Source organism: Bos mutus, chromosome 26 (assembly GCF_027580195.1).
Source record: "Bos mutus isolate GX-2022 chromosome 26, NWIPB_WYAK_1.1, whole genome shotgun sequence".
Classification (NCBI taxonomy): domain Eukaryota; kingdom Metazoa; phylum Chordata; class Mammalia; order Artiodactyla; family Bovidae; genus Bos; species Bos mutus.
In genome coordinates, this window is record NC_091642.1 from 30,911,139 (window position 1) to 31,055,317 (window position 144,179).

At 41.4% G+C, this 144,179-nt stretch overlaps 4 protein-coding genes, 1 non-coding gene and 1 pseudogene across 11 annotated transcripts; 3 read left to right on the forward strand and 3 right to left on the reverse strand.

Moving 5' to 3' along the window:
* Positions 1–517: 517 nt before the first annotated feature.
* Positions 518–33,622, reverse strand: CUTC (cutC copper transporter). Of its 4 annotated transcripts, none has more exons than XR_011462814.1 (9): positions 33,417–33,622; positions 29,640–29,767; positions 23,216–23,275; positions 19,370–19,579; positions 18,676–18,711; positions 15,670–15,803; positions 5,778–5,805; positions 2,134–2,353; positions 518–1,016 (listed from the first exon to the last, which is right to left on the reverse strand). XR_011462814.1 is itself a non-coding variant. In XM_070363992.1 (9 exons), the coding sequence occupies exons 1-9, from the start codon at positions 33,575–33,577 to the stop codon at positions 902–904; spliced, it is 834 nt and encodes a 277-aa protein (XP_070220093.1). In that variant the 5' UTR covers positions 33,578–33,622; the 3' UTR covers positions 518–901. The 4 variants fall into 4 exon arrangements, 3 of the variants coding, with proteins under 3 accessions (XP_070220093.1, XP_070220092.1, XP_005892126.2); XM_070363992.1 differs by having other exon boundaries at positions 2,248–2,353; positions 19,514–19,579; XM_070363991.1 differs by having other exon boundaries at positions 2,248–2,353; positions 33,417–33,619.
* A 69-nt stretch (positions 33,623–33,691) lies between these two features.
* Positions 33,692–63,166, forward strand: COX15 (cytochrome c oxidase assembly homolog COX15). 2 transcript variants are annotated; one of them, XM_070363684.1, is made up of 9 exons: positions 33,692–33,869; positions 34,994–35,184; positions 37,611–37,733; positions 38,016–38,202; positions 43,244–43,411; positions 45,603–45,684; positions 47,396–47,550; positions 49,176–49,289; positions 62,545–63,166. In XM_070363684.1, exons 1-9 carry the CDS (start codon positions 33,780–33,782, stop codon positions 62,713–62,715), a joined length of 1,281 nt encoding a protein of 426 aa, XP_070219785.1. In that variant the 5' UTR covers positions 33,692–33,779; the 3' UTR covers positions 62,716–63,166. The 2 variants fall into 2 exon arrangements, with proteins under 2 accessions (XP_070219785.1, XP_005892128.2); XM_005892066.3 differs by lacking the exon at positions 62,545–63,166 and adding an exon at positions 50,345–51,111 and having other exon boundaries at positions 33,695–33,869.
* Positions 60,190–92,395, reverse strand: ENTPD7 (ectonucleoside triphosphate diphosphohydrolase 7). 2 transcript variants are annotated; one of them, XM_070363683.1, is made up of 13 exons: positions 92,246–92,395; positions 91,848–91,950; positions 90,347–90,529; positions 77,886–78,091; positions 77,497–77,647; positions 72,992–73,095; positions 71,088–71,144; positions 70,744–70,874; positions 69,060–69,226; positions 65,019–65,343; positions 63,236–63,321; positions 62,260–62,421; positions 60,190–60,478 (listed from the first exon to the last, which is right to left on the reverse strand). In XM_070363683.1, exons 2-13 carry the CDS (start codon positions 91,853–91,855, stop codon positions 60,247–60,249), a joined length of 1,812 nt encoding a protein of 603 aa, XP_070219784.1. In that variant the 5' UTR covers positions 91,856–91,950; positions 92,246–92,395; the 3' UTR covers positions 60,190–60,246. The 2 variants fall into 2 exon arrangements, with proteins under 2 accessions (XP_070219784.1, XP_070219783.1); XM_070363682.1 differs by having other exon boundaries at positions 70,744–70,877.
* LOC138985819 (receptor-binding cancer antigen expressed on SiSo cells pseudogene) lies at positions 65,353–67,765 on the forward strand (annotated as a pseudogene).
* On the reverse strand, positions 83,898–83,968 carry TRNAS-GCU (transfer RNA serine (anticodon GCU)). Its single transcript has one exon. It is a non-coding gene; the product is annotated as a tRNA-Ser (tRNA).
* Positions 92,396–108,202: 15,807 nt separating the features above from the next.
* On the forward strand, positions 108,203–118,797 carry SLC25A28 (solute carrier family 25 member 28). Of its 2 annotated transcripts, XM_005892070.2 has the most exons (4): positions 108,203–108,508; positions 115,381–115,609; positions 116,724–116,780; positions 117,953–118,797. In XM_005892070.2, exons 1-4 carry the CDS (start codon positions 108,218–108,220, stop codon positions 118,468–118,470), a joined length of 1,095 nt encoding a protein of 364 aa, XP_005892132.2. In that variant the 5' UTR covers positions 108,203–108,217; the 3' UTR covers positions 118,471–118,797. The 2 variants fall into 2 exon arrangements, with proteins under 2 accessions (XP_005892132.2, XP_070219414.1); XM_070363313.1 differs by lacking the exon at positions 108,203–108,508 and having other exon boundaries at positions 115,436–115,550.
* Positions 118,798–144,179: the final 25,382 nt, after the last annotated feature.

Below are 144,179 nucleotides of genomic sequence, written 5' to 3' on the forward strand. Positions count from 1 at the left end.
CCAGGAGTTGGTGATGGACAGGGAGGCCCTGGGGTGCTGCGATTCACGGGGTTGCAAAGAGTCGGACACAACTGAACAACTGAACTGAACTGAACATAGGAAAAACATCTTTCATCACTAGAATCCAGTCTTCATATCTATGGCCTCAACTGAAAGAAACTATTATTCTGATAACCTCGCTAACCTCCCCAGTTCTCACTACAGGTCTTTCTAAATTGTCAGATGAACCTTATGGTTAAGCCATTTCTCTTTCTGGTGACAGAGACAGAAGTAACCTGATGAACAAAAAGATCGCTTCTGGCCTTTATAAGTCTAGGAACTTTTACATCCTACTTCCCAAGGCTGAAAATTTTTATGCTATACCATTTACTTTATATCCTTTGCATCTTGCCCAGGGTAACACATCCAAAAGTACATAATAAAAAGAGAAAATAAAATTAAAAAACAACAAAAAATCTTCCCTCTAATACTTGGCTACAGATTGTATTCAGGGTATGAATAAGAGATGCTACCACAATAGAATGGCAATTTTTATTTTACAATGACAAGGCAAAATAACCGCTATTGAGTTGACCATGAAGTCACATTTGAGTTCATACCTTGCAACTGAACTTTCCCAGTTCAATTAATTCCACTGAAAACAGACTTAAACCTCTGTCTGCAGAAGAAGTGTAGGCCAGATTTAACCACGATGATGGAGATGGCTGACAAGATTAAGCAAAGAAAATGACTGCACTCTGTTTCAAGTTCTTTTTCTTCTTGGAAACATTCTCCATGGTACTATAAGACTCAAAATAAAGACAGACTGTCCTGGCCAGAGAAGGTTAAAGCTGTCATAGAGAACTGTAGACTATTCTTCTGTCTTTGTCTGGTGATATCCATGTCTCTCAGAGAGGTCTGGCTAAACGAGAATATTCTTTGCAATAGCATTCAAAGTCCTTACTTGGGTCACATCTGTAACCTTTAGAGAATATTCTGAGTTAGAAAGAGAGGCTCCCATAGCAACAGAGGAATTTCTGCAATGGAAATAATAAAGAAACAGAAAATTACATAAGTTGTTAAATGAACCCTCCTACTGGCACTTCATTTTAGGGTAGATTTCATGGCTCAAGAACAAGGACCCTGCACTAACATATTTCATAATTTTTATTAGTTACTTGAAACACCTAGTGTCTAAATATACCAGATAGTATATTTGATTTTATATCTGGAATTGTAAATCTAAGGCTCTTGCTTCTTTTATATCTCATTTTCCCCAACTTACAAACAGAAAATAATCAATTAACTATTAAATTATAGGAATCCTCTCAAGTATGATAGAAAACACATAATAGTTTAAATTCCTTAAAAGTGATAAAATTTCAAAATGACTAAAAGTGGGGAATTCCTTGGTGGTCCAGTGGTTAGGACTCTGCTTTCATCACCAAGGGTGTGGGTTGACTCCTTGGTCAGGGAACTAAGATTCCACAAGCTGTGAGACATGGTCAAAAACAATAAAATTTAAAAAAAAAGAGAGAGAGGGTAAAAGTGAGGAAATATTTAAGTATTAACAGTAGGAAAGATAAAAAGGACTACAGCTCTTCCATCCTTATTACCTTAGTTATTAACTTTGCTAAAGGAGATCACAGGTGAATGGGCACACATACATATCTACTTCATCTGAAGCTTAGTTGCTGAATTAGAGTTTACTATTAACTGGTCTCGGAGAAGGCAAAGGCACCCCACTCCAGTACTCTTGCCTGGGAAATCCCATGGATGGAGGAGCCTGGTAGGCTACAGTCCATGGGGTCCCGAAGAGTCGGACACAACTGAGCGACTTCACTTTCACTTTTCACTTTCATTCACTGGAGAAGGAAATGGCAACCCACTCCAGTGTTCTTGCCTGGAGAATCCCAGGGACGGGGGAGCCCAGTGGGCTGCTGTCTATGGGGTCGCACAGAGTCAGACACAACTGATGTGACTTAGCAGCAGCAGCTAAGTCACGTCAGTCGTGAACTTAGACCATTAACTCGTCTAAGTTCAGTAAAGCCTTAAAGATTTGGAGGTTAGCCTATGTTCAGAAGAGCCTGCTTATTTAAGGCAGGATAAGAGCCACTCTGCAGTTAAAAAACTTTAAAAATGACTAATACTTACATGCTAATCACAACATTCTATTCATTAATCATGCCATCAACTAAGGTTTTCCTATTTGGAGAAGTAAAAATTAATCCCATTCCTTTTTGTAGGAGTCAAAGGAGTCATTTTTACCGAAACTTCATTCCTGAATCTCTAGCCGACCGAGCAGAACAGTGGAATTCTGTGGCACCTGAACCCTCAAGGATCCTCTGCAGATTTCTATCTGTTATGCCACCCCCTGTTGGAAAGAATAAGTAATATAGTAAATACAATAGATTTTCACATAAAATTTAGTGACTAATATGACTGCTAGCTCTACCTGGAATCTTCATACTGAAATTCCTCTTTGATATTCTCTCCTTACTCAGCTAAAATGAATTTAGAAACAAATGATGAAAGATAAGAATGCAGACTCTGGAGAACAAAAGATCAAAGAACCTTTATGACAGAACTGTACATGCCCACTGGTTTGTATAACAATGATCTAAAAGACTACTCTGGGGCCAGGGAAATAATTGAGTACTCAAGCCCTGCTTCCCCTAATTAAAGCAAAATCAAATTAAAAGCAAAGACTCAGAAACGTATCTCAAAGAGAAAACCTCAAAACAAAATCAAAAACAAAAACAGAACATCTCCAAGGTTCTTCTCTGGCCCATAACACACGGACTTCACACGGAAATGGGAACAATGCAAGGTGTTACACAGTTTCTTTATTATAATGCCCATTTTTAAATTTCATTTTACAGAAGAATTTGATTCTAGCTTATTAAAATTGCATAATCAAGGATTTTATGACTCATTTGTTTTGAGGAACAATCTTTTAAATGTCTGTATATAAAGAATTATATTCTCAACTGATATCAGATTAGATGACTGTTAAAATATGTATTTTTTACCTCAAGCTATTAAAGTTGCTTGAGATCAACTTTATTATGACCAACCTAGACAGCATATTAGAAAGCAGAGACATTACTTTGCCAACAAAGGTCCGTCTAGTCAAGGCTATGGTTTTTCCAGTAGTCGTGTATGGATGTGAGAGTTGGACAATAAAAAAGCTGAGCACCAAAGAACTGATGCTTTGGAACTGTGGTGTTGGACAAGACTCTTGAGAGTCCCTTGGACTGCAAGGGGATCCAACCAGTCAATCCTAAAGGAAATCAGACCTGAATATTCATTGGAAGGACTGATGTTGAAGTAGAAACTCCAATACTTTGGTCACCTGATGCAAAGAACTGACTCACTAGAAAAGACCCTGATGCTGGGAAAGACTGAGGGCAGGAGGAGTAGGGGACAGCAGAGAATGAGATGGTTGGATGGCATCACCAACTCAATGGACATGAGTTTGAGTAAGCTCTGGTAGTTGGTGATGGGCAGGGAAGCCTAGTGTGCCACAGTCCATGGGGTTGCAAAGAGTCGGACACGAATGAGCAACTGAATTGAACTGACTGATTAAAGTTGCTGAAATAACTTGACTTACACACTCTTTCAGACTCATTAACTTTTTTTTTTTAGTCATATAGTACAACAACAACAAATACCACTGAGCCCTAAGAAAGAACACAGACTGAGAGGTCAGATTTATTAGAATCCTGGCTTTACCACAGTGGCCCTTCACAGCTATGTGGCCTTGGATAAATTACTCAAGTCCACTAAGCCTCAATTTTTTTCATCAAAGAGGGATAGTATTGCTTACTTCACAAACTTGTTGTAAGGATTAAAAGACAAATATTTGTTATTTCTTTCTAACAAATAACAGAATATCTGGTCACTGAAATACATGTTACTCAGTTATCAGAACATAAGTAATACATTTCCCAAACACAGATTAACAGTTGGGACTTGAAAGAACAACTACTTCAATACTTTTCTTTATAAAGATAAGGGAACTGGAGCCTAAATTATAAGCTTCATTATGAAAATCCTCTAGAGGGAAACTGCTATATTTTATCTTTATATTTCCCAGTGATGGACACATATTAGGCTGATTTACCCAGGAATTTTTACTTGCTGGTATTTATTTACATGAAATTATCATAATTTATTTATAGATCTACTCAGTAAGCTCCTCAAGTAGAAGGATTACTTCATATACATTTCTGTGTTTTTATATCTACCACAGAACCTGGCATATAATCAGCATTTTCTTGGTAAGGTTTGTTAAATAATCACAAATACTTTGGATATAACATCATCTCACTTAAGACTATAAGCCTCTTGAGGAAGTAGTTTCTTGTGTAACTCTGTATCCCAAGTAGTGCCTTGCACACAGCACATAACTTAATAATTACATATAATGCCAAAGCAATCTTAAGTTAACAACTGTCTAAGTGTGGGTATTAGTCGTCAAGACTAAATACATTTAGTCTTAATGGAAATGCATCAGATACAATTAAGTCTCTTTAAGATTCCCTAATAAATCTCTTAAGGGTCTCAATTTAACAGATAATGTATGCTTTCTGTCTGCTTATGTTTCAGGAACTTGCTACAAGTCAAAGCTTTCCTAAAATTCTGACACTATACCTCTATTTGGCCTCTTTTAAAAAGTTTTCTTATATCTATCACCATTTGACTCCTGGTCAGTCTTGGCATTACTGGTATTAAGACAACCAGACATTATATGCCTTCTGATGTGATGAAACGTGAAGTATACAGAATTATTGTGAACTATTTCTACCAAAAATATTTAACCAGAATCTAACCAAGCCTTATGATCTAACTACCAGTTTATAGGAAATACAGAGACTAGGAAATACATGCTAAACAATATTGAAAGGAAACAATCCAGTAAAACCAGAAATTAGGACATTTTATAGCATAAGTTGTTCAAACTTACGCTATAAAAGTATTGGCCGACTATTAAATGGTATTTTAGGGAATTAGTGTTTATTTTGATAGATGTGATAATGATCTTGTGGTTAGATGCCCACAATGTGGTTAAAATGCCCCGCACCTTTTAAGAGAAGTATAAAGTGTCACAATGCCTTTAATTTAATTTAAGATGCCTCAGGATAAAAAAAGATGAGACAAATATGACAAGATGTTAAATACAGAAATTAAGTACATGAGTATTTATATGCTATTTTCTACTTTTTTTATCTGTTTGAGAAATTTAGTAAGAAAAAATTAAGACTGTCTTTATATTCATCTCATTCTGGATCTAGGCCTGCTTATCTAATTCTTTAAAAACTACTGACTTCTAATGAGCCATTATGTACTTAATTGACCTTACAGTTATCATTAGGAGTATGTGATCCACCTGTTCTGACTACAAGAATTTGCTCATTAGAGATTTTTAAAAAATTGAGTATTAGATTATTCAGGGATATTACCTAAACGTTTACTTATACTTTGTCACCAACTAGGACATGTGGCCCTAATCCAGTGTAGCAGCATCAAACCTGGTAAGTAAGCATCACCAGAAATGAACATCTACACTCACAAGACTGTATACTATGGGAAAGCAAATGTAGAAAAATCCCAATCCTTATCTGCTCTTCTCTGAGCTAAACCTCACACAAAGTTCTAAATTGCACTCAGGATCTCCCAATCTTAAACATTTTAATAAAATAGCACTATGTGCTAATACGTCTCCCCATACTGTCCTGCCTCTTTTGCTCTTCCTTCCCATTTTCAGTGTTATACTAGTAAATGGCATTACTTACCTGGCATTACCACAATCCTGCCTTTGGCCTGAAAAAATAAAAAAAATTAAACAAGTTAATTTTAATATCTTTCTCTTGCACAGGATAGTAAGGCAGCGAAACAGAAAAATAACTATACTAAATTACTACTAATATCTAATTTCAATAGATGTTTTCTAATTCTTTGGAATCATGCATAAGTAAAATGCTCAGCATACTAATTCCTTCTATCCAGAAAGGTTATTGTATTGCTTTAAAGACTTGTACTGTTATGAACATAAGAATAGGAGAACTAAATATAAATACTAAATAATCACATCACCTTAAGAAAAGCTATTACTGAAAAATAACACTCATTTTGAATTCTTGGTATGCAATGGAATCAAAGTTCAGTTCAGTCGCTCAGTCGTGTCCAACTCTTTGCAACCCCATGAATCACAGCATGCCAGGCCTCCCTGTCCATCATCAACTCCCGGAGTTCACTCAAACTCATGTCCATCGAGTTGGTGATGCCATCCAACCATCTCATCCTCTGTTGTCCCCTTCTCCTCCTGCCCCAAATCCCTCCCAGCATCAGGGTCTTTTCCAATGAGTCAACTCTTCACATGAGGTGGCCAAAGTATTGGAATTTCAGCTTTAGCACCAGTCCTTCCAAATAACACCCAGGACTGATCTCGTTTAGGTTGGACTGGTTGGGTCTCCTTGCAGTCCAGGGACTCTCAATAGTCTTCTCCAACACCACAGTTCAAAAGCATCAATTCTCTGGTGCTCAGCTTTCTTCACAGTCCAACTCTCACATCCACACATGACCACTGGAAAAACCATAGCCTTGACTAGACGGACCTTTATTGGCAAAGTAATGTCTCTGCTTTTTAATATGCTATCTACGTTGGTCATAACTTTCCTTCCAAGGAGTAAGCGTCTTTTAATTTCATGGAATGAAAGTTGTTGAATTTAAATAAGATTTTAGTATAAAAGAAAGAGTATAGCATAACTGTAAATTACCGGGGGTGGGGGTGGGGGGTGGGGAGAGGAATCTGTTCAAATCCTATATCCTCAAATCCTAAATACAGGAATTTATAGCCTATAAATTCCCTACCATATTATACCAATTAAAAAACACCAGAGGTCCATTTTGTTGGCTACTAAAGAATAAAATGAACTATAGGAATTAATTTAATTTCTGATAATTCCAGAAGATAGGTATTAAAATCTCCTCACTTTCATTCTAATTTTTATTATATTTCCTAAATAAATTTAGGTGATATATACTCAGTATCACTCAAAATCAAAACGGAAATCACCCTTTTTACAAATGTATACTCAGTGGAAACACTAGTAGCAGGTAGGTAATAATGACAGATAAAAATAACATGCTACAGCAAGCTCACTAATTTGCAGAAGAAAACCCTGATCACACTGCTCTATTATGAAAGGTTTTATTAAATGTCACTTGATTCACTCCTCCATCCATCCAACAAATACATTTAAGTGCCTACCATGTACCAGACACTGTTGTAGGCATGGGGACCACTGTGATTGAAGGGGTCCAAAACATGGCTGTGTGCTATAAAAATGATTTTGAGCTGAAGGCTCAAATTCCTTACTTGCCTAAAAGCAGACTCCCAAAAGAACTAAAAAAAACAAACAAACCAAAAAACCCTCCACTGTCATAAATCCCCCCGCTGGGAGAAACTCATCAGCACCACAGCCAAACAGACACTATGGAAAAACCATCCTGTCTCCCATATGTTCTTCTAACGATCCAATTATCCTTCCAAAGAGTCATTTGTTTTTCCATAAATGCACTTTCTCCTTTCACTTCTGAGTCCCTAAGTGTACTCTATCCCCTCCTCTTCATCTATTAAGATGGTTTATATGCCCCAAATTCTAAGCACCTCTTTGAGTCACATTTCTTTGTGAATGCCCAAATATACATACACATGTGATCACAATCTTTTTTTCTTGCTTATCTTTTTTTAGTTTATTTTTGAACCTCAAAAACTGAACCTAAGAATGTTCACTTTTTAAAAAAAAGAGGGTAAAGAAAAAGTTTTTCCTCCCTGACATGATGAGCAAGAGTAAGTTCCTACTCTCGTGGGGCATTCATGTTCAACAAAAACAGATAACAGATAACAGATAAAATATAAATATTTTATACTTATAAAATATAAATACCTAAAGTAGCCATCATGGTCAACAAAGAGTCCAAAATGCAGTACTTGGATGCAATCTCAAAAACAACATAATGATCTCTCTTCATTTCCAAGGCAAACTGTTCAATATCATGGTAATCCAAGTCTATGCCCCAACCTGTAACACTGAAGAAGCTGAAGTTGAACAGTTTTATGAAGACCTACAAGGCCTTTTAGAACTAACACCCAAAAAAGATGTCCTTTTCATTATAGGGAACTGGAATGCAAAAGTAGGAAGACAAGAAACACCTGGAGTAACAGGCAAATTTGGCCTTGGAGTATGGAACGAAGCAGGGCAAAGATTAATAGAGTTTGCCAAGAGAAAGCACTGGTCATAGCAAACACCCTCTTCCAACAACATAAGAGAAGACTCAACACATGGACATCACCAGATGGTCAACAGTGAAATCAGATTGACTGTATTCTTTGCAGCCAAAGATGGAGATGCTGTATACAGTCAGCAAAAACAAGACTGGAACCTGACTGTGGCTCAGATCATGAACTCCTTATTGCCAAATTCAGACTTAAATTGAAGAAAGTAGGGAAAACCACTAGACCCTTCAGGTATGACCTAAATCAAATCCCTTATGATTATACAGTGGAAGTGACATATAGATTTAAGGGACTAGATCTGATAGACAGAGTGCCTGATGAACTATGGATGGAGGTTCGTGACACTGTACAGGAGACAGGGATCAAGCCCATCCCCATGGAAAAGAAATTCAAAAAACCAAAATGGCTGTCTGAGGAGGCCTTACAAATAGCTGTGAAAAGAAGAGAAGCGAAAAGCAAAGGAGAAAAGGAAAGACATAAGCATCTGAATGCAGAGTTCCAAAGAATAGCAAGGAGAGATAAAAAAGCCTTCCTTAGCAATCAATGCAAAGAAACAGAGGAAAACAACAGAATGGGAAAGACTAGAGATCTCTTCAAGAACATTAGAGATACCAAGGGAACATTTCATGCAAAGATGGGCACAATAAAGGACAGAAATGGTATGGACCTAACAAAAGCAGAAGATATTAAGAAGAGGTGGGAAGAATATACCGAAGAACTACACAAAAAAGATCTTCACAACCCAGATAATCACGATGGTCTGATCACTCACCTAGAGCCAGATTCCTGGAATGTGAAGTAAAGTGGGCCTTAGAAAGCATCACTACGAACAAAGCTAGTGGAGGTGATGGAATTCCAGTTGAGCTATTTCAAATCCTAAAAGATGATGCTGTGAAAGTGCTGCACTACTCAATATGCCAGCAAATTTGGAAAACTCAGCAGTGGTCACAGGACTGGAAAAGGTCAGTTTTCATTCCAATCCCAAAGAAAGGCAATGCCAAAGAGTGCTCAAACTACCGCACAATTGCATTCATCTCACATGCTAGTAAAGTGATGCTCAAAATCCTCCAAGCCAGGCTTCAGCAATACGTGAACTGTGAACTTCCAGATGTTCAAGCTGTATTTAGAAAAGGTAGAGGAACCAGAGATCAAATTGCCGACATCTGCTGGATCATAGAAAAAGCAAGAGAGTTCCAGATAAACATTTATTTCTGCTTTATTGACTATGCCAAAGGCTTTGACTGTGTGGATCACAATAAACTGTGGAAAATTCTGAAAGAGATGGAAATGCCAGACCACCTGACCTGCCTCTTGAGGAACCTATATGCAGGTTAGGAAGCAACAGTTAGAACTGGACATGGAACAACAGACTGGTTCCAAATAGGAAAAGGAGTACATCAAGGCTGTATATTGTCACCCTGCTTATTTAACTTATATGCATAGTACATCATGAGAAACGCTGGGCTGGAAGAAGCACAAGCTGGAATCAAGATTGCCAGGAGAAATATCAATAACCTCAAATATGCAGATGACATCACTCTTATGGCAGAAAGTGAAGAGGAACTAAAAAGCCTTTTGTTGAAAGTGAAAGTGGTGAAAAAGTTGGCTTAAAGCTCAACATTCAGAAAACTAAGATCATGACATCTGGTCCCATCACTTCATGGAAAATAGATGGGGAAACAGTGTCTGAATTTATTTTTTTGGGCTCCAAAATCACTGCAGATGGTGACTGCAGCCATGAAATTAAAAGACACTTACTCCTTGGAAGGAAAGTTATGACCAACCTAGATAGCATATTAAAGAGCAGAGACATTACTTTGCCAACAAAGGTCCGTCTAGTCAAGGCTATGGTTTTTCCAGTGGTCATGTATGGATGTGAGAGTTGGATTGTGAGGAAGGCTGAGTGCTGAAGAACTGATGCTTTTGAACTGTGGTGTTGGTGAAGACTCTTGAGAGTCCCTTGAACTGCAAGGAGATCTAACTAGTCCATCCTCAAGGAGATCAGTCCTGGGTGTTCATTGGAACACCCAATGGTGTTGAAGCTGAAACTAATACTTTGGCCACCTCATGTGAAGAGTTGACTCATTGGAAAAGACCCTGATGCTGGGAGGGATTGGGGACAGGAGGAGAAGGGGACAAGAGAGGATGAGATGGCTGGATGTCATCACTGACTTGATGGACATGAGTTTGAGTGAACTCCAGGGGTTGGTGATGGACAGGGAGGCCTGGTGTGCTGCGATTCATGGGGTCGCAAAGAGTCGGACACGACTGAGTGACTGAACTGAACTGAAATACTTAAACATACAATGAAAAAAAATTAAGCAAAGAAATAGAGAATAAAAAGGAGAGGAGGCTGTTTCATAAAATTTATTAATTGTTAGAGAAGTAAAACAAGGCTGTTTAGTATCCTCAAACATACTAAAGCAAAATACCCACAAAACTAAATATTTACTACGTAGAAAGCTGAAATGAGTTTAGGAGTAAGAAAAAGTCATATTTACTGTAACTGTTTCTTCCAACTGAAAGCTTTGTAAAATATGGACAAATGTTTGAAGAGATGAATCCTATCGCTTTTTGGGGGGCCTTTCAAAAAACGTTATTTAGAACTATATGCTCATCTTGGGCTATCAAAATGACTTGCCAATATAGAGCACTTACTAAATGTCAGATGTATGCTGAAGCAATCCACAACTACTCTAGGAGGTAGGCACTTTTACTATGCTAACTGGCACTCATTATGCAACTTTGTAGGTAAAGAAACAAGTTTAGGATGGTTAGGTAAACTCCCCAAGGTCACTGTTAATAAACAGCAAGTTTGATGGTTAAGTAAACTGCCCAAGTCTATTGTTTTTTGCTCAATAAACAGCAGAACTAGTATTTAAAAATAAACCTTTCTAATCCCAAATTCTTGCTTTCACCAGTATATTACACAGCTACAAAATGGCTTCAAGAAATAAAGCTGGGCTTCCCTGGTGGCTTAGTAGTGAAGAATGTGCCTGCCTATGTAGGAGACACAGGTTAGATCCTTGGTCCAGGAAGATCCGATATGCTGCAGAGCAACTAAGCCTGTGAGTCACAACAACTGAGCGTGTGCTTAGAGCCCAGGAACCTCAACAACTGAAGCCACACACTGCAACCACTGAAGCCTGTGCACCCTAAAGTCCCTGTTCTGCAACAGAAGAAACCACTGCAATGAGAAGCCCACACCCCACAACTACAGAGTAGCCTCTGCTTGCCCCAACTAGACAAAATCCTGCTCAGCACCAAAGACCCAGCAGAGTGAAAACTGAAAAATAAAAAAGCAAAATTAGTATACTCTTACTTCTATGTGCAATCTAGAAAAGTAAAACACAAGAAGCAGAGAACAGAATGGTGATTACCAGGGGTGGTGAGGTGATGGAAATGGGAAGATGTTGGTAAAAGGGTACAAAGTTGCTACACAGGATAAATTGAGTCTAGAGATCAAATGAATAGCATGATGACTATAGTCAATATAGCTGTACCGAATACTAATAATTTGCTAAGAGAGTAGATGTCAGGTACTTTCACCAGACACAAACGCACACAAGCATACCACACAAGTGCACTAAACGAGCAGCTGAGTACAAGCTTGACTGGAACCATTTCATTCTGTATGCGTGCATGCTGAGCAGTGTCCAGCTCTTTGTGACTCCATGGACTGTAGTCCACTAGGGTCTTCTGTCCATGGAATTTCTCAGGCAAGAATACTGGAGTGGGTTGCCATTTCCTCCTCCAGGGGATCTTCCCGACTCAGGGATCGAACTATAATCTCTTGCATTGGTTGGTGGATTCTTTACCACTAAGCCACTAGGGAAGCCCCTTCATTCTGTATATATAAATCAGAGTATCATGTTGTACATAGCTGTGTTAAATATTCTTATAGACTTATTATAAATAAATTTACTTTTTAAAGTAAAAATTGTATATATTTAAGGTGTACAATGTGATGTTTTGATTTACATATATAGAATATTATTCTGTACATATACAGAATGAAAATCAAAATATCACATTGTACATCTTAAATACATACAATTTTTACTTAAAAAAAGTAAATTTAGTGTATAAGAATATTTAACTTAGCTCTTCCTACCAAATGACTAAACTACAAATCTGTCTCTTTCTCACACACAACATTTTGAAATGCAACATATGACTATGACAATTATTCTCTATTCCATACTGAGTAACCATTAAAAAATGGAAACCTGATTCATCAGTTCTTCTATTTCAAAACCCTTCAGGCTTCCCCAGTGAACCAAGGATAAAATGCAAACTCTTAAATAGTTTAAAAGGCTCTGGACAGTATTCACTGTGAATTCTTCACATTCAATTTTATAGTCATTCTTTAATATCTTAATAAGTTATGCTCACTTTTGTTTCCAGGCCTTTGCATATACTATTTTGTCTACAAGGAGCATCCCCCTGACTTTCCCTCTCTCCATTCCAGTTTAGACTGATGGCTACTAATCATCCTTTAAATGAGTAAGGCATTGCAGTGTGGGGCCTTCCTGGTGGCTCAGTGGTACAGAATCCAGTCAATGCAGGAGACATGGGTTCGATCCCTGATCTGGGAAGATCCCATATGCTGCAGAGCAACTAAGTCCATGTGCCACAAATATAGAGCCTATGCTCAATGGAGCCCAGGGGCTGCAACCACTGAAGCCCAAGCACCTAGAGCCTGTGTTCCATAACAAGAAATGCCACTGCAGTGAGAAGCCCGAGCACAGGAACAAGAGAATAGCTCCCTTTCTTCACATCATCTAGAGCAGTCTTTGAAGCAACATAGATCCAGCATGTTCAATAAAAAAAGACACTACAGTGTGGATGTCTTTTCTTCTGGGAAGCTAACTGCTGTGAATCCCAACCCCTCAAATCTGGGGTTAATTCCTCTTCAATGTGCTCCTACAGTACTTTTTTTTAAATATAGCACTCTATTGGAAGTGCCTGTTGTGCACTGGTTTGCAAGGCTAGTGACTACACACACACACATGCCCCCTGGTCACCAGCATACTACAATCGCCCTGCTGTTCAGTTCATAAGTTGTGTCTGAGTGTTTTCGACCCCTTGGACTGCAGCAGGCCAGGCTCCTCTGTCTACCACTAACTCCCAGAGTTTGCTCAGATTCATGTCCATTGAGTTGGTGAAGCTATCTATCTATCCTCTATGGTCCCTTTCTCCTTTTGCCTTCAATCTTTCCCAGCATCAGAGTCTTTTCCAATGAGTTGGCTGCAAATGCCTTGTACCTTGCATGTGTGCTAAGTTGCTTCAGTCATGTCCAACTCTTTGCGACCCTATGGACTGTAATCTGCCAGGCCCTTCTGTCCAGAGGATTCTCCAGGCAAGAATACTGGAGTGGACTGCCATGCCCTCCTCCAGAGGATCTTCCCAAGCCAGGAAGATCAAACCAAACCCTCATCTCTTGTCTCCAGCATTGGCAAGCAGGTTCTTTACCACTAGTGCCACCTGGGAAGACCCCTTGCACCTTAATATACACTTAATAAATAATAAATAGAAATAAATATTTCTAAAGCCAGTAAGCTGACTAGAAAAGTTAATCTAATTCTCATGTGAAATTTCTGAAAATTATTTTCATGACTATAGAAAAGTAAACATTAGCAGATGTCTATACAAAAAGACTAAATATTATTAATAATAGCAGTAACAATAATAGTCCCTTGGACTACAAGGAAGTCAGTACTAAAGGAAATCAACTCTGAATATTCACTGAAAGCTGGGAATTTCCAATATTTTGGCTACCTGATGCGAAGAGCCAACTCACTGGAAAAGACCCTGATACTGGGAAAAGACAAAAGGAGAAGGGGTCAGAAGACGAGATAGTTAGACAGAATTACCGATTCAATGGACATGAATTTGAGCAAACTCCAGGAGATAGTGAAGGACAGGGGAGCCTGGTGTACTGCTGTCCCTGGGATCACAGAGAGTTGGACGTGACTTCGCAACTGAACAACCACCACAAATAATAATTACAAACACTAGCATGTATCATAAATCAAGCACTCTGCTAAGGCTCTTACCAAGAGCATTTCTTATCTTTCACATTATTTCTTGAAAGTAAAAGTGAAAGTGTTAGTCACTGAGTCATGTCTGACTCTTTGTGACCACATAGACTATAGCCCACCAGGCTTCTCTGTCCATGGAATTATCTAGGCAAGAATACTGGAGTTGGTTGCCATTTCCTTCTCCAAAGAATCGTCCCCACCCAGGGATCGAATCTGGGTCTCTTACACTGCAGACAGACTCTACCAACTGAGCCACCATGGAAACCAAGGCTCTTACCAAGAGCATTTCTTATCTTTCATATTATGTTTTAACTCTACCAATAGTTGGACAAGACCCAGCGACTTCGCTTTCACTTTTCACTTTCCTGCATTGGAGAAGGCAATAGCAACCCACTCCAGTGTTCTTGCCTGGAGAATCTCAGGGACGGGGGAGCCTCATGGGCTGCCGTCTATGGGGTCACACAGAGTCGGACACGACTGAAGCGACTTAGCAGCAGCAATTCTACCTTATCTCTATAAATCCGAAGAGCAACCCTATAAAGAAGATATTAAAATTATCTCAATTTCACACGAGGCAACAGTGGCTTAAGTGCTAGTAATCTACTCAACATTAAACAGCAAACGTCAAACCTCTCTCAAATCCAGAACATTCTCATCTCAAGTCCATGTTCACTCATTTAGATATCTCTGGACTGGTGTGAGAAAACAGACATACTATTAATATAATTACAAAGCCATCTTCTAACTATTCTACAAATGATGCGAACTCACAAGAGGAAATCACATAAGAGATAAACATATTTCCTATCTTGATAGTTGGGGAAGGATGAGAGAAGAATAGTTTTAGAATTTTTCTTTTTGGCTGCACTCTGTGGCACAGAGGATCTTAGTTCCCTGACCAGGGATGGAACCCACGCTCCCTGCAGTATTAGTGTGGAGTCTTAACCACTGGACTACCAAGGAAGTCCTAGTTTTAGTTTTAGAATTCACCTCCAAATGATAATTTTCTCAAATTTCATGCAGGAACCCCTGAGTATACACAGATCGACGGTAAGAAGCTATGCATCAAGCTATGTAATGATGATGGCAGAAAAAAGGTAAAATTTTCTGCAGTTATCCAAAGTAGATCAGCTGTTTAATCACTGTCTATAATTAGATGTTAAGAGCCTTGGTTACTAAAAATGCTATGTGAAAGAAATAAAAGTTATATGTTACTGCCTGCTTGCTACAGAGTACCCCACAAAGTTAGTTAATATGTAGTTTCACAACCTCTCTGAACAACAGAATATCAGAAGTAACCACAACAGACTCTTAGGAAGAAAGGAAAGAAATCATGTGTACCTGATCTATGAGTCGCTTTATTAGGGGTAGTCCTTCTAGGGCTGAACTGTCACATCCACTGGTTAATACTCGTTCAAATCCCAAAGTTAAGAGGGTCTCTAGAGCTGCCACTGGATCATGAACCATGTCAAAGGCTGAAATAAATAAAACTGACTTGAATTTTGAACAGATCTCTCTAATACAGTGCTTTCCAAAATGTAGTATACCCACAGTGGTATGCTAGACCTAGCTTGTCCTGGCTTACAAGAGTCAATTGCTAAATACTCATGAATTTTACAAGCATGATTATTAACCCATTACCAGCTTGAAATCAATCAAGGTGGAAGTATTTAAACCACAGAAATCAACAAATGTTATAAATCAAGGCTCTTTTTTTCCTGAGAAACAGTTTACCACTACACCATAGTCAGTGCCACTAGTGGTACCAGGATCATTTTATTTTTAAAAAATATTTGTTTAATTTACTTATTTGGCTGCGCTGGGTCTTAGCTGCAGTATATTGGATCTAGTTCCCTGACCAGGGATAGAACCCAGGTCCCCTGCATCGGGAGCGTGGACTTTTAGCCACTGGACCACCAGTGAAGTCCCTGCAGGATCATTTTAGATGGTATACATATGAACAGATGCATTTACTTAAATGCAGATTAGAAGTGAAAAGCTTCCATTTTTTTCATTAGTTTCTCTTTAAAATAAATTTACTTAAGATTTTAAAAGTAAATTTGCACAAGTAGCCCTTGGATATGGTCAAATTGTAAATGTGACAGACAACTGACTCACATTTGGGAAAGTCTGTTCTAAGGGCTCAAACAAACTGCACAAGCAGAATGAAAACTTTACACTCATCAGTTCTAGAAAAGGCCTTGGTTCATATTCTCTTTATTGACTAATATTTTATTCTAATCCGTTTTACCCCGTGTTTTCAAGATTCATAGTATAAAGATAGTTGTTTACGACAGACTCTATCAAGTTTCAATTCCATCCTATTTTCTAAGAGACTTCTCTCCTCTTCATTAAGGAAACTGGCACTAGAAACCCCAAACAAAACGACTTCTGCTTTGACTCTCTGTGCTGCTGCTGCTGCTGCTAAGTCACTCTGTCGTGCCCGACTCTTAGCAACCCCATGGACTGCAGCCTACCAGACTCCTCCGTCCATGGGATTTTCCAGGCAAGAGGACTGGAAGAGGGTGCCATTGCCTTCTCCCTCTGTGCTGCTACATGATACTAAATACTGATCTATGGTGGATTAGGTGATAAACCCCTTCCTTTTGCCCTTTAATTTATGTAGGCACCTAAATCTACTACAGAGGATTTTAGTTTTTTGGTGGCAGTACCTTCTCACAGTGATTATACTATCATATTATAGTAAGCCCCTACATATGAATGAGTTCCATTCCAAGAGTGTAAGTAAGTCCAATTTGTTCCTATATCCAACAAAGTTAGTATCAGTATCAATCAGCTATATTGAACTGTACTGTAACAGGTTTATAATACCTATCACTGCTGCCTTTACACGTACTTCCAGGCTTCCTGGGCTTGAAATAAAGATACTGTACTACTGTATTCTATACAGTACTGTACAGTAAAGTACACAAAGGCATAATCACCTATAGAGGGTGCACACAGGTGACGCTAGACATGTGAATTAACTTACATGATTAGACATGCAAAATGCATGTTCCCATCTTTGAAAGTTCACAACTTGAAGGTTCATATGTAGGAGACTTACTGTATTAAATACACAAGTGAGAAAAATGTGGAATCCAGGACAATATAACAATTAAAAAATATGGAAGTATTTTCAATTTATTGAAGGAGGAAAAGAACAGAACTCTAAAATGATTTTCTTAGTTTAAGAAAAGAAAAATATATTCTATAAGGTGGGTTTATTTTGAATTACTTATATCAAATTTTAAACTATATATTTTTCAGATAAATATTTACTTATTTAAATGATTTCATATTTTAAAACTTTTTGTTTTTGGCTAGCTTCAAAGTTTTGACTTTTATGCAATCTAACATTTTTTAGTTATTGCTAGTTTATAAGAAACATTGCTAAACAGTAAGTTAAGAAAACAGTTTTCTGGTGTTATTCATTTCACAAATTAACAAGGATAACATGTTTCATATCGAAGTTCTATAAATGGATGTAAATGGTGGTGTCCACTCTCATCTTAATCTTTGGACAATTACTCAAAAGGACAGAAAGACATTCAGTAATTTCTCATGCATATCATCAAATCAAAAAAAAACTGAAGATTTTTTTTCTTTTCATGTGCAATAGCAGTGCCTTAAAGGCAAAATTCGCACTCGTTCCTCCATTTTACCAATGCTAGGCAAAAATGGGAACTGTAACTGCCTGATTCAGAGATAGGAAGCATTTTTACATAAAATTATTAGACACTTTTTAGAAATCATTCTCAAGTAGACAAGCTATCAATAATGTAAAATAGTTTTGCGCACTATAGTGAACATCTGGTCACTGACTATCTAGCACGTATTTTTTCTCTCCTCTTCCTAATATTATCCAATTCTTCACTGGAAATCCAGCCCCTTTCTGCCCACAAATTTGGGAAAGTTGACCTCACTCCGACCTCCAGAATGGTCTTATCTGGTTTAAGTCAAGCAGTACATTTTATTTCCATTGGCCACAGTGATTTATTCTTTTTGAGACTGCACATGACCTGAGGTGATGCAACAAAAATAAATCTCAAGATTCTTGCTTGGAATTCTGTGACAAGTACACACACTTGCAGGCAATGCTTACTCTTTCCCTCTATTATATTCCACCACCAGCACCTTCTGCCTTTAACAACTTTTCATAACTAAGGCTTCATATTTTCTAGAAATTGTGCATTTCTAAATTTACAACTGTTAGTCCCATGACAGGTATAAAAAAAAACCAATTGGTAACAGTATAGAATTGTGTTTCATGAAAAGGTTGTGGCGTTTGGTGAAATGAGAAAACTGACACCGTTCAACAGAACTTCTAAAATGGAAATGACTCACCTCGGTGGAAAGTGACTGGCAGGGGACGGCAAAGAGCTATAAAAAGAAAATCACATAACAACATGAATGAAGAGATAATCACTGATTACTATTTACAGAACTCTCCATGTTAGACAGGACTTTTTTATATTTTCTTTTCCTAAGTGAAGACAGTGAGCTAAAATAATAATAATTTAAAAAATGGTAGTTTTCCAAATTTAATAGTCCTGTGTTTCCATTAATCTCCAACTTTCATATTTTAAAAAACTGTCATCCACCCCTTGAAATGAAAATTATACAATCTGCAACTATAAGGATAGCACTACATCTGTCACTTACTCTTCTGAAAATCTTTAAGAAATACTCTGGCCTAGTAATATAAATACTTTGCTTCTGTGTTCTCTGTGTCTCCCCATCCTTACCAACTGGAACAGCTTTTAAAGTTTTTGCTGCTGTGATTAAAGAGATCAAGGTAAATTCCCCTTAAACCCTATAGGAACAAGCAGCATAATCCAATCTATTGCAGCTGAGTCAGGGGGATTCTGTAGCACATACTGTCTACCTAAAACATCTAAATAATAGTGTTTAAAACAGGTGAATATAAGTGCCTGCAGGTGTGAATGAAAAGCCAGTTTTGTGATTGCATTTTTCTGTATAGGGACTATTCAATGCAATCATCTTTAGGGGCTTTCTGGTCTCTGATACAAATTCTTACCCACAAGGGACATGCACAGTTCTTTGTCAATGTGTCCATCTTCAGTCAATGCCCCAAATACCAAACCATCAGCACCATAAAGCTTGGCAAGACGAATGTCAGCCTTCATCACCTCAACTTCACGATCTGAATATAAAAAATCACCTCCACGTGGCCGAATCATCACAAAAACTGGGATCTGGACATACTGCTTCACTACTTGAAGGACACCTGTAAGAAAGGGAACAGACTAATTAAAATTCAAATGTAAGCTAAAAGCTTAAGGAAGTCAATAAAATATTACTGTATTGGTCTTTTACATTTGCTCTGGTGTTATCACTTCTACAAGGAACAGAAGAGCTGATGGAGTAAAAACCATAGAAAGATGATCTAAAGGAAAAAGGAGACACTGAGAAGAAAAACGTACCTATAAGTAGAAATTTACATAATAAAAAAGTCAAGGGTAAAAACAGCAATTTAGAAAACAGAAGTTACTGCATTTTAAAAGCACTGTTCAGTTATGCTTTTAAAAATTTTTTTGTTGTGCTTAACAAAAATTCTTTTACTGGAATGTGACATTTAAAAGTGTAACAACTACCAGGCTCTATGTTCTGCCAATGTATTCCCTAAGATCTGGTTTCTCCTTCCTAATGATTACATCTCTATTTAAAACCTGCTATACAGATGGTTACATAGTTTTAAAGTTTATGATTCCTACTAGATGAAGATATTTAGTAAAGCCTTTTTTAATAAGAGATGTGTAAAAGGGAGCAATGTTGCACTTATTTGTGATGCTAACAGGCGATCTATGAACAAAAATGAGGGCTTCCCTGTTGGCTCAGTGGGTAAAGAATCCACCTGCAATGCAGGAGACACAGGAGATGAAGCTTCAATCCCTGGGTCAGGAAGATCCGCTGGAGTAGGAAATGGCAATCCACTCCAGTATTCTTGCCTGGGAAATTCATGAACAAAAATAACCAAATCTGACACAATTTGTGACTAGTTCAGAAACTCTCAATGGTATAAGATCTGTGGCAGGCACCATGACTGTTTACCTAATATGAATTTACTTCTTTTTCCTTGCTACAAGAACCCCAGTTCTGTATGGGACACCAAGCAATGACTGGTGATGGGCATATTATAGCTGGCTTGGCCCATTCACGAAGTCCATCATGCATGACTGCTGTTGCAAAAAACAGACTGCCCTCAAATTACAGATATGTTCTAGGTATTTCATAGAATGGCCAGGGACTGCCCTCTTTTATTTTAGTGAGGAGAGTCACTAAAAGGCCATTGCATACATAAACCTTTTATAATAAATAATGCTACCATCCATCTCAGAATAAAATAAAGGAGTCAAAAATTCATATAGGGACTTCTGCTTTTGACCAAGACAGAGCAACAGGAACTGGATTTACCCTTCCACTTATTCAAAAAAAAAGAGACAAAACATATCAAACAATGGTTTGCAACAAAGGATAATGATCCCTTAAAGATGGAAAACAAATGCGGTAAGCTCTCCTATTACCCAGATTACTACCTTGAGATTTTTCCAGGTCACAGCTTAGGGAAGTCAGGAGAGACCCTCCCTACCTGACCCCACTTATCTCTAATACTCAACTGAGTACCAACTGATGTATGCATGCAAGGCAACTACACAAAGCCAGGGAAAGATCCACTGAAAAAAATCAGAAGCAATACTGCCTGTTGTTCATACCAGGCCAGGAATAATGCCTGCTCCCACCAGACAGACAGGAAAATTTCAAGATTCATGGAGCACTGGGTAGAGTGCAGAAAGGGTCTTGCTTCAGTAGTGGGGAATAATGAACTCTAGACTGACCACTGTTCCAGACCCACATAACAAATTTTAAAAACATTATCCAAAAGGAACAAACTGTTTCCAAGTAACCTAACTGCTCAAGAATATTCATAGGAATACAAAAATATCCAGTAGCCAACAAAGTAAAATTCATAATGTCTTACACACAATGAAAAATATCAGGTAGGAAAACAAGATGGATCATGAGGTAAAAAATCAATCAAACAAAACCAATCAAAACTGATACATGTGTTAGAATTAGTAGCCAAGGCATTAAAATAGCTATTGTAACCTTAGTCTATATTCTAGTACTCTTGCCTGGAAAATCCCATGGACGGAGGAGCCTGGTAGGCTGCAGTCCATGGGGTCGCTGCTGCTGCTGCTGCTGCTAAGTCGCATCAGTTGTGTCCGACTCTGTGCGACCCCACAGATGGCAGCCCACCAGGCTCCGCCGTCCCTGGGATTCTCCAGGCAAGAACACTGGAGTGGGTTGCCATTTCCTTCTCCAATGCATGAAAGTGAAAAGTGAAAGTGAAGTCGCTCACTCGTGTCCGACTCTTCTCGACCCCATGGATTGTAGCCTACCAGGCTCCTCCATCCATGGAATTTTCCAGGCAAGAGTACTGGAGTGGGTTGCCATTGCCTTTTCCATGGGGTCGCTGAGTCGGACACAACTGAGCAACTTCACTTTCACTTTTCACTTTCATGCATTGGAGAAGGAAATGGCAACCCACTCCAGTGTTCTTGCCTGGAAAATCCCAGGAACGGTAGAGCCTGACAGGCTGCCATCTATGGGGTCGCACAGAGTCGGACACGACTGATGCGACTTAGCAGCAGCAGCAGCAGCAGCAACCTTATTCTATATGTTCAAAAAAGTTTAAAACGGACAAGAGATATAACAATAAATTCAAATATCTAGTGATAAGAACTATGTGAGATGAAAAATATAGTAGCTAGGATTAACAGCAATTAAACACTGCAGAGAAAAGATTAGTACACTTGAAAACAAAGGAAGATTTATAGAAAATGAAACAGAAAAAAAAATTTTTTAAGGGTAGTTGTGGAACAACTTTAAGCAGCCTTATTTAAGTTAGTTGAAGTCTTTGAAGAAGGAAGTGGAGGACATTAAATGTTGAAAAATTTCCAAGTGTGATGAAAGTATAAACGCACATGTTCAAGAAACATGAAGAAAACTACACTCAGGGACATCATAATCAAATGTTCAAAACCAAGAATAAAGGAAAAAAACCTTAAAAGCAATCAGAGAAAAGAGACAAATCACACAGAAAAGAACAACGGTTTGGATGATAGATTTCCTGTCAGAAACAATAGGCAAGAAGACAGCTGGAGAAGCATCTCTAAAGTCCTGAAAGAATAAAACTGTCAACCTAGAATTCTACACTCAGCAAAAATATCTTTCAAAAAATGGGGAAAAATGTTTTCAGATATACAAAAGCCGAAAGAATTCATTACTAGCACACTTATACTACAAAAAATGTTAAAAGAATTACTTCAGGCAGAAAGAAAAGGAAACCAGACGGAAATACCAGATCTATACAAAGGAAGAGCACCAGAAATGGTAACTACACATGACTAAATATGACTGTGTTATTTTTTTACTCTTTATAGTATAACTGACTCTTTAAACAAAAATAATAACAATGAAGTGTGGAGTTTTTAACTTATGCAAAAGCAAAATGACAACAGCACAACGAGCAGGAGGGGAGAAACGAAGACAAAAGCCAGGATGCCAAGGATGCCAGAATGAAAGAGGCAAGGAAACCAGGGTCCCTGACAGCCTGCAGGGTATATGAACCAATATTAATAGTACTTTAATCTCAACTTTTTGATACCTAAAGGGAAAAAAATATCTATTTGATCACATCTACAACTGACAGGTTTATCTGCAAGTAGAAACATTTCTGATACAATATTCATGGCACAGTTAACATGTTAGTAACTTGAGTAAAAGATCCCAATAACAGATTATCAATTGTCTCTAGGCTCTGTGAACTCCTATGAGGAAATCCAAAAAAATGGATGCTTACCCATGCTGGGTGTGGTTCCTCCTTCCAACAAGCCAGAACATAACTCTATGCGACCAGCACCTGTAATAAAAAAGCACTGCTCAGCACAATAATTTTTTTTAACTAAAAAATTAAGAAAAAATTTGAAAAGCATTGCTCAAAAGTATTAAACAGAAACATTTTTTTCTAAATAGAAGAACAAAGAGTCTTAGAAAGTGAAAGAAATCAAATTATAGAACTAGACTAAAATTCTACTTTTAAACCCAACTATATTCTCCAACCCACATTATGTTACTGATAAAGTCAAATTTAACAGTTAATTCAAGTTAAGCTAGGTTTCCTAAAATTTTTTATTATAGGGTGGCCTCTCTATATATAAGAAAGTGACTTAGAATAAAGAAATTTCTGGACTGACTATAGTGGAATGCTAATTCATTGATTATAAAAAACAGTGATCTTTTCCAAGAGAGTCTTTATTATTCTAAGCTTTAAAAAAGCACGTTACTTTTAAGTAGCTTAAGAAAATGCTGAAAGCCAAAGAACAATCAGACTACAGCATCACGTCAAAAGGTCTCAGAAGCCAGCTTGAAGAGGCTCCTACTGGCTAATAAGCATAATCACAAAGACATTTTGAGCATCAACAAGAAGAACAACTACACTGGATTCAAACACATCAAATATGCCTACATCTAGGCTCGTAAAGATAAAACAAGAATACACTGGAGAATAGAGAACACATAATCCCCAATATCAGTAAACAAGGAAAAAGCAGCAAGCACTTATCCTGCCTTTCTTATACAAACTGAACCTCAGTATAACAAAGCAGTTGGTGAGGGAAAGTTCTTTATAGAAGCATACTGCTAATAAATGAAAAATAAATGTTAGACATAACATAACACCATTTTACAAACCCTACTAAAATAAGCATTGCTAAAATTATTAGGTGAAAGCTGGTAGGAAAACCAGGTGGATCAGGCTGATAATATCTGAATCCACTGATCAACCTTAGTATCATAAAAACCGAAAAAACTAGGATGTTATATCCCAGGGAATATGCCATTATCTATTAAGTCTGTTACTTTTAGTCGCTACATTGTGTTCCACTCTTTTGAGACCCCATGGACTGTAGCTCTCCAGGCTTCTCTGTCCATGGAATTCTCCAGGCAACAATACTGGAGTGCGCTGCCACTTTGTTCTCCAAGGGATCTTCCTGATCCAGGGATTGAACCAGGGTCTTTTCCATTGGCAGGTGAGTTCTTTACCAATGAGTCAACAGAAAACCCCATCCATAAAGTAGTGTTATAAAAAACTCAAGTCTGAATCTAATTAAGCCTTTAGGTTAACTAAAATTTTACAGGAAATGCAGGGGTCAGAGGAATATAATAAATAACACTACATATACAGTCAGCAAAATGTAGAATATGGAATACTTTATAAGATGGGAAAAAAAAGATGAAAATCAGTTTAACAAACTGTAGAAAGAAGAGAAAGAATTAAAAAAAGAAAAAAGGGAAACAGATTGAAACAGACATAAAAAATGACGTTTCTATCTTGATTCCAAGAACTGTAAAATAAAACAAAACTGTGTGAGCCAGTTGGGGAAATCTGAAAACTAACTGGGTATTTTTGATGCTATTTAGAAATATTATTTTTAGAGATATGTTACTGATATTGTGGTTATTATTCTATTTTTTTTAAAGGCCTTTACCTTTTCAGTTCAGTTCAGTCAGTCAGTCGAGTCCAGCTCTTTGCAACCCCATGAACTGTAGCACCCCAGCCCTCCTTGTCTATCACCAACTCCCAGAGTTTACTCAAACTCCTGTCCATCGAGTTGGTGATGCCATCTAACCATCTCATCCTCTGTTGTCCCCTTCTCCTCCCATCTTCAATCTTTCCCAGCATCAGGGTATTTTCCAGTGAGGCAGTTCTTCGCATGAGGTGGCCAAAGTACTGGAGTTTCAGCTTCAGCATCAGTCCTTCCAAAGAATATTCAAGACTGATTTCCTTTAGGATGGACTGGTTGGATCTCCTTGCAGTCCAAGGGACTCTCAAGAGTCTTCTCCAACACCACAGTTCAAAAGCATCAATTCTTCAGTGCTCAGCTTTCTTTATAGTCCAATTCTCACATCCATACATGACTACTGGAAAAATCATAGATTTGACTAGACGGACCTTTGTTGGCAAAGTAATGCCTCTGCTTTTGAATAGGCTGGTCATAACTTTTCTTCCAAGGAACAAGCATCTTTTAATTTCATTGCTGCAGTCACCATCTGCAGTGATTCTGGAGCCCCCAAAAATAAACTCTCTCACTGTTTCCATTGCTTCTCCATCTATTTGCCATGAAGTGATGGGACCAGATGCCATGATCTTAGTTTTCTGAATGTTGACTTTTAAGCCAACTTTTTAAAACTCTCCTCCTTCACTTTCATCAAGAGGCTCTTTAGTTCTTTGCTTTCTGCCATAAGGGTGATGTCATCTGCATATCTGAGGTTATTGATATTTCTCCCAGCAATCCTGATTCCAGCTTGTGCTTCATCCAGCCCAGCATTTCTCATGATGTACTCTGCATGTAAGTTAAATTGCTTATTGTTAAATAAGCAATATACAGCCTTGATGTACTCCTTTCCTGATTTGCAACCAGTCTGTTCTTCCATGTCCAGTTCTAACTGTTGCTTCCTGACCTGGATACCGATTTCTCAGGAGGCAGGTCAGGTGGTCTGATATTCCCATCTCTTTCAGAATTTTCCACAGTTTGTTGTGATCCACACAGTCAAAGGCTTTGGCATAGTCAATAAAGCAGATGTTTTTCTGGAACTCTCTTGCTTTTTTGATGATCCAACAGATGTTGGCAATTTGATCTCTGGTTCCTCTGTCTTTTCTAAATACAGCTTGAACATCTGGAAGTTCATAGTTCACGTACTGTTGCAGCCTGGCTTGGAGAATTTTGAGCATCACTTTACTAGCATGTGAGATGAGTGCAATTGTGTGGTAGTTTGAGCATTCTTTGGCATTGCCTTTCTTTGGGATTGGAATGAAAACTGACCTTTTCCAGTCCTGTGGCCACTGCTGAGTTTTCCAAATTTGCTGGCCTATTGACTGCAGCACTTTCACAGCATCATCTTTTAGGATTTGAAATAGCTCAACTGGAATTCCATCACCTCCACTAGCTTTCTTCGTAGTGATGCTTCCTGAGGCCCACTTGACTTCGCACTCCAGAATGTCTGGCTCTAGGTGAGTGATCATACCATCGTCATTATCTGGGTCGTGAAGATCTTTCTTGTATAGCTCTTCTCTGTATTCTTGCCACCTCTTTTTAATATCTTCTGCTTCTGTTAGGTCCATACCATTTCTGTTCTTTATTGTGCCCATCTTTGCATGAAATGTTCCCTTGGTATCTCTAATTTTCTTGAAGAGATCGCTAGTCTTTCCTATTCTACTGTTTTCTTCTATTTCTTTGCACTGATCCCTGAGGAAGGCTTTCTTATCTCTCCTTGCTGTTCTTTGGAACTCTGCATTCAAATGGGTGTATCTTTCCTTTTCTCCTTTGCCTTTCACTTCTCTTCTTTTCACAGCTATTTGTAAGGCCTCCTCAAATAATCATTTTGCCTTTTTGCATTTATCTTGGGGATGGTCTTGATCCTTGCCTCCTGTATAGTGTCACAAACCTCCATCAGTAGTTCTTCAGGCACTCTATCAGATCTAATCCCTTGAATCTATTTGTCACTTCCACTGTATAATTGTAAGGGTCATACCTGAATGGTCTAGTGGTTTCCCCTCCTTTCTTCATTTTACGTCTGAATTTGGCAATCAGGAGTTCGTGATCTGAGCCACAGTCAGGTCCCGGTCGTGTTTTTGCTGACTGTATGGAGCTTCTTCATCTTTGGCTGCAAAGAATATAATCAATCTGATTTCAGTATTGACCATCTGGTGATGTCCATGGGTAGAGTCTTCTCTTGTGTTGTTGGAAGAGGGTGTTTGCTATGACCAGTGCGTTCTCTTGGCAAAACTGTTATTAGCCTTTGCCCTGCTCAATCTGTACTCCAAGGCCAAATCTGCTTGTTATTCCAGGCGTTTCTTGACTTCCTACTCTTGCACTCCAGATCCCTATAATGAAAAGGACATTTTTCTGGGGTGTTAGTTCTAGAAGGTCTTGTAGGTCTTCATTGAACTGTTCAGCTTCATCTTCTTCAGCATTACTGGTTGGGGCATAGACTTGGATTCCTGTGATACTAAATGGTTTGTCTTAGAAATGAACAGAGATAATTCTCTTGTTTTTGAGACTGCATCCAAGTACTCATTTCGGACTCTTAGGTTGACTATGATGGCTACTCCATTTCTTCTAAGAGATTCTTGTCCACAGTAGTAGGTATAATGGTTATCTGAGTTAAATTCACTCATTCCAGTCCATTTTAGTTTTCTCATTCCTAAAACGTCGATTTTCACTCTTTCCATCTCCTGTTTGACCACTTCCAATTGGCCTTGATTCATGGACCTAGCATTCTAGGTTCCTATGCAATATTGCTCTTTACACCATCAGACTTTACTTCCATCACCAGTCACATCCACAACTGGGTGGTGGTGTTGCTTTGGCTACATCTCTTCATTCTTTCTGGAGTAATTTCCACAGATCTCCAGTATTATATTGGGCACTTACTGACCTGGGGAGTCCATCTTTCAGTGTCCTATCTTTTCGCCTCTTCATACTGTTTATGGGGTTCTCAAGACAAGAATACTGAAGTGGTTTGCCATTCCCTTCTTCAGTGGACCACGTTTTGTCAGAACTCTCCACTATGACCTGTCCTTCTTGGGTGGCCCTACATGGCATGGCTCATAGTTTCATTGAGTTAGACAAGGCTGTGGTCCATGTGATCAGATTGGTTAGTTTTCTGTGACTGTGGTTTTCAGGGATACTTTGTCTTTTAGGGATACTGAAATGCTTGATTTTGAAATGACATAATGTCTGGGATTTGCTTCAAAATAATTTGAGGATGAGGTTAAGAAAGGTAGAAATATAGATCAGATGGTCTGGAGGCCAAAGGCTTACAAGCTTATTTTTGTTACAGCATACAAGTTTAAAAATTTTTATGTATTTAAGAAAAACACACATATCATATAGTTTGCCCATTTAAAGTGTATAATTCAACGGTTTTTATCATGCTCACAAAATTTGGCAACTATCACCACTATGCAATTTTAGAACATTTTCATCACACCCAAAAGAAACCTCACAGCCTTTAAGCAGTCATTTTCTCTTCTCCCCAGGGCTCCTCAATCCTTGGCAACCACAAATCTTTCAGTCTATAAAAAATTAGCCTATTCTGGACATTTCATATAAGTTGAATCATATAATATGTGGTATTTTTTCACTTTTTTCCATTTAGAATAGTGTTTCAAGATTTATCTGTGTTGCAGACTGACCAGTACTTCATTCTTTTTAATTGCCAAATTAAGAATGATTTTTACCCTTTCAAAGGATTATTTAAAAAAATGAATAAGTGGGAATTCTCTGGTGGTCCTTTGGTTAGGACTCCCACTCTTTTACTGCTGAGGGCACAGGTTCTGTCCCTTGAGAGGAAAACTAAGACTCTGTAAGCCCTGTAGCATGACCAAAAAAAAGTACATACGACAGAGACCAAATGTAGACAGCAAGGTTGAAATATATACTGTCTTGCTCTTTACGAAAAAGTCTACTCACCCCTGATACAACTGAAAGATTGGCCATGTACTGAAAATAATTAAAGCTGATGGGTACATGGTGATTCATTATAGTATTCTATTTTTGTATATATTTGAAATTTTCCATAATGAAGTCTAAAAATTTTTCTGATGCTGAAATGATGGGAATTTCTATGCTTCTTATTAAAGCAAGTTAGGGTGCCAAAGAAACCTTGAGATAAAATATATAGCAAAAAAAAAAAAAAAAAAAAAGAGATAATGATAAGTCTTGACAATGAAGAAAACATCAAATCTCTAAAATTAATGGCTTAGAAAAAATTATATCTTTGCTAGATTCAATTTTTTTAAAAAGTAGGTTCGTAATCACTATCATGGACACTTGAGTCAAAATGTAATCTACTGGGGAAATAAGACTAGAAGATGAGTAGGTTTTCTAGTTGGTTGGTTGTTTTCTTTAGAGATCACAAAGGTTCTCAAGTTCAGTTCACAGGATTCATTTTTAAACTCTTAGATCAGATCAGATCAGATCAGTCGCTCAGTCATGTCCGACTCTTTGCGACCCCATGAATCGCAGCACGCCAGGCCTCCCTGTCCATCACCAACTCCCGGAGTTCACTCAGACTCACGTCCATCCAGTCAGTGATGCCATCCAGCCATCTCATCCTCTGTCGTCCCCTTCTCCTCTTGCCCCCAATCCCTCCCAGCATCAGAGTCTTTTCCAAATTCTTAACGGGCTGCCAACTGCCATTCATTCCATAATTTCTCTTACCTCCTCTTTCTGCATTTACAGCTGATTCCACTGAATCAACACACACTTCCATGAGAAACCCATTTGCTGCTCCTAAAATACATGGAGAACGATGAAACTGCATGAGGGTACTTTCCATCCAGATGAAGCTAAACACAAATATTTTACATTTAACAGGTAACTAGGTAAGTACACTAGGGTCCATGCATGCAATGAAATATATCAATGACTGCAGAATCCATTTAAACTTCTTTATAAGGTATATATGCTTAAGAGCAGGGATATTAACATATTTGTTAATATGTAATTCTAGACCAGTTACTTAGCCTAAGTTTTCCCCAAAACTGAGTTTTTTTTGTTGAAAGTTGCTCAGTCATGTCCAACTCTTTGTGGCCCCATGGACTATACAGTCCATGGAATTCTCCAGGCCAGAATACTGGAGTGGGTAGCCTTTCCCTTCTTCAGGGGATCTTCTCAACCCAGGGATTGAACCCAGGTCTCCTGCATTGCAGGCAGATTCTTTACCAGCTGAGCCACAAGGGAAGCCCAAGAATACCAGAGTGGGTAGCCTATACCTTCTCCAGTGGATCTTCCTTACCCAAGAATCGAACCGGGGTCTCCTGCCTTCCAGGCAGATTCTTTACCAACTGAACTAACAGGGAAGCCCCAGAGTAGGTTTTAATACTTACATCAGAGTAAAGAGGATGAGATAATTCATGTAAAGTGAATAGTACCTACTAATTGTACAGGAAGTATTATTAGTTGTCATTCATTAACTATACGTTATTTCCTCTACATGTCTCCAGTTCTCCCTGATCCCCATTCCTGCTCCTAATTATCTCTTCAATCCACAGTGCTTCCAGCTCTATCTCTGAACACTAAAATCTTCCAAGGTTCAAGTCATATCACATTTCCATGATACTTCTCTCTCCCCAGGTAGAAAACTGTGTCTCCCTTTTTTGAACTCAGATCTCTTTATAATCCAAATGTTCCTCTTTAAAAGATTGTTTTCTCTTATTATTATTTATGTAGATAGGTGCCTGATCATTCTTACTTGAACTAAAGTTCCTAAGTAAGGTCTTTATGAGAGAAATCTTTATTACTCACAGAAAGCACACTGTCTAGTGTGCTTATAGTACATAGCTCATAGTACAGAATAGACACACAAAGATTTACTAAAGGCTGAATGATTACATGGATGTGAGAGTTGGACCATAAAGAAAGCTAAGTGCCAAAAATTGATGCTTTTGAACTGTGGTGTTGGAGAAGACTCTTGAGAGTCCCTTGGACTGCAAGGAGATCCAACCAGTCAATCCTAAAGGAAAGCAGTACTGAATATTCATTGGAAGGACTGATGCTGAAGCTGAAGCTCCAATACTTTGGCCACCTGATGCAAAGAACTGACTCATTTGAAAAGACCCTGATGGTGAAAGATTGAAGGCAGGAGAAGGGGACGACAGAAGATGAGATGGTTGGATGGCATCATTGACTCGATGGACATGAGTTTGAGCAAGCTCCGGAAGTTGGTGCTGGACAGGGAAGCCTAGAGTGCTGTAGTCCATGTGGTTGCAAAGAGTTGGACACAACTGAGCCAGTGAACTGAACTGAATGATTATAAATTCATAAACATTCATGTATTTACACTAAAGAGTGTGATGAAAACAGTTTTGAATTTTTTCTGTAAGCACATACTTTTCTTAAAAAAATTAAAAATAATGAATGCATACTTCATGCAATAATATCTAGAGGAATGTTCAGCATATGCTGGTAATTATTACTTCTAAGTGGTAGTATTTAAAATTACTTTTACTTTCTTTTTACTGTACTGCTTGTTTTTTTTTTTCTACCTAATGCTGCTTTTATAGTTTTTTAAAATCAACTTTCAATTTGAAAAACAAAAATCTATCATTCGCTAAAATCAAACTGCAAATGCCTCATTTATTTAAGAGACTATCAGCCTCAAACTCTGAAAGGGCCAAGTGACACTCTAGGCTCTTAGCCAACAGCACTGCATTAATTCCATGGGTTTCCTGACAGTTCATCCACATCAGCTGTTAGATCAATCTAACTGAACAGTGCTGTAGGGGTACCATTTCCCTCACACAAGACAAGATCTTGGCAGGAATTCCCCAGCAGTCCAGTAATTAAGGGGCTTCCCAGGAGGCTCAGTGGTACAGAATTTGCCTGCCAATGCAGAAGATGTGGGTTCAATCCCCAGGTAGGGAAGATCCTCTGCAATAGGAAATGGCAACCCACACCAGTATTCTTGCCAGGAAATCCCATGGACAGAGGAGCCTGGTGGGCCACAGCCCATGGAGTCGAAAGGGTCAGACACCATTGAGCAACTGAGCATGTACCAGTGGTTGAGACTCTGGTGCTTTCAATGCCAGGGCCTCAAGTTGGATCCCTGGTTAGGAGACTAAAATCCCATAAGCTGCAGGCTGTGGCCAAAAAAAAGGAAAAAAAAAAGATCTTGGCCAGAAGAGAGTAAGGATGCACATAAAAGGCTATGACGAAAAGAGTAAGGCAGTTGTCCTAAAATAAGAAGTTATTTGAAGGGATCAAAGAGATTTGTTTGGAGCAGCAGTTCTCAGTGTAGCTGTCCAGTTAGGTCTGGACTAAGGGCCTCTAAGACACTTTCAGAGTCTGTACAGTGAAATTTATTTTCGTAACAATACCAAGATTTTAGTTGCCTTTTTCACTCTCATTCTTTCACAGGCAGAGTGGAGTTTTCGAGAGGCTACCTGTCATACTGAATGCAAAAGCACTCCAATCGTAATGAGAATTCCATTACGCCAGACATTAGAGATCTGCAAAAATATAAAACATTTGGTCCTATTCTATTTTTTGTTTGCTTAGGAAAATAGTGATTTTTTTTTTCCCCCATAAAAAGTGTCAACATGTAATGGGCTTCTGTTTGTGAAAGAAAGTCACTCAGTCGTTATCGGACTCTCTGAGACCCCCATGGACTTATCCAGGCCAGAATACCGGAGTGGGTAGCCGTTCCCTTCGCCAGGGGATCTTCCCAACCCAGGTATCGAACCCAGGTTTCTCGCATTGCAGGCGGATTCTTTACTTGATGAGCCACAAGGGAAGCCCTTTCTTTTTAAAAGTCCTGTTTTAATTTCTAACATGTCCAATATCAATAAATTTAACCTATATAAATAAAAAGTCTTTGAGGTTCTCAATAATTTTAGGAGGGTCAAGGCGTCCTGCGATCAAAGTTTCAGAACCGCTAGTTTGGAGGAACCAAGTTTCCGGAGGAAGGACCTGGCAAAAATTCCCTAGCACCTGCCATGCCAGCCGATCCGGTTGCAGCAGGAAGAACTCTTGACTTGGGGCAGCCAAGCTTTACCACTTCGGAGCGGTGTGGCTTTTAGGGACAACCCCTATCCCCGCCGCAGGAGGTTATTAAGCGGTCCCTCCAGGTCAGACACTGATCCAGCGCTGCCGTAAGGGGGTACCAGTATCCTCGTGTGGCTATGGGAAACGCGAGGCTGAGAGAAGTTAGCCAAACTTGAACACGGTCGCACGACGAGACGGGGGGGCGCCGGGATTCGAACCTACACACATATCTGGCTCCAGAGCAGGGCCACTTTCGCCATCAGCCCCTCAGATTCCACACGTTTAAAGCCGAATAACAGATTACGCCTCACAGTGGGGTGTTTGTGAGGAGCAGGAGAAAGTACTTTCAGGGAAATAGCGATTAATCCACTGGCCAGAACCCCCGCCCGACCCGGCCCGGCCCGCACCCCGCAGCAAAGTCGGCCACCGCCCCCATCCCGCCACCTTCCGCACCCGCCTTCCCGGATGGTATCCGCGCCCGCTTCCGCTCGGAGGAGGCCCCCTGCCTCTTCATGCTCCACGCGTTCGTCCCTCGTGCTTCTTCGGTTTCCACTCAAAGAGTCCGGGTTCCAACGCGCGCAACCAGACAGGCGCGTCCTCCCAGATGCGCGCATCCCTGCGCGTCCCCGACGTCCACGCCCCAGCAGCCCCCGCGAAAGCCCATAAACTGGCGCAGGCGCAGTCACTGCTCGCTCCGGCCTTCCCAAAAGGAGGAGCTCGTTTGTGTGACCCGGAAGTGCTTCTTCCGCTGGTGGCGGAGAAAGGAGACCAGAGAGCAGAGGAGGTTGAAGGTGGCGGTTGGGCACTGTTTATAGTATGCAGCGATTACTCTTTACGCCCTTGACGGCCTTGCTGGGGAGCCCGTGTCTCCGGCTCCTGGTTCCTAGGGTGGCGCCTAGAACACAGGTACTGCACTGCAGAGCACTGAGTCGCGGAAGCGGGCATGGGGTGAAAGGGCCAAGAGATATCCTCACACATCGCTCCTTGAAGTTGACAAGGCATTTCATTGTGTCTAGGGCTCCTGAGTCCGGATCCGGACCTACCACTTACTAGCTGTGTGCTGTTAGCCAAGTTGGGTAACCTTTTTGTGCCTCAATTTACTTTTCTGCAAAATGGGGATAATAGCACTTCATAAGTGTTGTGTTAATATACTCAGAGGTTTAGCACATAGTAAAAGCTCAGTGATTTTTACCCATATGTTTGATTTCTGCTCAAAGCTACTGGGTAGTCAGGTTAGGGACTGTAACTCCATTCTACAGAGAAGTAAATTGAGGCTGAATTTGTCTAAAGTTACTTAGTTAACTGGGCTTCGCAGGTGGCTCAGTGGTAAAGAATACACCTGCCAATGCAGAAGACTCAGGAGACTCGGGTTTGATCCCTGGGTCATGGAAGCAAGATAAAATATCAAGTGTCCTGCCCTAGAGAAAGTCACAGTTCATTTGTTTGTAACTCACTGGTCAAATCTTAAGGTCTTGTTATGTAAAGGAACTGTGTATGAAACGAAGTTTGTAGAAGCCAGACTGACCAGACACTGCTGTCCTCTAGCTTAGTGGGAGATAGAGACAACCTCTGTGTGCTAAATGATACATTGCTGTTAGATGGAGAGGTATAGTGTGCTGGGAGAGTGACCCAGCACATGTGTAGGGGGGTCTGGGAATACTTCCTAGAGGAGGTGATATCCAAGCTGAGATCTGTGATAGGTCAGTCAGGGGACAAGTAGAACCCCAGTTAGAGAAAAATCATACAAAAGAAAGAAAATAATCCTTATTTAATCCATATTTAGGTGTAGAGTCAAGTCTGGGAGAAATATGAGAGACAGAAGGTTCATGTAGTGTGGGGATGGATTGGAGGCAGGCAAACCAGTTTGGGGGTAGATGCAGCCCAGATAAGAGATGATGTTTTACCTGGACAGTAGCAGTGGAAATATGACCAGGGTACTTTATACCAGACACAATGAGACTGTGTGAGTAGCAGTGGAGTGAAGCCTTTTCCTCTTTCTCCAGTTGTAATTTGTCTGTCTTGATCCTTAGTGTGGTTGCAGTTGTGGGATCAGGCGCCCCTTGAGGCCAGGGCAATACAGCACTATCTCCGATGTAGCTTTGCAACCTGGAAGGGGTACAGTGTCCCTCCCTTCAAAGGCTGCTGAGCGGGTGGTGGGCCGATGGCTCCTGGTCTGCAGCGGGACAGTGGCTGGAGCAGTTATTCTTGGTGGAGTAACAAGGTGAGTAATTTGTTCATAGTCAGCTGTTTGGATCATCAGTAGACATGCAGGATGACGGAGGGGGAAGGGATCTTAGAAATCATCTAATCTAGCTCCCACATTTTAGCATACAGAAATTGAGGCCTATAGAAGGAACATGTCTGATGGCTTGCCCCACCATAGAACAGTTTAGAATTTTATTAATGCATGCATGCTGTAGAAGCCCTTCATAAAGACTGGTTCAGGTCTTAACTGTTAGCTGTGCATTGTTTGTGTATATTTCCCCCTACAATCAGAGTTCAGATTTGTCACAAAAATTTGTGTACAGTTTGTTTGGATTACATGCAAATAAGTTCCACATCTCACTGTTGGTTCCTGTGCATACTTCATGCTTGGTTGCTTCAGTCATGTCCGATGCTTCGCCACCCTTGGACTGTAGCCTACCAGGCTCCTCTGTCTATGGGATTCTCCAAGCAAGAATATTGCAGTGGGTTGCTATGCCCTCCTCCAGGGGATCTTCCCGACCCAGGGATCGAACCTGTGTCTCTTACATCTCCTCTATTGGCAGGCGGGTTCTTTATCACTAGTGCCATCTGGGAAGCCCATGCATGTTTCTTAGGTCTCTTTAAATCTATAGAGAGATATTATAGATTTGGATTCTACTCCCTCCACCTCCCCTACACCCTTTGCAGTTTTTTGCTATTGTTGAAGAAACCCAGGTCATTTGTACTTTGTAGTTTCTCACGGTCTGGATTTTGCTAATAGCATTTATGATATTTAACATGTTCCAAAAGCTATGACAAACCTAGACAGCATATTAAAAAGCAGAGACATCACTTTGCCGACAAAGTCCCATATACACAAAGCTATGGTTTTTCCAGTAGTCATATATGGATATGAGAGTGGGGCCATAATGAAGGCTGAGCACCGAAGCATCGATGCTTTCGAACTGTGGTGCTGAAGAAGACTCTTGAGAGTCCCTTGGACAACAAGGAAATCAAACCAGTCAAACCTAAAGGAAATCAGCCCTGAATATTCATTGGAAGGACTGATGCTAAAGCTGAAACTCTAATATTCTGGCCACCTGATGCAAAGAGCTGACTCACTGGAAAAGACCCTGATGCTGGGAAAGATTGAAGGCAGGAGGAGAAGGGGACGACAGAGGATGAGATGGTTGGATGGATCATCGACTGAATGGACATGAGTTTGAGCAAACTGGGAGGTAGTGAAGGACAGGGAAGCCTGGCGTGCTGCAGTCCGTGGGGTCGCAAAGAGTAGACATGACTGAGCACCTGAACAACAACAGCATTGTCCCCCGTATTTCCTGTAGACAAACTTGTTGCTTGATTGGGTTCAGGTTGGGGACAGGGAGCAAAATACTTCATAGGTGACTGGATCATTCATAAATATCTGGTGTCTGTTAAAGATGTCAACAGCCCTTGATGATCATTGCCTAAATCTATTACTTCATTACAGTTGCAAAATTGTAATAGGTATTTTATTAGCTCAACTATAAAGAAAAACTTTCTCTCATCAGTGATTTGGTTATGCTGAGGTACAACATGTTAGGAAAGGCAGGATAAACACTTAATTCCTTTCCCTTTATTTATCAATCTTCAAAGTAATAAGTTGGTTCCAAGCATTTTCCAAAAGTGACCAATAAAGTGAGTTTTTAAGTATTAATGAGCTCATAGGTTTAAATATATTAGATTTGTTTCAGTCCATTGCAGTGGTGATGATTTGCTCCAGTTGTCCTATCTTTAGTCAGTGGGAACCTCTTCAGATTGACTCCAGTCTTTCTGACAGGAACCTGGTAAACTCTGATCCTTTGCTTTCTGGGTAAGATGTTCCAGGCTTGTTTTGTACACATCCTGCCTCAGACCTGAAGTTGGCTTTTTAACTTTTGGAACCCTGACCCCTTTTGGTGAAAATACTTTCTAGTGTTATTAAAGTATGTCTTCCTCAAATTCTCTCTGCATTCCCTGTGCCCTTACCTTATGTGTTATGTAGGCTGTAATCAATAAGTTTTTTTTTTTTTTTTATTGTCTTTAAATGCACTCAGTAACCTCAACTGATTTATTTCTGTATCAATCTCTTCCCCTTGTGTAAATAATATTGGCTATGCACTTCGGGCACATTTCTTTGGTCTAAGGGTTGATTTTATCTGTCAGGGAATGCTAGTGAAAGAAGTAAGGAGAGTTTAATGAAATAAAACAAGGAGTAAAGAAATTTGTACCTGATAGCAGCTCTTTCTGACAAAATTCTAAGCAGTAAGAAGAGAGCAAGTTGTCAAAAGAGGAAACAATTAAATGATACGTTTACTTTTATAGGGGTCAAGTTCAGATCTGCTTGCTACTGTAAACCATTTATGAGTAATCGAGTGTGGTGCACACACATATACACACTGAAATTTAACACATACACTCAAATTTCTTCCCTATCTTAAGGTTGACAGAGTCTGGCCTCTCAATGGTAGATTGGCATTTAATAAAGGAGATGAAGCCACCCACAAGCAAAGAGGAGTGGGAAGCAGAATTCCAAAAATATCAGCAATTTCCAGAATTTAAAATGTAAGTATTATAGAAAATTGGGTAAACATCCCAGTAGATCCACTCAATCTTTTTCTTATTTAAAACATTTCAGAACAGTAGGTTCTATTCTTCTTTGATATTTGATTTAGGGATGTTTAGCAAGCTTCCTACTCTAAACCTCCATTTTCAAAGTGATTCTGAGGTGGCTGATGAGGAAGATGGCAGACTGGTCAAGTTTCAAAACCAAGAATGTTCCTGCATTCTATCAGAAAATAAAAATCAGATGGATCTTTCTTATTTTTGACTTCTCTTTTCACCCAGCTTGAATCATGATATGACGCTGGCGGAATTCAAGTTCATCTGGTACATGGAGTACTCACACCGAATGTGGGGTCGCCTTGTAGGCCTTGCATACATCCTGCCTGCTGCCTACTTTTGGAAAAAGGGCTGGCTCACCCGTGGCCTGAAAGGACGTGTTCTTGCCCTCTGTGGTTTAGTTTGCTTCCAGGTGAGATTTACTCGAGTTTGGGAAAGCAGAAATGTTCTCAGGAGCTTCCTAGTGGGCATAGTTTTTAGTAAAGTAATCTTTGAAACAGTATAACAAAGGAGGTAAGAACGTGGATTTTGGTGTCATAGGCCTGGCTTCAAGGCCCAGCTCTGTCACCTAGTAGGGCATGTTGTCTAACCTCTGTAGGCTGTGCTTTCCTTACCTGTAAATGGGGAAAATAATAGACCCTAACGCTTAGGTTTTATGAAAATTAAAAAAGATCGTGATGTTAAGTACTTAGTGTCTGGAATCAGTAAGCCCTCAGTAAATATGTTTTTGTGTCACAAACTCAAAAACAGGGAATTGCAGTTTCTTTCCCATCATGGCGTGCTTTCTGCGTCCTTGGTCTCCTCCCTTTTTCTAACTTGCCTGCTCTATGGGGAAGTGGGATCCCCATGCTAGAATGGCTGTAGAAACAAATAGGGAAATTTCAAGAGAGAAACATTTTGTGGGATGAAGGATCTTTGAATACAGAGGTAACTGAGAGATGTTCAAGTATAAAGGGTGATTAAAGTTATGTAAGTTGAACTTCTCTTAAGGAAAAGAGTGATTTCTGCAGTTCTGGGGTTAGGGAAGCCTGAGAGCCAAGTAAAGGAATGTTAGAGAGGACACATGGGAGTATGTGTGTCAAGATACACAGGCTCTAAAGGAGAGTCTCAGAGCAGCGAAGAAATACCAAAATGTGGTCAGGAGGAAGCTAATTGGTTGATTTAAATCAAAGTGGTAAGAATACCAACTCACGATTAGGAATAAAGGAGGGAGATGGAAGAGACAAAATAGAAGGGATAGAAACAGATAATAGAGTTAGACATTAATAAAAATCTAATACAAACTAGGGATAGTTGGTGAAACAAAGTTTGTTTTAAAATTAAAAAAAAAAACACTTAAGTCAGACTTTCAGGGAGGCAAACATTTGAAGATGGCAGATAGGATTTTAGGAGGAAGAAAGTGGGGGCTGGCAGATCACACTGTGAACGCCCTCATCTTCCAGCATGCTCGGCAGATGAAATCAAAGTAATTAGAACATCCAGGGTAATAGTGAAGGGGGAAAGAAATAGCCAAAAAGACCTTGAGGAGCATATGTTTATGTTGACATGATTCTGTTAGCTGGGGAGGGTTGGCGTGAAAGGGCTGTACCTTATCTGATATGACTAGAACTGACAGTTTGGTTAAATGAAGAGTCAGTTAAACAGGGAATCGTAGAATAATAATACATACCTTAAACTTTTGCACTTAAGCATGTACTTTCATTATAATTTTTTAAAAAAGGAGTAGAAATTTAGACACTGGCAAACCAATTTGCCTGAAAAACTTTACAGATTTTTATAACTTGCCCTCCCACAAACTTAATAATTGTCTGTTCCCACCTAACATGAGAATAATTGTTTTTAAGCAATTATCTTTGTCAAGCTTCTCCAAAGCTTTCACAGTCTAGTTTAAGTTTTTATCAAATCACCTGTCTTTTTACTTTCATATTTCACTATGTACATAATGTTAAATTATGTCAAGAATTTGTCCAAAAGGTCTTGTCCAAAATACACGTTTGTGTCCTTTTCTGTATTTGGCTCTTCAGGTCAGTTCAATTACTCAGTCGTGTCCGACTCCTTGCGACCCCATGGACTGCATGCAGCACGTCAGGCCTCCCTGTCCATCACCAACTCCCGGAGTTCACTCAAACTCATGTCCATCGAGTCCGTGATGCCATGCAACCATCTCATCTTCTGTCGTCCCCTTCTCCTCCTGCCTTCAATCTTTCCCAGCATCAGGGTCTTTTCAGATGAGTTAGTTCTTCCCATCAGGTGGCCAAAGTACTGGAGTTTCAGCTTCAACATCAGTCCTTCCAATGAATATTCAGGACTGATTTCCTTTAGGATGGACCAATTGGATCTCCTTGCAGTCCAAGGGACTCTCAAGAGTCTGCTCCAGCACCACAGTTCAAAGCATCAATTCCTCATCACTCAGCTTTCTTTATAGTCCAACTCTCACATCCATATATGACTACTGGAAAAATCATAGCTTTGACTAGACAGATCTTTGTTGGCAAAGTAATGTCTTTGCTTTTTAATATGCTGTCTAGATTGGTCATAACTTCTCTTCCAAAGAGCAAGCGTTTTTTAATTTCATGGCTGTAGTCACCATCTGCAGTGATTTTGGAGCCTAAAAAGTAAAGTCTGTCACTATTTCCACTATTTCCCCATCTATTTGCCATGAAGTGATGGGACTGGATGCCATGATCTTGGTTTTCTGGATTTTGTGTTTTAAGCCAACTTTTACACTCTCCTCTTTCACTTGTACGAAGAGGCTCTTTAGTTCTTTTTCACTGTCTGCCCTAAGGGTGGTGTCATCTGCATATCTGAGGTTATTGATATTTCTCCCAGCAATCTTGATTCCAGCTTGTGCTTCATCCAGCCCAGCATTTCTTATGATGTACTCTGCATATAAGTTAAATAAGCAGGGTGACAGTATATAGCCTTGGCGTACTCCTTTCCTGATTTGGAACCAGTCTGTTGTTCCATGTCCAGTTCTAACTGATGCTTGCTGACCAACATACAGATTTCTCAAGAGGCAGGTCAGGTGGTCTGGTATTCCCATTTCTTTCAGAATTTTCCAGTTTGTTGTGATCCACACAGTCAAAGGCTTTGGCATAGTCAATAACGCAGAAGTAGATGTTTTTCTGGAGCTCTCTTGCTCTTTCAGTGATCCAGTGGATTTTGGCAATTTGATCTCTGGTTCCTCTGCCTTTTCTAAATCCAGCTTAAACATCTGGAAGTTCATGGTTCACGTACTGTTGCAGCCGGGCTTGGAGAATTTTGAGCATTACTTTACTAGCATGTGAGATGCGTGCAATTGTGTGGTAGTTTAAGCATTCTTTAGCATTGCCTTTCTTTGGGATTGGAATGAAAACTGACCTTTTCCAGTCCTGTGACCACTGCTGAGTTTTCCAAATTTGCTGGCCTATTGAGTGCAGCACTTTCACAGCATCATCTTTTAGGATTTGAAATAGCTCAACTGGAATTCCATCACCTCCACTAGCTTTGTTCATAGTGATGCTTCCTGAGGCCCACTTGACTTCACACTCCAGAATGTCTGGCTCTAGGTGAGTGATCATACCATCGTGATTATCTGGGTCGTGAAGATCTTTCTTGTATAGCTCTTCTCTGTATTCTTGCACCTCATCTTAATATCTTCTGCCTCTGTTAGGTCCATACCATTTCTGTCCTTTATTGTGCCCATCTTTGCATGAAATGTTCCTTTGCTATCTCTGATTTTCTTGACGAGATCTCTAGTCTTTCCTATTCTATTGTTTTCCTCTATTTCTTCACATTGATCGCTGAGGAAGGCTTTCTTATCTCTCCTTGCTATTCTTTGGAACTTCGCATTCAGATGCTTATATCTTTTCCTTTTCTCCTTTGCCTTTCATTTCTCTTCTTTTCACAGCTATTTGTAAGGCCTCCTCAGACAGCCATTTTGCCTTTTTGCATTTCTTTTTTTGGGGGATGGTCTTGAGCCCTGCCTCCTGTACAGTGTCACAAACCTCCATCCATAGTTCTTCAGGCACTCTATCAGATCTAATCCCTTGAATCTATTTGTCACTTCCACTGTATAATCGTAAGGGATTTAATTTAGGTCATACCTGAATGGTCTAGTGATTTTCCCTCCTTTCTTCATTTTCAGTCTGAATTTGGTAATGAGTTTGTGAACTGAGCCACAGTCAGGTTCCGGTCTTGTTTTTGCTGACTGTATAGAGCTTCTCCATCTTTGGCTGCAAAGAATATAATCAGTCTGATTCGGTATTGACCATCTGGTGATGTCCATGTGTAGCGTCTTCTTTTGTGTTGTTGGAAGAGGGTGTTTGCTATGACCAGTGCTTTCTGTTGGCAAAACTCTATTAGCCTTTGCCTGGCTTCATTCTGTTCTCCAAGGCCAAATTTGCCTGTCATTCCAGGTGTTTCTTGACTTCCTACTTTTGCATTCCAGTCCCCTATAATGAAAAGGACATCTTTTTGGGGTGTTAGTTCTAGAAGGTCTTGTAGGTCTTCATAGAACCCTTCAGCTTCAGCTTCTTCAACATTACTGGTGGGAACATAGACTTGGATTACTGTGATATTGAATGGTTTGCCTTGGAAATGAACAGATCATTCTGTTGTTTTTGAGATTGCATCCAAGTACTGCATTTCAGACTCTTGTTGACTATGATGGCAAGAGTGAATGTCAACTTTTTAGGCATCAATGAACTAAAATGGACTGGAATAGGTGAATTTAACTCAGATGACCATTATATCTACTACTGTGGGCAACAGTTCCTTAGAAGAAATGGAGTAGCCATCATATTTGGCTCTACTTCAGTTCAATTAAATTCACTCAGTCGTGTCTGACTGTTTGTGACCCCATGGACTACAGCACGCCAAGCTTTCCTGTCCATCACCAACTCCCAGAACTTGCTCTAACTCGTGTCCACTGAGTTGGTGATGCCATCCAACCATCTCATCTTCTGTCGTCCCTTCTCCTCCTGCCTTCAGTCTTTCCCAGCGTCAGGATCTTTACCAGTGAATTCTTCACATCAGGTGTCCAAAGTATTGGAGGTTCAGCTTCAGCATCAGTCCTTCCAATGAATATTCAGGACTGATTTCCTTTAGGATTGACTGGTTTGGTCTTCTTGAGTCCAAGGGACTCTCTAGAGTCTTCTCCAACACCACACTTCAAAAGCATCAATTCTTCGGCTCTCAGCTTCTTTATGGTCCAACTCTCACATCCATACCTGACTACTGGAAAAACCACAGCTTTGACTATAGGCTTCTACTCCAATAAAATGTTAATCTAAACAGTGGTTAAGTATTTATGGTGCTGTATGTGGAAATTGGGTAGGTCTCAATTCCTGGGTTCCTAGGGATGTGGCAGCATATGGAAAGGAGGGGTCAGAGGATACTCATTTTCTCAGGGAGTCAAGTTGTATAGACAGCTTCAATCTTGTTTTGTTTACCCTTTTTCTTTGTGATTGTAGGGCCTGTTGGGATGGTATATGGTAAAAAGTGGATTAGAAGAAAAACCAGATTCCCATGACATCCCTCGAGTCAGTCAGTACCGCCTTGCTGCCCATCTGGGATCAGCCCTTGTGCTCTACTGTGCCAGCTTATGGACCTCGCTCTCCTTGCTGCTTCCTCAGCACAAGGTAAAGTCAGTCTGTATTGTTTACCACACATGTGGACAGGGTCCGAGATGGAAATTCTGGTCCTACATGAAAGTTCCATGTCAAAACGCATACATTCCCTTAGCAACATCGATCAGTTTACTAGAAGCTGGATATAACCAAAGTTTAGAGAAACAGTGAACTCTGAGACTCTGGATAGCTTCAGGATGGCAAAGTAAAACCTGCACTTATGCTTTGGAGCAGGAGTGGCTTATTCAAAGGATAATTAGTATAGGAACCAAATATTTTGTCAGCATTGCCAATCAAGAAAAAGATGAAAACATGAGTTTTAGTAAAAGAAGGAATGAATACCAGCAATGACAGAATGATCTCTGTTCCAAGGCAAACCATTCACTATCACAGTAATCCAAGTCTGTGTCCCCACCAGTCATGTTGAAGAAGCTGAAGTTGAACAGTTCTGTGAAGGCCTATAAGACCTTCTAGAACTAACATCCAAAAAAGATGTCCTTTTCATTATAGGGGACTGGAAGTTGACCACTTGACTGTGATTCCCAGTGGGATGATGGTGGAGAGGTGAGGAAGGCCAGAATGAGAGTTGCTGGTGGACCTTAGTGGCCTACAAAGGCCATGTTAAGTTGTTTATTCTTTCCATGGGGACCCTACCGTTCAGCAGATCTGACAATATACTAAACCATAGTGATCTCACCTAAAAGTATTTTCTTTGTATGCTGATTAAAAGGAAATACATTTTAAAATGCGTATTATTTTAGGTGTCAAAGTCATGGTTGGCCTGAATAACCTGTTCATGGAGTGAGGTTTAGGTTGATAGTAGGACTTTTAAGTAGAATCATCTCGTAGGTACCTGGAGCCAGTGATCTGGATCCCAGTAAGAATAGGAGTTGTTGACTAGGCACTCATCCCACAGGGAAGCCAGATGGGGTTGAAACATTGGTATAGTAGGTGATTGACATCTGACTAGTTCCTATTCTTACTTTCAAAGCCAGACTTATAAAACTAATCTACATCTATAGCTGTACATCCTAACAACCCATTCTTTTTTTCCACTTCTTGTCATCCGGCTTCCCCATCCATATCCGTCTACACATTGACTCCTACACTTGCACATATCAAGTGTACAGTACTTAGTATAGTCTCCTAAGTACTCCTAACTGAATGGTACTCTTAAAGGTTACCAATGACTTTTTAATTATTAATTGTTCTTCTCTTTTTGTTTATTTATATTCCACTAATTACAGAAAGGATTTGAGATGATAGTCAACCATATAGAACTGTGCTGTCCAGCACAATAGCTCCTAGCCACTATTGCTATTTAAATTCTAATTAAAATTAAGTAAATATAACTTGGTATAAACAAACTTGTTATCTACTTAAACTTTAAATAAAATTAACTTAAAAATTTTTTTCACTTGCTCTAGCCGCTTTTTAGATCCTCCATAGCCACATAATGACAGCACGGATAATAGAACTTTTCTATTATCACAGAAAATTCTAATGGCCAGTGCTGATACACTGTCCTATGAAATCTTAGTCATGGTACCTAACTCCTCACATACTAGATTGTAAATCGTTTGAGGGCAGCACTCTGGCTTTCCTTTGTATCTTTCCTTTATGCTTATGTGTGCTCATTTTGCCTGTATATAAAGTTCTTGCTAAATATTTGTTGATTTACTGATTATTATCACAAGCTGGCTACAGTAGAATAAAAACAATTTACCCAAAACACTAACTGCAAGAATCTCTACTCTACTCTACTCTCTCTACAGTTTTGATTCTGATTATATTTGCTAAACACTAAATATTACACATGACATGAAAATCCAGTTCTTTACCTTAAGCCACAGCATTTTAACCATGGTGAAATGGCTTTCCCTGAACAATGCAAATCATTCCATTCCTGAACAGATGTATATTGAATACCTATATGCCGTCTACTGGGCTAGGATTACTGTAGTAAGCAAGTGAAATGGCAGTTCCTGTCTTCACAGAAACTTACAAGGTAGCAGGGAAGACAAATAGTAAATGTATACATTTAATAAAATTTAGATAAAGTAGAATGTCTTCTGGGAGTGCTTAACCTAGTCTAGGAGTCAGAGAAGATCTGGCCTCAGATTGTCCCTGGAGTTGGTCCTTGAAGATCTTGCTGCCTTTCCTAATTCCTGCAGTCAGTGTCTCTGGCAATTTTCTCATTTAGTTGACTGAGACGCGTCAGCTCCTGCGGTTGAGACGGCTTGCTCACGGAACTGCAGGCCTGGTGTTCCTTACGGCTCTCTCAGGTAGGACTCTTAGCAAAGGTGGCCTAACTTATCTTCAGGTGGGATCTCTTGCTTAATGCTTTCCTCCTGCATCTTTATATCTCCTTCTCACACCTGCCTCTCTCATACCCACCATCTTTACCCTCTTGTCTTCTAATCCTTCCTTCCCCAAATCCTGCTTTTCAGTTAGTTGAACAAAAATATTGAACATGTACTTGGATCCAAACTCTAGGTTCAAATCCTGGCTTTACCTTCTATAAACTATATGACCTTGGACAAGCTGTGTAACCTGTCTGGGCCTCAGTGACCTCATCTATAAAATGGGGAAGATGATAATAGTTTAAGTAATAATATGTGAAGTATTTAGCACCTCACATGTAGCAAAGGCTATGTAAGTGTTAGCTGTTGTTATCATATAAACATTATTGTTATTACATTATACCAAGATAGGTCAGACAAAAGCCTGCCCTCAAAGACGGCCTTTAGGTGAAGAGTTTATTGGGGCAAAGAGACTAAAACAGATTTCTTTCATTCTTTAAATCACAGCTCTACCTTTCTTACTCTAGACCTGCCCTGTACAATAATCACTAGCTTCATGTGACTATTGAAGCTTAAGTTAATTAAAAGCAAATAAAATTTAGTTTCTCAGTCACAGTAGCCACATTTCAAGTGCTCAGTAACCACAATGGGTGGCTTGCAGCTGTTGACTGGATGGATGACAGATACAGAACATTTCCATCATTGCAGAAAGTTTGATTGGGCAGCACAGCTCTAAATAAAACCATCAAACCAGTGATCCCACCCAAATCTCCCTCCCCCTTTTTTTGATGGAAGAACATGAATTTTGACTTTATAAATGCAATTTAGAAAAATAAGGAATATGATTTAACATACCTGAATCTTCTGTGATCATAAATAATGGATCAGTTATCCATTAAATTCTTTGTGTGTTTATCCAGGGTTTAGTTTATAAGATTTTTTTGAGCACTTGGGGAAGACAGATAAATAAAACCCATAACATGCCAGATGATGTTGAGTGCTGCAAAGAAAATAAAGCAAGATAAGGGGATAGACGTAGGGTTGGGGAGTGCTATCTTATAGAGGATTATTGGAGAGATCTCTTTGATAAAGTGACATTTAAGTGGAAACTTGACGTGAAAGAATAAATTAACTGTTCCAGAATAGATCAGTTGGCGGTAGGGAAGCGAGGCAGTAAGGAGAATGCATATCACAGTCAGTAAAAGAACTTTTCCAAATATTCCTCTCTCTAGAGCTTCTCATCCACCCTCTAGGGGAGGCATGCCAGAATCTTGGGGTGGAAGTAGGTGAGGATGCAAGTTTTTTTTTTTAAGTTTCCATGGTGTATTCCATGGTGAATACAGCAGGGTTTGAGAACCCCTGCTGTAGATCTTTCTATTCTCTGACTATTCCTTTTGTCTAACTCTGAGATAATAAACATTTTCTATGTCGGAACTTCCCTGGTGGCTCAGAGGGTAAAGAATCTGCCTACAGTGCAGATTGAAACCCGGGTTTAGTCCCTAGGTTAGGAAGATCCCGTGGAGAAGGGAATGGTTACCTATTCCAGTATTCCTGCCTGCAGAATTCCATGGACAGAGGAGCCTGGTGGGCTACAGTCCATGGGGTCACAAAGGGAACTTTCACTTTCATGTCAGAACTAGTATTTGATCTCTTCTTTCTCTCATTTTAATAAATATTATTTATTGGAACCCAGGGGCTTTTGTGGCAGGGCTGGATGCTGGACTTGTTTACAACTCCTTCCCCAAGATGGGAGAATCTTGGATCCCAGAGGATCTCTTTACCTTCTCCCCTCTCCTGAGGAATGTTTTCGAGAATCCCACCATTGTGCAGTTTGATCACCGGGTTCTGGTAAGTCTGGCGGTTACTGGCTACTACACATAAGGAGCCTCTCACAGGCTCTGGGTGTCTGAAGCACTGCTAGCAACATTGAGATGGTAGAGTGGGTACTAGAATTCTTTTTAGAAGAATTTTAGTACCAGTTTTCTGATGTGATGTTTTTGTCTTAACTATCCACATGCCTCTAGCCAAATTCTTTTTTGCAGGATACTGCCAGCTTTTTAAAGTTAATTCTCCTCAATCCTGCACATGTAGAGAAGAGTCATTTTAGCAGAAATGAGGCTAAGTAGAGAAGAGAGTGTAAAGACAGTGGTTGCTGAACACATAGCCATCAGGACTGCACCAAGACCCCAAGGAGCTAAGAGCATCATAAATACTCATCTTATTTAAGCTAATATTTATTAAGGACCTACTGTGAGTCATGTTAAGATTGCTTGGTGGCCTGAGCATGGTAAATCAGAGCCCAGGGAAAGGTTAGTGGCAGGGAGACCTGGGAGAAGCAGTGGTGCTATTGTAGTGAGGCTGTGAGAGTGACAAGGCTCAGGGCTTCATGGTAGGACCCAGACTTGAGAAGATGAATCCGAAAGAGGTTGTTGTGATTAGAAGACTGGCTGCAGGAACAGAAGTGAAGAAAGATCAAAGGCGATCCTAGAGTTTCTTCTGTGGCATGTTTAAAGCACACCAGCAGGAATGGGACTATTGAAATGAGTGTTGAGCTAGGGACAGAGGATGTCATCAGATTGAGGTACGTTGAGCGTGAGATAACAGTAGGGCACCCAGAGAGAGGGGCCCAGGGGCCTCATATCCAGAGGGAATGCTGGGGCTAAGGCAGGTTACCTTGTGCGGGGTCAGTCCCCACTGCCACACAGCATTTTGGAATAAGTAAAGTCTGGTTGAAATTGGATGGCTGTGAAGAGAAAAAGATGTGAAATTGGTATCGAAAATGATAGAAAACATTTTCCTCAATATCATGGAAGGTCGGAAATCCTACTGCCAGCTCCAGACTCTCTTTCTAAAGTGGAAATGAAAAGGAAACTTTAGATCTTTTTAACACTAGCTGGAAGAATCACCACCTCCTCTACTCATAGCCCAGGAAAATAGTAACTCTCATGTGCTGGGGTCAGCCTTGTTTTAACAATACAGGATTAGAGTAGAGATAAAATTAGGGATAAATAAGAGGATGAGATGGTTGGATGGCATCACCGACTCAATGGACATGAGTTTGGGTAAACTCCGGGAATTGGTGATGGACAGGGAGGCCTGGTGTGCTGTGGTTCATGGGGTCGCAGAGATTCCGACACGACTGAGCAACTGAACTGAATTGATGCAAAGAGTAATTTAAAACCTGAGGGCCACACCGGGCAGACACCTGCATTGGAAGGTGGGTAAGATTGCTGAGAGACAGTCAGTGTGTATAAAGTGCAGAAACTTTAAGTGGAGCCACGCCTCCATTGTACTGAAGTGGCGAGCAGAAGAGGAGCAGGGAAGAGCTTGAGTCACTAGGTGGTTCTCTGCCTGGGAGGGGAAAGTGTTTAGTAGTTACTCAGTGGATCTGGGGGAATTAGCTGTAAGGTGAGCAGAAACCAGGGGGTAGGACATTCTTTTTGGCACCTGATGAGACTCTTTCTACCCTACAGGGCATCGCTTCAGTTACTGCCGTTACAGTACTCTACTTCCTCTCCCGAAGAATTCCCCTTCCTCGAAGGACCAAGATAGCAGCCACCACTCTGCTGGCTTTGGCATATACACAGGTATAAACCACTTCTTTTGATTCTGAAGGTATCCCCAGAACAAAATTTAAAAAGAAAGGTGACAGTTCAGGATGGGGAACACATGTATACCTGTGGCAGATTCATTTTGATATTTGGCAAAATTAATACAATTATGTAAAGTTTAAAAATAAAATAAAATTTAAAAAATATAAAAAAAAAAAAAAGAAAGGTGACAGGCTAGAGAAAATATTTATAATAGACAAAAAGATGAACAACCAGAAAATAAAATAAATAAAGGATATTAAGACACAATTCTCAAAAGAGAAATGATGAATGGCCAGTAAATATGAAAAACTCTTTAGCATCACTCATGATCAGAGAGGAACAAATTAAAGCACTGTGTGCCATTTTGTACCTGTCAGATTGGAAAAAAATGAAAAAAAAATCAGATATTGGCATGGGTATAGGAAAACATACATTTGTATGTTCTTGGTGAGAGCATGCTTTGTTATAGCTTTTTTTTGAGGGCATCTGGCAATATTTTTTGAAGTGTTAAAATGTTTAGTCCTTTGATCAACCACATTGGCTTATTTTTGCCTGCCCTGGAGATACTCTAATGCACAAAGAGCTGTTCCCAGGAAATTCATTATGGAATTACTGTGATAAGTGAAAAATTAGAAAGTACTTAAATAAACATCTATGATATAGCCATACTGTGGAATACTGTACAGTTTAAAATAATAAGATCTCAAGACATACATTGTTACATGAAAAAAAAAAGCAAATGACAGAGCAATCTACTTTTTAAAAGCTGTTAGGTTTTTCTTTAAACATGTATATAAAAATACAAGTGTGGGAAACTGGTAACAGTGGCTACCTTTGGGGAAGAGAACAGGGCTAGATGAAGGATAATTAGAGGAATTTTAGTTTTATCTAATTTGAATTTCTTTTGTTGTAAGTCTATTTCCTTGTGAAATTTTAAAATATATTCTTTGAATTTCTGAGGGGAAAGTGTGGAGGGTTTGTGTCTGGTTATCCATGCCAGTCACTTCAGTTCTGAGTGTGTGTTTCCTCCTTGCTTTTCTTTGTGACAGGTGGGCTTGGGCATTAGTACTCTGCTGATGTATGTCCCAACTCCTTTGGCTGCCACTCACCAGTCGGGCTCCCTGGCTCTGCTCAGTGTTGCCCTTTGGCTCATGAATGAACTCCGAAGAGTCCCAAAATAATTCTCAGAGGATCAGCTTCCTAGGACTGAAACTGTGCTTTTGAGAGATCATCAGAAAGCACAAGAATTTGAGCTTTTCTAAGAGGAGGACCTTGGTATACTGGGTGGTTTCCAAGTTGGTCAAGTTATTTAAATTCTTTGCCTGTTTTGGGGACAATCTACTGGATCAAGCAAGTCATTAAGTGTGGTTATGCTTAAGGTTCCTTTTTAAATCTGTTGAAAATCAGATTTAATGTAGAGAAAGAATTTTCTGTCATTTGCTTCTTAACAGGTTGTGTGTCAGTTTTCTCAAATGTTGACAAGCTGTTGGTTCTACATGCATAATCTGTTTCCTTGACCTGAGTTCTGGATTCTGCCTGAGTAGAAATTCTTACAATCTCAACTGTACTTCCATCAGGTAGAGATTCAAATGGATGGATTGGCATACCCTAACGTCAGATAGCCTTCAGCAAGAAATAGCTGTTTTCTTCCAGTGTCTTGATTTTCAAAACAGGGGAAAGCACTAACTAGTTTCTCTTGTGATAGGGCTGTTAATCATCACTACATGAGACAAATGGAGAATAGTATAAATCAATTCCTGAAAGGGTTTCCTGAGAGCCTTATGGATAAGAAAAATACAGTCTTGATGGTATAGTACCTGGACATCTCTTTGGTTATTTAAACAAAGTACTGACTAATGAATTGGTGTGATTTTGGCCTCTGTTGATATTTCACAGGGCTCTGTCTTATTATTCAACATTTTTAAATCAGCAGTTTGGATGAAGGCATCACAAAGACCATATTTGAGGATGGAGCAACCCAACATTGCTGATACAATAGATGACAATCACAAAACAGCTCCAGAGTGACATCATCAAGATGAAATTAAACCAGTCATAAATGTAACATCTTCATTTAAATAGGTTACGTAAGTTTAGGATAGAGAAAACTAGCTTCTTATCGTCTTCATCTAAAAAAATACTGAGGGACTTCAGTTGGACACAGGCTCAGTATGAACCAACCATGAGATGACACTGGTAAAAACTAGTGTTGTTTAAGATTCTATGAATAGAAGTGTCACAGCCATAGTCAGAACACCACACTGCAAGTGCTGCATTGTATTCTGGGTACTGCATGTTTTAAGGACACTCACCAGCATGTACGTATCAAGAGGCAGGAACCAGGACAGCAAGGAGTCCAGAACCCGTTTCATACCAGGAATACTTGAAAGAACTAGGAGTATTCGGCTGGAGAACATTTAGAGAGACAGCAAGAATCCTGCCCTTGACAAGTTGAAGCCCCTTCTTGCAGAAGGAATGAGCTTTCTTTGTGCTGCAGAGCTGGGAGCAGTGGGTAAAAGTTGCAGAAAGTTAGTTTTTAGTTTTGTAGAAGGTAGGAGCCACCTGGACCAAATCAGATGCCTGCTAGGGCAGGCTGGTGCAAACAGGTGAACCAGAGAGCAGGTGCCCGTCAAGGGGCTAAACCTCTGCTGAGTGCTAACCTGTTGCTGCTCTGCGGGTCCAGTTGTGAGATCTGACTTTTCAGACAAACCAAACATCCAGATTTTTATGTGAATGGTCTCAAGTTTTTTAGAACATTATGCAGGCTAAACAGATCTGGGAGCCATAAATGACGTTAAGATGTGCCCCTGTACAGCTGCTAGACTAATGATCACAGTTCCCTTTCAACTCCAGTATCCTCTGGGTTTCAGTGTGACCAACAGTGTATCATCCTCAAGTGGTTCTTAACAAAATAGAAGTAGCAGTTTGTCTTTGATTTTTTTGTTAATAAAAATCCTGGCCAGGAAACAGCTTTTGCTGTTCCCAGAAGTGGTTCCCAGCTTCTCTCACATTAGAATCTTTCAGAATCCTGACCCTAGCCTTAGCAATGATCAGTTAATTCACAATCTCTGAAAGCCATAATTAGCAAATTCCTTGGGTGATTCTGATGTGCTGACAAGTTTGGGAACCACTAGTAGCCCTAGTAGCCTACTTACGTTAGAAAGTTCTGAGCAGCTTATTCCCATTCCCTCCAAATTTCCACCTCACCCTATCTCATTTATCCACTGTGTTGATACTGGTTAGTGCGCCAGCGGGGTATCACCTCTTCCAGATAGAATTCTCTAAAGAAAGACAGCTGCAGTCACTGGGCAGGTTCCCAAACTATCATCTCCTGATCCCCAAATTAAGGTTGTTCTTAGTTAATAATTGAGTCTGGAGAGGGCAGTCTGATCCAGCTCAACCATATGCTAATGATGCTATTGTTCCCTCCCCGCCCCGCCAAAAAAAAAGCATGAAATGAATTAAATAATTTCAAGTTGCAGATGTTTTACTTCATTTTTTTTTTTATTAAAGATGAGTAAGTTTGGAAAAACAGATCTGATTGCATTTAGTGATATAACTTTGTTAATGCCCATCTCTAAGCTCCTGGTGAGTGGATATTATCTGAATTATTTTGTTTGCATTATTCCCAGCACCAGACACATACCACCAAATATTGTATGAATAAATGGAAAATGGATGATTACAGACTGATGTCCCAGACACTGCTTTCAAATTAAGTCATCATACCCAGAAGATGAAATGCATTTCCTTTAATATTTTCAAAAGCCAACAATTCTGTCAGTTGGTTTTAAAATACCAAAGGAAATTAAAATCCCTCGCTTTCTTAATTAATGCAGAATATCTTTTGTTTAACTTAGACAAATGCTGTCCATTGTGGCAAGGGTTATTATTAGCCACTGCCTAAAGTGATGCTGGGCTTCCCTGATGGCTCAGTGGTAAAGAATCTGCCTGCCAATGCAGGAGACTTGGGTTCAATCCCTGGGTCAGGAAGCTCCCCTGGAGAAGGAAATGGTAACTCACTCCAGGATTCTTGCCTGGGAAATCCCATGGACAGGAGAGTCTGGCAGGCTACAGGCCATGAGGTTTGCAAGAGTCCAACAACAACTTACAACAACAAAAAGTGATGCTTGCTGCAAAGACCAACACTGATGATCACAATAGTAGGATAACCAGTTTATCTGCAGCAGTTCTTATGGTCCTGGCATGATGGTGGGTTGTATACTGGTATATATAACATATATACCCATGTCCTTGCATAAGGGACAACGCACCCCTCTCTAATATGTATTGTGTATTCTTTTCAACACTGACTTAACAGTATCAGAGTTTCAATAACTGTTCAGCAAAACTATTATTTAATGTTAAGTGTTAGAAAAACATACAAACTAAGCAACCCCCCACCCACCCAAAGTAATGCCATACAGGCAGCCTTTGGTTTTTGAAAGCAAGAAGGGAGTTTTTCATTGAGGTCGTAATAAAAAGATGCCTTTCAGCACTGCAGGATCTCATGCTCAAGGCAGATTTCATGGAGGAGACAAGGTGTATACTTAAAGGCTTCAGCTAAAGGGGGATTATAGAATAAAAATTTCAAACACAACAACAAATTCCAGAAATCAAAGTGGTTGCGATTCTTGCCTGCAGAGAAAGACTTTTACGAAGCTAATTAGGGGGCAGAGCCTTCACCACCAGCAGTTCTAACAGGCTCAACTGGCAGGTGCTCTGTAGGAGGGGCTGCTTCAGAAAGTCTCAGGGCTGCCTTACCTGAAGAAGTGGAGAGGAGTGATCAGCTGCCAGAAGACCTATGAGTGGCTGCACTACTTAAAAAGGAGAGCCTTGGCTTGCCTGAAGTCATCGTGCATGCATGGCTATACTCATCCTGGGACTCTCAAATTTTTTTTTCCACTTTGGTCGTCATAAAAATGGCAAGCAATGATTGAATACATTTTAAATGTAGAAAGCCCTTGTAGTATGGGTAATGATTCAGTTTTCCAAATTAAACAATATTATTGCTCAGACTTGCAGAGAAAGTCAACAAATGTATTCCTCCTCTGTCCCTCTAATAATGATTCAGTTTTCCAATTAAACGATATTATTGCTCAGACTTGCAGAGAAAGTCAACAAATGTATTCCTCCTTTGTCCCTCTAATAATAATAATGAGAAATAGTGAAATATTAGAGGGGGAATGAAACATAAATATTAGTATATATATACTAGTATTACATTAGTAATATATACTAATGGACTAATATAAATGAAGTCCATGCAGATATTTTAAGTCTTTTTAACAAATATTTTTTGTAATACCAACAAATCCTTGCAAGTTTGATTGACCATATGGCTCTAGTGCAGGACTATGAAATTAGCATAACCTTCATGCTTTGGAGAAGGAAATGGCAACTCACTCCAATGTTCTTGCCTGGAGAATCCCAGGGACGGGGGAGCCTGGTGGGCTGCCGTCTATGGGGTCGCACAGAGTCGGACACGACTGAAGCGACTTAGCAGCAGCAGCAGCAGAGACTAGTTTGGGAGAATTTGAAACATCTGCTACTACTTCTACCTTAATTCTTAATTCCAATTGAAGTTTCATTGCATACCACAGAAAAAGGAAAATTAGACACTAGTTCTGAATTGGTTTGAAAGAAGTTTAAAAACAGCAAAAAGAAATGGCACACTGGGTAAGGGAGTCTAGGAACTGCCCCATAAATACAACCAAGTTCCTTAAAGTAGTTCTAATAAACATTTATACCTTAAATAACAGATGGTAAAACCATAACACGAGTTGCTTGGATATATTAACTAAAGAAGCCAGAATGGATGTACTGAAAACCTGATACTATTTCTGACAAAGTATTTCATATTTTATTCCTAAATGTGAGCAACCACAAATGAATATCAGAAACAATTATAAAGACTGAGCATGATTAGCTGCAGTCAGCTATATTATATATATTCTGTTGAAACACAGTCTTGCAAGAAGATTCTATCAATGAGCATTTCATTTGCACGTATTACTACATTCTGAGTGTCAGTTTCATCATCCATAAAACCACTGGGGTTAACAAATCTTAAGTTTCAATTTAAAAAAGCTCATTCTCTGACTGTGATTGCTTTTGGAAACTCCATTCCCACCAACCTTTATTTCATGGGTTATGAGTAAAGTAAGAGATGACCTGACCACTGATTCTTCTGGGCAGCCTGGTCTTCTAAACCAAGGGCCACAGCCCTCGTCCTGAAAGTACTCTATCACTTCTCTGCCTTTAGTTCCTTATGCCAACTGTTCTCCCTTTGGAACTGGCCTCCAATCATAGTCATAGATGAAAAACAAACCAGAGAGGGCAGGTGGCTTGCCTGGGGTTCCTGAGCTACATAATGACAAAGCCAGGGCTAGAATCCATAAGCAGTGAGAAGTTACTGTACCTCAAAAATATAAATATGGACATGATAATAAATGTTAATGCCTAAAATGACTAGCTTAGCAAGTGCATGGCAGACTCAGTCAACCACATTTTGATAATCATTGCCTAAAGCCTTTGGTCATGAATTTGAGCAAACTGGGGAGATAGTGGAGGACAGAGGAGCCTAGTGTGCCACAGTCCGTGGGGTCGCAAAGAGTCAGACATGACTTAGCAACTGAACAACAAGGCCTTTGAAGTCAAAGAAAGCACTTGGGCTAAGGAGGACAGAGGCAGAATACTTTGGATAATATTGGAAGAATAAATAGAACGTTGGTGGAAAGTGATTAAAATTTCCTAGACCAAGGAAAATCAATTCAAGGAGCTGAAGTAGAGATGGTATTAAGTTGGTGCAAACTTAATTGCGGCTTTGGCCCATGAGTTTTAAATCATTATAAGCTCAAACAGCTCTTTATTAATCAAAATAGGAACCATTATAATCAACACATTGTGCCAATGAGAAATAATTTGTTTATTCCTGTAGCATAAAAACCCATGCTTCAGGATTTGACAAACTCTTGGAAAGCATTTTCTGCCTCCTGCTGGTTGTGGAAGCATTTTCCCTGCAAACAGTTGTTGAGATGCTTGAAGAAGTGGTTAGTGAGAGGTCAGGTGAATATGGTGAGATGAGGCAAAACTTTGTAGCCCAATTTGTTCCACTTCTGAAGTGTTGGTTGTGCCATGTGCAGTCAGGCATTGTTATGCAGAAGAATTGGGCCCTTTCTGTTGAGCAGTGCCTGCTGCAGGTGTTGCAGTTTTTGATGCGTCTCACCGATTTGCTGAGCATACTTTCCAGATGAAATGGTTTCTCTGGGATTCAGAAAGCTGTAGTGGATCAGACTGGCAGCAGACCACCTTTTTTTGGTGCAAGTTTGGCTTTGGGAAATGCTGTGAAGCTTCTCAGTCCAGCCACTTAGCTGGTCATCACTGGTTGTCATATAAAATCTACTTTTTGTCACACATCACAGTACGATTGAGAAATGGTTCGTTGTTGTTGCACAGAATAAGAGAAGACAACACTTTAAAATGACAATTTTTGATTTGTGGTCAGCTCATGAGGCACCCACTTATTGAGCTTTTTCACCTTTCCAATTTGCTGCCAGTGCCAAATGCCAAACCATACAATGGCTGACCTTGAGTTCTTCAGTAACTTCTCGTGTAGTTGTAAGAGGATCAGCTTCAATGATCCTCTCAACTGGTCGCTGTCAACTTCCAGTGGCCAGCCACTGTGCTCCTCATCTTTAAGTCTCTGGTTTCCTTTGCACAATTTCTTGAACCACCACTCCACTCTACATTCGTTAGCAGTTCCTGGGCCAAATGCATTGCTGATGGTGCAAGTTGTCTCTGCTGTTTTACAACTCATTTTCAACTTGAATAAAAGAATTGCTCCAATTTGCTTTTTTGTCTAATTAACATCATTTCCCTAGTTTAAAATAAATATAAACAGCAAGTAATAAGTCATTATCAAAAAAAACAAAGCAAAAAATGTGCATTAAAATAACATAACCATATTTAAGAATGTATTCCAATATCAAACAGCAAATTTCAAAAATGCAAAACCGCAATTACTTTTGCACCAACCCAATAAAATTTGGATTAGAATTAACTGCAACTTAAGTGAATGTAATGTCAAATAATTAGGTGATAAGAATAATTCATGATAAGAATTCAGAAAAGTGATGGGTTGTGCCTGCATAAAGAATCATAAGCCTTACTCCTATAAACCACTGACTAAATTTTGACACTTCTGACCTATTAAAACACTAAAATAGTTCAGGTTTGCTGTTACTGTTGTAAGGAAGATTGCTTGGCAAGACTCAAAGAAACTAGTGGAATGTGAATTTTATAGAATCATAATCATTTTCACATGAAAACCACTCAGAATGCAGAAATGCAAATAGATACCTTGAAAAACTGAGGGCAAAAAGAGGGCTAAAAGATAAGGCTGTGTGACTCTATATGCAAGAATATTTCATTTTGAGAAAGCAATATATAGAAGTTATTGGCCCTCACCATTTATCCTCAGCGAGGGATAAACTGCTTCTGTTTCTAGTGAATAAGATTTCCTTTAAAATTTTTAATTGGGAGCAATGGAAGCAGCACAGGAGCCAGAACCAAGAGCAAATACTCTTTTTCTGAGGGGTATGACAAAAACTTGTCCTCATTTTTATACCATGGAACTCAGATGCCTTATTCATTATAATAAAACCTAGATAATATTAAAATAATAAACATGATAAAATACACTAAAAAAATGAGACTAAATTAAGAATAAGAAATACATTTATATGGAAAAAATGATAAACAGGTATCCTGAGTTTCTCAATTATAAAAAGAACAATACCAATCTGAAAGGTTGTCATGATGATTAAAATAACATACATAAAATTATTAATGGAGTGTCTGGTACACAATCAGTGCTTTGCAAATGGTAGTTATTATCATCATAACCAGGATGAAGAATAACTTAATAAGAGCTTTCAAATTGGACTGATCACTGCCTCCTCCATGCTTCAATTTCATTCTGAGCACACAAATGTGATCACTGTTAGCCAGCTAGCTAGGTAGCTTTGGAGAAGATCATTGAGTAGATCCCACAAGAAAGTAAGAAAACCAAAAATGGCATTTGGAAACAAAGGTGAGGGAAAAGAGTTACCTGAGTAGGCAATGGCTAGCAAAAACATACTATGATGTTATTTATAAGCAGCATTCATAAAGCAAGGGCTCGCTCACAGTACAGACACAAAGATAAGAAGTCAAAGAAAATCAAGGCAACTTAGAACTCTTAAAAATTAAACTGCTGAAACATAAGCCCTAATGAAAAATTAAAAGTTCTTCCAAAGGAACCTGTAAGACTCTGCTGGATCCATTTTTATCTAATTTGAAAACTATTCAAGACTCATCATCTTTTCACCTACTTTAAGTATACTTACTTTCATCTCAGTTTATTTCCAGGAGGATCTGTATTTATTTTTCTTGGTTTTATGAAGCACTTAACTCCTTTCTACTCTCAGTATGAAATTTATTTTTTAAGAATTCCACTTTTTTTCCTTTAAAGTCAAGGACTTTTCCCTTACTCTTGTAATCCTAGAACTCAAAGCTGACAAAGAAAGAAAACTATTTTAACTCTGGGAGCATATTCTTAAGCAGGACATTTAAGGCTACACAGAGGAAAGATTAAAGTATAAAGAAGGTTCCATGGGGGATGAAAAAGAAATCCTTGTGCAATTTAAAGGCTAAATGCAGAGAGGAAGCAAAGATCCTGAAGGGCAGTGGATAAAAATGTAATTACTATGGCTTTTCCCCTGTCCCCATTAATGGAAATGCTGTTTATGACTGAGAAATCTCTTAGGAAATATTCTGAAAGTTGCCAGGTGGATTATTAACAGATTTATCTGTCTATTCCAAAGTTTGTGATTTGCTTCTTTTCAAATATTCCAAGAGCCCAACTGAGAAAACTACTATTTCTCAGAAAAACATTAATAAATAAGAGCTTGGATTTTATTGCCTTGGCCCGCTCTCCTGATACTGTTCTTTCTTTCTTTAAAAACAACCCAAATGCATCCCTTCCCAAACTACATATTGATCTTAGCAGTGAAATAAAAGAACTCTTGAATCTTCCCATGTAAGGACTTGTAAAAACAAGCCAAGAGGACAGTGACCAGACAAATCCAGGTCCCCAATCCCCATCCCAGTTTCTCCATCCCTACAAGCACCCTTAAGGCTCAAAAGAAAAATTAATGCCCAAACAGCTTCGGAGCCACAGAGACATGGAAAAATTTTCAATTCGGGTCATATGAGGCATCAGAAAATATATTGGTAAAATCTTCACTGGACCATTCATTTAGAAAGGGTTCTAACCTTTTAAAATCTAACTAATATCAGCAACAGGATGTCAGGGATCTTGAGCCACATTCACAGTGGCTTCTTTGTCGAGTAAGCAAAGAAGTTGTGTTATTTTGGTTGCCTGGAAATTCTTATCCGTTCTGCTGATCTGCAAAAATCTTGGATCCCTATTAAAGGCTGTGGATCTCCACATAAATGATATCTCTGTTACAGAGAAAGAAGGGGCTGCTGCACTTGGTAGAATGTCTTCAGCTTTGAATCAGATGCTCCAAGTTTGGTTTCAGCTAGGCTTTCAGCATGCCCAATGCTGAACTTCATGCTTAAAGCAAGGGGAGAAAAGTCTCGATCCCAGGAGCACACCAGATCTCTCAGATAAAGAAGTAGAAGCATGCTTCAATTGGACTAAAGTTGGTCCCCTTTGTTAGCACCAGTCTCTCATTTAGTTCTTCACAGGTTAAATTACAGCTTCTCTTCAGAGAAGAGGACCTGGATATTGAGAAGGAATTAAAGTAGATATTGAAGTAGAAATTCCAAGGCCAAATATCCACAAAGTCAGGCAAAGCAGCATCTGAGGCCAGTACCAGAAAGTGGTGGAATTCAATGGGCAGCAATTCTGGGGTATTCGAACTTTCCTTGAACCTGCCCAGCCTCATGGCCCGACCTGTACCCCAATCATGGGTACCACCTCCTCGATCCACAGCAAGTTCAATGGGGCTGAGGCTCGAGTTTGTCTGTGGTGAATCCGACGTAGCCGCAGAAGGTACAGGATGATGGCCAGTAGCACCACCAGGATACAGGCGAAGAAGAGATAGTGGTTGTAGACGAAGGAGAGACGGAACCAGTTACCATGGGCCTGTCGGACACCTTCCTGCCGTAGATCCCTAAATAAGAAATTGAAGGTGGAAAGAATTGTTAGTTTCAGAGAGAAATATTTATGCCAATTTAAAAGGTCCATTGGTTTTATCCCATTTATTCCATCCATGCAAACATGCTATAATACCAGCTCCACAGAGCAAGCAAAGCTGAAACATGTCCCCAAGCCCAGATTCCTCCTGTATCTTCCTTTCCCTGGCCTAGAGGAAGCCTCTACCCCTTCTAAAATCAGGAGACAAAATGAGAAGCCAAAAAAGTGAATAGTAAGACAAGACTGGTCATCTGTAAAATGTCTTAACAGTGACCCCATACCACCTCAGCCTACACAGTTGGTAAATACGGTCCTAATGAGAATAGGGTGGCCCCTGAACCTATTCAAGAAATCAGAGTATATCTAAGTATTTAAAAAAAGTTGCTATGCTTCCTGAGAGTTTAGGATATATCTAGAGAAAGATGTCACTTCACAAATTGTAATCTGAAGAAAAAAGAGAGACATGTAAACCTAAATGCAATGGTCCGTCTGTCTAAAAGAGAAGCTCTTCTCTTGTAGTCCAAACACCCAATCCATTTTCATTCTGTTTGACCTGCAGTGTTTTTTTAAAAATGTGAATCTCCAAACAGAAAGACTACATATAAAATGTGGACTTCTGGCTTCTGTTGATCAAAGAGAGCTGGGAGATACTGGGACAGCACTTCTGCATGACAGTTATCAGCCTTTTGTTTGGGGCACATGCTCTCCAGTTTCCCACTTCTCTCACTCACCTGGCTTGTGACAGTATTGAGTTTAAAGAAACAGGCACCAAAGATTAAGAGTTCATCTGAAATAGTCCAGAAGAGAGAACACCTAAAAATGATCCCAAATATCTTATGGTACATAAGAGCAAGACATCCCCGAAATGCATCTCATGTCCTTTGTTCTGGCCCACCCAAAAGCCATCCAAGTCAATGACATGATCTCGAGAGTGACTTTGGCCACCAAGAAAGACTGCTGTATAGGAATAGCATACACTGGTTCTTTAGTCAAATGTGAGATCAAATCAGTCAACCCTAAAGGAAATCAGTCCTGAATATTCATTGGAAGGACTGATGCTGATGCTGAAGCTCCAGTACTTTGATGCAAAAAGCCAACTCATTGGAAAAGACCCTGATGCTGGGAAATAAGGCAGGAGGAGAAGAGGATGACACAGGACAAGACGGTTGGATGGCATCGCTGACTCAATGGACATGAGTTTGAGCAAGTTCTGGGAGATGGTGAAAGAGAAGTCTGGCATACTGCAGTCCATGGGGTCACAAACAGTCGGACACAACTGAATGAACAACGAGTCAGATACAGTTTCAGAGTAACTTTAGTTCATCAGTCAGTATCTTAGAAGTTGTTTGTAAGAACTCAATTATAAAGACTGATTTGTTGTAGATAAATAAAATTGAATTCCTGGGAATTCCCTGGCAGTCCAGTGGTTAGGACTTGACGCTTTCACTGCTAAGGACAGGGCGTGGGTTGGATCCCTGGTTACTAAGATCCCACAAGTCATGCAGCACGGCAGGGGAAAAAGTAAAAAAATTACTGAATTCCTGACATTACAAAGAAGAACAGACTCCAGACCAATAATTCTCAAGACTTCCTTCTGTTTCAACATATGTGGTAAGTAACAGCAGTTTCACATGGCAGTAATAAGGGGAATTTGGATGTTTTTTGTTTCTCTTTTTGAGGAAGCAGTCACTTAAGAAACCTATTTTGAGGCACCAACTACCATCCTCTAAGCTCAAGATGCTTGGTCAGTCCACTTACCTGAGTGGTAAGAAGCGTGTTTTATACAGAATGGCTCCCAGCGTCCACTGAACCTCTCGGTCATAGACCAGCTGTGCTGTCTGCAGATTTGGATAGTCATAGGGAAAATGGAACCCTTCATGAAGAACTTGGTACATCCAAGCTGACTTAAAACACTGATATCTGTGTGAAAAAATAATTTTTTAAAGAAAGAAAAAGAAAAAAAAAAACCTAATGCTTTATGCATATTCTCACTAAAATGTCAAAAAGACCCTTCTCTCCCCATTTCACCTTCCTCACCTCCAGGTGGAGCCAAATCTGAGCCTACCTTATCTTCAAGTTGACCACAAAAGGGAGGCACACCTTCAAGCAAGGCCACAACGCTACTGTGACTGTTTTTCTTTTGCTTTCTTTTTTTCCCTAACAACCTTTACCTTCAGAGAGCATGCTGAAACATCTGCAAATGTAATTATATGACGTTTGGCTTCAAAAGAGCCAATTTGTGGGGTAGGAAAATAGGGCTGAGGAGTTGACAGCTGATAGGAGAGAAGCTGGGTGATAGGTACTCAGGAGCTCATTATACTGTTCTATTTTCGTTTATGTTTAAAATTTTTAACTAAAACATTTACCAAATGGGAGGACTGAGGAGCCAAACTGGCAAAATATTGATATTTATTGTAGCTAGGTGACAGCTATATATGTGTTTCTGTTACTGTTCTACTTTTCTGCATGTTTGACATTTTAATCAAAATGTAAAAATAAAAAGACCACCGCTTTTGATTTCAAACCACTTGGAAAGAACACTTTTTGGTAACCACCAGTTTGTTTTCCTTGAAAGGAAGTTCACTGTTTTGGCCTCTACCCTTCAGAAAATCAAAATCTAAAATAACCAAATTCTCTTCCAATGTAAATCCAATCTGTACTATTACTCACTCACTCTCATTCATTGTTCATACATTTTAAGGCCACACCTAAAGGAGAAAAGGAAGTTACTTACTTGAGTCGATGCTCATCTGCATGTGATGAAAAGAGGCCATTCTTGAATCTCTGAGTGAGTACTGACCAAGCCATGCCACAGTAATCCTGGAACAAACACAGAGAAATGATGCAACACGAAATGGGAGGTAAACTCTGTAATTCCCCTACAGTCAGTTTTCCATTTCCAAAGTTACTTGTGGGTTATTAGTTAACAGGAAAACAGAAATGGTATATTCAGTCATTTAACACTGTGCCAGGTCCTGGGCAAGGCTAGTCCTTGAACTCAGGCCACTAGGTGACTTGAGTGGCCTAGGAATACTCCTTTTTATTCCTATTGCCCCCATGTCCATACAAAGCCAGCCTGACATGGCTCCTGAGCCTCTTAGGCTTTAGAGATGGGTAAGGTTAGGACCGGGAGTAGCAACATCAAAAGCCAAAGACAGCTTCATTCTACCCTATATAGGACTGACATGAACAAGTCAAACAGATGGAACAGAATGGTCAAAAATCTATCACTGGCCTGTCTCCTTGTAATTCTCACCAAAGGAATCATTCCTTTTGGTTTGTTTAATAAACTAGTACTTCCTGAATGTCTACTTTGGCTCTAGCAGTGAATAAAACAAAAATTTCTATTTTTATGAAGCTTACCTCCTAGTGGTGGGGGGGCAGACAATAACCAAATATATATGCATGCATACATACATATACACACATACATACAAAGAGTGTGTTAGATAACATAAGTGCTCATGGGAAAGATAATAAGCAGGAAAGGGAAAAGGGTAATATTGGGGAGGGCCACAATTCTGCATAGGATGGCCAAGGAAGATGTCACTGGGAAGATAACAGTTGAGTCAAGGTTAAAAAAAAAAAGAAAATCGTCTTTACCCTGAGAAAGAGAACATATTAAGCCACTAGAAGTTTGGGCAAGTAATAACTTGAGTCCTACTATGGTGTTCAAGGGAAAAGGATTTGAAGAAATTTTAAAATGAGAGAAAGATTCAGGCCATGGACAGTTAGGGAATGTTGGAAAGACAAGGAAATATGACGGTATTCCTGGAGGCTGGAGAGGAAAAGGCAAATACAAACCAGGCTTTCCTCAATATGTCTTAGGGACTGCCTTTAGGGAACAGAACAGTACATATACTACATATATTATTTCTTATACTAAGCCCTTATACTAAGCCCTTATACTAACAGAAATTGAAGAAGACAGAGGGAGATAATAAAAAATATGAGAGGACAGATCTCCCCATAAGTTTTTCTGCTAAAAGAGAAAAATATACAAAAATGAAAAAGAGACGAGTCCAAATTGAACAGGAATTGTGGAATGCTAGCTAAACTTTTACCTGTCCATACTGGCCTCTTAAAAGCTCAAGGTAAGAAAACGAAAGTGGACTTGCCCACCTGTGTGACATCATCTCCAAAAGTATTTACACCTGGGAACACCCAGTAAGGGGAAAATATCTGGAGACCACACTTTGTCCACAAAGATTAGACAAGACTATTGGCAAGCTGGAGGAAAAACCATTAGCCATCATGACAATATTAGATCTGGGTGATAATTTTGGTAACTGGACATCCATGGAGACCTAAGATTAATTAATTAGCAGGCAGTAGAGCATAGCAAGTTACTTCTCTAAGTTCACCTCCTCATCTGTAAAATAAGGGCTCACAGGGCTCCTGCCAAGAAGCCAGTGAGATCACACATGCAAAGCCGTTTGCACAGTGTCTGGTACAAAGTTAGGCATCCAATAAATGGCTGCTGCCAGCATGAGTCATTTTTATTATTAATAATGTACCTGAGCAGCCTTGGCAAATGTTGGCCCATGGTAGCGGCCACCGATGCGCAACACATCCTCTGTACAGTAAAAGAACTCGGAGAAACCATAGAACTCGCTGTTGTTGAAGTCAATGGGCGACTGGTAGATGCCGTTCAGTGAGGCCTGGCTGGTGTTGGAGCGAGCCAGCAGGGGGCTCAGCATGGCCCCACAAGCCGCCCAGTCCCCTCGTCCTCGGACATGCAGGAGCTGACTGTTCCTTTCCACCACATCTGTGAGTCCCACAGGCAGGCAGGGATCCAGAAAAGGATTGTCAGGACTCAGACCTGTCTTGTGGCCTAGCAACCTGTCACAATGACAAAAACAAACACAACACATCACAACTGCACCCAGCTTCCTTGAAGATGCTTCCCAGACGTCTTGTTATTCTACATGACAGCCCTAAACACAAGGATGAGCATTACCACTTAGTTGCATCACATGAACTTTTAAATTATGCAAATTCAATTTAGAAAAAGAAAGAGAAATATGGCAGTGATTTTGTTCAGTTTTTCAGTCAACACACATATTTCCCAATATATAGTGAAACTGGAGATGTGAATCTGCTATTCTCCATCTGGTCTTCATTACCACTCGCCTCTTAAAAGTGAAAAGATTTCACCGTGCTGATCACAGTTCTAATGTTTTGAGAGACAACTGGGAGGAGGTGAAGTGGGAAGGGCTGAGGACTGTCCTGAGGACAGTCCATGGCAGTGGTGCAGTGGCAATGGATGGCAACAGTGACCGAGGGCATGCCCAGCTCTGCGGGGGAGAGAAGGCCAAGTTTTGATGCCCACCATGGCCATCACACAGCTCTGGTTATTTCAAGTCTCTACTTGTCTAGCAATAAGAGATTAATATGCAGATCTGGCCAAAGGTGGAAATTAAGTGCAGACCAAATACAACTGTAGTTTGCCAAATACAGTGAACTACTCATCAATTCCTAAGACAACTGTGGGTGAAGATGCACACACACGTGTAAAGGCCAAAAGACGGAATGGGAATGTGGCAACACAACAAAATGCTTTGGAACAAGTGGAGCCTGTTTTGAGGATGTGACACCACCTATAAGGAAAGCTCAGGAAATTATCACAAAGAGAAAGAAACATAAAGTTTTAACATCGCAGGAAGCACACATTTCTCTATACATGAGCAGCTTCACAAGATGAGTAATCAGTCTTCTGAATTAGGTAACTTAGATACATAATGAGAAAAAACTTACACGTGAGAAGATGATGCAAGCCTGTTCTGAAGCAGCAGAAAACAGCAGGCAGATATAAAGCAGGAGCAAAACAACAAAGGAAGAAAATGGAAAAGGAAGCACAGAAGCTAATGAAGAAGGACCAAAACAAAATTGGTGTGAAACTTTCATAGTAATTGTTCTTCAGATACCACAGTGCTAATGGGAGCCATCTGAGCTCTAGGCCAAGCAACATTTGTATGGAGGCCTGGATATGTAAGAGTATCTTCAGAACACAAACACACTGCTGGATTTTAATGCATTCATCAATCATCCGAATAACAGACTTCTCCCAAAGCACCTTGAACTCTTAGGAGCTGAGACTTAGAAAAACAAAAAAGACTGGAGACAATATTTTGTCTAACACGCTTCCTGTATAAGACAATTGACTGCTGTAGAGAAATTATTATAAATGGGATACACCAGTACCTTTTCAAGCTATTGTTTCCAGCTAAACAAATGGGGGTGAATAGTTTAATGGTGGAAAAGAACTCTGTTCTCTATTATGCTGTCCTTTAATGTGCATGATGATACAAAGAATTGTAAATACTAAAAACCCCACAACTATATGTATCAGATCAGATCAGAACAGATCAGTCACTCAGTCGTGTCCGACTCTTTGCGACCCCATGAATCACAGCACGCCAGGCCTCCCTGTCCCTCACCAACTCCCGGAGTTCACTCAGACTCACGTCCATCGAGTCAGTGATGCCATCCAGCCATCTCATCCTCTGTCGTCCCCTTCTCCTCCTGCCCCCAATCCCTCCCAGCATCAGTCTTTTCCAATGAGTCGACTCTTAGCATGAGGTGGCCAAAGTACTGGAGTTTCAGCTTGAGCATCATTCCTTCCAAAGAAATCCCAGGGCTGATCTCCTTCAGAATGGACTGGTTGGATCTCCTTGCAGTCCAAGGGACTCTCAAGAGTCTTCTCCAACATCACAGTTCAAAAGCATCAATTCTTCGGCGCTCAGCCTTCTTCACAGTCCAACTCTCACATCCATACATGACCACAGGAAAAACCATAGCCTTGACTAGACGAACCTTTGTTGGCAAAGTAATGTCTCTGCTTTTGAATATACTATCTAGGTTGGTCATAACTTTTCTTCCAAGGAGCAAGCATCTTTTAATTTCATGGCTGCAGTCACCATCTGTAGTGATTTTGGAGCCCCAGAAAAATAAAGTCTGACACTGTTTCCACTGTTTCCCCATCTATTTCCCATTAAGTGGTGGGACCGGATGTCATGATCTTAGTTTTCTGAATGTTGAGCTTTAAGCCAACTTTTTCACTCTCCTCTTTCACTTTCATCAAGAGGCTTTTGAGTTCCTCTTCACTTTCTGCCCTAAGGGTGGTGCCATCTGCATATCTGAGGTTATTGATATTTCTCCTGGCAATCTTGATTCCAGCTTGTGTTTCTTCCAGTCCAGCGTTTCTCATGATGTGCTCTGCATAGAAGTTAAATAAACAGGGTGACAATATACAGCCTTGACGAACTCCTTTTCCTATTTGGAACCAGTCTGTTGTTCCATGTCCAGTTCTAACTGTTGCTTCCTGACCTGCATACAAATTTCTCAAGAGGCAGATCAGGTGGTCTGGTATTCCCATCTCTTGAAGAATTTTCCACAGTTTATTGTGATCCACACAGTCAAAGCCTTTGGCATAGTCAATAAAGCAGAAATAGATGTTTTTCTGGAACTCTCTTGCTTTTTATATGATCCAGCGGATGTTGGCAATTTGATCTCTGGTTCCTCTTCCTTTTCTAAAACCAGCTTGAACATCAGGAAGTTCACGGTTCACATACTGCTGAAGCCTGGCTTGGAGAATTTTGAGCATTCCTTTACTAGCGTGTGAGATGAGTGCAATTGTGCAGTAGTTTGAGCATTCTTTGGCATTGCCTTTCTTTGGGATTGGAATGAAAACTGATCTTTTCCAGTCCTGTGGCCACTGCTGAGTTTTCCAAATTTGCTGGCATATTGAGTGCAGCACTTTCACAGCATCATCTTTCAAGATTTGGAATAGCTCAACTAGAATCCCATCACTTCCACTAGCTTTGTTCGTAGTGATGCTTTGTTCGTAGTGATGCTTTCTAAGGCCCACTTGACTTCACATTCCAGGATGTCTGGCTCTAGGTCAGTGATCACACCATCGTGATTATCTGGGTCATGAAGATCTTTTTTGTATGGTTTAAATACTTTATCTGGCACACAAATGAAGAATCAGTGATCCATGCAGTGCTGGAGGAAAAAGTGTCTACTCTGAACTTAAAGAGAATATTTTATGCACGCTATGGAATCTTTAAGTCCGATGTCAAATGCAACTCACTGTAATTCGGCAAACAGGTTCCGAGCACTTCCACGTGGAAGAAACTTCTAGAAGCTATGTTATACTACACAATTTAAATTAATGACTTAATTGAGCTCAATTATCCTGTGATGCCATGTCTGAAGATGGGCACTTCAATAAGACACTGTGCTTTTCTAAGTCCTAATAACAAAGATTAGAAGGCACTCCGATGAAGATCAAGTGGGACTGCTAATAGACATGCTCCAAGAGACAGTGATGGACAGGGAAGCCTGGTGTGCTGCATGCAGTCCATGGGGTCACAAAGAGTTGGGCACAACTGAGTGACTGAACAACACAAAGCTACCCCACTGGCAGGGCTGGTGAGGAAGGAGGAAGCAAGGACATGTCTATTAATATCTTGGTAGGATGTAACCATTTCTCCCAAATATCTGCAGCCTGACAACATTCTATTTCAGAATCATAGATCCCATGTCAAGCATACCTGTTCTTGTTAAGAGTTTCATTCAATACAAGATCTTCATAGCGCTGCCGGGCAAAGTTGCCCCCAAAACCCAGAAAGGTCGTGACGTAAACCCTATACACGTGTTCAGTGTGTTGCACGTCACAGCCCAGGTTGAACTCAGCCAGCAAGATCTTGGCAGCTTCTTCCTGCAATATGATGTAAAAGAAATTCTAGTTTTGGTTGATTTTAGCAAGGTATGACACTGCTAATACACCAGGTTTCATTTGCTATGACTACTCTTTAAGACATTTTGTATTAATAGCATTCTTTCATCTTCATAGAGCTATTTTAAACAAAGACATAAAATGACCCTAACCTTGTCACATGATTAACATAGTCACAAAATTCAGAGCTGGTGACTTTCAGAGTTTAATTATTTCAAAGATGATGAAACTTAAGCCTGTATGACCGCCCTACTCAAAAAAGTTTGCTTGTTCCTTACTATCTACAGATAAAAAAGCCAAATCCCCTAGCATGGCTCCCAAAACTCCTCATGATCTAACTTTCTTTATCTTATCACTTCCTAGCATTCCCTATTACCACACTTAAAAACCCTATACTACAACAGGCTATTCATCATTCCCTGGACATTCTGGGCTCTTTGCTGTTTTTTCTGTGCTTTTGTGCGTACTGTCACCTCCATACAGATGGCCTTCCCTTAACCTCCACTATGCAAAAGGCTGCTATCATCCAAGGACCAGGTAAATACCTTACTTTCCATGAAACAGCATGGAAGGCGCCTATTCAAGCCTTTGTGAATGTGGTTCACCCTGCCAGTGCCCACACTGCCGTGGCTCTCTGTTTAGACCCAAGATGCTCAACCAGAGGTGATTTTGCACCGCCAGGGGCAACTGGCAGTGTCTGAAGACACTTTTAATTGTCAAAACTGGGAGTTTGGGGGATATAGGGGCATTATGACATCTGATGGAGGCCAAGGATGCTGTGAAACATCATACAATGCACCAGACAACCTTCTACAACAAAGACTTATTCAGCCCAAAATGCTAATTGTGCCAATGATGAGAAACCCTAGTTTAGATCAAATTACAGAACTGTCGTGGTCTGCCTGTTATCACAGGCTGTCTCCACTGATAGATCACAAGCTTTTGGGGCAGTGTAACATGTCTTATGTCTTGCACATACTAGGTGCTGAAAAATGTTTTATTTCTTTTTCTTTCACACGATAAAACCTCTCCCTCAAAATGCATTCTTTACATTCTAGTAAGGCAAGGAATAACAGAAGCACAAGAATGGAATCATCAGTAAAAGAAAGGGAATAACATCTAATAAGTATTTATCAAACACTGTACACTGAGATTTACATTATCATGTTTAATCCTCAGGCAACTCTTCCAGATAAGTAGTATAATAATAATAGCTAAAAATGTACTAAGCTTTTATTACACGTTGGGCAGCTTGTTAAGTACTTTATACAAGTGGTTATTTCATACTCACAACTTTATGAAATAGATACTGTTATTATTCTCTTTTTACACATGAGGAAACTGAGACTCAGAGATGTAACTGACCCAAGATAGCATAAGCCAGCAATGATCTGAAGCAATATATGGACCCAGGACAGTTGGTCTAAGTCAAAACATAGGCCCTTCCTTCTCAAAGACGGGCATTCCTAGCAACTGAATTTCCCCAAAAGGTAAAATACCTCTTGTGGAGAAAGGACAGAAGTTGAGGTAGGAACTTCATAAGCAATTTGGAGAGAGGCTCCTCCCATATCCAGTATCCCTACTGTCCTTCTGCGTCCTGTCACCAATTCCTGGGGAGCCTCGGCATCAGCTTCTGAAATAAATGAGGTAAGTTAAAAAGCAATAAAAGAAAGCAAATTGGGATGAAATAAATGAGGAAAGTTAAAAAGCAATAAAAGAAGCATGTTAAGTTTTGAAAAAAGAAGGAAAAAAACAAATCAAAATTAGCACTTACATGCTAGTGATTGGTTATGACACAGACCTTCAGCCCTTAGAACTGTCTTAAGAAGACAGTATCACTCACCATCTTCATGGTCAAATCTTCCCAAAACAAAGTTGATTCCAATCCATGCATAAACCCCTAAGTAAGAAACATAAAAGCCCCTGCTTAATTCTCTACTGTGATAGCATGTGTACACCTCCTACAGCTGCTCTTTCCCCCTTTTCCTGGGAAAAAAAGTGATCATAGTATTTTATTCCACACTCTTAATGTATGAATTTAAAATTTTTTATCTGGTGATGTTTTTCCCTTTTAAAATTATTTGCATTTTCTAAATTTCCTACAATGAATAGGAATTAATGTGTAAAAATAAATGTTAAAAGATGTAACTCTTGGAGTTCTAGCTCTGGGCAAGACAGAATTAATGAAGCACACCGCCCTGTCTCCCCACTAAATAAAGTATAAACTCTGGAGAGAATGTACAGAACAGCTGTCTGAGGAGTTTGAAAGTAAATAACAGAAGGCACACTGGGGTAGACATCAGACTTTAAAGTACCACCAAAATTGCAGCAAGTTTCCCATTTCCCCCCCTCAGATACTGTCTGGCCTGGCCTGAAAACCAGCTTGAAATACAAAACCAGATATGCACAGAAAGAACTACAAGGCCCTGTTTTGTGGTCCAAGGACCATAAAAGGGGACTCCAAAGGTTCAGAAGGGAGGGGCAGGAGGAGTTCCTTTCTAAAAAATTTGGTTCTCTGCTACTCCAGGCAATCCTGCATCAGCACAGGGAGAGACTGGGTGGAAGCCTATCTCTCTGAGGAGTATGAATCCTTTCTGACCAGAGGAGCTATGGCCTCAAGAGTTGAGGCCAAGTCCTATTGCTCACTTTTCTCCCTCTGTCCTCTACCACTTAGCCCTGGATACAGATGCAGTCGTGGGAAATGCATGGCACACTGGGCAAATTAAACCCCTGACTTCCTACTGAAGGACCATGAAAGTGAGCTGCAGGGAACCAGAAAGTCTTGGGGAGATAGTGGAGAGTTGGGAATGAGGTGGTGTAGGAACTCCTGGGCTCACATATGTGATCTGATTCTAAACAACATATCAAAGGTTCTGAGAACTGACCTACTGGCTAGTCAATCCATTTGTATGGGCTGTGCCCAGGTTCAGATTGGTCACTGGCTGGCACACACACAGGACAAATCCTAATTTCAGTGCCAGAATCAATCACAGTCCACAGAAGGTAGGTCAGAACTTAAGGCCTGAACCTAATCAGTCTGCTAAGACAAAAAAATTAACATTCCCTTCATGACTGAAACAAGACCCATGGTCTAACAATGTAACATTCAAAATATCTAGGATACAATATAAAACGACTTGACAAAGAACTAGGAAAATCTCAACCCATAAGGGAAAAAATGCCAACCCTGAGATGACACAGGTGTTGGAATTATCAAATAAGGCAGCTATGAAAAATGTTCAGTCACTCTATTGTGTCTGAGTTTTTGTGACCCTTTGGACTGTAGCCTACCAGGTTCCTCTCCGTCCACGGGATTCTCCAGGCATGAATACTAGAGCGGGTTGGCATTTCCTTCTCCAGGGGATCTTCCTGACCCAGGGATTGAACCTGAGTTTCCTGCACTGTAGGCGGACTCTTTACTGTCTGAGCCACCAGGGAAGCCCCAAGGCAGCTATACAGCCAGGACATAAGAGCATTCTTCCAATGAATAGAAAGAGTCTCAGCAAAAAAACAGAGTAAAACCTAATGGGAATTTTAGGACTGAAAAATGTAAAACTGAGATTGAAAAAGGTGAATCTGTTCCTCAATGTGAACTGCAACTAGAAGACAAACAATTTTCTGTTTTTCAAGAAACGGAAATATAATTCATCACAGAGGGCACATTTGGGCAACATAAGACCACGCATGCAATTCCACCCCAAAGCTACAAACCCCAAGTGCAAGCTTTTACTGCTCAAGGCCCAGTACCTTCTTGCTTTCCAGAGATCACTTCTGCCTGAGACTGAGAAAAGAGGAAGTCAAACTCCAGAGGTAAATCTTTCACTAGATCAGCCAAGATAGCCAACTGCTTCCTGCAAGAAAACCAAAAAAAAAAAAGCCCTAAGAGTTAATGGTTAAACCCTCTTCTCACAAACAGCCTCAATTTGACCTTCTACTTAGCCTTATTAGACCCCACTTTCACCAACCCAAGCCACTTGATCCCTGCTTCTGTTTGGTACCCCCTTCAATTTCAAAGTCTTAAAATTACTCAAAAGCATAGCCTCCCTCTTAAAAGGCAATATGGTAACAATAATACTTATCTTTTATATAATGCTACAATTCAAATAGTATTAAAAGATGAGACTATGATTCTATGCCTCTCAAAGGCTAAGTATGGATAAGCTGCAGAAAACTGAAGCACAGTGTCATAATCTATAAAATAAATGTAATTACGCTATTCCTAACCACCATGAAAGGAGGCTGCTAAATTGAGGAACACACTCTCATCCTCAGACCTTACACAATACAGAAACACATCACCACACAGGAAGAAGACTTTGGCCCACAAGTTTTTATATGATCCTTTACATAAACTCTTAAATTTCCCTTTCCATATTTCAAGGGTTGATTTTCTTTGTCTTCATAAAAATCTTATCATCTAGAAAAGCCAGAGCAGGATCAAAATCCAAAGGTCATAATTTGGGGATGATGCTTGAAGCTTTAATCTACAGGGCCATTCTGTCCTCTAAAGTTTTATGTTATTAGTATGATCAGGTAAGGACAAGCAAAGAAACAAAGCTAGAAGTAATAATATGAATCTAGAGACAATGCTGGTTGAAAATAAGAGTAATTATCTTGGATTTTAAAAATTACTCATTACAAAAATATTCTGCTGGTTATACTGGTTGTCAACATGACTTGATAAAGAATGTTAGCCCTTGAAAGTGAAAATTACATTTAAAGTAATAATCTTCCAAGATAATGTCAAGTGTAGTTTCTAAAAAAGCTCATTGTTATATACAATAAATTTTTAAGATAAAAACTTCATAGGGGGAACAAGAAGTGCTATTTTTGCCATTCCTACTGAATATGCTTCAGTAAGCATACCCAAAGATGATACCAAAGAATACCCAAATACACCAAAGAAGAGGGCTTGCTGGTCTGGTGATGATGTTCCAGAATGGGCACCAACACACTCTGCTGTTTGAAATGTACATTACTGGTACAATCTTTCTAAAGGGTGATCTGGGACTATGTATCAAAGTTTTTAATGTGTTTAAACCTTTGACCTAGTAACTGTATTGTAAGACAGCTATTGCAATAAAGTCATCAGACAAGGAATACAAAGAAGAAAAATACTGCAGCATTTCTTATAACAGTGAAAAACTGGAAATAATCTAACTGTATGTACATCAGTAGTGACTGGCTAAATAATTTATGGTATATTCATACAATGTTATAGCATACAGATGTTGAAAGAAATGAGGTCAATTTCCATCTACCTGTATTGACATGAAAAGATTTCGAATTCCAACAGGTTAGAAAACAGTATATATAATATTATCCCGATTTATATTAATAAACAAAACACTCTTCATGTATTTCACAGGACAGGATGGAACATTGGTTTTCTAAAATTCAATACTGCTTTATTTAAAAAAAAAAAATCTATGGCAAAATGCTGACAACTGCTGAAGCTGGGTGGTAAGTAAATGGGGACTCACTAACACTGTTCCCTCTACTTCTATATATATTTGAAATTTCCCATAATAAAGTTTTTTTTCCTTGTTACTTTATAGTTTTCTTACAATATCACTTTGTAATTCTTTAAAGTTATTTCTATTACAAAATGAAAAGGCAGTAGAATAAATTCTATTAGTCTAGGCCTTTGGCAAAGAAATAAAACATACTGCTAATAAATCCAAAATACAGTCCAGGTGATCCACCCCTATTTTGAGTATTTCTCACAAATACTAATAAGTAACAAAGCATTAATTATATAAAACAGGTTCTTGCAGTGACTGTTACACTTATGTCAGCAACTATAGCTACCTTAGAGGTTTCATAAGCCCAGGATAGATCTGCTGCTGCTGCTAAGTCACTTCAGTCGTGTCCGACTCTGTGCGACCCCATAGACAGAAGCCCACCAGGCTCCTCTACCCCTGGGATTCTCCAGGCAAGAACACTGGAATGGGTTGCCATTTCCTTCTCCAATGCATGAAAGTGAAGTGAAAAGGAAGTCGCTCAGTCGTGTCCGACTCTTAGCGACCCCATGGACTACAGCCTACCAGGCTCCTCCATCCATGGGATTTTCCAGGCAAGAGTACTGGAGTGGGGTGCCATTGCCTTCTCCACAGGATAGATCTAGGCATTATTAAAAGAGGTGATCAAAAAACAAGTTAAAGGCAAGTTCTTTAAAAATTCTTAAGATAAAATAAATATTAATATTCAGAGCTCCATGATGACAGAGAACATCTTAGACAAATGGGGTGGAGCTAATAGGGTGGTTTGTTTAAATAGAAACTTCTCTGACAAAGGAAAGGATGGGCAGTGCCAGGAGATGGGGCAATCCTCTCCTTTGCTTCACTTTGCTCACAAAATGTGGCCAAATCTTTGCCCTGTTGGTTGGCTCTGCCTTTCTGACCTCTGAGTCAGCTTTTTCTCTGGCCCTCCAACCTCCTTCCTGGTTTGTGAGACCTCAGTCCATTCATAGAACCTATGATGTGGCACCACCTGTGTCATCCACACTCTCCCAAGGGTTTGTAAAATTCTGAATGATGGTGGTGGTGGTGGTGTTTAATCACTCAGCTATATCTGATTCTTTTGCAAGCCCATGGACTGCCAGGCTCCTCTGTTTACGGGAATTCCCAGGCAAGAATACTGGAATGGGTTGCCATTTCCTCCTCCAGGGGATTTTCCCAACCCAGGGATTGAAACAAACATCTCCTGCATTGGCAGGTGGGTTCTTTACCACTGAGCCACCTGGAAAATCACCTGGGAAGAATGATGTATTACTTTTGTCAAAAACAAAAATTCTAAATTGCATGTGTAGTATGATAACGATTTTGTAGAAGTTACACATAGATGTACAGATAGAAAGAAATAGAACAAAATGAAACAGTTTTGTAAGACAGTAGAATAATAACTTTTTTGTTTTGCTTTTAAAATTTAATGATGTAAGGTTCTAGCAATAACATCATAAATTTCAGTTTTAAAAATAAGTAAAAACAACAAAAAGATTAAAACCAAAATGTTTGTGAAAATAAGCAGCTAGAAGGCCTTTAAGGATGACAAATGGCTTCTCAACAGTAAACCAGAGAGTAAGCCAGTAAGCCTGTGTCTGAGCAGCAGGAAAGCAGGCACTCAAAGAAGCAGTGGCACACACTGTATTGTGTGGCATGTCTGGCACAGGCTGAATGGAGCCCTGTACACATGACAGAGGTTTGCATTGCTGTTGGCCAAATATACAGAATAAAGTTCTGTGCAAAGGGAACTGCTAATTATCAAGGGGAAATATTTAAGCTAATAAAAAATACTGATGACTATGAGACTGTGGACATTCCAGAAGGATGGATGTTCCAATTAAGGGAGCTCATTCCTACCCCCAAGACCACAGTAAGTGTAGAGGGGTCAGGGAGGTGTCAAAGGGGAGAAATCACAAACAAGGAGGGATCGGACCTAAGTATAGCCACTGCCTCTTCCTTTTCCTCCTCCTCTAGGATTAGGTGACAAAAATGCCAGGCTAAACTGCCAAGGTCATATGGAAAAAACTTACCTGACAAGTGATTAAAAACCTGGTCTCAAGCCATGGAGACCGAGTTTGCAGGCAGCACCAGCTGTCACCAGGGAGCCAGGCAAAGTTACAGAGAAAACTCAAATCTTACCAGAGCCCTCCTACTAGCCCCCAGGTACCCAGTCCCTCAGGTGACCTTCCTACCACCCTTGTGAAATTATGCTCCCCCTCTGGGCTTCCCTGGTGCCTCAGACGGTGAAGAATCTGCCTAGTGAAGAATCTGCCTGCAGTGCAGGAGACCCATGTTCGAACCCCAGGTCAGGAAAATCCCCTGGAAAAGGAAATAGCAACCCACTCCAGTATTCTTGCCTAGGAACCCCCATGGACAGAGGAGCCTGGGGTCACAAAGAGTTGGACATGACTGAGCGACTAACACTTTCACTTTCTAGGTGCTAGATAATGATCCAAATTTATCACCATCACCGCTGCTCCTAACCCTTAATCAAAACTAAAAATCATTACAGCCATCTCAAATAGATATTGATCCCAAAGGAGCAAATGCCATGGATGTGTGATAACTGATTGTGAAATAATGGGCTGCAGGATTGGCTCTGCTCTATTTTGAGCAAGAAGTCTTTTCGTGCCACGTGTCAACTCTGTGTGATGTACCCGCACCCCACCTTCAGATCAGGGAACCACAGAGAATAATGCATGAAACTGCACTTTCAACTCTCATGCCACCCACCCTCCTGTGTCTCACCTCTCAGGAAGAAGCCTCATGCCTGCCGTGCAGAGGATGTAAAGGGGGGTCTCCTTATGCTTCCTCACAGGCACATGAGCAGCAGCAAAGCTCAGCAGAGGACGAAGGTAATCGCTGGCATGTTCTGGAGTGTCTGCCATTGCAGAGATTCCTTAAGATAAAATACTTTCATTAAAGAGCAGATCACAGAGACTCAGAAGACTGATATCCCATAAGGGTCTGTCTAGGTCCTAATCATTTATTTATTTCATAACAGTAGGACAACAATGAATCCCTCCTATTATCCAGAATCTCCAGAAGAAAAGGGTAGCTTTCTTTCTCCCTCTTCTCTTCTCTCATTTCTGCAGCAGATAAAAGAGATCAACAATGATATAAATTCCATTTAGTACCTGGCTTGATTTTTTTAACCACTGGTTGGCTGTTTCGGTCTCTCATCTGTTTGATGTCCAATAAGTCATGAGGATTCCCATTATGTCTTGGCCAGAAATAAACAAAAATCCGAGAGCCACTGCTGCCACAGTCCACAACAAGTCCATAATTCAGATCTGGGTCTTCAGTGTCAGTAGCTTCAAGATCTCCTACTCGAGCCAAATACCTAAGCCGGGCAGAAAGAGGAGCTAGTGTTAAGCGAATAGCACCACCACTTAATTCTTCTGTTCATGAGTCTTCACTAAGTGGCTACATGTGCCAAGCACATGGGACTACATCCTAACAAAGGAATGAAATGACACTGACCATATTTACTGCTGTACATGATGCAACAGCTGGTTTACACTGAAATTACATAACTAGAAGTTTGGGAGTACTTCTGAAACTGGCCAGGGTAGCAAATCTTTTACTAAGCATTAAAGGGTTTCTAGGCCTGAATAAATACTGAGCCACTAAATTGGAGGGTGGTTTGCTATGCACACTAGATAACTAAGGCAATCCTAATTTCATTTTTATTTATCTATCCTTTCTTTATATATACGTGAAGAATATGGCAGAATGATACCCGATTGACAGCAGGAAGATGGAACAAGTAAAGATGCTACCATCAAAACCCCAAGGTTTGAGTCTCAGCTCTAGCACTTTCTGTGCTTTGAAACCGTCAGGAAATTACTTAACTTCTCTCAGGTAGTTTCCTCATCTGGGAAATCAGTGTAGTTGGGAGTCTCTACCCTCAGAGAGGCAATGGGTATTAAGCAGCTAGCAGCTGCTGTGCCAACAGATAGGTGCTGTTCCCCTATCCCTGCTCTTACTGTTACATGATGAGCACAGGGAGAACTAGCAGAAGATGCTCTGGGGGAAAGGGCTGAAAAGTTCAGAAAGAAAAGAAGGCTAAAAGCTGGTAAAATCCTTCTTCTGAGTGGTGAGGCTTCAATAAATATTAAAGTTAAAAAATTAAGTAAATATTAAAGTTTCCTCAGAGTGTGAGGGTCTAAAAAGTACAAACATCACTGATGACTTCTTTCAAAGGTTTCATCTGAAGAGGAGACCAGCGAGAATGGCTTTTAGCTTATTACTCAAAAAAGGACAGCTCTTTCTTGGTGCTAATATACAATGCATGGTAGGCAGACTAAAATTTTGTCTTCTAGATTCTTTGAAATTTGAATAAATATTACTATAGATTGAGCTAATAATTGAATGAATACCTTGAAAGGAATACTGTGAATTTTTCCGAGTAATACCGCCCCCTCCCCCAGAACAATCTTGTTTGTGTTTACTGGTGATTTCACATTGCTATACAAAGTTCCTTATTTTGGACAGAAAGCAAACTTGATGAAAAGAAGACCATGTAGAAACAGTTCTAAAATCAAAAGACTAGGGCTGAGTACCTTTCCTATTCTAAAACACAAAATGCATTTTTTAAAAAAGAGAGGAACATACATTTGAGCTTGTGTGCTAAGTTGCTTCAGCTGTGTCTGACTCCATAGGGTTACAAAGAGTCGGACATGACGGAAGCAACTTAGCACGAACGCACATAATCCTGTAAATTACTGCATCGGATAGGGTCAGGGAGATGAGATAGGATAGGATAGGATATGAGAGTGAGTTGTGGGAAGTGAAGCAGATGGTGAAAATCTGTCTCACACTAGAAAGTTTACAGTCCTAAAGATTCTGTTCCACCACAAACTTCCCCATTCTAATTAAATTACTGGGCTGCAATGGGCTCACAATCCACCCAACAACTCTTAACAAGTCACTTCTATCACAGGAAGGTTGGGCAGACATCTGGGTGCCACAGACAGAAAAGAAACAGGCAAGATAATCCATGCCCCAAATGTCTTTTCATTTCTCATCAGCAATTCTACTTCACAGATCTTTATCTGCTTTCCTTCTCTGAAAATCACTCTTTCTACTTCTCTTTGACAAGATTCTGTATCCTGTCCCCTCCTACTTAATGAATAACTTTCCCCAGTACATTGGTTCTCAAAATTTGTGGGCTCAGAACCCCTTTTTACAGTCTTAAAATTAGTGAACTCCAAAGAGCTTTTGCATACATGGGTTACATCCATCTACATTTACCATATTAGAAAGTAAAACAGAACATTTAAAATATTTATTAATTTAGAGACAATAGTAAATTCAATACATATTAACAAATTTTATGAAAAATAACTATTTTCTAAAACAGAAAAATTAGAAGTGTGGTGGTGTTTTAGAGTTTTGCAAATCTCTTCAGTGTCTGAATTAATAGAAGACAGCTAGATTCTCATATTTACTTCTGTATTCAGCCTGTTATAATAAGTTGTTTCGACTGAAGCATGTGAAGAACGACAGAGGATGAGATGGTTGGATGGCATCACCAACTTGATGGACATGAGTTTGAGCAAGCTCCAGGAGTTGGTGATGAACAAAGAAGGCTGGCATGCTGCGGTCCATGGGGTTGCAAAGAGTCGGACATGACTGAGCAACTGAACTGAGCTGACTGATATGAAGAAAATCAAGCTTCACATAATGTTGCTGGAAAAGGGAATAGTACTTCAATAGCCTTTTTAGATTACTGTGGATATTCTCCTTCGACACTACACTGAAAGTTGACAGGTGGAGTTTCTTACAGGTTGGTGGCAATGTGGAATCTAAACTCTAAGAACGTTTCATACTGTTACATTAAAATGCGCTGGTCTATCTTTCACTTTAAATTGCCTTTACTTACACATGATGTTGTCACATCATATACTGAAAACTACTGGTTCATTGAGCTATGCATATCTTCTTAACATCGACATATTTCATTCTACCAAAACCCACATACTTTCATTAATATCACTACCAATTTTATCAAAAAAGTCTTTGAAGTATTGGGAAGCAAAACTTCTGAACTACTGGGAAGCACACCCACAGTGGCAGAAACAAATATCCCAAACTTCTACTTTTCACTTAAAAATTCAAATTTGATAATTGGCAATAAATACTGATAGTAATTTTCTGTGAGGTGATAGGTTTTTACTTCATTCATTTTGAAGAAAATGTCTTAACGAAATACCCACGTCTGAAATTCATAGTTCTGACAGTTATTCAAGTGAAAAACAGTGTGATAAAAGCAGGGCTGTGTTCAGCTCACAACTCCAACACCGCCTAAGTGCCTTTCCTTGAGACAACCTGCGTACATAGCAACGTGCTTAATGCATATTTCCCATTTTGTCATACAGAACATTAAAATGATATTCTTAAGTGGAACTTGACGTTTCTTCCCATTGCAACTGTGTGAAGACACCATATTACTGGTTTAATTTGGTGCTCCAGCTTGATTTGTGCTAAAGCACTAGCAGTTCTACCCAATACTGCTTTTGTATCATCAGTGTAAATGTCAGCTCAGTGAAAAAAATAAATACTATCACCACAGCCAAAAGGTAGAAGCAACTTAGATGTCCATGATAGATAAATAAACATGTGCTATATACATACAATGGAATATGATTCAGCCTTAAAAAAGAAGGATATCCTGTCACATGCTACAACATGGGTGAACCTTGAGGACATCATGCTAAGGGAAATATGTCAGTCACAAAAGACAAACATTATATAATTCCACTTATAAGAAATATGAAAAATAAGCAAATTCACAGAATCAGAAAACAGAATAGTGGTTACCAGGGGCTGGGGGTAGGGAAAAAATTAGGGTTGTTGCTTATGAGTATAGAGTTTCAGATTTGCAAGATGAAAAAGTTCTGGAGATTGGCTGCATAACAATGTGAAGATACTTAACACTTAAAAACAATTAAGATGATAAATTGTGTTATGAATTTTTTAAACACAAAATATGTTAGTATTTTTATTGAAATAGTTTTGGCCTTACAGACCCCCTAAAAGGGTCTCAGAGACTTCCAAGGGTTACTTTGAGAGCCGCTACTTGAACACAATCTTCTTTCTAACAAACATCCGTCTGTCTGTCTTCCTGTTCCTTCCCCTTTCCCTTCTTTGACATGGTTTTCCAGCTCTTAAGAAGCCTCCACTCAACAATGCCGATGCTTGTAATATTCACAATGACTTGGAGTGTCGTTATTCTCTTTAAGCAGTTTGCTTATATTTCAGGCTGAGCCCTAAAATTTCTTTCGTGTTTGCTCCACCTCTCCATTTAGATTCTCAGTTTCTCAACAGTGAGTACATTAACTGCATGCCCCAATACAGTCAGAATGTTCCTCACATTTCTTCAATATGTATCAATCAATACTGACTGGCTTGGGCCTAGAGCTCACAATATGAAGCTGCTGGTCTGTTAACAATTCACCTAAGTCTTTGTATAGCTATACTCAAAATCAGTTGGTCTCTTTCTTAGAAAATTTCAATGGCTTTCCAAAGCATCCTGTCATACTCTTTGGTTCCTGTCACAATAAGAAACCTTAAAACTCTAATCTGGGTAAAACTCAACTTTGCTTTCTTTTCTCTTAAAGTCGCCTTGTGTGCACTGGCAGAAAAAAGTCAGCTGACACTACAATACAAGAAAGAAAGACAGGACCAGAGGGCATTTATGCTATACTTTCCACCTGAATCTCTCATCAGTAGCTGCAGGCTGCAGAAGTATCGATGTTTCTCATCTTCCGTACAGATGAGTAACTGAAGAAAAATTCTTCCCTTTGGCTTGAAGTAATAGTATCATCTTTTCCTGGAATTCTGACCTCTTATGACCTATTCAGGCTTCTTAGAAGCCCTTCCTCGTCTAGGCTCCTAACTAAGATGCATCACTGGTCCTTTCTTGGATATTTTCATTTCTGATTTGCAATCCTAGACTTAGCCATCATGATTAATTACTCGCATTGCTGGATCCTCCTGCTTTGCTGACACTGCACTAAGTCAATCCCTAAAGAGGACTTAAAGCCCAAGAGAAAAACTCCAAAAGCTTTGGAATCCCTCACACCAACTGTCCCAGAAGACATCCAATTTACCATCACATGCACTTACCCCCGCCTCAAACCCACCAATCCTTTCTATATGAGAAGCATGATTTCCCTCCAGTCACTGCTGAGTCAGTGAAAAGAAAGATACCCACATATACATCACCCAAGGTAGAACTGGAAGACAACTGGCTTTTCGCTGCCATTATCCTCAAAACATTAACAGCATTAGAGCAATAACTGACCAAGCCATTAGCTTACAAAATCAACACAAATTATACCACTTCTAGAGTTCAAAAAGATCTCAGTAACATGCCAAAAGTCCACTAAAGTGGCCTCCATTAGCATGGAGCTACCACCTCTTTGATGAATTGTCATCATCCCAACTCTGTTCAAGGCTCAAAACCAAATATAATGACATTATAGCCAAAGCAGCTGTGCATGACTGATGATGGTACTACATGCCCAGAAAAGCATCTTGTAAAGTTACTACTTATTTCCTAACAAGATTAATCAGAGCAGTCAGAAACATTTATAATTTAAAGCTCTGCTTATAAACACTATGAACACCATTAAGGACAAGCAAATGAATAAATGCAAAAAAATGTCTTCCATTTCACTAGCAAAATCTCTGAATTGCTCCACTATACATTAGAACCCTTAACTTCATCTGTATATTTGTTTATCATTTTTATTCTAACCATAAGTAATGGCTCCTTTTCACTTGCTTTAAGCAGAATTAAAACTCCTAAGGAAGGCCACTATTGAGCCAATCACTGACACAGAAGCTCTCACTCAGTTATTCCCAGGTAGCAAAGGAACATGAAGGCACCTTCAATAGCTACCAAAGACATTCTTCAGAACAATAAGCCAGACAAAAAAAGATACCACTAATAAAGATACCCACTAATAAAGACAGCAGTGGGGGTACCAAAAAGGTTTTGTTGTTGGTGATGCTTAGTTGTTAAGTCATGTCCAACTCTTTTATGACTCTATAGACTGTAGCCTGCCAGGCTCCTCTGTCCATGGGGTTCTCCTGGCAAGAATACTGGAGAGGATTGCCATTTCCTTTTACCAGGAATCTTCCCAACCCAGGGATTGAACCTGGGTCTCCTGCTCAGCAGGCAGATTCTTTACCTCTGAGCCACCTGGGAAGCCCTAACAAAAAGTGAACATCATTAAACATTAAGGTGAAAAAGAAATGTACTGAATACAACTGTTCACTGTTTGTCTTGCACAATATACATGTACACATGCTAAAAAGAATCCCTTAAACTAAAAATTATTAATATATTTTAACAATTTACCAGCATCCAGGGCTAGCACATTCCAGAACTTTCTGACCTGGAGGAAATATTTCCATCTGAACTGTCTGATAGGATAGCTACTAGTCACACATGGTCAATGAAACCTGAAATGTGACAAGCGCAAAGAAGGAACTGTGCAGACAGTATTTGTTAAGTGAATAAATGAATGAATAAATGGGTGAACAATACAAAGCAAGTCTGATGAAGTTGTTGCAGCACATATTATATGGCACATACTAGATAAACAGTTGACTAAAACACATCTAACAAAAAATATTCTTAAAGATAGCTTTGCTGTGCATGTTGGGGGAGGACAAAGGGTATATGAGAAATCTCTGCAATTCTGCTCAATTTAGCTATGAACCTAAAACTGGTCTAAAAAATAAAGTTTATTTTAGAAGCATAAATCAAAAAATAGTTCTGGATTCAAACCTTACTGACACTCACCAATCTCTAAATTTACCTTTTTCTAAACTCTAGTTCTCAGGTAAACCTCCTGCTTTCTCCTTCAGCAACAGTGTGAATACATGTTTATATAACAATAATTCTTTGGTTTTGATATTGAGGGAAAACCCCCATTCATGCTTCTAAAATTTGGGGCCATATCACCACCAAAGTGATATGGTAGGTTCCACCAATGACTGAAAAAATTCAAATTAAAATACAGTTTTCAATACAATTTGAAAAAATTCAAATTAAAATATTTTCCACAATTTAAATTGGAAAAAAAAATGACTATTAAATGTATGTGATATAAAAGTCACAACTACAAGTCCTTGTCCTAATTGTTTATAAGGTATTGAACTTAAGTGATGGGTATTTCCCTCAATTCCTAGTTATTTGCTTAATCATTTTATCATCAGCTAATGCTCACTGGTGCCTAACAGTAACAGCCACCACAAAAAACAAATTCTGGACGAAAAATTTTAAATGGAGTTAGTGCTGCCCCTTACCTTCATTTACCTTCACTGTATATTTGCAGGGCAGAAAGCAGAACAGAAAAAATCAAGATTATTTCAAATAATACTAACAAGCCTAACATCCGCAGTGCACACCAGGCAGTCCCAGATGCTTTTCTTTTTTAATCCAAATGACAAGGCAGGCATTTTTTACCTCTACTTTATACTTAAAGAAATGAGATACCAGAGTACAACATCTGTCTAAGATCACTCAACTAGAAAATGATGGGCTGATTAACTCTAAAATCAACCCTCTGTCCCTATACCACAATGCCATGTTCCCAGATAAATATAACTGAACTGTAGAACAGTGCTTCCCAACTTAGGCTGCATATTAGAATCTCCTTGAGAAAAGGTCCAGTTGTTTGTATTTTTTAAAGGTCCCCAAATGATTCAGGAGCTTCCCTGTTGGCTCAGATAGTAAAGAATCCACCAGCAATGCAGGAGACTGGGTTCAATCCCTAGGTCGGGAAGATACCCTGGAGAAGGAAATGGCTACCCACTCCAGTATTCTTGCCTGGAGAATTCCATGGACAGAGGAGCCTGGCGGGCTACAGTGCATGGGGTCAAAAAGAGTGGGACATGGCTGAGTGACTAATACACTTTTCTCATAGAATTGAATACCACTATAGACATGGTCTGTAGAAAATCTGAATTATTGAGTCTACTTTTAATAAATTTCCTCTCTCCCACCTACTGTCAAGATGTCAGCATATTATTAACCACTATCATCAGTGTGTCTACATCTAATGACCACCATACCCTTCCCACTACCACCATTCTAACTGGCTATTACCTGCTATATCTGAGACAAGAGAGAACCACGCTAATTAAAACAGTATGTACATGTACACAGTGAGTGAGTGAGTGAAGTCGCTCAGTTGTGTCCGACTCTTTGCGACCCCATGGACTGTAGCCTAACCAGTTCCTCCGTCCATGGGATTTTCCAGGCAAGAATACTGGAGTGGGTTGCCATTTCCTTCTCCAGGAGACCTTCCTGACCCAGGGATTGAACCCAGGTCTCCTGCATTGTAGGAGAGCAGGAGGGCCACCGTCTGAGCCACCAGGGAAGATCACTATATGTACACAGTAGTATATTTTAAATGGATAACCAAAAAGGACCCACTGTATAGGACAGAAAACTCTGCTCCATAATATGTAACAACCTAAATGGAAAAATAATTTGAAAAGAATGGATACATGTATATGTATAACTGAATCACTTTACTGTGCACCTGAAACTAACACAACATTGTTAATCAACTACACTCTAAAAATAAAAAGTTAAAAAAACAAAAATATAGTTTGTAAAACAAAAGCAAAGAGGCTCTATTTGAGTCTAACATCACTACAGTACACAAGCTCCTAATACATGAACTTAGTGACATCAGATATGGTTACTCATAAGCCTCTTCTGGTTAATTTCTGCTTTTTAATTTTATTCCTGATTCTTGACTATGTACAGTCCCTGATTCTTTGTTCCTGATTCTACACAGTTAAACTATTATCTCATTGGGAAACAATTATTCCTTCACATATGCCTTCCTACCTAGATTACAAATTCCTTGAGTTCAGGGGCCACGTTTTATTCACCTTTGTACTCTAGTGTCTAGCTCAGTGTCTCACATGCTGCAAGCTCTCAACAGATGTTTGTTTCCTAAATGCCTCATATAGGCAGCCATGAGTGAAGTTTAAGGACACGTGGTAATTTGTGGCCATATGCAAACAACCCTTCAGTAAAGAACAAGGAGCTCTAAGGCTATACGGCTGCTGGCTGCTTAGCCAGAGCATTACAGGGTGTAAAGATTTTGTCAGGGGTGTGAGGATTTTGTTGTCACTATACAGGCACAGTCTGAGTGTTCCTTAGCTCTGGGGCTGACTTGTTTCAGTTAATTCAGCGTAAGTATTTATTGAGTTTAGTAGTGGATGAGACTATCAGATCACTCTACCTCCAATGAGTCCCTCAGATGCATTTTCTTCTCTCCATCATCATTGCTGCCACCCACGTCTAGGCCATCATCGTCTCTCTACTGGAGTATTCCAATTTATTCTCCATAATGCCACCAAAGTGACCTTTTCTTAAAAAGCAGTTCTGATCACATCACTCTTCAAAGTTTTTCAAAGCCTTCCCTCTTCCCTTAAGATAATGTCTAAACCCCCTAAAATGGCTTAACAGTCCCAGTCTGATCTGCCCCTCTAGCTGTACAGATCACCACTCACTGCCTAGTAGTCCTTACTCTAGCCATATTATCCTACAAATAAATCCATAATTAGACCATGCTATGTTCCAATGAGAAACTCTGCTCAAGTATGTCGAGAAAATCTCAATAAGCATTTAAAACACTCAAATTATGGATTGAGTTTTCTAAAGCGAACAGGTTTCTCAAGACCAATTGTTAATAACTCTGTCACTGATCTAAAGAAGTGTTTCCTCTTTGGCAAGGAAGAAAGAAAAATACAAAACAATACTGTTACTGGAGGAGGAAAGTTGAAAACAAACTTCTTGAAAAAAAAAAAGCACCAAGGTCTCCATGCCATGGTTCCTATCCCTCAGCACATAGTGGCCAGTCAATAAATGTTTGTTGAATGTTTTAATGAATGAATGACCAAAGTGAATAGGAAATGAGAAATTCTGGGGACAGAACAACCCAGAAATATTAAGGGGAGGATGCATGTGTCCCAATTCTGACCAAAAAAAGACTCAAGGAAAGAGTTGCTGGAGGTTTCCAGGAAGGGTCTTCATTCTTTTAAGAGGGCATGGAAGACCTGTTTCTCTCCTACAGGACACGAGTGAGAATGGAGGTAGCCCTGGCTGCTATGATACAACCACTTAGTATGCGGACAAAACGGGCAACTGAGACAGAGACTCCCATCCTGAGAGCCAATGTTGAACTTGTGGTCCTTCTACCCCTGAACTTCTCATTCTGGGAGCCAATAAACATTCTTATTATTTAAGTCAGTCTGACTATTACTTGTAGCCCAAAGCCTCCTAACTGATACTTTCTGGGAAGCAGTAAGGAGAAAATCATGTTGCAGATGATGAACACAACATATTACCATTTCATTCTGTAACCTAACCAGAAGCTAATCTATATTTTTTAGCTATTTTTTAGCTAAGCTAAAAAATAGCAAAATTGGGATTTTCCTGATAGTCCAGTGGCTTAGATTCTGCACCACAATACAGGGGAGCAGGATTCAATCCCTGGTCAGAGAACTGAATCCCACATGCTGCAACTAAGACCCAGTGTAGCTGAATAGAATAAAATAAATAAAAAAAATAAAAAATAGCAAAATAACTGTTTTAAAGGAATACAGATCTTCTATGCACTGGTAGGCTATATCAAATAAAAGCTATATTAAATAATTCCGAATGTATTTTCTGTGAAAAAAGGTATTCAGCTCTCATGGAACTAACAATAGGTTAGACTCACAGAAGAAAATACTAATGAATTGGAAGGCACAGCAGTATAAAATATCCAGAAAAAAAGAGAGAGAAAAAAAGACTAGGGAAAAAAAAAGTGAGCAGAACATAAGTGGGCTGTGAGAAAATTTCATATGACTCAACATATGTCACTGGAGACACCAAAGGAAAAGTGGGAGAGTATAGAAAAATATTTGAAGAAATAATATTAACATTTTCCCAAATTTGACTAAAAATTATAAATCCATAATCCCAAGAATAAATAAATCACAAACATAAGAATCATGAAGAAAACTACACCAAAGCCCATTACAATCAAATTGTTTAAAACCAGTGATAAAGAGAAAACCTTAAAAGCAGCCAGAGGAAGACACATTATGTACAGAGAGAACAAAGAGAAAAATGACAACAGAGCTCTCTGAAGACAAGCCAGAAGACAGTGACGTACCATCTGTAAAGTAAAGAAAGAAAAAAAAAAGATCAACCTAGAGTTCTGTACTCAGTGGACATTTCTTTTAAATGGAAAGCAAAATAAAGACTTTTCCAGTCATATAAAAGTTGAAAGAATTCACCAACCACAGATTCATACTACTATAAATGTTAAAGGAAGACTATCAGGCAAAAGGAAAATGATACCAAATGGAAATACGAAATCTATACGAAGGCATGAAGAGACCCAGAAATGGTAAATATACAAGCCCTTTTTTCTTATTTTTAAAAACCTCTTTAAAAAGTAATTGAATGCTTAAGGCAAAAATAATAATGTATGGTAGAGCTTATAACATATGTAGAAGAAGTAAGAAGTATGACAACAATAGCACCAAGGTCAAGGAGAAAGAGAAGAATGAAAGTACACTGTTCTTAAGTTTTTACACTGTGTGAAGAGGTATATTACTTGAAGTAGTAAGTTAAAAATGTATACTCTAAGCCTTAAACCATAAAGCAACTACTGAAAAAATAAAAAACAGAATTATATCTAACAAAACAACAAAGGAGATAAAATGGAATCATAAAAAAATGTATTCAAGAAAAGGGGGGCTAAAGAGGAAAGACAAACAAAGAACAGATGTGCCAAGCAGAAAACAAATAGCAAGATAGATCAAACCCTGAAGATAATTGATTAGTGGAAAAACCTGAACAGCCCACATAAAAGGCACACATTGTCAGACTGGGTAAAAAGACTCAACTGAACTCTGTCTACCAGAAGCACACTTGAAACACAAAGAAACTAAAAGGCTAAAACTAAAAGAATGAAAAAACATCTATCATGCTAACACTAATCACAAGAAAGCTGAAACTGCCATAGAAATACCAGGCTAGTAGATTTCAGAGCAAAGAATATAATCAATGATAAAAAGTCATTTAATAACCATAAAAGGGTCAATTCATCAAGAGTAGGTAACAATTGTAAACATTTACGCACCCAGTTAAGTCAGCCCACCAAAACATGGAAAGAGAAACATGCCTTTCATGGTTAAAAGGTAGCATTAGCATTTCTCAATCAGAACTGAACACTGCCAAAATAGGGATTAAGATCTTTTTAATGTAGTAAGTGGCATGCAGTTTTAACTAAAAGTGCAGTATTTCCCAGTATTCCCCAAAAGAGGCAAAGGTGGTTGTTGTTCAGTCGCCAAATTGTGTCCAACTCTTTGTGACCCCATGGACTGCAGCACCCCAGGTTTCTCTGTCTTTCACTGTCTCCTGGAGTTCACTCAAATTCGCGTTCATTGAGTCAGTAATGCTATCTAACCATCTCATCCTAAGGTAGCAGTATGTTAAACAGCTTATCAAAATATTTATGACTTCACTGCCAAAGCTGGTCAAAGCAATGTAAAGCTGACTCACCTTTCATATTGCCTATCTCGTGGTGATGAAGCACCCCAATGTCGAAAGTCCATGATTAACATAAGTAAAAGGAGACAGGATATGAAGAAGAGTCCTAGGAATGCCACCCGCTGCCGGGAAAATGGGCTCACTGTGGGCACAGTGAAGTACCAGGAGGCTGGGCAGAGGAAGGAAAAACTGATCCTGAAATAAGACAAACATTAGTAAGAAAAGTCTCTACAATTGAGTGCTAAAAATGGTTTTAAAGCTAGGTTAAAGCCCTTCCTAATAAAGACAAAAAAATGTATGCCACCAGAAGTCTAAATGTTCATTTAGTCTCAAAGTTTAGAAAAGGACCTATATGGTTCATGGAGCTTTTACTATATAAACTAAAAAAGCCCTCTCTGCTCTCTTTCCAGAGCCTGCACTTTGGGGTGAAATTCAAAGAACTAACTTCATGTTAATGAAAAGATCACCAGTCTCCCTGTGCAAACTCATATAACATTGAAGAGCACTTGCAACAGTCCCACCAAGAATACTGTCAAAAAAAAAACAGAAGAGACAAAATTTATTAACTGATTTTTAAAACTATTTTAATGGGTAACATATACACACAGTAAAAAAAAAAAAATCAGTTTAAAGGATATATAGTGGAGAGTGAGTCTTATGCCTTAACCCCTCATTTCCCTCTCAGAGGCAACCACTATTACCCACCCAGGGATATTCTGTGTGTGTGGGTGTGTGTGTGTGTGTCTCGCTCAGTGTTTGTGTGTATGTGTGTCTCTCGCTCAGTCGTGTCTGACTCTCTGCAATCTCACTGTTCCCCAGGGACATTCTATGTATATGTGTGTCACTCACTCAGTCGTGTCTGACTCTTTGCAATATCATGGACTTTATGCATACACAAGAATAAATACATACCATCAAGGTAATATATCTGTGTATGTGTGTTTGTGTGTATCTCCACTCCTTTGGTTTTACACCAGTAGGTATACTGTCCTGCATCTTTCTCCATTTATTCTATTTGACAACTGTCTCATTTGCTACAAGTTGACCCACATATCCACATAAATCTTTTCTGAAACCTTCAGAGTATTATAATGTATGAATAAGTGTATTCAACTGTGAAGTTCACTTTTCATACTAATTCAAAAGCACCTCAGTCTGTTTTCAAAGTTCATTACAAAACAAAAAAAATTTTTTGTTTGTGTTTTTGTTTCACCTCCTCAAGGGGCACCTAGCCTCACTCAAGTGGAAATCTGAAAGAACATTACAACCTAGTAGCACTTATTAGAACAGAGCAAGCACTCACTCAATCACGCCGGGACACTGCTGAAAAGTACTGCTGTATCCGCCTTCAAAAGAATGCAACTCTGATCTTCTTTGCATCCATCTGACCAGGCTGCAAAGTCCACATGCAGCCCTAAAGCAAACCTCACTTGTAACAACCTCCCAAGGCCTCTCAACCTGCCTGCCAGCCCCCAGCTGAGCTTCCAGCAGAGGATAAAGTGTGCAATCTTACCTAGCCATGGGTTCCCGTCAGTGGTCTCAATGCCTGTCACCTCCTTTTCCTTTTGCCTTGGAAAGGTAGTCTCCTTGTCCTCGGCATCTCCTAAGTCTACAGCCTGGAAAGAGTTGGTTGGGTTTCAGGTTCATCTCCAGCAGTGCCCACGAGACTATACCCCCATTCCCCCTCACGAGAAGCCATGGCGCCCACCTACTCCCCGGGCTCCCACTCCAGATGCGTTTGTTCTCGTTCCTGGGGCTCAATGGACCCTACCCCGGTTCCCTGGGAGCCGGGTGTTCTAGAGGGCCGGCAACGTCCTCGAGGAACCCGCCGTCCCCAGGTGGCCAGGATGGGAGTTCCTCTTTCCCTCGCCTCCCCTTCCGGCCCCACAGCCTTCCCATGCTCACACTCACCGGTCGAACGGCCAGCCGGCTCCCTCAGCACCGTTCTTCTAGGTCCAGTAGCGCTCCCAGCAGCTTCTAAACAAGCCGGAAGGAGGCCCGGGCAGCCGGCGGCGCCACGTCCCCAAGGAAACCGCAGAGAGCCAATGACTGACAGGGGACCCGAGGAGAGGGATCCGCCCTCCTCCAGCCTGAGCGACGGGCAAACCAGCTCTGTCGGCCGCACGTAGGTCCGCCAGGGTGGCCAATCCCATAGAGCGCTCGGCCTTACTGCCCGCCCCGGGATTTCCGGCGCGTCCAATCCGGAAGGGTGTCGTATGTGGCTCCGCCTGGATGGGCCGGCGGAGGCTCACAGGGGGAGAGGTAGCAAACTGCGCCCAGGTACCCAGCGGCTGCAGCCCTCTCGGTGGCGCGAGTTCTCTACTGGCCTCTTTCTCTGAGGCTGTTTTCGGGACCGAGCCGCTGGCCTTTTGGGGGGAGTGGGGTGGGTGAGAGATTAGGAGCTGGGGGTTCGCGACAAAGGTGCATTCCTTGCCTACAGCCAATCGGAGGTTTTGTGTCCACAAACCCTGCCCTCCAGAACGGCAGTTCTCCCTACAGTCTCTCAAACATGCCCCGGATTCCCTGTCTTGTCCCGTGAGAAAAAAAAACATAAACTGGGGACAATGACGACTACACCGAAGCACTTATATCCATTCATCCAACATTCAGTGAATGTCTACTGTGAGCCAGACATTACGAGCGGCTGTGTCCCTGCCGTCCCGGACCTTACGGTGATACACACAAGGATGTTTCTTGAATGTTGCTTTTCTGCTTGGTTATATCAGGGGTTCCTCTCATTTGCAGGAGGGAACCGCTTGGACAGGATGAAGTCCAAGTCCTTACAAACGTGGCACACACATGGCCGTCCACGACTTGCCCATGCAGCCTCTTCCACTGCTCAGCTCCCTTTTTATGCTCCAGTCGCACACCTCTGGTTTCCGCCTCCTCTACCTCTCGCCTCCACCTGCCTTGGTCCTCTTTGCCAGATGAACTCAGCCTCGTCCCTTACCTTCGATTTCAGGGTCACTTTCCCTAAAAGCCTTACTTGATCTGCTGCTGCTGCTGCTAAGTCACTTCAGTCGTGTCCGACTCCGTGTGACCCCATAGACGGCAACCACCAGGCTCCCCCGTCCCTGGGATTCTCCAGGCAAGAACACTGGAGTGGGTTGCCATTTCCCTCTCCAATGCATGAAAGTGAGAAGTGAAAGTGAAGTCGCTCAGTCGTGTACTTGATCTACACCTCCTTTATAGATGCCTACTGTTTCACTTACCACGTTGAGTTAGTTATATTTATGTATGTATCTATCCCAATAGACAGGATATCCTTGAGGGCAAGGACTATCTGCTTCCACAGCAATGCTGGACACTCCCTGGCACACAAAATAGATTCATATATGACAATAAGTGAATGAATGACTGTGGGAATAAATGAAGACCACCCAAATGAGAACAAAGAGGCTATTCTATACCTAATGAAACAAGGCAGTCATTCACTATCACTTGGCATCTGGCAGAGAACCAAAGACTGTCAGGGGAGTGGGAAAGTTTAAGGTAGAAAAACAAAACGGGAAGATTTCATGTATGCACTGATTTGAGAGTACTGGCATGGGGAAGCTGGAGGCAGGCTACTAGAAGTATGGCATCTTATGTGATTGTTTTGGTAGAGCATATTTGACTTTCTCCAGTTGGTCCTGAGTTGGAAAAGCAGGGCAAAAATTGGGGAAGCTGACAGTCACTGACCAGTCATAAGAATTCTTGGCTGATTGCTGCAGATTGATTGCTGAGCTGATTGCTGATTGTGGGTCAGAGTTTTAATTGTCATATGTGGTCTGACCATTATCGAGTTTGTATATTCAGTCTCTCGTGACTGTTTCTTTTTTCCTCCATTACCCTCCCAACCTGGTTGACTTTCCTAGCTTGCTTCAATTCTCACCTTTCTTCTTTGTCCCTCAATCCTTACTCTGCTTCAAGTGTTATATTTTATCCAGGCCCCCAGAAACTACATTGAGTAGAATAGTTGTGTAAAGTTAGGATTAATCACAAAAATATACAAATGTCAAGTGGTTTTTTTTGTTCTAGAGCCCAGTTTGGTGCCTAGAAAAAGATAGATGTGGGAAAAATTCAACAAATGTTTTGGCTTTCTTTTTTTTTTTAATTCTTGAAGTTGCCTACTAACTATGCAGTTATAAATCTAATCTATGTATATTTTAAATTCCAGCGTTCCACTAAATGAGTGTTTTTGAGCAGAAATAAAATGCCTATTTATGTTTTAAATTGTACTTAATGTATATGGTTGATGAACTATTAGAACTTGATGGTGCATTCAAACATCTTCTAAATTTACATTTCATAACTATTGTTACAAAACAGAAAAGAGGACTTCCCTGGTGGTCCAGTGGTTAAGAATCTGCCTACCAGTGCAGGGGACAGGGCTTTGATCCCTGGTCTGGGAAGTTTCCATACGCCGCAAGACAACGGAGCCTGCGTGCCACAGTTACTGAGCCCTCGGGCTCTAGAGCCCGTGCTCTGCAACAACAGAAGCCATCTCAGTGAGAAGCCTGCTTACCATAACTAGAGATTAACCCCTGCTCACCACAACTAGAAAAAGGCTATGCACAGCAACGAAGACCCAGTGCACCCCAAAATAAATAAATACAATTTAAAAAACAGAAAAGAAACCTACCTTTTAATCCCAATACTGCCTTCAAGCATTTGTAAAGCATGATTCTTTACAAAAGCCTGCAGTGCTTATTTGATTAACAGCTTACAGGGCTGAGTTCTGAGGTTTCCAGTCAGGAGGCCAAAAAAATGGGTTGAGATCATTTCTCCATCTCATTTGCTGTAATTCAACATGTTGAAACAAATTACAGAACTATGCATTTCAAAACAGGTTTTTAACTGCTTTTTAAAGGCTTGTCTACAGTTAAATTTGCAATTTTCTCAAGATGTTCTTGACTCTACCCAGCCCTGAGCAAAATCAGTCAAACCAGCCCCACACTATGTGTTAGTTGTATGCTTAGCTTAATTTCTCATCAATTGTCCTTCATTCCACACTTCATCCTGCCCTAACCTCCAATGGAGTTTAAGGTGGTCTTCGCTCTCCCCTCCAAGTTTACTCATCTCTCCTGATGTGTCCTGTAGGTACTTTATTGTCCAAGACCAAATTCACTGTTGCTCCACTCATTACCTTATCCGCCCAAACTTCCTCCATGCGTATTCCCAACTTTGATGAAATACCCTGTGATTCACCCAAGCAGAAATCTGCAAGTCATTCTTGAATCTATTCCTTCTACTTCCTTTTCCCATTCCATCCGGTTAGTCACTGCTGCTGCTGCTGCTGCTGCTAAGTCGCTTCAGTCATGTCCGACTCTGTGCGACCCCATAGACGGCAGCCCACCAGGCTCCCCCGTCCCTGGGATTCTCCAGGCAAGAACACTGGAGTGGGTTGCCATTTCCTTCTCCGGGTTAGTCACTGGGTGTTCCTAATTCAAAGACCTAAAATTCTCTCTAATATCATCTGTTGAAATCTTCTAACTGGTCACCCTACCTCCAAAGACCCATTCCCCTCTTGTGTACCCTTCTATTCTGACATAATGAAATATAATCATGCTATTTCCTGTTTTAAAATCCTTCTGTGGTTTCCCGTCCAAATTCCTTGGCATAGTATGGCAGATTCTGCTGACTCCCTACCCAAAACACCAATGACCTCTCTTCCACCTTGTTAACAGAATCCCAATTTTATTGTAGAAACCACACTGCTACGCTTGGCTATGTGTTTCAAGAGTGCTAGCTCCCACCTCAGCCCTAGAGAGTAAACTGTGACTGGTCTGTATCAATCATAGTGGCCTATTCCTTTACCAAGTATTGAGCCTGGGCATATGGTGCAGTTCTAGCTAAAGGGAAGTCAGCTGTTGGGAGGAATGGGAGGAGGATGAAAGACATTTTGGGGAAAGATTTCCTCCATCTTAAAAGAAATTAAAAGTTTACATAATGAGAGTGAGAGAAGAAAAGGACCCTTTTCTACCTCCAGAAGTAATCTTAAGGATACCTGGAGCCTCTGTAGTCATCATAAAATGACTACAACCATCAGGGTAGGGGGCAATCCTGGGAATAACAGAATAGAAATATAGAAAAAACATGGGAGAAGTCCTATTTACGGACTTATTATTTAAGGTACTAAATTCATTATTGTTCTTATTTTAAATCAGTTGAATCAGGGGATTCTGTCAGCTGTGGTCTCCTGACTGATGTGTGCTTAAGTCGTGTCCGATTCTTTGTGACCCCATGAACTGTAGGCTGCCAGGCTCCTCTTGTCTTGGCTTAAAATGCCTTATATGATCTAACCGCCAATATCATCCAAGCTACTCAATAGGTATTCTCACATATAACCCTGACATATTTACAGTTCTCAGAATTATGCCTTTTCTTACCTCTGAGCCTTTGCACTTGTTATTACTTCTGTGTAAATGACTTTCTTTCACTTCTCTACCAAATGAACTCCTCAAAGCTCAGCTCAAGTGTCACCTTCTCTCTGTGAGCTCCCCCAGTCAGCTCATGCACTTCTTGTCTGCTCATGTAGCACTATGCTCATGCATACTTCTATTAGGGCAAGAATAATTGTTTTAAAAGCTGGCAGCTGTTTGAGTGGGCCTGGTATCAGCTGGCCTGGTAGGAAGACAGAATATTTAGGTTTTGGATGATAATGGGTATGTTTGGTCAGGGAAAGTGGGATCCCCTGGGCTACTCTAGATGGGAGAGGTTTAGACCAAGAAGACTTCAATTATTCTCCAAATAAAACACAGAAATTTTGAGCATTCCCTCTAGAGACTGGGTTTGGGGAGCTCTGGTAAAGAAAAAAAAATGAAATAAAAGAAAGATGAGGGACCTGTGCAAGGTGGTGGCAGACAAGACAGGAGAGAGCAGCCCAAGAGAGTCCCTATATCGTCTGTCTATGCCGCTGCTGCTGCTGCTGCTAAGTCGCTTCAGTCGTGTCCAACTCTGTGCAACCCCATAGACGGCAGCCCATCAGGTTCCCCTGTCCCTGGGATTCTCCAGGCAAGAACACTGGAGTGGGTTGCCATTTCCCTTCTCCAATGCATGAAAGTGAAAAGTGAAAGTGAAGTCGCTCAGTCGTGTCTGACTCTTTGAAACCCCATGGACTGCAGCCGACCAGGCTCCTCTGTCCATGGGATTTTCCAGGCAAGAGTACTGGAGTGGGGTGCCATCACCTTCTCCGATTGTCTGTCTGTGGTTGTATAATAAATTATCTTTCCCAGTTTCTGTGAATCAGGGATTTACAAGCAGTTTGGCTCAGGGTCTCAGAGGCTGCAATCAAGATGTCATCTGGGGTTCTAGTCATCTGACATCTTAACTGGCACTGACATATATGCCACTAAAATGGCATACTTACGTGGCTGGCAAGTTGATGCTGTCTGTTGGTGGGAGGCCTCTGTGCCTTCTCACATGGACTCTTTCCTGGGATCCTTGGGTGTCTTCATGATGTGGCAGCTGGCTTCTCCCAGAGTGATCTGAGAGAGAAGGATAATGTGAGTGCCAGGTAGAAGCTTTTTCTTTTTATGACTTAGCCTCAGAAATCACATATCTTCACTTATGCCACATGTTATTTGTTAAAAGCCAGTCACTAACTCTCAGTCCACATTCACAGGTGGGGCAGTTAGGCTTCACTTTTTGAAGGGAGAAGTATCAAACAATTTGCAGACATATTTTAAAATCACTAGTCTTCAAGACAAGGTGGTCAGGGAAATTTCAAATAATAGCACTGACATCTAGAACTCATCTTTGAGTTCTGTGATACATTATAATCCTCTCCACAACCCTGAACCTTCAGTAAAAGTCTAATAACACTATAGCCATGTGTTGGAGTACCTTGAAAAATGATGGCCTAGCAGTGCAAAATGAGGACAGCAACTGTAGGAAGTGAATTAACAAGTAGGATGATTGAAAATTTAACAAACACAGGAAATCAGTGCCACAAGTCATTCACAGAAATGAAAGGCTCTTCAGAAATATCAGCTGGGGAGGTGGGATGCAGTTGAAAATGCCCACAGTACTTGGGGTGAAGGCATGGGGAGAAGGATAGTAATCTCCTTCTCTTGGTTCCCGTTCTGATTTTTTTAAGTGTGGCCACCTTCAATAGGCCATGTGAATTTGAGGATTCTGACTCCATCCTGGCTCTAGGAGTGGGACATGCAAGCCAGGCCTAAGGTAATGGGCAAAGTCCCATCCTTTGGCCACAGCTGTTGTTTTCAGGAGTGGTCACACAGCCTAATTCCAGGCAAAGAGACATATTTGCTGGAGCAAATAAAAAGTTTATTTGCTTTTCTTAGGGAGTGTTTGAGGAGCCCCCCTCCAAATTCTTGATGACATGGTTAAGTTACTGAGTCCAGTGAAACCTGAATTCCATTCTATCTCTGGATAGCCAATTATTTGAGCTAAAAAATATCCTTAATTGTTTAAATCAGTATGAAAGGGGTTATTCTTCTTTCAGTGTGTTGTATGTTTGACAATTTTCACAATTAAAATGTAGGGAAAAATTACATTAAATACCATTTTCTCAGCTACCAATCTGGGAAAGATTAAAATGTTTGATGATATACTATGTTAGTAAAGGTGTAAAAACCACTCCATTCTTCCATACACTCAGGCCCCAAATTTTGGAGTTATCCTTAATCCTTTTCTTACTTTCATACCCACCCCCCACCCCAGTCCATAAGAAAAGCCCGTTGGTGCTACCTTAAGAATGTATTCAGAAGCAGCCATTTCTCACTAACCTCATTGTTACCACCCTGGTCTAAACCACTAAGGCAACGAGGAAATGCACATTGCATAAGGCAAACATGGACCAGGTGACAAGGTCAGGGATGTACCTTTGGGGAAAAGAGTGAAAAGGGAAAATAGAACCTGGAAAACAGCCGGGAAAATGACACATAATTCAGGGCTTTAAGGTTCACGGGTTGAGGCCCACATCTGCTGTTTTCCGCTAATGATGATATTTATATTGTTGATAATGTTTGTTGCCGTCATAACTGTGGCTAGTTGCTTGCTTTGAAAAGATATCCCATATATCTTTATAAAGGATTCAGCACCACAGAGCATTAAAAATATATCACATCTACTTAGATAAATAACCCAAGTGTCATTCCCTGCTGATAGTTTATCTTCTTTGTATGTCAAGGACAACAGACAGTTTACATTCTCTGATAATATTCAAGGAAAGTTTTGCAATTTTAGCCATTTTACTTAAGAAATTAAAAATATTTAAATCTAGTCTTTACGATACAAATTTCATATATTAGTTGAGGTCACACATGTCACAGACCTGAAGTCAGCATATTATTGTCAGGCTTATTTGTGAGATATCCCAAATTTGGTGCTCTAGTCTAGAAACAAGTTGATTGTGCAAAGAAGCAAAGGACAGTAACTAGTTGTGGGCATCTTGGTTTCTTGATTGGCAGTTATGTAACATGATGCCATCGATTTCTGCAGTGGGTAAATGGGCAGTCATAAAGAAAAGTAAGTAATAATAATTATAATAATAATAATCAATATTTGTTGGGTTCTAACTAGTTGATAGTATAGTAAGAATTTAACATTCTTTTTTGATTGAATCCTGAAACAAGTATGTATTATTACTGTTACCATTTTACAGATGAGGTAACTGAAGTTTGGATTAAGTCATGGAACTTCAGCTACCCTATGATCCCTCCTTCATCTCTGACATTCATGACCAAGGCAATGTCAGGATGAGTCAGAGAGAAGTCTCTTTGTTTCTTCCTTTTTTAAATGATTGTAATTAATTATTTTGGGATTTATTACCTTGATCTAGAGAGGCAGCACTGTGTGCCTAAGTTTACACTCTGATGTCAGGCAGGTAAGCGTTTGAAAGCTGGTTTCACAACTTTCCTAGCTGTGTGACCCTGAGGAAGTTATGTTCGTTAAAGCTCATTTTCTTATCCATAAAATAACAATAACAACCCTTCTAGGGTTGCTGCCCTCAGTCTTTCTCCACAGCAGCCAAAATGACCTTTTCAAAATGCAAAATTTGATGTTATCTAATTTAAACTCAAAATGAGATCCTACAGTTCTAAAGATATAAACTGATACCTTTAACATGACTTTCAAAGCCTCTCATGATCTGGCCCCTAATTTACCTCCCAGGCTGCATCTCAGTTTATGCTTCCTCAAATACTGGCCTAAACCTCTCAGTTACACGACTTCTGCAATACAACAGTCTTTTTGTCCAGAAAGTTCTGCCTCCCTTACCTCTTCTACTGCTCCCCATCTGATTCGGCTTAACTAACTCTTATTTTTAAGATCTCATTTTATTTATTTTATTTTTTTATTTTTTTTAAGATCTCATTTTAAATGCCACTTTCCCTGTGTAACATAACTCTATTCGAGTCCCTCTAACATAGACTTTCAGGGCATCATATGTTTTCCCTTCACAGCATACAACCCAGTTGTAATTTTACATTTGTGAGCCTCTGGTTAATGCCTGTGTTCTTTACTAGACCCTAAGCTCCACCAGAAAAGAGACCATGTCTAGGGTTATTCATCTTTGTTCCCTAAACACCTGTTCAGGGCCTGGCATGTACCATTTGAAAGAATACGTGAACTGGCTAGCACTATTAAGCTTTACTGACCCTGCTGAGACTATAACGTTAGTCTACAGAACAAGCATCATCTGGATGTTTAGAACTAGTAGGGTGATATGCTTAGTCGCTTCAGTCGTGTGTGACTCTTTGCACCCTGGTGATAACAAAGGACTATTTCTCAGTGTGAATAACCTGCAGGGAAAATGCAGATGTCCACGCTTCATTCCCAGAGATGTGAGTTGATAGGTCCAGGATAGGGTCTAGAAATTTGCATGTCTGATAAGTCCTCAGGGCGACCACTGGTAAGAGAGGAAGGAAAGGAATGGAAAGGGAGGAAGAACTCACTATCTTTTAGTAAACTCCTACAAAGTAATGGCAGGGCTCGTTTTCCAGCCCTGATTTCTGTACTCTCTTTTGAACTTGTTGCTTATAAGGCATCTTCCCAGAATTAAGGCCATGATTAGGGAAAGAATGAACTTTGCTAGCACCCTGTTGTGTGGTGTCTCAGGCTACAACTGCAGGACACCTAGTAAGGCTGAGGGGTAAAGGAACTGGAACTTACTGGATGCGTCATTGCTACCACCTAAGGGGAGAAATAGCAGCTGAGGCCCAAGATCTGTGAGTGTCTCATTCATTATTATTTTAAATAAATTCTGCCAAATTCTTACACTGTTTCAGGTACTAAGCTATTCTGAAAATATTATGTTACAGCAGAAAAAAGAAAGATACTCCTCCTGATGGGGCTTCCCATCTACTGATAAATAACTACATAAAAAGTAAAAGTTTATTGGCCTGTACCTCTTAATAATAGATGAATGGGGGTTTAAAAATATTTTAAACTACATCCTGGATCACTAGATGGCTATTATTTTTTTGGTAAAGTGAGATAGAGGTCATCACCAATTCTATTCCTATATTTTGTTATTATAGGTAGTACCAAAGAACATTTTTATACAAATAAATAAGTGGGATTTTGCCAAATACTTGTCACATTTTTCCATATCCTTAAAATTTGTTAAAGGATTAGAAACCATCTCATTTGAAAAAGGATGTGTTACTCATTTGAGTAATCACTTTTTCAATTTCTGGAAATAAACTCAAAAAGTTTTATCAAGTGACTACTAACTGTTTCTCTTTTACTTAGAGGCATTTTGGTGTTGGAGCTGAAAACCCCTCAAAAATGTGTTTCATGATTTTTCTCGTTGTGAATAAAGACCTACTTCTATTATTTAGGTCATGTTAAAGGGCTATAAGAAGACATTTCAGATAGGCAGAAGTAGGTATAATAAAAATATTATATACAGGTTTGTTATTTCAAGATTTAAAATTATACATTTGACAGAATTAAAAGAACATGTCACCGTCTGAGATGGAGATATTACTTGTAATTAAATGAAATGGTTTCCAAAAGTTCAGGGTATTATATCTTAGATTATATTATTTGGAGAACACTTTTGTTTTACCAAGTACATAAGTAGATGCTTTTAAGAATGCAGTTTTATCTACTTTGTGAAAATAAACAGCAAAAAGTAGAGAAGGTATTATATGACTAGTAGGTACAGTTTACAAAATGGTGTAAAAATAATTGTTTAGGGGAATTATTTACACAATTTACAACATGTTTCTGTCAAAATAACAAGGATATGATAGAAATGCATAAATGAAGGCAAAAAATGAGTGGCAGTGAGAAGGTTTGTGCCCAAATAATAATATGGATTTACTGTATCAAATAAAATTTTTTCTGGTGTCTATTTCATGTTCAGTACAAAATGAACTAAAACTTCCTACTGGATAAGAACCAGTGAAGCTAAAGTAATCTGGGGGGACTTTGCCTGATATTAGGCATGATATTAGGTTTGTTTCTTAGACTGATCAAAATAAGTGATTTTGTTTTGCTTTTTTTTCTTTTATAAATAAGATCATTTAGGAGAAAATATTTTTAAAAAATGTTGTGATAGTAACTACCACCATCTGAAAAAAAAAAATGTGCAAAGAGAGACAGTTTATTGCTTAAAGGATGATGTAACTAAAGTTCCAAAAGAAGATACTCTTTCAGTTGTTGGCTACATGGAGGTTTTTATGCACCAGGGCAATGAATTCTAACGAGATGAAGGATGGTGGGCAAAGGCACTCTTGTCTTTCATATGGTGGAAGGACAGGCTCTGCTTTCTCAGGAAGATTAATTTTAGGAGAGATACGGAAGATGAGGAGCAACAATCGATTCCCTTTTACTATTCCCCACATACCCACTGGAAAGTCTTCCTGTACACATTCCCCAGTTGGAAACTGATAAAATACATAACTGTATCTTCTCATCCTTTCAGTCCTTACTGATTGCCCCCTCTCTGAATTCCTATAGCTCTTATGGTCTATTCTTGATAATTTAGGAATCAATTTCCCTTTCAGTAACTGTAAAGAAATCAGTCTTGTTTTCCACTCTGGCTGCCAGAATCAATCCCATTCTATATTATACTCATACTTCATGTCTGGTCATGAACAACAGAAGTTCAAGGAAAGAGAGTAATGTAAGTAGTAGTAGGACCTGTTTTAGACCTTCAAGATGAGATTTTTATAAGAACAAAGAGCAAAATGCATTCTAGGGAAGAACATGTGTTGACTTAGGATATAAATCAGTTGTAATGAAGACTCAGGCTAACAGCAACTTCATGAACAAGCTCTCTCCTGTAACAGAGCGTGTCGTCCAGAGCGTTACTGTAATCCATAAGGCAGCAGGTTTTCTCTACCTCTTGCTCTGCCACCTGCTAAGGTAGGCCTTGTCCTCATGACCAAAACTGGTTGACATCTTCTGGGTCTGTATTCTGTGACTGGAAGGGAGAAAATGAGGAAAATATTCAAAGGGGACGTACTCTTTCCTTTTAAAGGCAGAACCCAGATGTTTCAAATCAATTACACTCACATCCCACTCGCCAGAAATTAGTCACACATACAAAGCTAGCTGCAAGAGAAATTGGGGAAAAGCTGCTGAGAAGCCACATGCCCAAGCTAAAACTTGAAATATTTATTACTAAAGAAAACAAGTGGTCTCACAGATTAACACAGAAAATGACAGGAGGTAGAAGAGAGCATAGGGAAAACAACTGTCCTAAGAATATAAGACTCTACAGTGCTCGACTGAAGAGTTGCAGGTGTGGGAAGTTACTGAGGGTTTATAAAGAATATCACCAAGAAAGTTGTCTGTTTGCTAATTTGTTTTCTAGGAGAGTTTAGTGCGGTGACATGTAGGCTACAGTATGTAGAGATGTGATGAGAGGGTATATCAGACAGTTAGGATAGATAAGGTCCTTGTTATTTGAAGTGTGGCCCAGGATCTCAAACAGCATCAGAATCACCTGGAAGCTTGTCAGAAATGCAGAATCTTAGGTCCCACCCAGACCTACAGAATTATAATGTGGCATTTCTACAAATTCTTGAGTGCATAATATTAAAGTCTGAGAAGCACTGGGCTAGCTTATGCTGTGGTATGTAATAGTCCTAAAATCTATACTTTAAAATCACAGATATTTCTTTCTTGTTCATGCTGAAAGTTCATCTGGAAGGAAGAGGGTGGCAAGTAAGTGACTGCTTCATCATCCTCACCTGGACCCCAGCCTGATGGTGCCTCTACCATCTGAACATCACCAGTCAGGTGGCAAGGGGAGGTAATGTGTGGTTCTTATACTTCTCTCACATTTCCTTTGTCAAGCAAACCCCATAGCAATGCCTGTCTTCAAGGAGGTAGGAAAAACAATTTTACCGCATCTCTAGGAGGAGAGGAATCAAAATACTTGTGAAGCCAGGAGACCCCAGAGGTAGGGAGGTCTTTAAAGGTTATCACAATGTGAACGTAAAGTGATCAGACACTAGGAAAATATAGTATCATTTGGAAGGAAAAGGAGAGTATGAACAACAACAAAGACATTTCAGAATAATTATTCTGAAGCAATCAAGAAGGACTCCCAACTTTAGAGTCTGACAGGGTAGAAGTGAAAAACTGCAGAGGAATTGGTTGTTGTGGGGAGTGGAAAGGCTGAGTTTGGAGTCAGTCAGTCAGTTCAATCGCTCAGTCGTGTCCGATTTTTTGTGACCCCATGGACTGCAGCACGCCAGTCTTCCCTGTCCATCACCAAAGCCTGGGGCCTACTCAAATTCATGTCCATCGAGTCAGTGATGCCATTCAACCATCTCATCCTCTGTCATCCCCTTCTCCTCCCACCTTCAATCTTTCCCAGTATCAGGGTCTTTTCCAAAGAGTCAGTTCTTCGCATCAGGTGGCCAAAGTATTGGAGTTTCAGCTTCAGCATCAGTCCTTCCAATGAATATTCAGGACTGATTTCCTTTAGGAGGGACTGGTTGGATCTCCTTGCAGTCCAAGGGACTCTCAAGAGTCTTCTCCAACACCACAGTTCAAAAGCATCAATTCTTTGGATATGCTAAATCAGAAATTAAAGTGGATATTCGTCCTCCACCTATCTTTCCAACCTCATCTTCTATCACTCCCTCCCATCCCCAACCATGCTCCAGCCACACTGACCTTTCTGTTCCTTTGTATACCAACCTTGTTCTCACCTTAGGATTGTTGTACTTATAGTTTCTTCTGGAATGCCCTTCTCTGAGCCCATCATGAGCTCCTGCCTGTCATTCAGAACTTACCATAGTGTTAGTCACTCAGTCATGTCCGACTCTTTGTGACCCTATGGACTGTACCCTGCCAGGCTCTTCTGTCCATGGGATTCTCTAGGCAAGAATACTGGAGTGGGTTGCCATTCCCTTCTCCAGGGAATCTTCCTGACCCAAGGATAGGACCTGGGTCTCCTGTATTGCAGGCAGATTCTTTACCATTGAGCCATCAGGGAATACCATAGTGTTACCTCTTCAGAAAGGCCTTTCCTAGTCATACAAATGTAGCCACCCAGTCACACATTTATCACACCTTGCTACTTTAGTTATCAGCATAGTATCTAGGGCTAACCAATATTTTTAACGGCTTATCCCTCCCTCTCCATTAAAAAGTAAGCTCCATGAAGGCATGGACACTATCTTGTATCACCAGTTTCAAATACAGTGCCAGGCAGAGTTGGTACCAGATATATATTTACTGAATGTTCACATGGAAATTTCACTTACAAGATATGCAATAAGGGAACTATAGACAGGACTCCAATGAGGAAAACAGATTTGGGATAGTGAAGTTCTCTAAACTATTAGATGAATAGGAATTATTTAAACCTTTAGGAATGTTCCCCCTTAGTGGGTAGAGAAGTGTAGGAGATTCAGAAGTCTAAAGGGTAGAGCAGTGTCTCCTGAAGCAAGGACAAGGTTTCAGTGAGTGATGGGTCAATGATGGGCAAGTGTTACCTCTTAGTGAAGAAGAATGGGAATAAGAAAAAGACCATTGGATTTGGAAAGGTCATTTGTGACCATAGATTAAAAGAGCAAAAATGTAGGGCTTAAGAAGAGAAAGGACTTGGCAGGTATAGCTCATTAGTAGAGCAGTTTGGCAGTTAAGGGAATTAGTACTCTAGCAGGATTGAGTGGGTTTCTTTTTTATGAAACCCAGGCTTCTTAACTTGAAGTTAATGGACCCCTAGGGGGTCCACAAGTCATTTTTAGGGATTCTGCAAACTCAGAAATTATAGGCAAAATTTTCTGTGTGCACAGGGTCAGAGATGCAGGGATGAGGATTTGTAATTTCATTATTTTTCAAAAGGTCAAGACCCAAAGGGTAAACAGCTATTGCTGAATAGGAAGAAAATAAGTGAGTTTGTTATATAAAAAATAAAAAACTCGGAGGCCCAGAAAAGGGCTAAGCTTTAAAAAGAAAAAGAAAAACTGCTTATCTAAGCAAAAGCTAGAAACAGATTTTTTTAAGTTCACAATTACATCATCATTTCAGTAAACGTGGGAGTACAGACCTATCTGGAAACGCTGGAGAAACTTGTGCAAACACGATCCAGTGAAGGGTTACTGAAGCCGGGCAGACCGCGTGCGGAAAGCCTGTGTTCATCAACCCAGCCTGAAGCCATAGCAAAGCACCACCTGTGTAACCTCACGGCCCAGGTGATGCTTAAGGCTGGGGACTGCTCACATTGTTCTTTAACCATAAGCGCCCCTTTGAGACTCCAGCCCACCTGTCTGCGAGGGAGAGCCGTCTTAAAACAAAAGGAATAGTCACCGGGAAGGTGGGCTCATCAGTGAGTCAGCTTAGGGACAAGCTTCCCCTATTTGACGCACTTTCCTGCTGTTTGGGCAGCAGCTGCCTCCTGCCCAGCCTCCCCACCTGTCATTGTCTCTGAATCATCCTGCCCCACGTCGACAGCTCTCTTCCCGGCCTCAGTTCTCGGCCAGGCTCAGGGTCTAACGTCAGCAGGTCTCCGAACTCATTCACTCAAGAACTGCGGGGTTTATTGGGTGACTCTGGGGCCTGAGGAGCACCGAGCCCTCAGGAGTGTGCCCGCGCATGGCCCACAGGGAACACTCCCGACCTGACAAGAGTTTAACCGGCCGCCGCCTGCATGTCGCAATAGCTTTCCTGACAGGCCGGTGGGCCACGCCAGGGGATGCCAAGCCCAGGCCGGCTCCGCCCCACGCCAGCCAGACATCCCGCGGGAATAGAGCTCTCGCGCCAGGGCCACCATCCCGCATGCGACCTGCGAGTCTAGGGATTCGGGGCAGGCGCTTGAGCGCGGATCTTAACGGCACCAGGCAGCAGTTTGACTTTGAAGGCCGAGTACCGCCTTACTCCTCCCCCTCCCTCTCCCCCTCCCCACCCCCCAAAGCGATGCAGCCTGCAGCGCAACACAGCTCCACCGGCGCCAGTCTGGGGCCCAAATTCCGCCTCGATAGCCCCTGGGCGCTTCGCCCTCTTCCTGTAGCCAATCGGATCCCGACGTGATGCTAGCCAATGGCCGGGGTCAAAGCATCAAGGGTGGTTGAGCCTATCAAAGTTCAGCCTCAAGTTTCTCCCGCCCTCCATAAAAGTCGGAGGGCGGGTTGATCTTACCTGTTAGCCAATCAAGTGGCGAATAAACAAGAAGCTTCCAAGATCAAAGGGGAAGGGGTGGGATCTAAGTGGTAGCAACGCCGCGGGGCGAAGGAATGACAGGCAACTTCACTAATACCACAGACATATTTTTTTACGTAAACTAAGGGGCGGAGCTAACTTGCCGGCTGCACCAATGGCTGACTGAGGGGCGTGTCCTCGGGGCCAAGCGGGAGCCGGAGGCCCCGGGCTCTCTGGGCCGCGCCTGAGGCAGACGCGACGGGGTTGGGGGGCAGCGGCGGCAGTGGCGGCGGTGGCGAGGGTGGGCGCCGCAGCTGGCCCGGGTGGATGGAGTTGGAGGGGCGGGGTGCTGGCGGTGTGGCGGGGGGGCCGGCGGCTGGGCCGGGGCGGAGCCCCGGGGAGTCGGCGCTGCTGGACGGGTGGCTGCAGCGGGGCGTGGGCCGGGGGGCCAGCGGCGGGGAGGCCGGGGCCTGCAGGCCCCCTGTACGACAGGATCCGGACTCCAGCCCGGACTACGAGGCGCTGCCGGCTGGAGCTACTGTCACCACGCACATGGTGGCGGGCGCCGTGGCAGGGATCCTGGAGCACTGCGTGATGTACCCCGTCGACTGCGTCAAGGTGAGACCTGGACCTGCTCCGAACCCGACCTGGGGCTGACCTGACCCCCTGTGTCATGCCTGGAGCCAGGATCCCAGCCGAGAGCCGGAGCCGACAGGGGTTCCTTTCTGGCTCCTACCACCACCACACTATTCGACCGATACTCCATGCAAGCAAGGTCCCAGCCGGGAATTGATCCCAGTCAGGAACCGGGACCCATTTCTAACCGTCAGTGAGATCTGAATCGGGACTCTGGGAAGAAAATCTGTCAGCCAAAACCCTGGATCCCATCTGGGACTAAACAGGAATAGGGTGGGATGGGAAAGGAACAGGTAAGTGCTACTAACTTCATTAAGGTAACGCTTATTGAAGACCCAGAATAGGATCTTAAAAGTTAGGGATGTTCCGATTGCTTTTACAAACTAATCTTGTGTGTTTACAAGTGACAGGGCGGGAACCAGAGTCTGGAATCTCTCAGCTAGATGAAAGATTTACTTATTAAATCTTAATGAGGGAGTGGAAATCATTGTACAGTCAAAATTCAGAGTTCCTGACTGGAAATAATATGGGAAAGACCATGTTCAGGGAAAAGTTTCAGTTTCCCTGTGCAGCAGGCCTGATACCCCACCTATTTCCTGAACATGAAAATGTAGCTGGGATTGGGGTTGTGTGTGTGCAGGGAGCACATCAGGATGGACCTCATCTTTAGCCACTTGAAGTTGACAAAAAGGGAAAAATTGCCTATAAGGGAGGCATGACAGTATTGGAAAATAGATGTTAGTGTGAAGAAAGTAGATGTTAGTGTGAAGAAAATGAAATGGGACCAACATGAGGGCATGATTCCTGGGAAAGTGAAAGTAATTTCATCCACACCAAGCAGGCTGTTGAGTGGGTACAAGACTAGGTGGTGACTAGGTGTTTCTGAAGAAAGCTGGGTAACGAGGGAGAATGCATTGTTCTTTACAGTTCTGTTCTTGTGCGTTAGCAAAGGAGCCACCACTAAATAAGCTGAGTGAGAAGTAAACTCAAGGGGACTGTTGAAATAAATATACTGACAGAGACTGGTTCTTCCTTTACATGTTAAGAGTAAGAGTCGAAAAATATTCTCACAGCTCTTGGATGTATGTCTTCTTCTCAAACTAGGGAAAAGTTACATGTTCGGGAGGAGAGTATTAACTTGGGAGATGCAAAATCTGTCTCTTCTGCTTCTCCCTGTTTCCTGTACCGTTTCATGTTTTCACTAGTAAGGTGGATGAGGAAGTGGAGAATGTGCTTGTTAAGCTTTGTGAATGACACTGAGCTGGTAGGAGTATTCTCACACACTGCAAGGTAGCTCCTACCAAAGACCATAAAACTGGTAAATGCACTTGACTAAAATGGTTATTAGAATTTTGAATACCCATGTCAATTGTGAGGAACAGAAATAAGTAGTAAAATCCATGAGAGAGGAATAAGAGGATGGCTAGTGCTCTGACAATATTGAAATGTCAAACAGATAAGTACAAGTAAAAAAGATTCAGACGTTTATATATATAGGGTCTAGATTGAATGACTGAATTGTTAATGCTGTGTATCCAAAAGTTGACATCTAACTGCAAAGTAACCTCACTATACTTAAACTATGAGTAGAATCTAAGAGTAGATAAGTCTAGGGTGCTATCTTTCAGGATGGGTATCAAATGAAAACCGGATCAAGGAGAGTAATGGCTTGAAAAATACAGTGTAATAATGTGACTGACTTAGAAATATTACCACAGCTATTCAATTTAAGTGTTGTCCCACTACCTTGGGCAGCTACCTCCTTACTCCATATATTTACATAAATACTGTTTTTGTTGTAAACAATCTGTAACTTCCTCTGTTAGAAATGCTTCTAGAAGAGGGGTCCCAGCTTCCAGGCCATGGACTGGTGCTGATCCCGTCGGATCAGCGGCGGCATTAGATTAGAAGTAAAGTACACAATAATGGAATGTGCTCATATCATCCCAAAACACCCTTCCTCTGTGCCGTTCGTGAAAAAAAAAAAAACTGCCTTCCACGAAACTGGTCCCTGGTGCCAAAAAGGCCGGGGACTGCTGCTCTAGAATACTTGGCTGCGTATCCTTACATGGGGCAAGTCTTTGTCCTCTGACAAGATGGAGTTGATGTTTTAGTCATTGAAGCCATTCAGAATCAACTGTGGTAGTTCAAGTGGGAGATCAAAATGGGTAATGCTGATGGGGGTCAAAGATAAGGTAGGACGGGAAAGCAAGGAGACTGATTTCCTCCTGAGCTGATAAACCCACTGAAGGAACATTTGGAAAGAGAAGTTCCAGAAATGTTTTGCATAAATGCAGCAGCATTGCTGAAATAAGTCACTTGCAACCTTCCAAGGTAACTGTTTTGAAGAACAGTTCTTATTCATTTAGATAAGCGTTGGAATTTTTTTTTTTTAATTAGTAATACAACATTACAGTCATGCCTCAAAGCACTCCATTAAATAATTATTTCATCTGGAGGAAAAAAAATGCTCAAGAGTTTTCAAAAATACAAAAGCATATTTTAGAAGAATCATTTTCATTTGCCATAGATGCTGGGATTTAAATGACTAGAGGGGAAAACTAGGTGAGACCATTAGGACTCAGGGTCAGTTAATACTGATTATAGCAGTAGATACTGTTGTGCAGACTTGAAAGTAAAATTCAGATCTCTTCCTTCAGAAGGGGCGTCCCAGTTTACTTGTCCTTAGGCAGCCCTTCTTCCTCTTTTACCATAAATAGGTGGCAGAGAGGAAGAGCAGCCCAAAGTACCCTAAGACTAGAGGCAGGTATCTGTGTTGGAGCCTAAAGGGCAATCACAGTGTTTGCCAGTGAAAGCTGACAGTGCCTCTGGCATGCAGGACCGTCCATCCCCAGGCCACTTATCAGGGTCAGTTCAGTTCAGTCACTCAGTTGTGTCCGACTCTTTGCGACCCCATGAACTGCAGCACACCAGGCCTCCCTGTCCATCACCAACTCCCGGAGTCCACCCAAACCCGTATCCATCAAGTCTGTGATGCCATCCAACCATCTCATCCTCTATCGTCCCCTTCTCCTCCTGCCCTCAATCTTTCCCAGCATCAGGGTCTTTTCAAATGAGTCAGCTCTTCACATCAGGTGGCCAAAGTATTGGAGTTTCAGCTTCAACATCAGTCCTTCCAATGAACACCCAGGACTGATCTCCTTTAGGATGGACTGGTTGGATCTCCTTGAAGTCCAAGGGACTCTCAAGAGTCTTCTCTAAAAGCATCAATTCAAATTGATGATCAAAAGCATCAATTCTTCAGCGCTCAGCTTTCTTTATAGTCCAACTCTCATATCCATACATGACCACTAGAAAAACCATAGCCTTGACTAGACAGACCTTTATTGGCAAAGTAATGTCTCTGCTTTTTTTTTTTTTTGCTTTTTAATATGCTGTCTAGGTTGGTCATAACTTTCCTTCCAAGGAGTAAGCGTCTTTTAATTTCATGGCTGCAATCACCATCTGCAGTGATTTTGGAGCCCAGAAAAATAAAGTCAACCACTGTTTCCACTGTTTCCCCATGAAGTGATGGGACCGGATGCCATGATCTTAGTTGGTCGAGTTAAATATCCTTGGGAAGGACCATGGGAAGTCAGCATAGCCTGGCTAGGCCACAGTTATTCAACCAGCTATTTCCATGGTCATAATAGGGAGGTTTGGGAGTGCAAGTGAATTCCAGTTTTCCTTTTCTGTGCTTCAGAGGCAAGCACCAGCCTTTATCTAAAAGGATAGGTTCTGCAGCCTAAAGCAGTCAGAACTCGTCTAATATCTTGTTAAGCACCTGCAACCAAGGTGCTGCTTTTTGGCTTTGCAATGGTGAAGCAAATAAATCTATAAGTTAAGAAAAAGAACAAAGGAAAATAGATCTTTTTCAAACCAATGGAAGATTAGGAGATGGAAACATTGGCTTCTTTGATTTTCTTGTATCTAATAATAAGTATTCAGTAAATGGCAGTTGCTCGTGTTTGTCATGCCCTGTTTGATGTGCCTTGCAGTTATTGATTTAATCCTTGGAACAGCTTCATGAAGTAAACACCATTTTCATTATTTTATAGATGAAGAAAAAGAGGCAAGTTAAGTAACTTTCCACGGTCACACAGTTAGTGGCAGAGCCATGGTTTAAACCGAGTCTGACTCCCCAGCCTTCCATACAGCCTCCCAAAAGCAGATTTCCAGAACCAAGCAAGGCACAGAATTTCACAATAGTGCTTCTTCCTAAACATGACCTGCAGATGAACAGCTGGACATATCGATCACTGCAGCCACAGAGGAACTTTAGAGTGAAAACATAGAAAATCAAGTCTGATCTATTAGCGGTTAAAGAGCAGTTAGTTGCCCATCCATATCTTCAAAAACTGGTAACATGAGACAATGCTGCCAGGATCTGTAAACTCTAAGGTATGAACTAATATTTCTGAGAACCATATTGAATACAATAAGAAAGCCTTGTATCTCTGACACCTCATAAATCAGCAGTGGCTTTTACATGCTTTAACTCTGAGTCCCCACAATAGCCCCGTGCACTAGCAATCCTTGGTCCCACGTTACAGATGATGGCCTGAAGCTCAGAGGGCAAGTGACATACCCGAGATACACAGCCAGCAAAGCTGGGGCTCCTACTCAGGCTTTCATACTGAAGTGTGGCTTGTTTTACCACACTGCTTCCTTCCCTATCAGTCTGACTTTTCTTCAAAGCTAGGCAGTTTTTTTTTTAATATCGAAGACTATTCATTCTTACTTAGAGATTTCATCTTTTCTCTGAAAGATTTGTTGACTCACAAATTTGGGAAGCCATATTTGTTTTTATATTTGGTGTGGCTTAGGCCTGGGTCCTCTCCATGAGGGCGTATCTTCATTGAGTTAGAATTGTGAGTTAGATTTAGACATGTGTGTAAACTGTTCAGTGTAACTTACCACCATCCAGGTTTCTCTTGTGGGTAAACGGTTCCAGGCCTCTGAGGCCAGACCTTCAAGTCTGGTTACCCAGATACGACACTGACTCCCGCAGAACACTGTGATTTCTAAACATTCCCTCAATACAAGATTAGTTTTTGAACAAACCTATGGAAACACACAGTTGTTAAGCTGCCAGTTTATCTATTAGTGTCCCTCCCCAGCAAAGGGCTGTAGTCTCCTTGAGTAACTCCTCTGATGAATTTTATCCTCCCAGGTGATGTGAAAGATCAGTAAACACATTCTTTGTTGGAAATTGATGTTTTTTGGTTGTTTTGTTTTGTGTTTTTTATTGAGAAGTAAAAAAGAATGTATCCCATTGTGATAGTGATCCTGTGTATTTCTGATTGAACTTCAAATAATTAACCTTTTATCCAGTTCTTTGTTGGTAGCAGGAAGGAGAAAATAACTCTAGAGGAATGTGGATTGCGTGCAGCTAACTAGGACTTGTTAATATGGTTAGATTGTTTTCTCCCATACTTTTGAGAAGAGACATTAGTCTTGGATTCCAAATGGACAACAGGAAGGTAACAGCTATTCAGTCCAGATTGAATCAGTGACAGGAATGAAGTAGGAATTTAAACTGTACTTGGGCATTAGTTACCCCTATTGGTTCAGTAATGGTGTTTTTGAACTGGTGTAGACAAAACTAAGATTCTTCATTCTTCCATTCATTTATTCAACAAACAAATCTCGAGTGCCTACTGTATTGCAGGCACTGGATATTGATTTTATACTATCTGATAGTCTCCAAGCCACCTTAGCCTTGAAATGGGTCAGTAAACAAGAGATCTGCCCTGTAGACTCATCTTTCAGAGGTCGGTGATTTGTGAACTATAAGATTAATTTCCCAAATTTCAATAAAACTTTGTCCAGGAATGCCATACAGAATATCTACTGTATACATTCATTCCAGTCATTGAATCCTCTGGAGATTCCAAGGGTTATGTTTCACTGAGACTGATCTTTATTCCTTGATGCCAGTTTTGGGATTTAGTCAGTTTAGATTAGAAATCTGGAATCTCCCTCAGTTTAAGAGACTAGATGGGTTTCCACCTTCATAGCTTGAGGGCAAACTTTCTTTCCCAGGCAACTAGAGCAGCATCTGTTAGGAATGTTATTTCTGCCAAAACTGTAATGTACAGGCCCAGCTGCCAATGCCAGACATTCTGAAGAAGTCAGATTATCATCAAGCTTATGCCAGAGGTTGAGTCCTCATCTCATTAGGATGTGATCAGGAAGCAGGCCCAGGATCAGTTTTCAGTAGTAATAAAGTATATTGTAAATAGCTAACTTTAGAATCCACTTGTAAAGAGCTCTTAGCCTGAGTTTATTAAGCTACAAAAGCAACTTCTCCTGAAACACAAGCTTAATATTTGTTGCTGAGGCTATGAATCACTTTGGAGTTCAAGAACACTTACCAAGGAGTAATTTTTTGAGGGAAAATAATGGTGTTCTACTCATAGAGTCATGTGTTATTGTTTAGTCATTAAGTTGTGTTCAGCTCTTTTGAGACCTTGTGGACTGTTGCCTGGAAGGTTCCTTCTGTCCATGGGATTTCCCAGGCAAAAATACTGGAGTGGGTTGCCATTTCCTTCTCCAGGGGATCTTTTCCAACCTAAGGATTGAACCCACCTCTCTTGCATTGGCAGGTGGGTTCTTTACTGCTGAGCCACCAAGGGAGCCTGTAGAGTCATAGATGACCAGAAAAAAAAAACATCCAAGGCTTGGAAAGATTGGATATAGATTTGGAAGGCAGTAAAACTGGATGCCAGATACCACTTCTACATATTGACGCGATTTCACATAGAAGGTCTGCCCACAGCTCAGGCCTGAGTGCTGAGACTGGGTGAGCCGTCAGATCGCTGACACTGCACTTCTCCCTTCTGTACTTTCAGACCCGGATGCAGAGCCTACAGCCGGATCCAGCCGCCCGCTATCGCAATGTGTTGGAGGCCCTCTGGAGGATTATAAGAACGGAGGGCCTGTGGAGGCCCATGCGAGGCCTGAACGTCACAGCAACAGGCGCAGGGCCTGCCCACGCCCTCTATTTTGCCTGCTATGAAAAGTTAAAAAAGACATTGAGTGATGTAATCCACCCTGGGGGCAATAGCCATATTGCCAATGGTATTGAGCCTTCCTGTGCTGGTTCTCCCACTTTCCCAACTCTTTGGGCTTTGCTGGTGTCAGTGCTTTCCAGTCTCAGCATGGTTTGAAGCTGCAGCTTTGGGCTGGGGTAGGCCAGATTATAGAGGAGGGACTTCCAAACCTGATGTTCTAAGACAATGAGCTGCTTCCACCCCACGCCTTCTTCTGGGCACCTCAACAAATGGTTACACTATCCTTCCTTATGTACCTGCTTGACTCCTTTATCTTCTCCCTGGCATCAACTTCTAATACCCTGACAATGTAGAGACACACACTGAGCTGCCCACTCTGTGTATTTCTTGGTAGTCAGGTGTTAATCCTGCTCCTCTGGGTAGGATCGGAGGTGATCCAGTTACCCATGGAAGACATTAATGGAGCCTCAATTCTGCACCTCAGATTTTCAGGATCCCAATTGCCTGGAGGCAGTTTGTGTCACAGAGGACAAAACAGGAGCTTAACACGTGAATGGGGGTGGGGCCTGGGTCTTTTGTCCAAAGAAACCAGAGGTTGAAGGTTGTGTGGGAGTGAGGGAAGGGATAGCAGCCTGGAGAGAACCAAAGTGAAAGGGCTGAGGAGAGGGTGAGGGATAGGGTAGTTCAGGCCCTGAGAGAAAAGTCTAGGTGGACAGCTGTTAGGCTCTGGAGACAGGCTGGGCAGCACGGGGCAGCAGGGCAGAAGGTTGAGGCTCTGTGGTGGAGACCTAGTCGCCTGCCCCTCATGTGCTCCCCCTAGTGGGCTGGTGTGCTGGCATCCCCTGGCCACAGTGGACCAGCTTCCTATCTGGGGCATGAGCTGCATCTGTCCTCAGAGCCATCTTGGTTGATGAAATCTGGGCTGTTCTCTCAGACTCTTCCTGGCCTTCATATGGTAGCTGTGGAAGGTAGACTGATGGCCCTAGTAAGTTAGGGGGAGCAAATAGCCTGGTTTCTCTCAACAGGCATCTAGAAGCAGTGGGTTCCCGTCTTTTAAACTGGCTACTAGTATCCCCCTCCCTGCTATGGTTTATCACAGCCACTCCCCTTCACTCTGGGGTCTCCCTGAGTCATTCACCCCCTCCTGGCCTTACATGTGGCAGTTGTTTTTTCCTTTGCAGGTGCGGCTGGGTGTGTGGCAACATTACTTCATGATGCTGCCATGAATCCAGTGGAAGGTAATGATTCCTCACCCTTTCCCTCTGTGGGCAGCTTCATCTACATCTCTAGGCTCTTCCTTTATTTTGGGTTTGCAGAAGAAAGCCAGGGAGCACCCCCTCAATTTTGGTGGGAAACCCTACTGTGTTACATTGTCTTACCAGTAGAGGGCGCTCCCTCCATGCTGTCAGTGCTTAGGAAGATTCCCTTAGGCAGGAAGCATATTCACTGAGATTTAATTCATCTGAGGGTTCCCTAGAAACACATGAGACTGTCTGTGGCCTGTTCCTGGGCCTTCCTGAAAGTCCACTTTGTAGTGGATTTGATCTAAAAAATTTAGCAGATTATTTCACTTCTCTTCAAAGAGATGAAAATGGATTTTGACATTTGAAAATACTGCCTTTCTTGTTGGAATGAATAATGGTTGAGATAGAAATGAAAGGGTAACGTTAGCAGAGCTTAGTCCCTGCAGTGCTGCTTGGATCTTGGCTTTTCAGTTGGAGAATGAGGTCCCCAAACAAATATGAAAGGATAGCACAGTTGCCATGTTCCTTAAAGTTACAGTTGTTTACCTGTCTGGGCAAGACCATGGCAAGGAAAGGGCCAAAGCTAAGCTGAAGATCTCGAACTCATACCATGAATCTACTTGAGGGGGTGGGAGATGTTTGGAAACTAAAGCCACACTCTTCTTGGCTAAGACTTTTGTTTTTGGTAGCCCTTCTCCAGCTCTTCCTCCTGCGGAAGGATGGCGTCCTCATATTGTAAGCGTTGGCATTCTGTGTACCAACATTGGGATTGCTAGGGCTGCGTGTTTGTTATTATGTTCACTGCCACTGAATCCTTTCTTGTCTTGGGACTTAATGAAAGAGTAAGATGGTTATAATAATAGGTACTTATTTCAAGGAGACCCTATGGAGTCTCAACGGTAGATATATCTTGTATATTAATTGGTTGGTCTTAAAGAAATCGTACTGGTAGTGGTTCCATTATTTTTTAGTCCTTTATCAACCCTCTGCTATCCCCTCCTCTCAGAAAGGGGAAACTTTCACTTAGCAGGCCAACTGACAACTCACATACTTTTTTCTCTCTCCAATCCATTGGCTGATCCACTGACTTGGGACTCTGCTCCTGGACATTGCTGCTCACCCGCTGAATGCTGTCACCATTCCCTTCTCACTGATGGCGCCGCCAGTGGTCAAGCAGAGGATGCAGATGTACAACTCACCGTACCACCGGGTGACAGACTGTGTCCGGGCAGTGTGGCAGAACGAAGGGGCTGGGGCCTTTTACCGCAGCTACACCACCCAGCTCACCATGAACGTTCCCTTCCAAGCCATTCACTTCATGACCTACGAATTCCTGCAGGAGCACTTTAACCCCCAGAGACGGTACAACCCCAGCTCCCACGTCCTCTCCGGAGCCTGTGCAGGAGCTGTAGCTGCCGCTGCCACAACCCCACTGGACGTTTGCAAAACACTGCTCAACACCCAGGAATCCCTGGCTTTGAACTCAAACCTTACAGGACATATCACAGGCATGGCTAGTGCCTTCAGGACGGTGTATCAAGTAGGCGGGGTGACTGCCTACTTCCGAGGGGTGCAGGCTAGAGTCATTTACCAGATCCCCTCCACAGCCATCGCTTGGTCTGTGTATGAGTTCTTCAAATACCTGATCACTAAAAGGCAAGAAGAGTGGAGGGCAGGCAAGTGAAGCAGCACCAAATGGAACCAGCGTTCAGCCAGCACTGATGCCCTGCCCGCTCCAGCCATGTTCTCCGTCTTGGGACGCACCCCAGCCTCGGGTGGAGGAAGGAAGGCAGAGGGCTCGCTCTCCCCAGGCTCTGGGTGTCTGGCTGACACCAGTTCCTGCCGCCCTCTGCCGCCACCGCCTTTCCTTCCGGGCCCTAAGCAAGTGCAGCGAGTCACACCATAGCATCTCTGACACTCTCCTTCCTGGGCCTGATGACCTGCTCTAGACTGTTACAGAGGGATAAGCAGCTCATTCCCCTGGTTCCTAATAAAAAGCCTTTAAATGAAATGGTTTCATGGGGTTTGTATTGCCAAAGGGGAAGTGAAATGCTGTCAACGGTTCTTGACTTGAAGCGTAAATCAAGGGGCCCCTAGGGAAGGTCCACTGCATTTAGTTTTTGTTTCTGCTGTTTTCGTGGTGATTTAAGACTGGGGTCATACTCCGCCTTGGTTAGTAATAGGCTCCAAGGAATGTCTCCGATGGCAGGAACAATGGGTCTTTGACAGACCCTAACTTAGAAGGTGCTCTTGATCCCCACTGTTGCCTTTCTCCTAGGGCAGTGGCGTGGCTCAGGCAGGGAGATCTCTCTGCTCTGATTCTCAGCTCCGCCTGCAGTGGACGCCTTTCCACGTGGCACTGGCTTTCTTATGTAGTTGCAAAGCTAAAATTAGTCGGTGCAGCTTCAAGTCCTGAAGATTACATGATAAATAATAATACTTTTCATTTGATGTTAAGGCTTTTACAAAGTACTTTAACATAGGTGATCTCATTTGGTTCTCCTAAAATCTGACGTAGGCAGTGCAGGTATCATCAATGTTTTACAGGTAAGGAAAGCTCAGAGAGGGGGTGACTTGCTCAAGGTCTCACATTAACTGCAGAACTGGGATCCAAACTCAGATCATTTATTCCTAGAAGTGAATCTAATTGTGCCCTCCTACAGATAGGGAAAGAGCAGAGAGTATGTCCTCCACCTGCCATCTGAAGGAGCTCCCTGCCCAGGACCACTTGGGCTCTGGGAGACTTGAGGGACAGGGTTTTCACTGGTGGGTTTGGTGGGCCAGTCTGTACCTTTTTTTTTTTTTTGGAACCTGAACCAGTTGTTAGCAAGTTGTTCAGTACACAAAGTGGAAATTTAACCCCCTAAAACTTCCATCTGTCATCTTTGCTATGTCATCTGTCATTCATTCATTAACTATTGAGCATCTGTGTTGGGCACTGGTGTTGGGGACATGATAAATAAAACTACCCCTCCCACCCCCCCAAAAAAGATTAAAAAATTATCCCAGCCCTCAAGGAGCTTGTCTGGGGAGGAAGATACATGTAAACAGGCAATTACAAGATAAGATGACAAGAAACGTGATAAGTAAAACTAGACACTTGTTGAGGGGACAGAATACCCAACCTGGTCTTGGGTGATGGGGTAGAAGGAAGTGACATCTGAGGGAATACCCGGAAGGCAAATGAGCTGTCAAGTTTTGTTGTTTAGTCGCTAAGTCATGTCCAACTTTTTTGCAACCCTGTGGACTGTAGCCCATCAGGCTCCTCTGTCCATGGGATTTCCCAAGCAAGAATTCTGGAGTGGGTTGCCATTTTCTTCTCCAGGGGATCTTCCTGACCCAGGGATCGAACCTGCATCTCCTGCTTGGCAGGCAGATTCTTTACCACTGAGCCACCAGGGAGGCCCCAGCTGTGAAGAGGGGAAGGGAAATGTTCTCAGCAAAGACCTGGAGCATCTGGGGTTCAGTTTGCAAGGGGTTCCATGGTGGCGGACAGCCTAGGCAAGGCATGCAGCTGGAGAGCCAAGCAGGGGCTGGGTCTTAAAAGCAACACTAAGGGGTTTAGAGTTTATCCTGCAGGCAGTGCAGAAGTATTACAGGGTTTTAAGCAGAGGTATGGTGTGATGAGATCTGCAACTGAAACAGATCACTTAGGCTCTCTAAGGAGGAATTAGAGGAGCAAGACTGGACAGGCAGGCAGACCTGGGAGAAGGCTGCCGAAGTCATCTGGGCAAGGCTGCACCCAGTCTGTGCAGGGACTGTGGTGAGGGAGAGAGAGGAAAAGTGGCAGACGAGCAGGGTTAGAGCTGCAGATCAGCAGGATTTGGTTACAGAGTAAATCTTGTTCTCCTTCCACCTGACAGCCCTTCAAGTATCTATGGAGAATCCTGTCTGAATGCACTTGAAACAAACTGTCAAGGAAACAGCAGGGTCTCCTGTTCTGAGCCTTAAGTAAGCTCTGCCGCCCCTCTGATTTAGTGATGGGAGAGAGATGTTAACAGAGCCACACACACAGTGATTGCTGAAGTTTGAATGGCCTGTGGAGTAAAAAGAGCATGATGAAGTCATTGCAGAGGTCATTTCAGGGGGTTTGCTTTTCGAGTGCAAGAGAACAGCTGCCTCCCAGCACCGACTAAGCACAAGAACAAAGGGATGTCTCCCAAACCTGGCCCCTGTTGTCAGCTTTCCAGAGCTACTGCCTGGCGTGGTACCCAGACCACAGCAGACACGGGGCAATAAGATCCGCTTTTCAAGAAAAGGACATGGGATAATTTCAGAAAGAATGGAAGTCACTAAAGACCCCCTCAGTTCTAATGCCACTCACAAATAATGAGAAAAGATAGCAAAGTGACCTTTCAGTCTTCAACGGTGTTCCAGCTACTAGAGGACAGTTGGTTTGGAGTTTGGACCCAGCCTCAGGTTCCCAGGTCTCTGGGTCCAATCACTAGAGAAGACAAAGGCAGAACAGGGTGATGGAGTGAGAGTCTAGATGCCAGTGACTGGGTACCTGGGTCAGAAACCAACCCTCACTTTCACGGGGCTCACCACACCCATGGGAACTGTGGATTTTGAGGGTAGCCCCCAGCTCAGAGTCTGCCTGAAAAGTCAGGTAGGTTATGTGGCACTGTGAGGACCCAGCACCAAGCCACCATCAAGGGGTCAATTCCTGCACAGTGTTTACTGATGGGGAAAATGAGAAAATAAGTCACAATTTGGCCAGAGAAAAATGTCTTAATCTGACATGCAAAACCAGTGTGAATGAAACAATCTTATATTAACACAAAGCAGTGTATAGTCATGAAACCAACAACGAGATTGAGAGACAGAAAAGATTACTGTAGCCCAGAGTTAGTGAGAAAGAAGTGGCTTTAATAGTAAAATGAAACAAAAAAATTGTAAAAGCCAAAAAAAGTGCTAATTTTATAAAATTTAGAAAACGTAGAAAGAAAATACCTCTACTCCTATTACTCAGAGAATATGACAACATTTTGATATGCACATCATCTAGTATTTTTTCTATGTGTATTTTTTGTTAATTTTCAAAAATCAAACCACATTGTCAACAGCTTATTTCACATAACCGTATAAGGTGCCCATCCTTCCATGTTATTAAATTTTCTTCCATCACCTCAATGTAAATGGCCACATAATGTCCCATTGTTCAAACGTACAATAGCTTATTCGGTCAGTCTCTTGGTGCACCTTTACAGTAATTTATTCTCAAGAGCATTGCTTCGGGAGGTCAAAACTGAACAACAAAAAGGAGAGCAGGGCAGCTGTGGAGAGAAGGTGCAGGGTGGCGAGACAGTTTGGTGCTGCCTCCCAGCAGAAGCTTCAGAGATCCTAAAGGGAGACCAGGTGTAGGGTAGTGGTTGGAAGGGGTAAGGCTGACCAGTGCGGAGGTCAGAGGTAACAGGGTTCTTAGAAGTCATCCCTCCTGGAGCCCTGCCCCACTCTACAGCATCCCTGGCAGACCCACTCCAGGGTTTGGGTGCTCACTGCTACCCGAGGCCGACCATGTTCACTCACTGCAAAGTTCATTGGTTAGAAAGTCCATTCTTTGGTCTTCTGCTTCCATTCTAAAATCATGTCACTCTCCTGCTTTTGAGGCCAAATTCCTCACCATGGCCAATGGTGCTTTACGTAATTTGGCCTCGGCCTGTCTCTCTAATCCAAACCTACAACTTGAACATGAGACATTCAAAACAAACACATATTTTCCTGATAATCTAAAATATTCCTTCTGTTGTCTTCAGTCATGGATTTAGGAGACAAACAATATTCTGTCTAAAACTATCAGAAACCTCACACGATCATTGTTCAGCTTGGATGTGCAGTACTTGTTACTTCCTGCTACCTTATACTGGTGAGCAGAGAACCATTCTATGAGCATCACACACAGTATTCCTGCATTGTCAGGACTCTATAAATGCAAGCTCTCCACGACGACCACCCCTGCCGTCCACACTCACACACTGAAAAGAAAGAACAATTCTTTCTATTGAGGCACTTAGGTCTCCCTGTAATTTCTACCTGTGATCTCCCTCTGCTGCTGGAGCAGCACAGAATCAGACTAATCCTTTTCTCTCTGACAGCCCCTCAAAATATTAAGACAGCTGTCATGTCACCCAGGGAGGGTCAGATTCTGGAGAGCCTGAAAGTGAGGTGAAGGAGTCTAGACTTGACTTGGCAGCTAATGAGGAGTTCTCATGGTTCTTAAGCAGGGAGGGACAGGACTAAAGCAATGTCAGGATGCTTTCAAATAACAGTCCAAATAGGGGATGACCTGGAGTTGGGGGGGGGGGTGGCACTAGAGACAGGGACTTCAGGTGAGGGCCTGTCGCCACCATTAGAAAAGGGGGACCCTCAGAAATATTGTTACTGGAAGATGAAAGGGGCTTGATGATGGTTTAGACAATCATGTGGGAACTTAGGGCTTCCCAGGTCGCAAAGACTGGTAAAGTGGTAAAGACACCATCTGCCAATGCAGGAGGCGCAAGTTTGATCCCTGGGTCAGCAAGATCCCCTGGAGGAGGACATGGCTACCTACTCCAGTATTCTTGACAGGATAATCCCAAGGACAGAGGAACCTGACAGGATACAGTCCACAGAGTCGCAAAAAATCGGACACAACTGAGCTACTGAGCATGCACACACACACGTGGAAACCTGCCTATTGGTAATTTGCACACTGAAGCTAGCTCTGAGTTGCTCTTTTCTTCCTAAGGGCCTGCCCACCTATGGCAGCATAGCATCAAGTCAGATGTCTTAGATTCTGGGACTCCCAGGGAGGCCTAGAAACAAAGCAGAGCTGGAAATGTGTATGTGCAGGGAAAAGACAGCCTGGGCATTTGTCTACAGGTGTACAAAGAAGGGTAAACTAGGAGGAAAATCTAGCTTGCTCCTGAGACACTGACCCAAGACTCTGATGTTCCCCTTACATGGGTTTCTTTTGGCTGCAAGGTCTCTGAACAATTGGAGAACCAGGGCTATTACACCTGAGTAGGGAAGCTGTGTGTGTTGTGCAGGGTTTGCCCCTTGCAGGCAGGGGCTGAAAGCTTTCCCTGGGAGGTAGGAACCTACTCTGGCATCTGACACAGGATGTTTCACTGAAGGACAGCACCACTCCTCAAGGAGCTTCTGCTCCTAAAGAGGAGCCTAAGAAGGTCAATAGTGAAGTGAGGGCCTCACGGTCAAGGACAATCTCCCTGGAGGGCCTCCTCCGTACAGCACATCCCACAACGTGCTGGCTAGAAATCCAAAAGAAACAGAAAACTTGGTCCCTGCCACGTGGCTCACAGAATGTTTAGAAAGTCATGTTTAGGCAAAAGCAAAGTCACAGAACACGAACTGAGGCCATACAAGCTGAGTGATCTATGGAGAGGAGATATCAGAGGACATTCCCTTAAAGGAAGGAGTTGGTACAGACTTTGAAGAAGGGCTGAGTCTGAAGAAAGAAGAGAGAAGAGACAAGAGACAAGAGTTTTCCACCTAGCGGTGATGGCTCAAGGAATAAGCTGAGGGATGGAGAAGAGGTGGCTGGTCCTGAGGGTACAGAAGGGAGGTTGCTTCAAAGACCAAATTGGAGGGTGCTGAGGTCATATGCCTATAAAAAGCATTGTGCTTCAAGAGGGACAATGTGATGAAAATGATGTTCGATGGAGAGGCTGTGTGCAGGTCTGAACTGGGGGCCCACCAAATGCAAGAAGGATGGCAGGAGATTTCTGAAATCACCTGGATGGGAGATATTTGCCTGGGTTCAGGCAGATGGCAGTGGGACCATCTGTTCACCCTACCTCCTAGCAGATTGATAAAATATGAAACTAAGAAGTTACATTTTATATGGCTCTGTGGTCTAAGATCACATTTAGACATATAGAATTCTTCAAACAACCATTGCATTACCTGCTCAGGTGAACCTCACAATCACGTCTCAGGGAAATATAGAAGAAGCTGTGTACCTTCTACCACTTGATACCATGTGTCATAGACTTGCTCAAATGTGAGTCGCATAAGAATCCTGTGTGTTAGGAGTGCAGGAATTATTATCCCCATTTTGCAGGTGAGAAAACAGATGCTGAGAAAGGTTAAAAGCATTTGCTCACAGCCACATAGCCAAGCTCTTTGGATCCTGATTTCACAGGTACAGTGTAACAGAGACCTCTGGTGTAAAACACCACCTTAGCCTAGATCTGCTGCCCACTTCAGCTAAATACACCAATTCCTGGCATTAATTTACTAGTAATTCAGCTTTTTCAGGGTCACTCAGCCAAGTCTGGCCTGCCGGGACAAAGCGCCCAAGGAGTGGAAGTAGAGGGGAGGGCGAGGGGACCAGCCCTCCCATCACCTCTCCCATCTTTTAGAAGACATTAAACATTTTCTGTTTGTCCCACTCCCAACTCAGACAGGGCCTGGCTTTCCAGGAGGTGGACAACACATTCGATCTGCATTAGGTCAGCTTGTGCAACCAGATGAAGTTTGGACAGAGTGAGGGCAGGGTCTCAAGGTCACCATTATTTCTTCATGACAGGGTGGAGTGTTAGGAAAGCCAATAAAATGCTGGTGCTTGCTTGGAGTCAGAGAAAGCAAAGAGGAGATCCCTGGGGAAGCATGGTCCTACCCCTCGTTCCCGCCAGCCCCTCAAAATCCACTCCCACTCCCAGCCACCTGCAGCCATCAGCCAATTGCAGCCCATACAAGCAACAATTTCTTGAGTTTGAGGTGTCTTCCCCTCCTCCCCTCAAATCCTCTCTTTTTCAGGACTATGAGCTGCTTATTTCAATTTTTCTAACCTATATAATTACATAAGTAATTGTGAATTGAGATGGTTCTTGCTTTGGAATATGTGAATTTATGGTACATTTTGCATCTGGCTAAATCCTGAAATCTCTGCTTTATCTTCTGCCTGGGTCACTTGATTCTCAGACCACCTTCCACAAATTGCAGTGACAACGATGACCTAGCACCAGAGATGGGAGTGGGGAGAGCACAAGTATTCACTACAAATTTGCAGTTACCATAGGCACGTGCCGTGGGCACCTCTTAAATCATGTGCTGCTGCAGCTGCTGACTTTCAACACCCCCTGAAAGGAGTTCAGGGTGGAGAGCAGAAATGAGGCACTCTGTGCTCTGGCAAAACTGGCAGAACAAGTCTTCGGATAGTTAGAATCTTTCAGGAGTCAATTTTATGCACCCAATTCTTATATCTCCTCACATCTGGAAAAACACTAAAATCCTTCATGGTGACATCTATTCCTTGTGACTAGCAATAACCTTCATGAGACTAGTAGAAACCTTTTGCAAAAAAATATATGCTTGATTACATGTACTTCCCCTTCACCAAAATCACATATATATTGACTTTCCGCCCCTACTTCTTTGGAGCAGTTTCTCAGAGCTATCTGAGACGCTATATCCCAGGCTATAGTCCTCATTTTGCCCCAAATAAAACCTAACTCTCAACTCTCACTTTGGACATTTTTTTTAAAGTCAGGGAGACAGTACACTTGCATTAACTCTGGTCCCATTTAACAAGTCTAACAACCAAGGCAAAGGTCACCTTGAGAGAATATTCTGGTTTCTAAGATGCTAATGTACCATCCTCTTTACCTCCAGCACTTACTCTTGAGTCATTCCCACCTAAACCAGAGCATGCCCCAAAGTGGTCGACTATTACCACGAGAGATGAGGGTTACTGGTACACCTACCAGGGTCCACCTTGAAGTGTTAGAATCACATCCTCTCTGAGGAGATTGGGTCTTGTTTTTTCCAAGTAAGTTCTTGAAACAATTGCAGCTTAGCTTGTTACATATGCATGTCCCCAGGGCCCCAGTCAAAGCCTTTGGAGGTATGGCTCAGGAATCTGCATGTTTAATAGCATCCACCATCACCCACCACACCCCAAGTGATTATGATGTCTTATAAAGTCTGAAAACTGATCCAGTCCAACCTCTCAATTTACAGATGGGAAAACTGAGGCTTATGGTTACAAAGCCATACGACCAGAATACAAATTTCTTTCTCAATCTCTCTCTGCTTCTTTCTCCTCTTTCCCCTCCCTCCCTCCTTCCCTTCCTCTTTTCTCTCTTTATTTCAAGACCGTAGACTTTTTCTCTTTTACCACACACAGGTCAGCACAGAGGTTCCAGTTCACTGGGCAGCTTTGCTCCCCACCTAGTTATACAATTCAGATTTCTTGTGTGTTTTTTTCTTTTAAAGTCCTAATTCCAAAATCAGTAACGAGGAAAGATGGTTTGACACATAGCAATGAACATAATTTTTCATTTGCCCCGGAGGCTTAAGATGTGGGCAGAGTAGAAGTAAATGGAAAGCAGGCTTATGCATTTGTTCCTTTATTCATCAAACCATCACTGACCATCCAGTGGTGGGACTGGTGCTGGGAGTACACAGCACCTAAGACAGGGCCCCTGCCTTTGTTCTAATTCAGTTCACGTCACAGCCAGACTCAGAACTGGAAAATGAAACCGGATGACTTAAGAGCAAGTGCTGGCCAAAGGAGCCAGCGGCAGCCCCAAGGGGAAAAGAACATGGTCCCAGGCCAGCTTTGTTCTCTCTTGTGACCATCCCCCTTGGCTTCCCTCTTCTTGGAGCAACAGAATCTGTGGTCCAAGACTCACATACAGTGTTTCTAGTCCCAGACCGGCTATATCCTGGGTTCAAGAACAGAAGTCAGGGTGGGGAAGGAAGGGGGCTCTTCCTCCGTCCCACAGCATCAGTTCCCGTGTGCTGGAAACAGGGAAGTCTGTACGAGGCCTCCCCTGACAGATCAGCAGGCTTAGCAGTCCATGCAGAGCCAATAAACACGGTCTCCTTGGACTTTAATAACATTTTGAATGGGTTCCCACTTAAGCAGTCCTTGAGAAACTTGGAAAATATGGCTCAGGGTGAAAGTTTTATTAAGCAGGATGTTGGGGAAATTAGCAGTATCATTTAGCACCCCCCAAAATCACTGTTGGCATTAATTTGCTTTGCCCTAGGTGGTCTCTGAGCCACCCTTGTCTTATCCCCCTCTGTCTCTCTCCTGATCCCAGTGACCCTTCAAAGGGACGTGTACAGCTTTGAACAAGGTTGTAAACTGGGACTTGCATAAAAACAGGGGTCAAGGGAGCTATAACAGAATGATTTAAGCAAACTAAGGCCATTTTATGTTCCAAGTTAAGTGTTAAAAGCATAAAACCATTCTTAAAGACATGCTGGCTGAGTATATGGAGAATAAAACTTCCTTCTGAAAATAAACTTTGTCTTCTACAATCAGTTCATTATATACCATCACAAAAGTGTGGTCCAGGCAGAGGAGAAGGCATTGCAAATGCAGAGCAAGGAGCAGAAATTGCAAATGGGTTGAGAGTGGGGAGGAGCGAGTAGCTGCACGGGACAGGAGGTGGCTGAGGCTGAGGGAACTGCTCAGGGATCCTGTCCCTCCCTCTGGAGGTCACCCCTTAAATGCACAGCTACCTGCCAGCAAGAGGCAGAAAACAGAAGAGAACAGAGAAAATCACAGCTACTGATAGTTACAGCCGCCATGGATCTGTGTTTCCTAAATGCAGAACACTGTGCTCAGAGACTTCTGTACATTTTCTCACTTGATTTCTCCAATAAATTTGCAAAGAATGCATTATTCCCTACTTCACACATAATCTAGCTTAGGGGGGATTTAAACTCAGCACCCGCCCCCCACTCTAAAGAGTATAGTATTTTTTAAAAACCACATCATACAGAAGATGAATATAAGTAACTGCCTGTGATGACATGATCATTTCTTACGGTTTTCCTGCATTTACATATACTTCCTGCATATGTTTTTTTGGAAAAATCACTTATTTTAAAAAATACAAGTCATACATATTTAACACATTCTCATAAAAGCCAAAAAAATAAGAATCCTTCTGATAGTCCTATAATTAAATAGCTGTAAACACAAAAAGCATATTGGAGAAAAAAATTTTTGAAGAGAAAAACAAAATCTACAGTCCCTCCACTTTGATGAAGCAACTGGGAGTGATGAGAATATTACTTTTCGGTCTGATTTTTTTTTCTGCATCTGTTTTGTGACATACATTTGCATTTTGTATCCTGCTTCCCTCACATTACGTCATGGGCATTTTCTGTGTCGTCTGCCTGGTCTTCTTGCTAGGTAACATTTAACTGAGAGCCACAGTTTACTTAAACATCCCCCTACGGCTGAACATTTAGATCATTTCTAGTTATTTGCTATTATCAAGTGTGCTGTGATTAAGATCTCCAGGCATATTTTCCCCCCTTTCTCTCATTTGGATTATTTCCCTAGCATTCCCAGAAGTGGAATTATTAGGTCAAAGGGTGTGAACATTCTTAAGGCTCTTCTTGATGCATAGTGCCTAATTGTTTTCCAGAAGGACTGAACCCATTTTTGTTACTTGGAAACTGGCTACTTTCTCTGTGTGGGAAGTTCTGGGGAAAGATTTTGTTTAAGATTTCTCATTCTGCTTAACTGAAATCACTACACTTTCATTTTGCTGTTTCATACGGCCCCTTTCAAAGTTTGTTGACAGTGTTTGACCAACTGATTACTGGGTGGAAGATTTATAGCGGTCTCCCTGTCTCCAGGCTCTTCCTGCCTTCAATCTGTTTTGCTTACTGCAGCCAGATTAATTCCTGTGGAAACATCACTTGCCTTGTGTCACTGCCTGCTCAGTAACTTGTAGTGACTCTGTTTTCTCCAGGATCAAGTCCAGACTCGTCTACTGGGCCTTAAAGACCCTGCTGAGGTCCCACCGCCCTTCCCAATTCAATCGGATCTCCTACCAACCTCAGCAGAAACTTTCAGCCACTCCTAATCCTCCAATTATGCTCCATCTGCTCTCCCCTTTTGCTTACGTTTTCTCCCACCTGGAATGCTTCCCCATCCTTTCTACCTAGTTCAAATCCTCTGCTTTCAGGATGGCTCAGTCTCACCCAGTCAGTTGAGAATTCTGCAAGAAAAGTCATGGAAAGTGGGGAAAGACCTAGAATCAGGAATGCAGAAAGAGGAGGAATCAAAGGAAGGAATGCAGTGGTGATGGTAGGTATGCCATCGGGGGCCAGGAGGACACAGGCGTCCTCTCATTAAAGTCATGAATGAAGGGGTTGGCAACAGAGATCAGAATGAAGGCAAGTACTGATGACATTTAGGCCATTTCTAATGGCCTAAAGAGGGGATCTGTAAGAAAACAGGGTTATGGGCTAGGGCTAAAAAAATGATGATGGAAATGGCAACCCACTCCAGTACTCTTGCCTTGAAAATCCCATGGATGGAGGAGCTTGGTGCAGGCTACTATCCACGCGGTCGCAAAGAGTTGGGCACGACTGAGCGACTTCACTTTCACTTTCGCTTTGAAAAATAATGGTCAATATGGGAAAATTAATTTATATTTTATGAAAAGAAACCCTCAGGAAGCCCAGTGCTGGAATGGTAGCTCTCTGCTCATCAAGGACTCTTTAGCTGTCTGCAGTGCCATCCCTAGGGTATGGCCCTCCTCCTCATGCTCCTATATAGTATTTGGGGCACCAACCATCACATCTGGAGTCCAGACAATAACAGGCATAAAGATGATGAAAAATGGCTCTGTTTAGGGAGAGTTCCTGGAAGTCACAGGCAACGCTTTTGTTCAGAACTCATTGGGGTAGTCACATGGCTGCACCTAGCTATAAGGGAGTCTATATGCCCAGGTAAAAATCAGAATTACATTACTAACCAAAGAGAAGAGCAGATGTGGGGGCATGCAGCTAGCAGTCTGTGCTACCAGCTATTATGGCACTAGCCTAATGAATTTATATCTATTATCTCTTTTAATTTTTATACCAATTCTCTGAGCAAGTACATAGTGGAAAGGAAAGTAAGACCTAGACTGTGTTTAAGTCCAGAGCCTGGGTTCTTTTTAAAAATGTTTTTAGGCTTCGTGGAAATTTATGTTTCATGATATTAAAAAATCACAAAATAATCGATAATTTTTTTGGACTGTGCGTGGTCTTTGTTACTGTGTGAGGGCTTTCTCTAGTTGAGGTGAGCAGGGGCTACTCTGCGGGCAGTGCTCGGGTTTCTCACTGCGGTGGCTTCCTTTCTTGTGGAGCACAGACTCAAGAGCTCGTGCTCGGGGGCTTCAGTAGTGGCAGCAGCAGGCTCAGTAGTCGTGGCTCTCGGGCTTAACTGATCCGAGGCATGTGGAATCTTCCTGAACCAGGGGTCAAAGCTGTGTTCCCTACATTGGCAGGAAGATTCTTACCCACTGTACCACCAGGAAAGTCTGATAATTTTTTTTCTTGACCAAACACACACACTTCACATTTCAGAGATTGAGTCTTACAGACTCTGAAGTTGCATCTCACCACACAGAACTGACTGGAGCCCCTCTTTTCATATGAGGTTAGCTACATTTTTATACTATAGGGTCTTATTCATGAAGAATATATAAGATTTTCTCTGTAGGTTGTAAAATACAAGCCATTCTCAATAAATAATATTGAAGTAAAGTTCTATAGAGAAAAATAGCAATTAATTTTGTAGACCGTTTAAGTTAAACAGTTTTCAGAAGTGAGATGTCTACTGAAATAGTTGTGAATGTGAAAGAGGGCAAGAAAGGTGAAATTCTTCCTCCTTCAATTTGTATTGTGTTTCAAATTGTCACTCTGGTTTACCTAGAAAACAAATGAATGGGGAACTGCCTCATAGACAGGGTAGGCAGGTTTGCTAATGCTAATTTTGTGACTAACTGGAATCTGAGATGCTAGGGAGGTTAACTTTTGGTGGAGTTGGATGGCTTTCATAGCCCTAGTTGGAAAGGCAGGGTGAGGGTGAGGTAGGATGGTAGGGGGCAGAGGGCATATTTGATTACAGAAGGAAAGCTGTTTGGAAAAGTTTTTTCAGACTGAGAAGGATTGCAGACGGAGAAGGAAGAGACAGCATAGCACAGAGACTACTTTTAAAAATACTGCGGACAGGGAATGGGGTCGAGGAGGCCAAATGGAGTTTAACTACTTACAGATAGGCAGTTTTAGCTTTACACCACTGGCTACCCTGACTGCTGCCCAAGTTCCCAAGGCCGAATTACATTCAAGGACTGAAGCTAAAGAATGGTCAGACCCAGTAACTGCCAACATTTTGACCCTGTGCCCTGCTTTTGGTGACTGTGTGAGCCGGAGTTGTCTGCAGGCTGCAGTATAGGAGGGGTTGCATTCCAAAGGAATGACGGAGTCTAGGTGATGCCAAGGGAGAGCAGCCAGAGAAAACCAAAGCGAAAGGCTAGTTCCCAGAATGTAAGCAGCTGGAAGGCAAGGCCCAGGTCTGTTTTCTTCCATCTATATCCTTATGCCAAGTACACGGTCTAGTCCGTTGTTCCTTCTACCCTTACGCAGTGAAGTTTTGTTAAATGAACAAATGAACAACTTCTCAGCTGAGGTCACAAGCTAAGAAGGGTCTCTAAGCACCTTCCTGCTGCCCATTTAAGGTGACCAGTTGGGAATGTCAGGAAACATGCTATGGGAGGCAGCCCTGGCCAACTTCATCACATGGGCAAAGTGCTGGTTGAAGCCAGGGGCTGGTTTCAACAATATGGTGGGTCTCTGCTGTGGGGCCTACAACCTTAAATGGCAGTGATTGAGAAATACCTGAGATTGGATAAGGGGAGTACTTCATCCTTTCTGTCTCTTTTGCCCTCTTCCTACCATTTATTGACCCCTTATTAAGTCTCAGGCCTTCCCTGGTGGCTCAGACAGTAAAGAATCTGCCTGCAATGCAGGAGACTGGGATTCCATCCCTGGGTCAGGAAGATTCCCCTGGAGAAGGAAATGGCAACCCACTCCAGTATTCCTGCCTGGAAATTCCATGGACAGAGAAGCCTGGCAGGTAACAGTCCATGGGGTCGCAAAGAGTCGGACACGACTGAGTGACTAACACAACTAAATCTCAGGTATCATCTTAAATGCTGTACATGTATTATCTCATTTAGTCTTCTGATATTCTACAGAGGTCAACATTAACAATCCCCATTTTTCAGATGAAGAAACTGGAACTAGAAAGGGTTAAGTAACCTATTCGAGGAATGAGAGCTCTTAAATGGGAAAGCAAGATACCTATCTAACTCTCCCTGAACCGAAAGTGAAAGTTGCGACTCTGCAACCCCATGGATTACACAGTCCATAGAATTCTCCAGGCCAGAATATTGGAGTGGATAGCCTTTCCCTTCTCCAGGGGATTTTTCCAACCCAGGGATCGAACCCAGGTCTCCCACATTGCAGGAGGACTCTTTACCAGCTGAGCCACAAGGGAAGCCCAAGAATACTGGAGTGGGTAGACTATCCCTTCTCCAACAGATCTTCCTGACCCAAGAATCCAACAAGTGTCTCTTGCATTGCAGGCGGATTCTTTACCAACTGAGCTATCAGGAAAGTCCCCGACCCCAAAGCTCTAATCTTAACCATCCCGCTCCCGGCCTCTGTTCCAACTCACGTACTCAACCTGGTTGCAAACCATTTTGTTTACCTATCTACTTAACATTTTATCTTGATATATTTTCAGATGAACAGAAATTTTGCAAAAACAATACAAATAATCCCCACATGGCCACCAACCACAACATCCTAAATGTTGGTCTTTTATTGCCAGGAGTAAGTATTGCTTCCATTTTCTGACTACATTTTTATGTCCTGTTGGACTTAAACTTCCATCGATTTTTGGGGGGATTGTAGATCCTGCCTGAAGGTGAGGAGAAGAAGTATGTGGCAGCTGGCTGATGGGGAGGACGCTGCACTGACCACATGGGAACCCTGATCACCCCAGAACAGATGTACCGACTCCCAGCATTCCCCCAGAGGACAGCAGGGTCATCCAGTGACTCATCTAATGGTGAGGCTTCTGAGGAATGTCCCCAGATGCCATGCTTGAGAGATTCATTAGCCACAAAAGATATCTAAACAAGGGAAACATTAGCAATGATGGCCCCTCGTAATAATTCCACCTCTTCCTTTTGCTGTCAGTTCAGGGCAGAAAGATTTACTGTGAACCTACTATGTGTCAGGCACTGGGGAAAATGATAACCTTGTCAGTGATGCTGCCTCAGAAAAAAACAAGATGGTTAAATAGAAAAGACAGGGGAGCCTCGGTAGGAATTTCCCCACTGGTATTCGATCAGGGACCCTCAGTTAGGGAAAAACCTCAAATTATTTTGGAAACAAAATTAGGAGACTAGGCATGGGGGAGAGGGGCAGGAGAAGATGGGACAAGTTCCTGCATGAAAACAAGGTAATCCAGCTCTGTTTCCTGCCTAATGCTGGTGGTCCTACGGTGGGGGTGGGGTGCAGCTCAGAGGGAGGCAGGCCCTATGAGAGGTGGCCAGAGAAGGGAGGGGGCCAAATACTGCAGTTTTAAGGGAAGAGAAATACAGGTAGAGTCCCCAAACAAACCTATAGGCTATAAAAAGATGAGAGGATTTGGCTAATGCTTCTGGGACAATATCTGCCTATAGAGCAGAGAGGACAGTCACAGGGAGCACCCTTGCCCCCCAGGCATTCACTGGACCTGTAAGCCTTCTTGGTCCTTTTTCCTTGCATCTTCTCCATGCCTCCCGCATGTCCAATTTCATCCTGCAGACTTCTACTGACCCAGAAAACCCCAGAGGGGACCTGCTGAGGCTCTGAGGTCAGGCAGGTCTGGATTCATGTCCCAACTCTCTCACTAACCAGCTGGAAGGCCACTTAACTAACCTCCCGGAATCTAAGTTTCTCATCTGTAAAGTGCAGGTGATGATACCTTCTCATGAATTTGACTAGCTTTACACCACTGGCTACCCTGAGTGCTGCCCAAGTTCCCAAGGCCGAATTACATTCAAAGACTGAAGCTAAAGAATGGTCAGACCCAGTAACTGCCACCATTTTGACCCTGTGCCCTGCTTCTGGCGACTGATGATGGAAGGAGCTTATGCATGGAAAATGCCCAACCTGGCTCCAGGAAGTCTTCCTCCCAATTTCTCAGGCCGCTTTCCCCTCCCACCTGCCTGCCCTTCATCTCTGAAAGCAACAGTACCCAGGGTGTTGCTTTCTCCTTGTCCATTTTTCCCAGGTTAGGGTGGAAACAGATCATGGAGCCTGAAGATCTGGGTCTGATTCCTGGTTCTGCCATTTAAAAGCTGTGTGACCTTGGAGAAGTCATTTAACCTCTCTGAGCTCCAGGTGCCTCACTTGCAAAATGGAAATGATAGCTACCTCAAATGAGATCATGTAGGAAAGTATTTTGTAAGCATTGAGGAACTTTATGAGACTCAGCTGATGTTTTGCTGCCCTTCTTATCTCTTTCCACAATTTTCCCGTTCCCACCCACCATCCTTTGACATCAAGCCCAACTTGGGTAGAAGGAGCACTGAACCAGGAATTAGGGGCTGTGAGTTCTGGTCCAAGCTCCATCATTAATTTTGGGTCACTTGGCAAATCATGCTCTTCCCAGGGCCTAGGTTTCTGTCTGAAGAGAATCTCTCTCACGGCCTCTTCTACCATGAGGTGCCACAAATTTGTGGCTATAGAGGTCAGGAGTTTATTTTTGAACAAGAATAGAGTTGGACTTGGAGGACATCACTGCTCCTGTGCACAACTCTGCTCTCATCACATTCTTCTATTAACATGTTCAAGACCATGCACTTCTGGGTCGTGTGTGAGCCTGAGGGTGTCTCCAATACTCAGTTTAGAGTAATTAGTCTTTTTGACCCTTAGCAGGGGAAATGTCTCCAGTTGGGGGGAAATGAAGTTGTCAAACACAACCCTTAAGGACAGGGAGATTTATAGATCACATACAAAAGCACAGGAATTAAACAAACAAACAGGGAAAGAGCACTTAACAGCTCAGACCAAACAATATATACCTCACGCTATGCTCAGGCAGGTCACCCAGTGGTCTGAGGTCTCCCCAGGCACCACCCAAGTATAACTGCCCAGACAATTGTTCATCTTCCAAGAAACCCTTCCCAGAAACCACAGGGTGGCAGGAAGGTAAAACCAATGACGTCACTGAGGGGAAGAAACGGCAGTGGTCAGTATGTCCTTCAATGTCCATTTTTTTAAAACTTGCCTTTGTGTAGCCCAAGATTTGGCCCTGCCGTCTGTCTTACCCTGCCTCGTGGTGCCCTGCTCCCCAACTACTCACCACACCGCACCTCCTCATGTCCCTCCCGCTCTGTTGCCCTCTTGGTCCTCTCTCAGGTAGAGTCTCCAAAAAATGCAGGATGCAGGGCTTCCCTGGTGGCTCCGTGGTAATGTAAGAGACACGGGTTCAATCCCTGGGCTGGGAAGACCCTACATACCTCACATCAACTAAGCCGAAGCCCATGTACCCTAGAGTCCACACTCCACAATAAGAGAAGCCACTGCAATGAGAAGTGAGCATACCACAAGTAGAGAAAAGCCCACACAGCAATGAAGAGCCAGCACAGCCAAAAGCAACTAACTAAATAAAAATTATTAAAAAGACCAGGTCAACCAGCAGTCCAAGGTCTAGTTTTATTAAAAATAATAATAATAATTTCAGCTAAATCACAATTTTTTTTTAGTGTAAGTTTGTCTTGTGGAATATTTGGGATATACTCATACTAAAAAATAGTCATTTAAATTTAAATTTAAATGAAATTTAAATTTAAATGAAATTTAAATTTAAGTAGGCATTTATGTTTTTTTTGTTTGTTTGTTTGTTTTTACCTTTTATTTTGTATTGAGATATAGCTTTCTTTGTGGCTCAGCTGGTAAAGAATCTGCTTGCAATGCAGGAGACCTGGGTTTGATCCTTGGGTTGGGAAGATCCCCTGGAGAAGGGAAAGGCTACCCACTCCAGTATTCTGGCCTGGAGAATTCCATGGGCTGTATGGTCAGCAGGGTCACAAAGAGTTGGACACAACTGAGTGACTTTCAGTCACTCACTCACAGCCAATTAACAATGTTGTGATAGTTTCAGTGAAGGGATTTGGTCCTACGTATATATACATATATCCATTCTCCCTCAAACTCCCCTACCATCCAGGTTGCCATATAGCACTGAGCAGAGTTCCCTGTGCTATATAGTAGGAGTTTGTATATTTTCATGTGCTAAATGCTGCTATTTTCAAAGCATTTTTTACTTGTTTCATCTCTGTCCAGAATATACCACCCCCACATCTTTCCTTGGCCAGGTCTATGTCATTCAAGTTCCACTCAAGTGCCCCTCCTTCAAGTGACACTCTGATGCTCCCTTTTAATACAGATTAGCTGCATTCCCCACATAGTGCTTTTCTATTATATTCCCCTGTATTATCTCACTCTGAAATGAATTTGCCTAATTGTTTTCTTGCTTAATGTCTATTTCTTTCAGCTAGAATAAGAGACATTGCTGTGTTTTTCCCTAATCATTTGCCATCACCTGAATGTACCTGGGACATGCTCAGCATTTAATAAATATAGGTTGAATAAATGAACAAGTAGAATGTATGCTTCAGAGCAGTGTTTCACAAACTTTAATGAAACCCTAGAGATTTTGTTCCATTTTGTTAAAATCCAGATTCTGAATCTGTAGGCTGGGCATAGGCCTGAGACTGGCATTTCTAACAAGCTCTCAGTGATGCTGAAGCTGCTGGTTCACAGACCACACTTTAGGAGGCAGTGGAATTCTCTGTGATGATGGAAATCTACACTCTCCAATATGGCAGATACGGGCCACGTTTGGTTATGAAGTACTTAAAATGTGGCTGGTGTCACTAAGGAATTGCACTTAATTAAAAATTTTACTTAATTTTCCTCAGTTCTAATTAATTTAAGTTTAAATGGTACACCTATTTGAACATCACAACCCTAGGGAAGTGGTTCTCAATCTTGGCTACACATAAGAATCACCAGAAACACATTTAAAAATACAGATGTTCAAGACAGAATCCAGACAAATTAAATTAAATTAAGTCAGTATCTCTGGGTTTGGGTCTTACTGCATTAGTTCTTACTCTTTTTTTTTCTTTTGGCCATGCTGCACGGCATTTGGGATCTTAGTTCCCTGACCAAGGATCAAACCCATGTCCTTTGCAATGGAAGTGCAGAGTCTTACTCACTGGACCACCAGGGAATCCCTACTCTTGTTTCTTAAAAGCTCCCCCAGGTTATTCCTAAGTGCATCCAGAGGTGAAGACCTCACCTTAAAGTTTTCAGAGCAGCAATATTTTCCATTCAATTCTTATCACAGCCTAGACAGCAGATAGAATAACTGAGGTGCAGGAAGGTACGTGGATTTGCCCCAGGTTATATAGTTGGAGAAACAGGTGGCAGAGGATGAGATGTTGGATAATATCACCAATTCAATGGACATGAGTTTGAGCAAACTCCAGGAGATACTGAAGGACAGGGAAGCCTGGCGTGCTGCAATCTTGGCTACACATAAGAATCACCAGAAACACATTATACAGAGTGAAGTAAGCCAGAAGGAAAAACACCAATACAGTATACTAATGCATATATATGGAATTTAGAAAGATGGTAACAATAACCCGGTGTACGAGACAGCAAAAGAGACACTGATGTATAGAACAGTCTTATGGACTCTGTGGGAGAGGGAGAGGGTGGGAAGATTTGGGAGAATGGCATTGAAACATGTAAAATATCATGTAAGAAACGAGTTGCCAGTCCAGGTTCGATGCATGATACTGGATGCTTGGGGCTAGTGCACTGGGACGACCCAGAGGGATGGTATGGGGAGGGAGGAGGGAGGAGGGTTCAGGATGGGGAACACATGTATACCTGTGGCGGATTCATTTTGATATTTGGCAAAACTAATACAATTATGTAAAGTTTAAAAATAAAATAAAGATTAAAAAATAGCAAAAAAAAAATACAGATGTTCAAGACATAATCCAGACAAATTAAATTAAGTCAGTATCTCTGGGTTTGGGTCTTACTGCATTAGATCTTACTCTTTTTTTTTCTTTTGGCCATGCTGCACGGCATTCGGGATCTTAGTTCCCTGACCAAGGATCAAACCCATGTCCTCTGCAATGGAAGTGCAGAGTCTTACTCACTGGACCGCCTGGGGTCTCAAAAAGCCGGACACGACTTAGCAACTAAACAACAACAGATACATCTGGTAATTGATGGAGTCAGGACCCGCACAGCCCTGTTTCCACATGCATCCTCCGCCTTAAATTCTTTGTGAAAAGAGGCAAATGTCCTCAGTCCGCCAGTCCTCCACAGCTGCCATCCTCTACCCACAGCTGCCACCAACTTCCACCTGCCTTTGATGCCCCCTTTCCCAGGGTCGTGTCTGGCCTCATCTTTCCCGAGAGAAGAGAGCTGGTTAGAACCCACACTCTATTTTCATCACTGATAGATAAAAGAATGAATCTCTCTCTACCAGACAGGAAGGAGATCCAAATTTGAGTGGAGGAGGGTATTTGGCTGTGGAACTCACCAGTTCCGAGGTGGAGCATCCAAGTGGAGCAGACCCATTCCTTCCTGTGGCACCTGCCCATGAGGGCACAGACCCAGGGGTCTTAGGGAGGGAAGTCAACAGTAACAACACAGGAGACCTGGGGGGATCTCCTGAAGAGTTCACAGACCCTGCTGGGGTTTTCCAGAGCAGGGTTGGGAGGGTTAGTTTTAGGTGATCCATGGAAAAATTATTAAATATTTAATACTTATGTGTTTATTTTAATGTATATTAAGAAAAACACAACTCATTAAATCTGCAATTTCACAGACATTTCTGATATAAAGTTCCTGGAAAAGTTAATTTACTTAAGAAAAAACAGAGCACATTTAAAGCAAAATGTTAAGGAAATAAGAGTCTGAGTGGGTCTTGGATATGGCCAACACGGTGATGGCGGCCTGGGTGTACCCCGAAGGTACAGTGGGAGGGAGTGGACAGTGTCCTTTGTTTGGGAGGTCAGAGGTGGAAGGGAAGGCTTTCAAGGAAACATTCTTATCCGAGGCATGTCTTCTAATAATGAAGAATTTCTCTTGTTGACAAGAAAGCCATTGTCTTGGAATAAAGGACAGGAATGAAAACAGCACTGCATCAAGCCCTCCAAGGCCCACAATGAGGTCCAGGTGAGGGAAGGGACAAGTCTCCAGCTCTTTCAAGTCCCAACAAGCCTGCAGCAGACCACACTCAGCCCAACACCTGGGTCCTGCTGCAGACACGCCGGGAGAACTGCAGTTGTCAGAGTCCAGGACAAGGACAGGCCCTCGTGGAGACCAAAGAGCCTGGTCCTAGATGTCCAGGGACACCTGAGTCTCACCAGTCCCAGACCCTGCCTGGAGCCCAGGTGGACTAACCTCTGAGTGGCTACGGCCAAAAAGTATACACCTGTTATCTATGGGTCCAAACCCACATACACTCAATTCACACCGTTAACTGTCAGGGGAACTCGCAGTCCCCTAGGGAATGGATGAACCAGGACTCTGGGATGGTGAGAGGATGTGTACTCAGTTTAATGGGCTGACCACCACACTGTGAGAATGATGGATGATAGATGATGGATCTAGTTTTTAGGAATGAGAGTTGCTGTTTTTAAGATGCTCCTCCAAGAGGGCAGGAGGTATGGAGAGGCAGAGCACAGAGGATTTTGGGGCCAGTGAAAATATTCTGTGTGATACTAACACGGTGGACACATGCCATCATGCATTTGTCCGAGCCCATGGAATGTACACCACCAAGGATGAACCATAATGCAAAATACGGACTCAGGTGATGATGTCAATGTATATATCACTAGCAACAAAAGCACCACTCTGGGGGCTGGTGTAGAATATTGATGTTGGGGTAGGCTGTGCGTGTGGGGTGGGGGTAGGGAATATATAGAGATTCTCTGTACTTTCCTTTTAGTTTTGTTGTGAACCCAAAACTGCTCTTAAAAATAAATAAAAAAAAAAACAAGAGAATTTGTGAACACACACCCAAAATCCAATCAAAATAATCCAGGGGTGGGTGGAGGGTGACTTCGAGAGAACCAATTTAATAGTGGGTGTAACTGAAGAAGCTTAAACTGTTTATATTTCATGGGACTTGGGCTAAAGAAAGAATGTGCTCAGAACTGGCGAAGTCTGTATAAGGCATCCATGAAAGTTTGCTCAGAGAGCCAGTTTATAGCTACAGTACGATGTGGGGGATATGGTGCCCAGACTCACAACTTGGAGATCAGCTGTGGAGGCAGGTCACAACTATAACCACAGTCACATCAATGGCTAACATTAAGAGAATACTTACAAGTGTCAGTCACAATTTAAACGCATTTAATCTTACAACAACCTTAGGAAGTAGGCATTAATAATATCCCCATACTACAGATGAGGGAACTGAAGAACAGAGCTGTTAAGTGACCCACCCAAAGCCATATCTGGCTAGGAGGCATGGAGATATCTGGCGCTCACAACTGCACAATACTGCCATTAAGACCATCCAACTAACACCCATGCTCCAAGCTCATGCTCACCAAGCTATACTCAAAGGCATTGCTGGCTAAGACAGCAGTGATGGTTTAGTCATTAAGTCATGTCCAACTCTTGCGACCCCATGAACTGTAGCCTGCCAGGCTCCTCTGTCCATGGGATTTCCTAGGCAAGAATACTGGAGTGTGTTGCCATTTCCTTCTCTAGACGACAGCAGGGTGGGACTCAAATCTTAGCTTTATTACAGTTCAGTTTCTGAACCATTTTATGCCCCAATCCCTCGTCTCTAAAATGGGAATAGGAACACCTGTCTTGCAGGGTATATGAAGATGAAATGGGAGGCTTTACTCAAAGCCCTTAGCAGTGTTCTTGGCATGGGGAGGCTGTCTTGGTCACTGACCAGCTTAACCTCCCCTAGAGGTAAATCTTCTTGGGGAACCTCATAACAATGGCTCCCTTTTACTGAGGGCTTCCCATATGCTGTGCCCTCTGCTAAGAGCTTTGAGTACATTCTCCTGTTTCATTGTCACACACCCTGCAAGGCAGGTGATAATCATTCTGATTCAAACATTTGAATTCTGGTTTATCTATTTGCTTCTTGGGAATGTAATCATTTCCCCAGAAACAAATATCTTCTGGGTATAGAAACCAAACTGCACCTTCTAGCCTGAAAAGCTGAGGCCCTGGCCCAGAGGGCTCCATGGAGATGCCTAGAGGGCCAACCCCCCTCCCCCGGGCACCAGCCATCTGCTGCATGGAGCCACCTCTATAGGCTGCCACAGGGTATGTCTGGGACACCCTTAAGCTGCTAATCCTAGCATCAACACCGTGCTTTTCCTTGAAGGATTTCCTTTAACAGAATTGGTATTGACTAATATTAACACACAATCACAAAACTGTTAACACCAATGCTTGTTTGATGTATGGCCCCCTAGGCAAATATCTGCATATGTATCTATACATCCTTTTTAAAAGAAAAAAAAAAACAAAACAAAACAGAATCTCTTATGTACAGTTCTTGCTTTTTCACTTAATATATGATAGAAATCTTTCCACATCATAATATACAGCTCTATACCATACTTTAAAAATCTACATAAAAATGCAGCATGCTTTTAACTGGTTAAGGAAGAGTGAACATTTTTCCTTTTTAACTCCTCAATATTTTTAAACTTTTCAACAATGAAGGTATATTGCTTCAGTGAGAAAGAGATTAGAAGTGCTTTTTTAAGAACTGATATTGAAAAGATGGACTTCCCAGGTGGCGCTAGTGGTAAAGACCTGCCTGCCAGTGCAGGAGACATAAGAGACTTGGGTTCGATCCCTGGGTCAGGAAGATCCCCTGGAGAAGGAAATGGCAACCCACTCCAGTATTCTTGCCTAGAGAATCCCATGGACAGAGGAGCCTGGTGGGCTACGGTCCATGGGGTCACAGAGTCTGACATGACTGAAGCGACTTAGCACATTGAAAAGATAATATAGCAACACCAAAAGTAAGCATAGTTTCAGTTTTGTTCATTATTTTCCAGTTCTTTTCCACATACAGGAACTAGAACAAATATTTTTACCTAGTTAAGACAATACTGAAATACTCCTTTATCACACTCTCTGAAACACTTGCCCATTTTATACGGAGCTCCCTTAAAGGTGTGTGGAGGGCACGGGGGCGGTGGGAGCTGACGGGCTATTCCACAAGACAGTGACCAGAGCAGAGCTCCAGGGACAGAGCCCTTAGTGCCCTGGTGAAACCCCTGGAGCCCTACTCAGAATAACACTTTCAAAGGTATAAAATAATACATACAGGATTACAGGAGAAACCAGTTCCATTGAAGCATAATCAAAATAGAAATATGTAAAATAGTAATAATATATGTATCTCTTTGGGCACTAAGGAACAAAGTCTAGCAGTGAGTCTAATTTCTATCATTAATTCCAAAGTTGTGATGAACACAAATATTTCATGATATCTACAACACAACAATGTGGTTTGAAAACATCTGTGATTTCTATTGGTGACAAGTCTCAGGATCATGAATATGGGTGTGGTTATTGAGCACATTTGTAACTCAAGGAAATGCTATATTTCATGTTAGTAAAAATTAAGATGTCATTTTTTCCCACCCAAATTCATAGGCCCCCTGAACTCTTAAAAGAGAAGTGGGTTCTAGGTTAGCATCCGTAGGTGCCTGCTCTACAGAATATCTATACTTAGTAGCCTAGGAAAGATGAAGGGGGAAAATTAAGTCCTTTTCATTTTTTCTTATGTCTTCTACCCAAACCACCATGCTCTCTAGCTCCCATGATTATGAGATCATTCACAATTAATTTTCTAGAGATGGGTTTCTCCTATCTCTAAACAATTGCCCAGCCTCCACCCGCTTCCACTCCCTGGTCACCCTCCGTACATACACAGAAAGAAGCTCTTCTCACCATCCTTCAACTCAGCACATTTCATATTTGCACTAGATTTAACATGCACAACCCTCCTTCTTCCTTCCTGATAGTTTCAAAGTCGTCAAACAAGTCCAATCAGTTCTGAACGAAGGAAGCTGGATAATCCGCCACTTATTGGAGGCTGCCTAATCCAAATAGATGTTTTTCATCACTGATGGTATTTTCCAGGACTCTGCAAATCCAGAGGATCAGTCTCCTTCCTTCACACAAGCATCGGCGCTGGATTCATTTCTGAAATCGCCGGCACCAAACAGGCTCTGGTTCTTGGCCCAAGTTTCAGAAATTATCTGCAATGATTGTACTCTCTTTTCCTTCCACTAATAATTATATAACATATTGTTTTGTGTGGCACCTTATGCTTCTCAGAAGTAATGCTCACACATGAAATGCTATTATCCCAGAGGCAGGATGTGGACACGGAACTCTGGATTTCTAGCCCAATGTTCATTCCAAGATGCCAAGATTCAATTATTACTATTTCCATTATAACAGAGAATTCCTGAAACACAGTGATCTTACGTCCCC

Coding starts and splice junctions, on each gene's coding strand:
- CUTC (XM_070363991.1), bottom strand. CDS start 33,577: ATGCGCGCATCTGGGAGGACGCGCCTGTCTGGTTGCGCGCGTTGGAAC. Junction 15,804..18,675: donor GCCAGTCACTTTCCACCGAG/GTGAGTCATTTC, acceptor TATTTATTTCAG/CCTTTGACATGGTTCATGAT. Junction 5,806..15,669: donor TAAAGCGACTCATAGATCAG/GTACACATGATT, acceptor TTATTTTTTCAG/GCCAAAGGCAGGATTGTGGT.
- COX15 (XM_070363684.1), top strand. CDS start 33,780: ATGCAGCGATTACTCTTTACGCCCTTGACGGCCTTGCTGGGGAGCCCG. Junction 37,734..38,015: donor CAATTTCCAGAATTTAAAAT/GTAAGTATTATA, acceptor CTTTTCACCCAG/CTTGAATCATGATATGACGC. Junction 38,203..43,243: donor GTGGTTTAGTTTGCTTCCAG/GTGAGATTTACT, acceptor TTGTGATTGTAG/GGCCTGTTGGGATGGTATAT.
- ENTPD7 (XM_070363682.1), bottom strand. Junction 71,145..72,991: donor GATCTCTGGAAAGCAAGAAG/GTACTGGGCCTT, acceptor TTTCTTACTTAG/GGGTTTATGCATGGATTGGA. Junction 62,422..63,235: donor GCAGATGAGCATCGACTCAA/GTAAGTAACTTC, acceptor TTTTTCACACAG/ATATCAGTGTTTTAAGTCAG.
- SLC25A28 (XM_005892070.2), top strand. CDS start 108,218: ATGGAGTTGGAGGGGCGGGGTGCTGGCGGTGTGGCGGGGGGGCCGGCG. Junction 108,509..115,380: donor ACCCCGTCGACTGCGTCAAG/GTGAGACCTGGA, acceptor CTGTACTTTCAG/ACCCGGATGCAGAGCCTACA. Junction 115,610..116,723: donor CAATAGCCATATTGCCAATG/GTATTGAGCCTT, acceptor TTTCCTTTGCAG/GTGCGGCTGGGTGTGTGGCA.